The sequence below is a fragment of the Salvelinus alpinus genome, chromosome 26 (assembly GCF_045679555.1).
Source record: "Salvelinus alpinus chromosome 26, SLU_Salpinus.1, whole genome shotgun sequence".
Taxonomy (NCBI): Eukaryota; Metazoa; Chordata; class Actinopteri; order Salmoniformes; family Salmonidae; genus Salvelinus; species Salvelinus alpinus.
Window position 1 is genome coordinate 2,530,286 of NC_092111.1, and position 144,179 is coordinate 2,674,464.

At 43.3% G+C, this 144,179-nt stretch overlaps 2 protein-coding genes and 1 pseudogene across 10 annotated transcripts; 2 read left to right on the plus strand and 1 right to left on the minus strand.

Moving 5' to 3' along the window:
- The first annotated feature begins 26,734 nt into the window (after positions 1 to 26,734).
- LOC139554446 (homocysteine-responsive endoplasmic reticulum-resident ubiquitin-like domain member 2 protein) lies at positions 26,735 to 35,141 on the plus strand. 2 transcript variants are annotated; one of them, XM_071367247.1, is made up of 9 exons: positions 26,735 to 26,944; positions 27,403 to 27,723; positions 31,838 to 31,915; positions 32,088 to 32,204; positions 32,503 to 32,636; positions 32,821 to 32,952; positions 33,679 to 33,969; positions 34,258 to 34,369; positions 34,677 to 35,141. In XM_071367247.1, exons 2-9 carry the CDS (start codon positions 27,577 to 27,579, stop codon positions 34,845 to 34,847), a joined length of 1,182 nt encoding a protein of 393 aa, XP_071223348.1. In that variant the 5' UTR covers positions 26,735 to 26,944; positions 27,403 to 27,576; the 3' UTR covers positions 34,848 to 35,141. The 2 variants fall into 2 exon arrangements, with proteins under 2 accessions (XP_071223348.1, XP_071223349.1); XM_071367248.1 differs by having other exon boundaries at positions 26,747 to 26,944; positions 34,683 to 35,141.
- Positions 35,142 to 35,483: 342 nt separating this feature from the next.
- Positions 35,484 to 44,293, plus strand: LOC139554447 (protein C-mannosyl-transferase DPY19L1-like; annotated as a pseudogene).
- Positions 44,294 to 47,845: 3,552 nt separating this feature from the next.
- On the minus strand, positions 47,846 to 108,982 carry LOC139554448 (sodium bicarbonate cotransporter 3-like). 8 transcript variants are annotated; one of them, XM_071367254.1, is made up of 27 exons: positions 94,978 to 95,261; positions 85,916 to 85,997; positions 83,905 to 84,045; positions 77,112 to 77,250; positions 76,335 to 76,495; positions 75,876 to 76,064; positions 74,365 to 74,742; positions 70,316 to 70,398; positions 67,944 to 68,101; positions 67,602 to 67,689; positions 67,214 to 67,360; positions 66,582 to 66,691; positions 62,494 to 62,668; positions 60,115 to 60,248; positions 59,183 to 59,428; positions 58,879 to 58,984; positions 58,641 to 58,673; positions 58,269 to 58,382; positions 52,294 to 52,455; positions 51,926 to 52,051; positions 51,450 to 51,575; positions 51,145 to 51,213; positions 50,756 to 50,929; positions 50,402 to 50,539; positions 50,104 to 50,213; positions 49,264 to 49,374; positions 47,846 to 48,488 (listed from the first exon to the last, which is right to left on the minus strand). In XM_071367254.1, the coding sequence occupies exons 1-27, from the start codon at positions 95,032 to 95,034 to the stop codon at positions 48,404 to 48,406; spliced, it is 3,642 nt and encodes a 1,213-aa protein (XP_071223355.1). In that variant the 5' UTR covers positions 95,035 to 95,261; the 3' UTR covers positions 47,846 to 48,403. The 8 variants fall into 8 exon arrangements, with proteins under 8 accessions (XP_071223355.1, XP_071223358.1, XP_071223354.1 ...); XM_071367257.1 differs by having other exon boundaries at positions 47,851 to 48,488; positions 58,641 to 58,802; positions 70,280 to 70,398; positions 94,978 to 95,258; XM_071367253.1 differs by lacking the exon at positions 49,264 to 49,374 and adding an exon at positions 49,866 to 49,917 and having other exon boundaries at positions 47,851 to 48,488; positions 58,641 to 58,802; positions 94,978 to 95,256.
- Between the last annotated feature and the right edge of the window lie 35,197 nt (positions 108,983 to 144,179).

The following is a 144,179-nucleotide window of genomic DNA, read 5'->3' on the forward strand; positions in this document are numbered from 1 at the left end:
TGACCTCCAGCAGGTCACAAATGTGCATGTGTCAGCATATGGTCTCACAAGGGCTCTGAGGATCTCATCTCGGTACCTAATGGCAGTCAGGCTACCTCTGGCGAGCACATGGAGGGCTGTTCTATTTCAGTGGTGTGTCACAAAGGGGAACCTCCGGTAACAGCAACCCTACAGCAGAAGCCACCGGAAACTAAGTCAAACGAGTAACATTCCATCAAGAAAAATGTATTTGCCATTGTTTGCATCAAGTTCACAACTGGTGTGAGATGACGCAAGTGCCTGTGTATCCTTGCTGATGTGTCACTTACACAAGGTGACGATGAATACCCAGAGCGATGGAAACATGGATGAGGTGGGTGGTGTGCTGAAAATGAGCCACATAAAGGAAAGGAGAATGCCAGCTGTGTAAGGACCGACGCTGGAGTAGAGAAGCAGGTACGGGGAGTCAAACATTTAATTGGAACAGACATGGAATGAAACAGGAACAGCGTCAGCACACTGGTATACAAGAACATTTGACAATCAATGCTGAAGCAGGGAACAGAGCGGTGAACCAGACATACAGTTGAAGTCGGAAGTTTACATACACCTTAGCCAAATACTTTAAACTCCGTTTTAGCACAATTCCTGACATTTAATCCTAGTACAAATTCCCTGTCTTAGGTCAGTTAGGATCACCACCTTATTTTAATAATGTGAAATGTCAGAATAATAGTAGAGAGAATGATTTATTTCAGCTTTTATTTCGTTCATCACATTCCCAGTGGGTCAGACGTTTACATACACTCAATTAGTATTTGGTAGCATTGCCTTTAAATTGTTTAACTTGGGTCAAAAGTTTTGCATAGCCTTCCACAAGCTTCCCACAATAAGTTGGATGAATTGTGGCCCATTCCTCCTGACAGAGCTGGCTGGGGTAACTGAGTCAGGTTTGTAGGCCTCCTTGTCAGGGCTTTGTGATGGCCAGTCCAATACCTTGACTTTGTTGTCCTTAAGCTGTTTTGCCACAACTTTGGAAGAATGCTTGGGGACATTGTCCATTTGGAAGACCCATTTGTGACCAAGCTTGAGATGTTGCTTGCTGATGTCTTGAGATGCTGCTTCAATATATCCACATAATTTTCTCTCTCATGATGCCATCTATTTTGTGAAGGGCACCAGTCCCTCCTGCAGCAAAGCACCCCCACAACATGACGCTGCCACCCCCGTGCTTCACGGTTGGGACGGTGTTCTTCGGCTTGCAATTCTCCCGCTTTTTCCTTGCTGAGCGGCCTTTCAGGTTATGTCGATACAGGACTCGTTTTACTGTGGATATATATACTTTTGTACCTGTTTCCTCCAGCATCTTCACAAGGTCCTTTGCCATTGTTCTGGGATTGATTCGCACTTGTCGCACCAAAGTACGTTCATCTCTAGCTCTCCTTCCTGAGCAGTATGACGGCTGCGTGGTCCCATGATGTTTATACTTGCGTACTATTGTTTTTTGAGGTCTTGGCTGATTTCTTTAGATATTCCCATGATGTCAAGCAAAAAAGAAGCTTCTAAAGCCATGACATCATTTTCTGGAATTTACCAAGCTGTTTATAGGCACAGTCAACTTAGTGTATGTAACGTCTGACCCACTGGAATTGTGATACAGTGTGAAATAAGTGAATAAGTGAAATAATCTGTCTGTAAACAATTTTTTGAAAAGTTACTACTCTCATGCAGAAAGTAGATGTCCTTGGCAAAACTATAGTTTGTTAACAAGAAATGTGTGGAGTGGTTGAAAAATGAGTTTTAATGACTCCAACCTTAGTGTATGTAAACTTCCGACTTCAACTGTATATAGGGAAGGTAATGACAGAGATGATAGAGTCCAGGTGAATCCAATAATCGCTGATGCGCGTAACGGGGTGAAGGCAGGTGTGTGTAAAGATGGTGGCAAGAGTGCGCAATGCTGGGGAGCCTGGCGCCCTTGAGCGCCAGCCAGGGAGTTCTAATCTGCATTCACTATGTTCCATGGCCTGTTCAAAGTCCTTGTCTGTGCAACATAAACAGCATTGATAGCAGTGGTATCAGAAGATTTTTCCCTGGGCTGTAAATGGGCATGGGTTCATTTAAGTTATAGGTAAATTCTTATTAATTCGGGGGTTGGAGACTGGATGGAATGAAAACCTGCATATTGTGTGATCTAGCCTAGACAACTCTGAATTAATTCAAATCTGTTCCATCTACTGTACATGTCGGACATCATATCAGATTACTGTACACTATAGCAACCCATACGTACACATCCTCTGAGTTGTCCTATATCTAGCCTGCTGAATAGAATAGGCTAGATAAGATTGGAATGAGATATATTCAATCGCAGTGGACCTTTTAAATTATTTTCGTCACCTGTTGACAAATAAGATTGAAAAAAGCTTGTGAGTAAGCGTTAGACGAGTTAAAAGCCTTATTAGGTCAAGTCATGTAATCACATCTCACATCTATTGCTGTTTTGATTTGGACCCCTGCTATTGCTGCATTTCCTCCAACACCAGTAACACACAGGAAGTATCTCATCAAAGAGTAATGCCCATGGAGGGTTTTGGAGCTGCAGTGTGAAAAAATGTCTTTGTGTAAAGGAAATAAATGGACGTATTCACAAAGGGAGAAGGAAATGAAACAAATTAGACATCTCCTAGCCGCTAATGCAGTGTGGACCATTAGAGGGACTAGTATGGGCAGGCTGGCAGTACATGTCTCCTTGGTAACATGTAGCGCCTGTTGGAACCATCAGTGTCTTCCCCAGGCATACAGTACGTGGCAGAAAGACAGTTGACAGGAAGATGACCCCTGTACGCTACTTTCATGCACTCTCAAAGACTGTATTCCACGGTATTCTAAGAAAGTAGCCTATACCGTTTGCATGAAAATTCTTGAATGTTTAAAAGTGGTGACCCTCCGTTTGCTCAAAGTCATTCACAGAAAAAGCTGAAATGGAATACGGAGAACAGTCAGATTGTCAGAAGGTGAGTGTAGCTGGTGCATGAAGTCAGGCGCAGGAGAGCAACATGAATGAGCAACGTACTTTACTCAAAAATAAAGGCACAAGGTAACAAATACACTTGATTAGGCAGCTAAGCTGACAGTAGGACGTAGACGGCGGACGTAAAGGTAACGTAAAGGTAATGGCGGACTGAACGAAGTTATGTAGAGCACCTCAAGATAAAACATAATATTCGAAATATCTGCTAAATTAGACTAAAATATTAGCACTAAATAATCTGGTGGGTGATAACCTTCAATCTGGATAATAACACAAAACAAATCCTAAGACTAGAGACATTTATCGACAAATATTACGAAAACAAGCAACACCCAAACATGACGGAGAATAAGACAGGGGAACCGAATCAAAAACGAAAACGTGACTCCTCAACCTACACGGATGATCTAATATTCTCAACACCGGCAATGGTAAAGGTCGAAACCGATCTGTTAAAATCAATAAATGACAAACTGGGTATACTTGAATTAGTTAGTAAAGATATAAAAGAGTTGAAGGCAAGCCTAGAGATGAGTGATGAAAAAGCTGCGGCTTTGGAGAAGGAATCACACGCGCTAAGAGGGACGGTCAATAAGATTGAAACCGAAATGAATGAATTTAAAAAGGAGAACAACGTTCTGAAGGAATGCTTACTGGACATACAAACTAGATCCATGAGAGAGAATTTGGTACTTACAGGTATCCAAGAGAAAGAAGGAGAGGTTCCTGAATCTGTAGTTAGAGAGTTCCTTTTTGCAGCGCTTCAGATACCGCGCGAAGTTATCGATAAGATCCAACTTGAACGTGTACACCGCCTCGGACAGAGAGGGCAGAGGTACGAACGCCCAATCGTTGCCAAATATGCTTCATTTAAAGATAAAATAATGGTTAAAAGCCTGGGTAAAAGACTTGCTGGGACCAAAATTGGCATGAATGATCAGTTTCCGAAAGAAATTGCAGAACGGCGCAAAGTTCTGTATCCAATTTTCAAAGAAAATAGATTAAAAGCGAAACGAGTAGCTCTCGTCGTTGATAAACTATATATTGATAACCAGTTGTTCAGAGACACAAAGATTACTCCATGGTTATTTTAAAAATTACAAAGTTCTCATAGATGAGGAAAATAAACACAATTCAAGCCCGGTTACTGATTGTAACAATACAATACAAAATATAGCTTTTCTATAAATCTTCACATATAACTAATTGAACACAAGCACTATTTCTATATAGTGAAGATAAAAACTAAGTAAACAGAAGGCACAGTATGTGTGGATGGTGTGGTGTGTGTTTATTTTTATTTGTTATGTTTGAAAAGTTGAGTGAGTGAGTAATGAAATAGTTGCATATCCCAGAGCCAGTGTATTGCTGTGGGCCGGGTATGAGAGGGCTTTCAATGTTGTTCAGATGATGGATATACTTTTATAATGAATTACACGTCTTATTTATTTATTGTCCTATCATGGGGAACTACATTTTTAAAATAAATTATATCTAATTATTTATTATCCTATTTTAATGGTACGGTCCATGGCCCTATACCCTAGACACCCACATGAATAGCCCAGATACTAAGGAGAAGTCCCTAACTGTTTTATGTGCATGCTGTATGCGGTCTGTATGCAGCCAAAATGAGGTCAGGGACCAAGAGCAGCACTGCCCCCTCAAGATTCTGAGCCTGCTTGGCAGGGTTGGTCCTGCAAAGCCAAAGCCCCCTAAAGGGAGAGCATAATAAACAAGGAAATTCTCAAAGCTGCTAATGAGAACCTTGATGACCTTGTACCTAGCCGGTGGGGATTCCGGTGGGGTGCCCCCACCCAGGCAGTGGCAGTGCTGGCAACACTAGCTGCAGTAACCCATGGGGAGGGGGTCACACTCGGACATTCAGAGAGGGGGTATATTATTGTGGCCCTGGTGGCACGAAACCAATCGGACTGCATGGAGAGGCTTGGGAACATGGTCAAAATGGATGACCGTATTGTGGGTGTTTCAGGAAGAAGGTGTACATTTGACCTCCATCATCTAGGATGTGACAATGGTAAATAAATCTCTACATTTATGCTCATTTTTTGCGCGGTCTTGCAGGCCTTCTCATGCAGCTGCAACTGCAAGTACATTTGTAAATCATGACCCATCTTGAGTTGGGCTCTGGGATGGTGCAATTGTTGAGAGGGTGAGCTTATGGTTGTGTGGGGGTAAGGGCTGAATGTGTGTGGGTGTATGTGTGTATCCCACAACTGTTGCGAAGGAAGAAGTAAAAGATGTTAGGGACTATAGAGGATGATTCACAGCAATATGTAATAAAAATCGAGGTGAGGGCGATGGAAATGCATTTGGCAATGGATCTGCTTCGGTTCGGTGGATGGTGCTGTGTGCACTTTTCGAAGGATGGATCCCAGTCGGTCCGGGGCTGTGCGATGTGGGGGGTCGGGGGTGGTCTGCCGGGCATTGGGATGACAACCCAACTCGAGATGGGGGCTTTTGGCGGGTGGAATAGTGGGGACCAATTGGAGGTTTGCTTAGTGGAGATGCAAATGTCATGGTACAACTATATAGACACTCAATCATTATGTTACTTTTTAATAGGACGTTTACAAACATATATTTTGATAAAAATAATTGAAAGGTGTGTCTCATTATGGTAAGTGGTGAAATAAGTATAGCCAGTTACAATTGTAATGGCTTAGCAGATAATAAGAAAAGACGATCAGTATTTACCTGGCTAAAAGAGAAGGATTATAATATCTACTGTTTACAGGAAACCCATTCAACAGTTTTAGATGAAGTTTTGTGGAAAAAGAACTGGGGGGGCGAAATATATTTCTCCCATGGGCAAAGAAATTCAAAAGGGGTGATGGTTTTAATTAATAATAACTTTGATCCAAATGTGCAACTTGTCCAAACAGATCCTCAAGGTAGATGGATTATTTTAAATATGTTATTGGACAATAAACATATATGGCTTATTAACCTATACGGTCCGAATAATGATGATCCAAGCTTCTTTGACAATATATATAAGAATGTATCAACTCTACAAGCAACACTAGACTCTATTATTATAGTGGGAGATTTTAATACGGTCTTAAATACCTCTATGGACCGGAAAGGAAATCACACTACAAACTATCACCCTCAGGCACTTAAGGAAATCAGGAATGTCATGGATATATTGGAATTAGTGGATATATGGAGACTTAAATACCCTGACCTAGTGAGATATACATGGCGGAGGCTTAATCAAGCTAGTCGCCTTGACTACTTTCTTATATCATTCTCTCTGGCACCAAAAGTTAAAAAGTGTTTGATAGGGGACAGAATGCGGTCGGACCATCACATAATTGGCATATATATTACTCTTACAGAATTTCCACGTGGGCGAGGATATTGGAAATTTAATCAAAGCCTACTAGATGATAAATTGTTTAGAACTAGGACAGAAGAATTTATAACTGACTTTTTTAGACATAACATAGGTACAGCAGATCCCCATATTGTATGGGACACTTTTAAGTGTGCCTTTAGAGGCCATGCAATTCAGTACTCATCTATAAAACAAAAGCAATTTCGATCAAAAGAGTCCATATTAACAAAGGAAATTGAAGGACTAACAGTACAGTTAGATAACAATAAAAACGGTACCATAGAGGCACAGAATAAGTTAGAGGAAAAACAAAAAGAAATGGAGGAACTTATTCAAGAAAGATCCAGTGTAATATATTACAAAAATAAAGCTAACTGGATGGAATATGGGGAAAAATGCACCAAATTCTTTTTCAATCTTCAATATAGAAATGCTACCAAAAAAAACGTATTAAAACTTGTTACAAATGATGGAGTCACGCATGATTCACCAAATGATATTTTGAAAGAGGAAGTAAAGTACTTTAAGAATATATTTTCGTTTCAGGCTCCTCCATCTCCACTAACTGAAACTAATTGTATGGATTTTTTCCCTAATAATAATGTAAAATTAACATCTGTACAGAAAGACTCATGTGAAGGCCTAATTACAGAGGAGGAACTACTTGATGCAATTGGGGCCTTTAAGGATGGGAAAACTCCAGGACTGGATGGCATACCAGTGGAAGTATACAAACATTTTTTTTATATACTCAAAGGACCACTATTAGCTTGTTTTAACCACTCCTATATAAATGATAGATTATCAGACACGCAACAAGAAGGTGTGATATCATTATTACTGAAACAGGACCCAAGTGGTATATATAAAGATCCAGTCCATTTAAAAAATTGGAGACCTCTTACACTTCAGTGTTGTGATGCAAAAATCCTAGCAAAATGCTTGGCGCATAGAATAAAAAAAGTTTTGTCAGATATTATTCATCCTAATCAGACAGGTTTTTTACATGGACGATACATTGGAGATAATATAAGGCAAGTACTGGAAACAATAGAACACTATGAAATATCGGGGACACCAGGCCTGGTTTTCATAGCTGATTTTGAAAAGGCTTTTGATAAAGTACGACTGGAGTTTATATATAAATGCCTAGAATATTTCAATTTTGGGGAATCTCTTATAAAATGGGTAAAAATTATGTATAGTAACCCTAGGTGTAAAATAGTAAATAATGGCTACATCTCAGAAAGTTTTAAACTATCTAGAGGAGTAAAACAAGGTTGTCCACTATCGGCATATCTATTTATTATTGCCACCGAAATGTTAGCTGTTAAAATTAGATCAAACATTAATATTAAGGGATTAGAAATCCAGGGCCTAAAAACTAAGGTGTCATTGTACGCTGATGATTCATGTTTTCTTTTAAAACCACAACTAGAATCTCTCCACGGCCTCTTAGAGGATCTAGATACATTTGCTATCCTCTCTGGATTAAAACCAAATTATGATAAATGTACCATATTACGTATTGGATCACTAAAAAATACACATTTTACATTGCCATGTAGTTTACCAATTAAATGGTCTGACGGTGATGTGGACATACTCGGTATACAAATCCCAAAAGAAAGAAATGATCTCACTCCAATACATTTTTATAGAAAGTTAGCAAAAATAGATAAGATCTTGCTACCATGGAAAGGAAAATACCTGTCTATTTGTGGGAAAATCACCCTGATTAACTCTTTAATCATATCACAGTTTACCTATTTGCTTATGGTTTTGCCTACACCTAGTGACCTGCTTTTTAAATTATATGAACAAAAAATATTCAATTTTATTTGGAACGGCAAGCCAGATAAAATTAAAAGGGCCTATTTATATAACGAATATGAATTCGGAGGGCAGAAATTATTAAATATTAAAGCATTAGACCTCTCACTAAAGGCATCAGTCATACAAAAGTTATACTTAAATCCAAACTGGTTCTCTAGTAGATTGGTACGAATGTCTCATCCTATGTTCAAGAAGGGCCTTTTTCCCTTTATTCAGATTACACCTGCTCACTTTCGGTTGCTTGAAAAGGAAATAATCTCCAAAATATCTTTATTTTTTAAACAAGCCTTAGAAAGTTGGTTGCAATTTCAGTTTAATCCACCTGAAAGGACGGAACAAATAGTACAACAAATCTTGTGGTTAAATTCAAATATAGTAATTGATAAAAAAACTGTATTTATCGAAGAAATGTTTAAAAAAGGTATAATTTTTGTGAATGATATCATAAATAGGACTGGTGGAGTAATGTCACACATGCAGCTAACACAGACATATGGAAATGTCTGCTCTACCCAAAATTACAACCAATTAATTGCAGCATTACCACAAAAATGGAAGAGGCAGGTGGAAGGGGATAAAAGTAAGGAACTTGTATGTCGGCCTTATATTAAAGAACATAAATGGTTAAAGAAAAGTGTGATAAATAAAAACATATACCAATTTCATTTAAGGACCAAAAAACTTACAGCTGTGCCATATAAATTGCAAAATAGTTGGGAAGAGATTTTCGATGTACCCATTCCATGGCACATGGTTTATGAATTGATACGCAAAACAACGCCGGATTCAAAACTTCGAATTTTTCAATTTAAATTATTGTACAAAATTCTTGCAACTAATAGAATGTTATATATATGGGGGATACAATCTTCTCAGCTCTGTAGATTCTGCTGTGAGGAGGCAGAGTCATTAGACCATTTATTTTGGTATTGTCCGCATGTAGCTCGTTTTTGGTCACAGGTCCAGGAATGGTTGAAGAATTGCAACATTTGCGTAGAACTAACGCTACAGATAGCAATACTGGGGGATTTGAAAAGCCATAGTCAATCAATCAATAATATAATAATTATTTTAGCAAAAAAATTTATTTTTAATTTACAATCCGTGGAAGCTATGAGAATAGGAAGATTCAAATCTTTTGTGAAGCATCACAGCACAGCTGAAAAATATATGGCAAATAAAAATCCGAAATGGATGATGTTGGAAGATAGATGGGAAAGGTTGAGTGGAGCTGAAGGGTGGGACTAATAACAAGATAAACAATGTAGGGCATACGGGATCTGTGAAATGTGTATAGGTGCGGAGCTATTGTGAAATAGCACAGTTACAAGTGGAAATCAAACTGGATGGACAACAGAAATAGAGGAAGGACTAAGAACAAACAAGAGAGAACTATTATAAAGTAGACTGTGTCTGTAAATGTGTATAAGATGTATAAATTGAAGGTAAAAACAGAAATGTTTATCAGTTTACTCCAATTGGGGGATCGGTGGTAGGGTTTGCAGGGAATAATAATAAAGGTATACTCTTTAAAAAAAAGTATGTATGTCTATGTAGGTATGTGTATGTATATATGTGTATATGTATGCATACGTGAATGGATATATATATTTACCCAAAAAAATATGGGGGATTGGAAATGATGCAGACAATTACATTGGAAACAACATTCTTTCCGCAATATTAAGCTGATCCACCCCCCCAAAAAAAAAAATATATATAAAATTAAAAAATTTAAAATTTAAAAAAGAAAAAAAATACACTTGACCAATAACAAACGGTCAATATTACGCCCGGGTGAAAACAGCACCCGTCGAAAAACCAGCCATCATGTACCGAAATGAACATAGAAACAATCACGCACAAAAACATGGGGGAAACAGAGGGTTAAATACATGAACATGTCATTGGGGAATGAAAACCAGGTGTGTAGAGAACAGAGACAAAACCAATTGAAAATGAAAGCTGGATCAGCGATGGCTAGAAGACCGGTGACGTCGACCGCCGAACGCCGCCCGAACAAGGAGAGGGACCGACTTCGGCGGAAGTCATGACACAGATTATAAAACCATCTTCCTGTGCCATTGTAGAATTAATTGTCACAGCAAGTTCTATCAGGGTTTCACGTAACAAACGGAACTAATCCAGTCGGAGAGTTTTGCAGTCTTTTTTCCCCAGATGAATTCTTCTCACTTTAAATTGCATTTTTTTTAATTTAAATTTAAGGCAGCAGCATGTGAAAACTGTGCAAAGGGGGGTGTAGACTTTCACTAGACACTGTATTCTAGTGTGTCTGAGGGGTTCGTTTACCTTGGGTCTAGCATAAGTCTTTGTTTTATCGAAACTTCGCACTTTACTTTACCTAACAACATTGTCAAGGTGTGACCATCAATGATGTGTCCCCAAACAGTTACAGTGGGTGGAACCTAGTCTACAGTGGATGTAGACTGGCCTACTGCTAAAAAAAAATACAAAAATAGTAAATCATGTTAGAATGTTTTTATCTTAACGCCTCCATTTGCCCAAGGTCATTTACAGAAAAAGCAGAAACGGAATATGAAGACTATATACATGTTGTCAAGAGAACCATCTACCTGCGCCATTGTAGGGTTAGACTAAAATAGACTAAGTAAGGTCTATTAGGGTTTTTATGTCATCAGCTGAACTTACCCACACTGTAAGTACTTTTGGGGTAAAAGCCATTCAAACTCTCCAAATGGGTTATTTTCAATCCCACGGTCATAGTGCTCAGCAGTAATAAGTTGGTTCCAGGTCTATTCATGAGATACTTTTTGAGAGCACCACTGAATAAAAAAAAAAAAAGAGTCAAATATAATGTTACAAAGAAACAGAAAAGACATGGTTTGCATCCCAAATGGCCCCCTATTTCTTACATAGCGCACTACTTAAAACATTGTTTTAGCTATGGGTCTTGGTCAACAGCAAGGCACTATATAGGGAACAGATGCGTTTGGAATGCAGCCATTTACTTCCCATCTTTATCTGAAGATATAGTTTTGTCACATAACGAACCCATTGTACAGGGCACTCAGCAACCTAAGTTAACTAGTCTTAAATCAGCTACCAATCAACTATTTAGAGTCTAATTGACCATCTCTTCTAGAGCTTCTCTGTCATCTAGTGGCGACAAGTCAAATTGCACTGCTGTTGTATACCACTGTCACAGTATGGCAGAGGTTTCCAAACCTATTTGAGCTATTCCCCCTCCAAAGCTTTTGAGCTTAAGTCGGTCACCACAGACAAAAACAAGGACCAGGTTTTAAGATCGGACAAAAAAAAGGGGATAGACAGGTAGTTTGTGTAATAGAAATTAAAAATTCAATTTGGCTAAATCCCCTTTTATTCTGCAAGAGAGACATACACTCCCCAACGTATTTGTTTGGACAGTGAAGCTAAAACTTTTAATTTAGCTCTCTATACTCCATCATTTTGGGTTTGAGATAAAATATAGTACAGCATGTCACCTTCTATTTGAGGGTATTTTCATACATATCCTTTTTACTGTTTAGAAATGAAAGCACTTTATGCATCGAGTCCCAGCATTTGAAGGTGCATATCTATTTATTATGGCCATCGAAATGTTAGCTATTAAAATCAGATCAAACATTAATATCGAGGGGCTAGAAATCCAGGGCTTAAAAACAAATGTGTCATTGTACGCCAACAACTCATGTTTTCTTTTAAATCCGCAATCTGGATGGAGCCGGAGACCAGGCTGCCGTTTTACGGGCTCCTAACCAACTGTGCTATTTGTGTGTTTTTTCTCATTGTTTGTAACTTATTTTGTACATAATGCTGCTGCTACTGTCTCTTATGACCTCAAACTGGACAAATATTTTTTCTTTGAATGAGTCTGACACAAAGGATATACTGTTTCAATGAGACCAGGCCCAAATCCTGTCATTTGCGTGAAGAAAAGACAGAGGTACAAGGGGCGGAGATTGGGGTGCCCTGTGAGGATTAATCGGAGAGTGGGTAACCCGCCTCTACCCTCCGTTCTATTAGCCAACGTGCAATCACTGAAGAATAAACTGAATGAGCACCGTTTGAGACTATCCTACCAACGGGACATTAAAAACTGTAATATCTTATGTTTCACCAAGTTGTGGCTGAACAACGACACGAATAATATACAATTGGCTGGGTTTTCCGTACTTCGGCAGAACAGAACAGACGAGGGGTGGTGGTGTGTGTCTATTTGTCAATAACAGCAAGTGCACAATATTTAATATTAAGGAAGTCTTAAGGTATTGCTCGCCTGAGGTAGAGTACCTCATGATAAGTGTTACGTTCCCCAGTTTCTGTGTTGTAGTTTGTATTTGAGTGTGTGTGTTTCAGGAGATGGCTTCCTGAATTCTCCCCAAGCAGTTGATTGGTCGACTCCATGGCTAATTGGAGCTGAACCCGCCCCCTCGTCAAGACGTAGCTGTCTCCAATTACCCATTTCTTCTGAAGCTATATAAGCCAGTGTTCTGTTGCTCAAAAGGAGAATGCAGAAAGAATTTGATTGTGATAGAGAGAATTCAATTGCTGAGAGCGGTTTTGGTCGTTTTTCATGGAGCAGAGGGTTATATAGTGTTGGTTGTTTCTCAGAAAGTGATTTGGTATGTACTGTGTTAGTTTGTTGCATTATCAGATAGAGCTTATTTGATGTCCTTGGTTTCTTAGTTTGTTTGAGTAATTGTTTGATATTCTGTTTCATTTGTTCCCAGGGGGGAAGGGGAAGGCACCTAGGGAGTACTTAGGCAAGAGGCCCGCGGGCATACATATACATACGTAGTATATTCACTGTCTAGGCACACTAGGTAAGACCTGGGCGGACGACCCCCTGTATTTTGGGATCCAGGTGGTGTTAAATTAGGTAGGCAGTTAAGGTAATAAGGAGAGGGGGCTTTGACATTTACTTTCTTTGCTTTGGTTCCGTCCAGCCCCTTTTCCCCATATTACCATGTGATGGAATAAATTCCTTGTAAACGGTACCACTCTCTCTGCCTTTGTCATCCTTACTCGCACCTACAGTCCATACCTCTTTCACTTCACGGAGAGTCGAGTTGTAGCAGGGTGTTGCATTCCCTCTTCATAGAGGCGTGCGTAACAATAAGCTGTAGACCACACTATCTACCATGAGTTTATCTACATTTTTCGTAGCTGTCTATTTACCACCACAAACAGATGCTGACACTAAGACTGCATTCAACGAGCTGTATAAGGCCATAAGCAACCAAGAAAATGCTCATCCAAAAGTGGCGCGCCTAGTGGCCGGGGACTTTAATGCAGGCAAACTTAAATCTGTTTTACCTAATTCCTACCTCCATGTCACATGTGCAACCAGAGGAAAAAACCTCTAGACCACCTTTCCTCCACACACAGAGACGCATTACAAAGCTCTCCCTCGCCTTGAGTATACCACCTCAGTCACCGGCTTCATCAATAAGTGCATCGACGACATCTTCCCCACAGTGACCGTATGTACATATCCCAACCAGAAGCCATGGATTACAGCAACCTCCGCACGGAGCTAAAGGCTAGAGCTACCACTTTCAAGGAGCGGGATACTAAGCTTATAAGATATCCTGCTATGCCCTCAGATGAACCATTAACTAGGCAAAGCATCAAAACAGGACTAAGATTCCATCCTACTACACCGGCTCTGACGCTCACCGGATGTGGCAGGGCTTGCAAACTATTACGGACTTCAAAGGGAAACCCAGCCGTGAGCTACCCAGTGACGCAAACCTACCAGACTGGCTAAATGCCTTTTATGCTTGCTTCGAGGCAAGCAACACTCTGAAGCATGCATGAGAGTACCAGTTGTGGGATCCCACTCTCCGTAGCCGATGTTAGCAAGACCTTTAAACAGGTCAACATTCACAAGGACGCGGTTACCAGGACGTGTACTCAGAGCATGCGCGGACCAATTGTTACGTTTTCAAGTAGACCACCATAGTCCATGTGCCCAAGAAAGCGAAGGTAACCTAAATGACTACCTCCCCGTAGCACTCACGAAGGTAGCCATGAAGTGCTTTGAAAGGCAGTTCATGGCTCACATCAACACCATCATCCCAGAAACCCTAGACCCACTCCAATTCACATACCGCCCCAACAGATCCACAGATGACGCAATCTTTCCTATGGCAATCCTCATGAGAGCCAGTTTCATCATAGCGCTTGATTGTTTTGGTCTTAAAGTAATGATGGACTGTTGATTCTTTTTGCTTATTTGAGCTGTTCTTGCCATAATGTGGACTTGGTATGTTACCAAATAGGGGCTATCTTCTCTATACCACCCCTACCTTGTCAAAACACAACTGATTGGCTCAAATGCATTAAGGAAAGAAATTCCACAAATTTACTTTTAACAAGATACACCTGTTAATTTAAATGATTTCCAGGTGACTACCTCATTAAGCTGGTTGAGGGAATGCCAAGAGTGTGCAAAACTGTCATCAAGGTTTCAAGACTAGTCATTCAACTGAGACTGCTCTTCTCTGAGTCACGGAGGCGCTCCGCACTGCTAAAGCTAACTCTCTCTCCTCTGCTCTCATCCTTCTAGACCTATCGGCTGCCTTTGATACTGTGAACCATCAGATCCTCCTCTCCACCCTCTCCGAGTTGGGCATCTCCGGCGCGGCCCACGCTTGGATTGCGTCCTACCTGACAGGTCGCTCCTACCAGGTGGCGTGGCGAGAATCTGTCTCCGCACCACGTGCTCTCACCACTGGTGTCCCCCAGGGCTCTGTTCTAGGCCCTCTCCTATTCTCGCTATACACCAAGTCACTTGGCTCTGTCATATCCTCACATGGTCTCTCCTATCATTGCTATGCAGACGACACACAATTAATCTTCTCCTTTCCCCCTTCTGATAACCAGGTGGCGAATCGCATCTCTGCATGTCTGGCAGACATATCAGTGTGGATGACGGATCACCACCTCAAGCTGAACCTCGGCAAGATGGAGCTGCTCTTCCTCCCGGGGAAGGACTGCCCGTTCCATGATCTCGCCATCACGGTTGACAACTCCATTGTGTCCTCCTCCCAGAGTGCTAAGAACCTTGGCGTGATCCTGGACAACACCCTGTCGTTCTCAACTAACATCAAGGCGGTGACCCGTTCCTGTAGGTTCATGCTCTACAACATTCGCAGAGTACGACCCTGCCTCACACAGGAAGCGGCGCAGGTCCTAATCCAGGCACTTGTCATCTCCCGTCTGGATTACTGCAACTCGCTGTTGGCTGGGCTCCCTGCCTGTGCCATTAAACCCCTACAACTCATCCAGAACGCCGCAGCCCGTCTGGTGTTCAACCTTCCCAAGTTCTCTCACGTCACCCCGCTCCTCCGCTCTCTCCACTGGCTTCCAGTTGAAGCTCGCATCCGCTACAAGACCATGGTGCTTGCCTACGGAGCTGTGAGGGGAACGGCACCTCCGTACCTTCAGGCTCTGATCAGGCCCTACACCCAAACAAGGGCACTGCGTTCATCCACCTCTGGCCTGCTCGCCTCCCTACCTCTGAGGAAGTACAGTTCCCGCTCAGCCCAGTCAAAACTGTTCGCTGCTCTGGCACCCCAATGGTGGAACAAACTCCCTCACGACGCCAGGTCAGCGGAGTCAATCACCACCTTCCGGAGACACCTGAAACCCCACCTCTTTAAGGAATACCTAGGATAAAGTAATCCTTCTAACCCCCCCCCCCCCCCCTTAAAAGAGTTAGATGCACTATTGTAAAGTGGGTGTTCCACTGGATATCATAAGGTGAATGCACCAATTTGTAAGTCGCTCTGGATAAGAGCGTCTGCTAAATGACTTAAATGTAAATGTAAATGTAAGGCAAAGGGTGGCTACTTTGAAGAATCTCAAATAAAAAATATATTTTGATTTGTTTAACACTTTTTGGGTTATTACATGATTCCATATGTGTTATTTAATAGTTTTGTCTTCACTATTATTCTACAATGTAGAAAATAATAAAAATGTATTAGGCTACGGTGCAGTGTCTTTAAATATAATGCTCCTCTTACCCTCCTTCTTGGCAAGAGTCTATTGGCAGATTTTTTATGGAATATCTACAGAGGCGTACAGAGACCCATTATCAGCAACCATCACTCCTGTGTTCCAATGGCATGTTGTGTTAGCTAATCCAAGTTTATTGTCACGCACTGACCTTAGAGAGCCTTTTTTATTCTCTATTTGGTTAGGTCGGGGTGTGACTTGGGTGGGCAAATCTATGTTTCTATTTCTTTGTTGGCCTAGTATGGTTCCCAATCAGAGGCAGCTGTTTATCGTTGTCTCTGATTGGGGATCATACTTAGGCCGCCCTTTTTCCCACCTTCAGTTGTGGAATCTCGATTTTTTTAGATTCTGTATGGCCTGCAGAACTTTACGTTCGTTTTGCATTTTGTTGGTTTTTGGTATTCATTTTAAAATAAAGTAAGATGTTCGCCTACCACGCTGCACCTTGGTCTCCTCATTCCATCAACGGACGTAACATTTATAATTTTAAAAGGCTAATTGATCATTAGAAAACCCGTTTGCAATTATGTTAGCACAGCTGAAAACTGTTGTCCTGATTAAAGAAGCAATCAAACTGGCCTTCTTTAGACTAGTTGAGTATCTGGAGCATCAGCATTTGTAGGTTTGATTACAGGATCAAAATGGCCAGAAACAAATAACTTTCTTCTGAAACTCAGTCTATTTTGGTTCTGAGAAACAAAGGGTATTCCATGCGAGAAATTGCCAAGAAACTGGAGAGCTCATGCAAAGCTGTGTACTACTCCCTTCACATAACAGCACAAACTGGCTCTAACCAGAATAGAAAGAGGAGTGGGAGGCCCCGGTGCACAACTAAGCAAGAGGACAAGTACATTAGAGTGTCTAGTTTGAGAAATAGATACCTCACAAGTCCTCAACTGGCAGCTTCATTAAATAGTACCCGCAAAACACCAGTCTCAACATCAACAGTGAAGAGGTGACTCCGGGATGCTACCCTTCAGGACTGACATCCCACAGATTCTAAACAAATATTGAACTGAAAACCAATTCCTATTGATCGTTAACTCTAGTTCTCTCGTCCTCTGCGTAGTGTATTTATCTTCAAAATATTCTTATACTCCCCCTAGACCATTTAAAAAATAAATATAGTGAAAAATGTATTTAAAAAAAAAAATTGAAAACATGAATAAGTATACAGAATAAAAGACATTAGCAGTAAGGATAAAATCATTCACATTAAACACCTTGCATTCCTATAAAACACAAAGGGCATATTTTACTTGCCGTTGCAATAAGAAATAGATTTCACACAAAGTTATAGAAAAGAGGTATTAACAAGTGTGATACCACATCTGAGAGAGCATGGTTCGTTACAGCACCGATGACAGTTACCACGGGCACATTGACCACAATCATGAGGCTTGGTGTGATGACGAAGAACAGATAGATCTGTTGTCTGCTCAATCTGTCCTACTTTGACAAACGCGTCCTGGTGCAGTTGAGACAAATTCAGAGAGTGACCTATTAAAACATACCCACCCAACAGGGGCATGTTTAGTAACTAGGTAAAGTGGTTGCTGATTAGTGTCATTGGTAATCTCAAATGAAGGAAGGTACTGCAGAACTAGGTACTCTCGCATGTGGATACTCAACATTCTCACCCAAATTAGCACCAATAATCGCCTTCTACCAATTAACATCTCTCCATGTACCCAACATTTCACTCTGGTTAAAAGGAATAACCCTTAATGGAAAATCCTGCCCTTGATGTGAATGGAGCATACGTGCAAACACACGCATCCTGTATTAGCAGGAAACTCACAAGAAAAAAAATGTCAAACATTTTTCACTTGTCTGCAAGACAATAATATTCAAATGTCCTATTGTCAAGGTAAATCATTCACATAGCCCTTTGAAAGTGACCATCTCTTCCGCACTGGGAACAGTCCCACATAGATAACTATTAGAAATGATGTTCTGACAGTCTGCTGGTAGTGAGGAATTCTTCTTCCGTTCCACTGGTTGCACTTCCCCGGTGATCTTGTATCGTTTCAGGTAAAGTCAAGGGATATTGCTGCAGCCTCAGACGATAGATTCTCATAACCTGTAACACAGGAAACAAAAAAGTGAAAGTAACATGTCCTGGTTTCAAGAGAAATTAATATTTCACATACTTTTCTCAAATCTAACATGCCTGAATTATCACCTTGTCCATTGTAGTAACTATAGTAACTAACCATGCCCAGCCTGCCTCACACTTCCCTTCACAATGCTTGAACCGCCTGTGTATAAGATAACGTCAGGGTTTCCCAACGAATGACTCTATAAACCCATCAGAGAGCTGATCCAAAACAACTCACAACAGTCGTGTTCAAGCAATGTGGTATCTGGAGGATACATCAGAGTAGCTGGATCACATGGGGTCTTTTCAACTATACCCATGTCCCATAGATCTTTACTCACTACTTTAGTAGCTTCCATAGCTTCTTGCTAATGGGATATTATTGTCACCTGTCAAGCACACTGATTCGATATCCAAAGTTACACACTCGTTTTTCTTCGTAGTCCAAATAGTATGGTTCTGAACTGTAGAACCTTGCAGTTGCCAAATTTGCCACGTCACCTTTCCTTCAGAAATGTTCAATGTAGAGTCAAGTTGCATAATAACATCAAGGCCTAAAATAGGTTGTTTAAATGAGCCTATCCACATCCCTGCATCAATCTTCATTGGACCAATAGAAATTGATAATGGTTTGGTTTGTTTCATATATGTCTTCCCCCCCACTCCTGTTGCTCTCATCTTCTTACCGGTGTACTGAGGACATACAGTGGGGAGAACAAGTATTTGATACACTGCCGATTTGGCAGGTTTTCCTACTTACAAAGCATGTAGAGGTCTGTAATTTTTATCATAGGTACACTTCAACTGTGAGAGACGGAATCTAAAACGAAAATCCAGAAAATCACATTGTATGATTTTTAAGTAATTCATTTGCATTTTATTGCATGACATAAGTATTTGATACATCAGAAAAGCAGAACTTAATATTTGGTACAGAAACCTTTGTTTGCAATTACAGAGATCATACGTTTCCTGTAGTTCTTGACCAGGTTTGCACACACTGCAGCAAGGATTTTGGCCCACTCCTCCATACAGACCTTCTCCAGATCCTTCAGGTTTCGGGGCTGTCGCTGGGCAATACGGACTTTCAGCTCCCTCCAAAGATTTTCTATTGGATTCAGGTCTGGAGACTGGCTAGGCCACTCCAGGACTTTGAGATGCTTCTTACGGAGCCACTCCTTAGTTGCCCTGGCTGTGTGTTTCGGGTCGTTGTCATGCTGGAAGACCCAGCCACGACCCATCTTCAATGCTCTTACTGAGGGAAGGAGGTTGTTGGCCAAGATCTCGCGATACATGGCCCCATCCATCCTCCCCTCAATACGGTGCAGTCGTCCTGTCCCCTTTGCAGAAAAGCATCCCCAAAGAATGATGTTTCCACCTCCATGCTTCACGGTTGGGATGTTGTTCTTGGGGTTGTACTCATCCTTCTTCTTCCTCCAAACACGGCGAGTGGAGTTTAGACCAAAAAGCTCTATTTTTGTCTCATCAGACCATATGACCTTCTCCCATTCCTCCCCTGGATCATCCAAATGGTCATTGGCAAACTTCAGACGGGCCTGGACATGCGCTGGGTTGAGCAGGGGGACCTTGCTATTGGATTCAATACTGCAGGATTTTAATCCATGACGGCGTAGTGTGTTACTAATGGTTTTCTTTGAGACTGTGGTCCCAGCTCTCTTCAGGTCATTGACCAGGTCCTGCCGTGTAGTTCTGGGCTGATCCCAGAACTGATCCCTTGTGCAGGTCTACAATTTTATCCCTGATGTCCTTACACAGCTCTCTGGTCTTGGCCATTGTGGAGAGGTTGGAGTCTGTTTGATTGAGTGTGCGGACAGGTGTCTTTTATACAGGTAACGAGTTCAAACAGGTGCAGTTAATACAGGTAATGAGTGGAGAACAGGAGGGCTTCTTAAAGAAAAACTAACAGGTCTGTGAGAGCCGGAATTCTTACTGGTTGGTAGGTGATCAAATACTTATGTCATGCAATAAAATGCAAATGAATTACTTAAAAATCATACAATGTGATTTTCTGGATTTTTGTTTTAGATTCCGTCTCTCACAGTTGAAGTGTACCTATGATAAAAAAAATTACAGACCTCTACATGCTTAGTAGGAAAACCTGCAAAATCGGCAGTGTATCAAATACTTGTTCTCCCCACTGTATGTTTTGCATAAGATTTGAGCAATACAGTGATTTCAGCACCCGTATCTATTAAAACATCTACTGTAAAGTTTTTAACCATCATGTTCACATATATTCCATTTGATTTCATGTGTACGCCAGCTGAGATGGGACGTAAGGGGAGTCTATTAGTTTACCTCCACAGCATCCAGCAAACTCTGCTGCTGAGCCGGAGAGAGCTTCTTACATTTCTGCACAAGTATTGTGTCATTGATGCTGTTGTCCTGATTCCATTTTCCCTTAGACGGACCCTTCTTCTCCTGGCCACTTCACATCAAATCAAGTTCTCTTTTCCGACATTCTCGTTGCCAGTGACCAGAAATCCCGCAATAATGACATACACTTGGTTTCTCTTTTACGGAACGAATAATGTTGTTGGTTTCACTCGGAACCTGCATAACTCTGATAACCACGTCTTGTGGATGCTTAACATTTTCTGACCATTCATCCAACTGTTTTGGAGATGCTGATTTATGTGTGATCACTGTCACTAGAAGTTTATCTTTACTTGCTTTTACAGCCTGTGTTCTGGTTGGCCTAAGACATTGTTCGTCACTGCTGTCAGTATCTGTTGACTCAAAGCCAGGCAGTGCTGACCAGATGCTTGAAACCTGATCTGCCTTGCACAACTCAGTGTAAAGATAGATTGGGAGAACAGAGAGGCCACAGGTGGGGGTCACGTCTGACTTTTCCATCCGTGTCTCCTCCACTTTGAAATGGTTCTAGACAGTGAATTTAAAATCTGCTTCATGTTCACATCCGGAAGAGCTGGTCTGCCCTTTTCCAGAGTGGAATTCTCACTTAACAATGACATTACATCTACGTCAAAAGTTCTATAATATATATATCTCTATGTTTATATATTTATTTAACCCCAATATATATATATATATATATAACCCCTTTTGAGGACTCAAACCTCTTCCAGAACACAAATTGTTTCTATAGGGCCTAGCTACCCATAACTTATGTTCACTCAAAAAGCTTGTTGAAGGCTTACATTAACCACACGTGTAAAAATTGCTACTTCTAGCAACTCACTTCTATGCAACAAGAAGAGGCCTCAGAGGCCTCAAACCTTTTAATAGAGTAAGAATTCCAACCTTTTCATAGTGTAGGAACTCCAACCTTTTAATAGAGTAAGGACTCCAACATTTTAATAGAGTAAGGACTCCAACCTTTTCATAGAGTAAGGACTCCAACCTTTTAATAGAGTAAGGACTCCAACATTTTAATAGAGTAAGGACTCCAACCTTTTCATAGAGTAAGGACTCCAACCTTTTAATAGAGTAAGGACTCCAACCTTTTAATAGAGTAAGGACTCCAACCTTTTCATAGAGTAAGGACTCCAACCTTTTCATAGAGTAAGGACTCCAACATTTTAATAGAGTAAGGACTCCAACCTTTTCATAGAGTAAGGACTCCAACCTTTTAATAGAGTAAGGACTCCAACCTTTTAATAGAGTAAGGACTCCAACCTTTTCATAGAGTAAGGACTCCAACATTTTCATAGAGTAAGGACTCCAACATTTTCATAGAGTAAGGACTCCAACATTTTCATAGAGTAAGGACTCCAACCTTTTCACAGAGTAAGGACTCCAACCTTTTCATAGAGTAAGGACTCCAACATTTTCATAGAGTAAGGACTCCAACCTTTTCATAGAGTAAGGACTCCAACATTTTCATAGAGTAAGGACTCCAACCTTTTCATAGCGTAAGGACTCCAACCTTTTAATAGAGTAAGGACTCCAACCTTTTCATAGAGGTAAGGACTCCAACCTTTTCATAGAGTAAGGACTCCAACCTTTTCATAGAGGTAAGGACTCCAACCTTTTCATAGCGTAAGGACTCCAACCTTTTCACAGAGTAAGGACTCCAACCTTTTAATAGAGTAAGGACTCCAACCTTTTCACAGAGTAAGGACTCCAACCTTTTCATAGAGTAAGGACTCCAACATTTTCATAGAGTAAGGACTCCAACCTTTTCATAGAGTAAGGACTCCAACATTTTCATAGAGTAAGGACTCCAACCTTTTCATAGCGTAAGGACTCCAACCTTTTAATAGAGTAAGGACTCCAACCTTTTCATAGAGGTAAGGACTCCAACCTTTTCATAGAGTAAGGACTCCAACCTTTTCATAGAGTAAGGACTCCAACATTTTCATAGAGTAAGGACTCCAACCTTTTCATAGAGTAAGGACTCCAACCTTTTAATAGAGTAAGGACTCCAACCTTTTCATAGAGTAAGGACTCCAACCTTTTCATAGAGTAAGGACTCCAACCTTTTCATAGAGTAAGGACTCCAACCTTTTCACAGAGTAAGGACTCCAACCTTTTCATAGAGTAAGGACTCCAACCTTTTAATAGAGTAAGGACTCCAACCTTTTCATAGAGTAAGGACTCCAACCTTTTCATAGAGTAAGGACTCCAACCTTTTCATAGAGTAAGGACTCCAACATTTTAATAGAGTAAGGACTCCAACCTTTTCATAGAGGTGGAGACTCCAACCTTTTCATAGAGTAAGGACTCCAACATTTTAATAGAGTAAGGACTCCAACCTTTTCATAGCGTAAGGACTCCAACCTTTTCATAGAGTAAGGACTCCAACCTTTTCATAGAGTAAGGACTCCAACCTTTTAATAGAGTAAGGACTCCAACCTTTTAATAGAGTAAGGACTCCAACCTTTTCATAGAGTAAGGACTCCAACCTTTTCATAGAGTAAGTACTCCAACCTTTTCATAGAGTAAGGACTCCAACCTTTTCATAGAGTAAGGACTCCAACATTTTAATAGAGTAAGGACTCCAACCTTTTAATAGAGTAAGGACTCCAACCTTTTAATAGAGTAAGGACTCCAACCTTTTAATAGAGTAAGGGCTCCAACCTTTTCATAGAGTAACAAAGGACTAAACTCTGTAATAAAACCAAACTACTTGAACACTTATACACAGATACATATTACATTTACATTTAAGTCATTTAGCAGACGCTCTTATCCAGAGCGACTTACAGCTTATGACTCATTGCGTGCACTATTCTAACATGATTTGGTTCTTTTAAAATGATATTGGTCTAGACTCACCCAGCAATTCTGCCATCAATCAGGAGATTAAGAGTTGACTCCCCAAAGTGGGTTGCGCGCAGCCTTCTCTCTTTCCCCTGGATCAACACACAGTTGATATGTTTTTCTTGTTGTTGTTGTTCAGACCAATGAATCTGGAACATGGCACCAAGTGTTAGCAATTGATGTTATTCTTCAATAACACAAACGCCAAAGCAAATCAGGGGGGGGGGTTGGTTTATTTGAGAAGGACAAATCAAGATGTTATGCTGGGAGGTAGATGTTCAGATGTTCAGTCTCCTCTCTCCTCAGCTTTTCTCCACCGAACAAAGGAACAGGATGACATTGATAACCCCCCACAAGTCCTGTTATCCTTGTCATTAAGGCACCCAACCAGAAGTATGATGACCAGACAATCAACTGCTTCCTGAACTGGACAGTGGAGAAACTAAAAACCCATATCTCACTTGTATACCCCAGTAAACCGGTGAGTAGGCTCTGGATTACGTACAGTGAGATTGCTCTCCGTATTCATTTCCCTTGAGGTCTGTTCAGATCAATGATGTATAGTGCTTTCGGAAAGTATTCAGACCCCTTGACTTTTTCCACATTTTGTTACGTTACAGCCGTATTCAATCGTTTTTTCTATCTCTGCAGCACTCATCAATCTACACACAATAACACATAATGACAATGCAAAAACAGGTTCCTCCAGACGTGACACTTGGCATTCAGGCCAAAGAGTTCAATCTTGGTTTCATCAGACCAGAGAATCTTGTTTCTCATGGTTAGAGTCCTTTAGGTGCCTTTTGGCAAACTCCAGGCGGGCTGTTATGTGCCTTTTACTGAGGAGTGCCTTTCCGCCTTGCCACTCTACCGTAAAGGCCTGATTGGTGGAGTGCTGCAGAGATGGTTGTCCTTCTGGAAGGTTCTCCCATCTCCACAGAGGAACTCTGTCAGAGTGACATTCAGGTTCTTGGTCACCTCCCAGACCAAGGCCCTTCTCCCCCGATTGTTCAGTTTGGCCGGGCGGCCAGCTCTAGGAAGAGTCTTGGTGGTTCCAAACATCTTCCATTTAAGAATGATGGAGGCCACTGTGTTCTTGGGGACCTTCAAGCCTGGTATTGACCAATCAGAAGTCTTGCAGGACAACTGGGCCAAGTATCCTGCACCCGACTCACTGTACAGACAAAATGAAAACGTGGCACTCGCATTAACATCTGCTAACCATGTGTATGTGACCAATAACATTTGATTTGCATATGTTAATGGTCTTGTGAAGGCTAGCTGAATTCTAGCATAGAGTATGTTCTTTTATTACATTTACATTACATTTAAGTCATTTAGCAGACGCTCTTATCCAGAGCGACTTACAAATTGGTGCATTCACCTTATGATATCCAGTGGAACAACCACTTTACAATAGTGCATCTAACTCTTTTAAGGGGGGGGGGTTAGAAGGTTTACTTTATCCTATCCTAGGTATTCCTTAAAGAGGTGGGGTTTCAGGTGTCTCCGGAAGGTGGTGATTGACTCCGCTGACCTGGCGTCGTGAGGGAGTTTGTTCCACCATTGGGGTGCCAGAGCAGCGAACAGTTTTGACTGGGCTGAGCGGGAACTGTACTTCCTCAGAGGTAGGGAGGCGAGCAGGCCAGAGGTGGATGAACGCAGTGCCCTTGTTTGGGTGTAGGGCCTGATCAGAGCCTGAAGGTACGGAGGTGCCGTTCCCCTCACAGCTCCGTAGGCAAGCACCATGGTCTTGTAGCGGATGCGAGCTTCAACTGGAAGCCAGTGGAGAGAGCGGAGGAGCGGGGTGACGTGAGAGAACTTAGGAAAGTTGAACACCAGACGGGCTGCGGCGTTCTGGATGAGTTTTTTATCTCTGCATGTTTACAGATTCTCCCTTCTCCCTATTTTTGTTTGCTTGGAAATGTTGATACTGGAGTCTTACCTGAAGAAACTGTGTAACCAAGCACTTATAGCAGCTAAGAAATGCATTGCCATTAACTGGAAGGTTGGTTATCCTCCCACAATGTCAAGTTATGTATCACTGGTTTTGATGTATTACCAGATCAAGTGTATACTGGGCAACATTCATAAATTCTGGATGCCTTATATGGAATACAGTACGACCAAAGGAGTCTGTATTGAAAACATGCCCACATCAGGGGAGATACCTATTTAGGCAATCCCTAGCTACTGGGCTGCTCAGTCCTGACCCTGGGCATCTGCCGTCCTGTGGGTTTTCACTCTGGCCTCGGCCTAACACACCCGAAATCAATAATGAATGTTCACTAAGATCCTAAAGCTGAGTGGGGTGTGTTGGGTTGGGGTGCTGCAAGGTGGTGGACCCCTAGGGACAGGACGGGGCAACCCTACTATATTGTGTGCAAGTAAAAAGAGCTCTACAGTAATATTAGGCCTATGAGATTAATTATATGGAGGATTTGCTGTTTCTGTGTGTTAATGTATAATTGAGGTGTATGTGTTTTTTTATAATAACATTTTTTATCTTGGGAACTAAAAAAAATCAATGTGGGAACTAGGAAGGAACTTGTGTTGGGAGAGTGTTGAGTATTTGACTAGTGGGGGTCAGGTGTGCAGGCGGCTCAGGCTGGCTGGTCGGTCTGGCTGAAATTTGATATAGAGGATGTCTTAATAAAGAAAATCAAAAGTCTGTATTTTTTCAAGAGTTGTTCATTTGTTAGGCTATTAGTAAAGGTGTAACACAATATTTATTATTTCATTACCTTTGATCTAGGTCAGTCTTATTAACCACTTAAACATATTTAATGATGATCTCTTACTTAGCTTGATGACAGTGGGCATTTTTGATTACTTTTTGTTCTAAATAGAGACAGCATATAGGATTGTGTGAACATGCAGGAAATACGTTTTAGATGCACAAAAACATTCTCAGGGAGGACCACCAGACACCCCTCAAGGTTATGACCCCCCCACTTCCAAAACCAAAGTGGCACCCCTGGATTAGGGCCTAATTTATTTATTTAAACTGACTGACTTCCTTATATGAACTGTAACTCAGTAAAATATTATAAATGATATAATATTTTTGTTTAGTATAAATGTAATACAGCGAGCATATAACAAGCATATAACAAAATGTACTACCGTTTTTCAGACTCGTTTCACGCGATTCGATTATACGAATTCCGGATGTGGGCCGAACAGCTGTTTCAGACACGATAACGTATTTCCACTTTCCTTTAGCTAGCAGCTAGCTAGCAGGCCAGCAACAACAACAACAACAACACGCCGGATATTCAGATTATATTCAAGGAATTGTAACTGATCTTTAATTAAAGGTGATCAAGTTAAAGTTCAGTCGCTGGAAGTTAAGGTGGGTAAATATATTTTATCGGCCTGATATTGCGAGCGACTGATCGTCGTCATCTGCGTTACCAACAGTTAGGATAACCTAAGATAACTGTTGTTAGCTAGCCAGCGTTAGCGCTGAAACTTCTGCTGGTACCATAGGCTGGTTGCTAGCTAGCTATATGTGCTAACGCTCAAGCTTACCTGATTGACAAGCCTACAGTACAGTAGTTAGTACTTAGTCAATGTCATAACTTTATAAAAAGGTACATCTGTGAAGTTCTCATTAGCCGTAGTTAGTTACCTAAGTAGTAACGTTAGGCGTTATCAGAGAGGTGATTCTTATTATACCTGTCACTTTCTGTTCTGACAAACCATAGATAGCTAACTAGCTAGGTATTTAGTCTGTGTAAGTCAATTTTACTTCACTTGCATAACAGGGTAAACTTGTCCAAACAATGTGGCTTTCATCTTTTTTTCCAGGTTTCAATGTTGTGCCCTAGTATTAGCTAACGTTACATCTTGCAGCTGGAGATTGATCATATTTAGTAGTCCTCCGCATTGGAAGAGACCATTCTGTTGTTCCAGCCCAACATATCTGGGCTATGTGCAAGGCACCATAAGACTCCAAGAGGACACTAACTGATGGTTTAAAACATGGACCAGGGTGTTGCCGAAAGTCCTGTTATCCTTGTCATCAAGGCACCCAACCAGAAGTATGATGACCAGACAATCAACTGCTTCCTGAACTGGACAGTGGAGAAACTAAAAACCCATATCTCACATGTGTATCCCAGTAAACCGGTGAGTAGGCTCTGGATTACGTACAGTGAGATTGCTCTCCGTATTAATTTCCCTTGAGGTCTGTTCAGATCAATGATGTACAGTGCTATTCAGACCCCTTGACTTTTTCCACATTTTGTTACGTTACAGCCTTATTCTAAAATTGATTAAATCGTTTTTTCCATCTCTGCAGCACTCATCAATCTACACACAATAACACATAATGACAATGCAAAAACAGGTTCCTCCAGACGTGACACTTGGCATTCAGGCCAAAGAGTTCGATCTTGGTTTCATCAGACCAGAGAATTTTGTTTCTCATGGTTTGAGTCTTTTAGGTGCCTTTTGGCAAACTCCAGGCGGGCTGTTATGTGCCTTTTACTGAGGAGTGTCTACCGCCTGGCCACTCTACCATAAAGGCCTGATTGGTGGAGTGCTGCAGAGATGGTGGTCCTTCTGGAAGGTTCTCCCATCTCCACAGAGGAACTCTGTCAGAGTGACATTCAGGTTCTTGGTCACCTCCCAGACCAAGGACATTCTCCCCCGATTGCTCAGTTTGGCCGGGCGGCCAGCTCTAGGAAGAGTATTGGTGGTTCCAAACATCTTCCATTTAAGAATGATGGAGGCCACTGTGTTCTTGGGGACCTTCAATGCTGCAGACATTTTTTGGTACCCTTCCCCAGATCTGTGCCTCAACACGATCCTGTCCGTAGAGCTCAGAGACAATTCTTTCGACCTCATGGCTTGGTTTTTGCTCTGACATTTTTTTTTTTTTAATTTTTTTTTCACCTTTATTTAACCAGGTAGGCTAGTTGAGAACAAGTTCTCATTTGCAACTGCGACCTGGCCAAGATAAAGCAAAGCAGTTCGACACATACAACAACACAGAGTTACACATGGAATAAACAAACACACAATCAATAATACAGTAGAAATATATACAGCATGTGCAAATGAGGTAGAATAAGGGAGGTAAGGCAATAAATAGGCCATGGTGGCAAAGTAATTACAATATAGCAATTAAACACTGGAATTGTAGGATGTGCAGAAGATGAATGTGCAAGTTGAGATACTGGGGTGCAAAGGAGCAAGATAAATAAATACAGTATGGGGATGAGGTAGATTGGATGGGCTATTTACAGATGAGCTATGTACAGGTGCAGTAATCTATGAGCTGCTCTGACAGCTGGTGCTTAAAGCTAGTGAGGGAGGTAAGAGTCTATAGCTTCAGAGATTTTTGCAGTTCGTTCCAGTTATTGGCAGCAGAGAACTGGAAGGAGAGGCGGCCAAAGGAAGAATTGGCTTTGGGGGTGACCAGTGAGATATACTTGCTGGAGCGCGTGCTACGGGTGGGTGCTGCTATGGTGACCAGTGAGCTGAGATAAGACGGGACTTTACCTAGCAGAGACCTTGAGCGCTGTTGCTAGCTAAATTGACCTGAGATATAAACATTGGGTTGTTATTTTACCTGAAAGGAACAAGGTCCTCTTCTTCTTTGTAGAATTTTGACCCATTATGAGTCACACAAAATCATGTGTTCTCTACTCCGACATTTAATCCACATATTAAAGGGTAAACCTAGTTGGTTTCTAGTAATCACTCCTCCTTCAGTCTTCTTCTTCTGTGGACTTTATATGGCGGTTGGCAACCAACTTTAAAGTGCATTACCACCACCAACTGGACTGGAGTGTGCACCTCAGTTCATCTTTCAACCACCCACGTGGGTATATGCTCCTAAAAACCAATGAGGAGATGGGAGAGGCGGGACTTGCAGTGCATCAAGTGTCAAAAATAGAACCAAGTTCTATTTTAGTGCCTGGCTATGCAACGGTGCAAGCTGTTTGGATGAAATTATTGAATAACATGTACAGTGGGGAGAACAAGTATTTGATACACTGCCGATTTTGCAGGTTTTCCTACTTACAAAGCATGTAGAGGTCTGTAATTTTTATCATAGGTACACTTCAACTGTGAGAGAAGGAATCTAAAACAAAAATCCAGAAAATCACATTGTATGATTTTTAAGTAATTAATTTGCATTTTATTACATGACATAAGTATTTGATCACCTACCAACCAGTAAGAATTCCGGCTCTCACAGACCTGTTAGTTTTTCTTTAAGAAGCCCTCCTGTTCTCCACTCATTACCTGTATTAACTGCACCTGTTTGAACTCGTTACCTGTATAAAAGACACCTGTCCACACACTCAATCAAACAGACTCCAACCTCTCCACAATGGCCAAGACCAGAGAGCTGTGTAAGGACATCAGGGATAAAATTGTAGACCTGCACAAGGCTGGGATGGGCTACAGGACAATAGGCAAGCAGCTTGGTGAGAAGGCAACAACTGTTGGCGCAATTATTAGAAAATGGAAGAAGTTCAAGATGACGGTCAATCACCCTCGGTCTGGAGCTCCATGCAAGATCTCACCTCGTGGGGCATCAATGATCATGAGGAAGGTGAGGGATCAGCCCAGAACTACACAGCAGGACCTGGTCAATGACCTGAAGAGAGCTGGGACCACAGTCTCAAAGAAAACCATTAGTAACACACTACGCCATCATGGATTAAAATCCTGCAGCGCATGCAAGGTCCCCCTGCTCAAGCCAGCGCATGTCCAGGCCCGTCTGAAGTTTGCCAATGACCATCTGGATGATCCAGAGGAGGAATAGGAGAAGGTCGTGTGGTCTGATGAGACAAAAATAGAGCTTTTTGGTCTAAACTCCACTCGCCGTGTTTGGAGGAAGAAGGATGATGAGTACAACCCCAAGAACCCATCCCAACCGTGAAGCATGGAGGTGGAAACATCATTCTTTGGGGATGCTTTTCTGCAAAGGGGTCAGGACGAATGCACCGTATTGAGGGGAGGATGGATGGGGCCATGTATCGCAAGATCTTGGCCAACAACCTCCTTCCCTCAGTAAGAGCATTGAAGATGGGTCGTGGCTGGGTCTTCCAGCATGACAACGAAACGAAACACACAGCCAGGGCAACTAAGGAGTGGCTCCGTAAGAAGCATCTCAAGGTCCTGGAGTGGTCTAGCCAGTCTCCAGACCTGAACCCAATAGAAAATCTTTGGAGGGAGCTGAAAGTCCGTATTGCCCAGCGACAGCCCCGAAACCTGAAGGATCTGGGGAAGGTCTGTATGGAGGAGTGGGCCAAAATCCCTGCTGCAGTGTGTGCAAACATGGTCAAGAACTACAGGAAACGTATGAGCTCTGTAATTGCAAACAAAGGTTTCTGTACCAAATATTAAGTTCTGCTTTTCTGATGTATCAAATACTTATGTCATGCAATAAAATGCAAATTAATTATTTAAAAATCACACAATGTGATTTTCTGGATTTTTGTTTTAGATTCCGTCTCTCACAGTTGAAGTGTACCTATGATAAAAATTACAGACCTCTACATGCTTTGTAAGTAGGAAAACCTGCAAAATCGGCAGTGTATCAAATACTTGTTCTCCCCACTGTATGTGTACATTTATTTTGCAGTACACGGAACGTGAGCGGTGTGGTCAGCGTGTAAGACTAGTCTCACGTTGCCATCCTTCCAAGTCTCTTCCGTCACAGTCTGGGAGCTGAGTCTAAGCTATTCTGGTTATTTCAATCACTACTACTTATATGTTCTTATGAAATGTAAGAAAGTGAAAGGGAATCTTCTCTGGACCCAAAGTGAAGGAAAGCGAAAGGAAAACCCCTGTTTTCAGGGGTTATCAAATCAATCAATCAAATATATTTTATAAAGCCCTTTTTACAACAGAAGTTGTCACGAGGTGCTTTACAGATGCCCAGCCTAAAACCCCAAAGAGCAAGCAATGTAGAGACCGAAGCACAGTGGCTAAGAAAAACTTGATACAAGGCAGGAACCTAGGAAGACACCTATAGAGGAACCAGGATCCGATGGGTGGCCAGTCCTCTTCTGGTTGCTCTTCTGACTAGAAATTTAAGAGTAGATGTGGCCATTAAGGCCAGATCATTTTTCAAGACTGTCATACATGACCAGCAGGGTCAGTCAATAAATCATCTGGTCTATCAAATCCAAGTTTATTTCTCACGTGCTCCGAATACAACAGGAGTAGACCTTACAGTGAAATGCTTACTATGTTCTCAACTGTCTGATTTGTATTGTAGAGCTTCAAAGACCAGAGGCTGGTGTATTCTGGGAAGCTCCTCTTGGATCACTTAATACTGAAAGATGTGCTCAGAAAGGTCTGTCTGCTGCATTCATTTATCTTTCATCTTGACATAGGTATTCTGATCAGAGATTACAGCAAAGTATGCATTGATCCTAGATCTCATTCTTAAAGTCAAGCTGATTCCTCTGATGATTGTACTTTGTCAACGCAATAGTGTGGCTAATGGCCACGGATGACTCTTACAGAAGGATGAGTATCACATGGTCCACCTGGTGTGTGCATCTCGCACACCTCCCGGGTCCCCCAAGCTCCACAGCAGCCACAGCAACAAGGCCCCTGGAGTCCCCTCTACTGGCTTCACGGTGAGTTACCCTTATGCATGCAACACCTATCCTACTGCTCGGTTCATTGCCACTCATTTCATCATCCTAGGACTAGATGTAGTCTGTTTGTGCTATCATGCCAACTCCTTGTCACTCATTGTCATGCCAAAAATGGCTTGACAATGAGCTATGGAGTTGGCAAGAGCACAAACAGATCTGGGACCAGGCTAACCTAGGCCTACTCTCTGTTGTAATCCACGCAGCTCCCGAGGAATGAAAAGTCTGTTAGGTGGAGTTAGAGAAGTAAAATAATCAACTTCTTGATTGGTTTTGTCAGACGGGTCAGAGCCCCAGTCTCTCCTCCCATAGCCAAGATGGCCAATCAACCTCCACTGGAGAGAGCTCTGACGGGCTGAGACATCGCACAGGCCCCGCCCCTAACCATGCAGCACACCCTGCCTTAATGCAAGCGTAAGCCCTTATACACCAACCTCTCAATTATAACACTGTTAGTTCTGGCCACATGTTTTGATTGTCCAAGAGGTGTATTACTGTTGAGAGCTCTCACTTCCTAATAGATTTGTGTTTGTATGTGTTAATTGTTCTACAGGTAATGCCGAACTGTTTACCCTGTAGCTGTGTACTTCTATTGCAGCTACATGTGGAACCAGTTCTCTCCACAGCAAGGCCCTACCAACAACATGCCAGCCTACCCTGGCATACAGTACAATCCCATGACGCTGCTGTGGTGGCAGCAGGTGTACGCCCGGCGTTACTACATGCACTAGTAAGTCTGCTGTCTCACAACAACTGTTGGACAATATGCTCAATTACCCTTGCTGAGATATGCAATCATTGAGATTCAATCACAATTACCTGACTTTCAGTATGAATTAACTGACGCGTGAAAAAAGTCAAGACCGGGCTGATGGAAACAGGAAATGTCACTACAATTTCCTAATTGTCGACAGAAAATGTGTTTTTTAGCATGGCGGGATCTTTTTGTGTCTTTAAAATAATGATGTGAGAAATGGCGATGGAAATATACGTAGTGTGTCCTTTTTCCCACCTGCGATGTGGGATATTGTTTTGTATGAGTGCCTATGTGCGCTACGTACTTCACGATCGTTATATTCTTTGTTGTTTTGGAAGTTTCACTATCATTAAAATGTGGAACTCTACTCACGCTGCGCCTTGGTCCAACTATTCATACGACGGTCGTGACAACGTCTTGGGAAACCATGCAGTTTATTAGGCTACCGAGCGATAGAAACCCATTTATTTTTTATTCGGTACATGGGAATTCAACCGCAAAATAAATGTTTATTCGCACTGTCATCATGCACAACCTTTTATCCGCAACAAGTCCATTTGATGGAAACACATCTCTGGTGGGCAAAATGTGCGTATTGTTTTTATGTGGATTTTTTAAATATTCGCATGAAATCTGTCGCTGATTAGTTTCTCTTTATATTCATTTCTCTCTCTTTTCTCTGTCTCTCTCGCCCTTCAGTCAGATGTTGGCTGCCTCATCTCACCACTTTAGGCCTGACCTGCTCTCGACCCAGCCCGGTCAATCAGATCCTCTGAACCCACCTCCCATGGAGGAGCGCCGTGGCGAGCCTGACATCCAGATGAACGCCCAGGGAGGGGAGGCGCATCTGAACGAAGAAGAGCAGAACCGTGATTGGCTGGACTGGGTGTACACGGTGTCACGCATCGCCATCTTGCTCAGCATAGTCTACTTCTACTCCTCCTTTAGCCACTTTGTCATGGTGATGGGCGCCATGTTGTTGCTATATCTGTGAGTATTCCCCTGCACCCTCTCAACTTAATACTATGTGTCCCTGCTAACAGTCACATACTAGACTGGACCCAGATCTGTATGTGCTGTCTTGCCAATATCCATAGCATTAGCTATACAGCTCTGGGATCAGGCTAGACTGTAAATTGAAAATGAGATTGTTCTGAATCCTTTATATTAACCCTATACCTTTCTGTCTGGGTCTTCGACCCAACAAATGTGTTGTGAACAGTCACCTATTATGGATCACAGGTTTTGTCAATGGCTATTTCTCTGTGTTTACGTTAGGCACCAAGCAGGGTGGTTCCCTTTTAACCCGGAGAATGAATTTCAGAACCATGGATATGGGCCCCAACAGGATGAGATGGAGGCGGACCTTCATCATGACCTCCAAGAGATGGTAGGTCATCTTTAACCTCTGACCATAAACTAAAGGTTAAAGTGCTTCTGAATGTCAGGACAGATAACTCCTTGAATTATACAGTAATTTAATTTGTAATAGCAGTGATGAATTATTTATGTAATGCGTGTCTGGTAACATAATATGGTATTGCTGTGGTGAATGATTACAATTGCATTGATACGTGTAGCAAATATGTCTTTGATGGAAAGAGTTTGTTGGAAATGTTAGAGGAATACATTTGTCCAGTATTCCAGTTTATCTGTGTGATGACTAATTTACGTGTTGCCATGTTTGGCCTACACAGGAGCAGATGATGGATGAAGGCTTGGGGGACGATGATGGGGACAGTGGAGAGGAAGGACTGGAGGATCCCAATGGTATTCCCTATGCTGGCTTTCTCTCTACGACTTGGTCTTTTATTGTCACGTTCTTCATGTCTCTCATACCTGAGGGGCCACCCAATGCTGCCAACTGAGCCAATGAGCCATGGGAGAATGGCACTACTGACTGGACTGAATACACTATCTTAGTATGCCCAGCGAGTTCACCCTTGTCTACACAATCATTGTACATCTACCGGATCACAGGGCACTACAGAAGAACTGAGTGGTCACTCAGCCACACAAACAGAAAGGCTTTGAACTGGTTTTGAAGTGAACAACAATAAGCTTTGGGGAAAAAGGACATCCCTGTGTAATATTATGTTTAATACCATGATAATTAAACCTATTTTTGAGTGAAATAATAAATAAAGTATGTAAACTGTAAATCTGTGTAATATTGTATTTAATATAAACTTGTAGGACTGGCTTGAATCAAGCAATCAGTTTTAAAGAACCCCACCCTGAATACTATTTGTTGTGTTATATTCGAGGGTAATATGAATTTCAGTTCAGATGGAATCTCACGTTCGTTTGTTCGAATCATGAATGAAAACACAGACATTTTTTAAAATAAATTATTTGATCCGGTATAAAAAAAGAACCCGATTAAAAGGTGGAAAAATCTTACCAATCACACCATTCATATGGTGAATGTGGTATCCCACACGCCACATGTGTGGTACGCGTTACCTTTGAATAGTGATTCAGAACCACGTGATACGCGACCCTTTCAACCAAGACATGAATATTAGCTAATGTTTTTAATACGCTTTAATAAAATGACTGCGCAGCAAAACCGTTTTAGAAGAATGCTGATCCTGGGTTTCCATGGTTACTAGTTAAATTGCGGTGAGTCCTTTGAACTTGAGTGGCCAGAAAATGCTATTTAGCAAACTAACGTTAGCTCATTTTCTTTAACTTTGACAAAGAAAATAACAATTGAAAATACTGAAACGAGTTTCCTACCACTTATGTCATCTTTTGAGGCATTCTGGGACTCGAAGTCTGAAAACATGGCTATGAAGACTCGCCAGTCAGGCGACCAGTCCCAATTTTGCCCTGAAAGTGAGGCTGAGGAATTGTTCAACTCAACCAAAGGCATCCCAAATGATGGAAAAGGTAAACGCGTTGCATTTGCCCTTCATGTCAACAAACGACAAGCACGAAAATGTGTTTCTTTCTGCGTTTTGCAAACCAAAGATGGCGTTTCTGACGGGTCTGACTGCTTTTATTCAAGATAAAGTAAGCATAACTGTGCGATATTTTATGAACATTGGAATCACAGTCATTATTGGTAAGTTTCAATTGTTGCCTCATATATTAATGAACGTAATAGTTAACGTTATTCATCAGCCTATGACTGAGCATTCATTTTTTGATGACAAACCTGTGTGCGAATTTTTGACAGCTGTCTTGGCTGGACTTCTACATGGGTAAGTTCACTATCCAGGTACTGTATGTTGTTATAACCTACCAATGCTGGCCAGATGTAGAAATGTGGATGTAATTAGTCTAAAGGATTAGGCCTATACTTCATTCAGTCAAGTCATTCAGTCTGACAGACAGACACTCCCCCTTGCTGATGTGATGTCTAAAACTTTGTTTAGGGCTCATCTAACAAACCTCTTTGAAAATGACAAACACTTTTCACACCTATCTTCAATTGAAAAAAAGAAATGGCTTTCCGCACTGAAATGGTAAGAGGAATGTTGAGATGGGCCAATTGTAAAATATCCCTCCTGTCCCTCACTGCTTCACACATCTGCCATCCCAAGGGGGCTTTAGATTTGACATCCTGTGTTATTGAAGAAATGGACACATTGTTACAAAAATAGACTCATCTGCAATTTCAGCATCCAGTTCACTCACATGTTGGTTTTATTTTGCAGGGTCTGTATCATTCCTATTTCAAGATCTTCATCAATGTGCCATCCTTTTTGCATGGGCTCCACCTGATCATGAACGACAGGTTCTCTGAGTATCCTCTTGTTATCAATGCTCTGAAGAGGTTCAATCTGTACCCAGAGGTACTATAGGAGCTGGAACTATGTCATTATTTTGCAAGCAAGATTTTTGCACTTTATAAATATGTAAGTGCAGACATTTATTTATTTCACCAAACAAATGCAAAAGAGAAACAATGGCGATCATTTCATTGGGCAGTGCAGTGGATCTCAAAAACATTGTATTGTTCTTCTGTTTCTTCGTTACAGAGTGTTTATTCCAGTGATCCCCTCTCTGTTGATAGGTTTTCCTTGGCAGCCTGTTCAGGATTTACACTGGCACCATGGACTTCTTTGGAATCCCCACCAAGGCATGTTGGAATGTCAACAGAGCAGATGGACTGAATCCAGTAGAGAGCTGTGAAGGTACAACTACTCCTAGAAAATAACTGTGTTAGGCTTGGGCGATACACCGGTATATGGTATAAACGGTATATTTCGAAATACCGACGTATGATTTTGGGGTTGGGGGCTACCCCACCTAACTTTAAGGAATCTAGGATGTGTCAAATAAATTATATCCAGCTCAGGGCTCCAGCTTTGCATTTGTTTTGCTAACTTGCTAGCTAATTGGCTAGCTTCGTGGTTACAGCAGAGACATTCTAGCTGAGTACAGTCTCTTTAGCTAACATTCCACTCCTTGTCATTTGAAAAGAGACTGGCCTTTCTGCCATCGTCAAATATGAACATTACATCATTAATGAGCTCGAGGAGAACAGAGGAGTTGATCCTGATTCGATAACCCTCACAGCTATCTTCTAATCACAAAGACAATCAAAATATTGGAACTCTCACTTTTGTTCTCCACAGAACATGTTGGGTTTTTTGTTTGTCCAGAGGAAACCAGTCTGTCAAAAGTTGCTAGCTCACCTCTAAATTCTCAAACTAAATACATACTGCAATTCTAACCACAAAACCTCTTTGCTAAGCCTCAAAATACAACAACTTGCCTAGCTAACAGCTAAGTGTTTGTTTTTGACTTTGTAATAATTCTAATTCGTGTTGTCATGGAAAATATTTCCAACAACCAATGAGCAACTGCACCATCAATCCAGCTGCATATTGAACGTTGAGATTGCCTCTTTGGCAATGATATGGAGTAGCAAGGAGTAGTCATGCACGACTCCGACTCTGACTCCTGTGGCTGAAGTCGAAAAGTAGTCAACTTTTGCGCGATTCTGTCTCCTGTGGTTGGAGTCGACTCTTGCTCGACTCCGGGGAAAAAACACGCTGAAACGGATGTGCAAATGTAGCCTACTAGTAAGGCTACATTTGCGTTCTAGAGGACTGACGGGTTTCATTAAATAAACTATAGGCACAATACGTTTTATTGCACTTAATTAAACTGATGCATTTGGAGATCAATTTCAATTCACTAGCACTATGAAGAATAGCTTAGCCATAGTCATTGATAGCCTAATATATACTTTAATATACTTTTGGTGAATTTACGAGGCATTGCTATACAAGACATAGGCTATATTATGGTAATCTGTATCTCGCTATGTGCATGGTCCGACAGTCTGTCTGCGACCAAGGTAAGGTTGGTTTTATATTCACACATTCAACAGACATTCACCAAAAGCCATTTTAAAATTGTAAAAATCTATAAATAATTAATTGATTGCCACAGAAACATAAAAATTATTTATTCTATAAATGTCTAGCGTACTTTTACAACCTTTGTTTTGAGGAAAAATTCCAGTTTTGACTCGATAGAAATACATCAAATCTATCAAATGCCATTTAAAACTGTATAAATCAAGCCTTTGTTTTGAGGAAAGATTCCAGTTTTGATTTGATAGAAATAAAAATTTGATAGACTACATGCCCTCTATCAAATCAAAACTGGAATTTTTCCTCAAAACAAAGGTTGTAAAAGTATGCTAGACATGTATAGAATAAATCATACCTAGTTTGTTTCTGTGACAAACAGTGAATTAGTTATTGATTTATACCGCTATATCGCTAGCTCTGTCTTTCTTTGCTGTGAAAGGTGCAAGAGTTTGTTCTCGAAGTAGACGACAGCAACTAGTTCCTCCATTGTAAAAATACTCAATCTCTGGAGCCGGGGAGTCGATTCTTAGCGGAATCGAAACTTGACACCCAGAAATGGGAGTCGACACCGGGAGTCGACGGGCAAGTAGTCAAGGAATCGATCATCCCCATCCCTAGCAAGGAGTAGAATGTTAGCTAAAAAGACTGGTACCCAGACTAGAGACATGAAATCCCCTCCTGGATCAAGATCCCTGTTGACTAAATTGTTATTTAACACTTATAGCACCCCTTGTGTGCACTTCCGATAATACTGTATAGTACACCGGTAATGCACAGAAACAGTATGGCGGTTTGAAAATCTGGATACCGCCCAACCCTACTATGCATTGTAAATAGGGTCTTGTAGTAACATCGTGTGTCACTGTCAGAACTGGGAGGCACAGTAAATTGACACTGTGAATATCATTTTCTCCCACTTTTAGGCATGGGGGATGCAGCCTACTTCTATGTCTCCTGTGTCTTCCTGCTTAATGGGGTAATGATGAGCCTGTTCTTCCTCTACGGGACTTACCTAAGGTAATGACTTCTTAAACTGTTGTTGGTTTTTCACTAACCTGGTCCCAGATGTTTGTTTTGTTGCGTACTCCATGCTGTCATGTAAGCCATGACAAGGATTTGCATGATGGCACAAACACTGGTACCCAGGCTAGTTTATCACTATGGTATTCCATAAAACCATCGTCTTGGGTATCCATGCTGTTTTGGTGCCCCTTGCCACTCTAGGAGACAATCTGATGTTTTTTTTTTTTGGGGGGGGGGGGGGGGGGGTTCTTTCCAGTGGCAGTCGTCTTGGAGGGATCGTCACTGTCCTGTGTCTCTTCAACCATGGAGAGGTGAGAGTTTTGCAGTTTGGAGCTGTGTACTCATAGTGCAATCCATATTAAAGTTTCCTCACTGTACAATTAATGTTTTGTTTGAGATGATTGTCATTTGATTGTTTCATACAGTGTATGTAAACTTAGATCATCATGTCGGTTGGCTAGTGGTGAATGCTATCTTAACTCATGCTATGTATTCCAGAGCACTCGGGTCATGTGGACTCCACCGCCGAGGGTGAGCTTCTCCTATCCCTTCTTTGTCCTGCAGATGCTGCTGTTAACACGCATTCTCAGGTATATTCAGTTCACATGCCTTTGATCTAAACCATTTACCATCATCTTGGGTTTCGCCACTCTTTTCAAAGTCCTATCTGTGTTTTATAACTGAGATAAATGTATATATTAGTGTACAAAACATTAGGAACACCATCCTAATATTGAGCTGCACCCTTTTTTGCCCTCAGAACAGCCTCAATTCATCGGGGCATGGACTCTACATGGTGTCGGAAGCGTTCCACAGGGATGCTGGACCATGTTGACTCCAATCCACAGTTATGTCAAGTTGGCTGGATGTCCTTTGGGTGGTGGACCATTCTTGATAAAACACAGGAAACTGTTGGGTGTGAAAAACCCAGCATGGTTGCAGTTCTTGACACACTCAAACCGGTGTGCCCGGCACCTACTACCATACCCTGTTCAAAGGCACTTAAATATTTTGTCTTGCCCATTCACCCTCTGAATGGCACACATACACAATCCATGTCTAGATTCTCAAAGCTTAAAAATCCTTCTTTAACCGGTCTCCTCCCCTTCATCTACACTGCTTTGAAGTGGATTTAACAAGTGACATCAATAAGGGATCATAGCTTTCACCTGAGTTCACCTGGTCAGTCATGTCATGGAAAGAGCCGTTGTTCCTAATGTTTTGTACACCCAGTGTATGTCACTGAAAATGTATAAATGCAAATAATACTGTTGTCTTTGTACGATTTTGTAGGCGTTCCAACCTTGAAAGAAGATCCCTAGTAGCTCTTGGTGCTTGCAATGTTTTGTTCCTTCTTCCTTGGCCATTTGCCCAGTTTGTTTTGCTAACTCAGGTAAATAAATCCACACACTGAGGTAAAAATGCATGCCTGAAAAATAGCCTGGTAACATTCCTGTGGATGTACCAGTCATCTTAAAAGATTATGTTTATGTACTGAAGCTCCTTAGCTGTACAATAACCGTGACAATGAATTGAAATGCCTATGTTGTCTGCCTCTTCAGATTGCATGCCCGTTTGCCTGTTATTTTATGGGCTATCTCTCCACTTCCAAGATGAAATCACTACTTGTTGTGCATCTGGTAAGTATTACTACTGAATTGATATTTAGAAATAATCGTCACAGGTTTAAGGCTTAGAAACATACTAGTATCTGCTATGGTTGTGACATTGGTGATAGAACAGTTCCAACATGAACAATGTTCATCAATTATGCTATGATGATGGATCACTGTATTTTGATTTGCTGAACAAAAGTTATGTATTTCTCCTTTCAGGCTTCATTTGCCATCTGCTTTGTCATGCTGTTTGGGAATTTGGAACTTTTGACATCTTTCTACATTTCTTCCCTGGTTGCTGGTTGGGTGAGTTGACTGGGAAATAGATTGTAATGCCTGAATACACAAGTGTCATTCTGTCACTCCTCATTCCTGTATGGTGGTGTTTTCCAGGCCTTTATCGCACTGAGAGACGATATAACAAGAGTCTGCAAACTTGGAATCGTCACAATTGTATGAAATCCTATTTGAATAATTTTTCTGTATAATAATGTTAGTTATTTAGTTACATGCTGGGGTTAATTGGTGAAACTACGTTCCTCAATTTGCCATTTTTCCATGACTTTAAGAGAAATATATTGAATTCCCATGCTATTATACCATCCCAAGGGTCTCCACTCTATACCCCCAAACGTAACATGCAATTACACAGCATTATTTAGTGGTACAGTGCAACATAACAGGTTTTGAGTGTTAACTTTTTCCTCTCTAAATCTTCAGTTTGTCCAAGATATTGCCTGGTTTACCTCCACTGTGCTTCTCAAATTCTTCATGTCGTTCATCCTCGGAGCGTCCAATGATGTAAGTTCTTAGATGAAAGTATGTTCAGCATGATCCTAATGTGGGCTATGAGTGACCCATGAAGTCAAATGTTCTTTGTTCCCCACTATGTATTCCTCCTTCCTTTCTCTCACTGATGGAGTCTACTCATTTAATGTCAATTCCTGTTTCAAATGTTTCCATATGAAGGTGTGAATGTCTGTATAACTTTAACCTCACCGTGTGTTTCTCTATATTTCCCACAGGCTCACATTGGCAACTTGATCAGATCCAAGTTGACCAACTACAAGGATTTCCACACGTTGATGTACACCTGTGCTGCAGAGTTCGACTTTATGGAGCTGGAGGTAGGTTTACTTTTGACACTACTATTTGGTTGATAAAAAAAATGAAAAAATGTCTATGTTTTTCTTATACTGTATTCTGTTTCCAGACTTTGTTGGGATACGTTAAGACATTGATACTCCTGGTAAACATAGTTATTGTAGCCATCATTTCTGGAAAGGTGAGACACATTATTCTCGATTTTGACATTGCAGCTCATTTAAGTCAATTTGAGTGTATATTGTAGTATTTTAAATAATTCCTTTGAAGGCAATTAAAGAAGTCTGGAGATCTCTTAGGCGCGAAAGAGTTGACTCTAAAGAAGACGTCGATATTGACACTGAGCAGTAAGCATTTTCCCAATCCAACAAGTAGCATTAAGTATTATATTCACTGGACACTAGCGCCACCTACAGACCTCTGATAGCTTCCTCATGCAAACATTTTATATCATATTTTAGGATGGCACAGTTTGCTAATGGGGAGGTAAGCCAACTTAGCTACTTATTTTCACTTTCAAACCAACATCACAGCCCATATTAGCGGCTGTTTTCCTTGAAGGCACAATGACTCATGAATCATTACAGCGCTCATAACTTCCACTGTGCTTCCCTGCCCGTGTGTGCGTGCGTGTGTCAGATGGTGTACCATAGTCTGCAGCTGGTGGCCTTTGCCGTGCTGGCGATCTTGGTCATGAGAATCAAACTCTTCCTGGCCCCGCTGATGTGCCTCATGGCCTCCCTGATCTGCTCTAGACAGGTGAGACGTCTGTAGACAGACACTGACAGAGACAAACAGACAGACATGGAGAGACAATAGAAATCACATGGTTCACTTTCCATTTTCCTTAATTGACCTCCATCATACCAGCTATAGAAGCCATGCTGATCTAGCGTAAAGAGCGGACAGATGGCTAGTGCAATGAAACAAATGAATCTCTTATTAGTACTCCACCATAGTCAGCATTAGGGTTAATAACTTTTTAATAAATGAAAAACATCCCCCAAATCAAATGTCCTTGTGAATGGATTTATAATAAAGACTGCCTGATAAATGATCTACGTTGGGTCTTCATTGATCTGCCGGTATATATGTTCTCCAATGCTCCGCAGTTGTTTGGCTGGATAGGGGAGCACTTCAAGCGCCACATCACTGTGTTTGGCATCCTGTCCATCCAAGATGTGGCCAACTTCCAGAGCCAGCGAGGAATCGTAGGAGACTTCAGCAACCTGCCTCAGGAGCAACTCCTGGAGTGGATCAATGCCAACACCATGCCCGGTGAGTCATGTCACGTTACGACTTATTCCTAGTGTGTGCTCTTCAGGGGCATGAGATTAGTGGGCATACAGTAGTAGGCTGAGCTAGTTCAGTTGCTGCTAGGCTCTGTAGATGCATTACTATCTAGGATAAATCTGAATTAGTGTAATTATTGTAATGCAAAAAAATGTATTGAGGGATACAAGGAATGGGCTGCAAAAAGGGAAATTAAATTGTATTTGTGTGTGTTCCAAGATGCTGTGTTTGCTGGCTCCATGCCAACCATGGCGAGTGTGAAACTGTCCACTGGTAGAGCCATCGTGAATCATCCCCACTATGAGGACACTTGGCAGAGGTAAGACTGCTACAATTCCCCTATGGGTTATACTTTGCAACAATATCTGATGAGGCACCACCCATTGTGTTTGTCAGTAAGTTACGTCTAACATATTCCCACAGGGAAAGAACCAAGTTGGTGGACACCATGTACAGCTGTAAACCATCCAAGGAGGTGAAGAGCAATCTGATGCAGCTGCAGGCAGACTACTTCATCCTGGAGGACAGGGTAACTGACACTCCAGGTAAACATGGTGGTATAATAAATGCATTTCCATAGCAAAACATAGAAAATAAAAACAAGTTTCTTATTGGCCACTTTCCTTCCCCGTTTTAGTCTGTTTTCTTCCTTTTGGTACCTAATGAACAAAGCCCTGTAGTACTATGTTCTCTCAATCTCTGATTCCCATCTAAATGTGCTATACTTGACAGGCCAGGCTGCAGCATGCCTGAGATCTGGGAAGTGAAAGATCAGGAGAACAGAGGAAAGTTGCCGCTATGTACCCTCCTGTCCATCGACCCCGACCTCACTTCACCACAATGTTCCAGAATAAAGTCTACAAGGTGCTGAAAATCCCCAAAGCTGCCAAATATGACTTTTAATATAGGGACATCATTTTGATTAAACATGTTCAATTTCAATAGTCTGTCTTTTTTTTTTATCTCTACAGGACAACGCCTTTATCTCTTGAACACCTTAAAAAGCTCTGCGTATTGTGCACTGTGTACTTTCACGTGCTGATGGTGTGCTTTGCGCCTGGGTTAAATATGGAGAGAGAAATAAGACATTTTACACACTTTTTATTGCTTTCCATCAGCAAAGTAAAAAAAAATGATGTTATGGTATTCAACAACATGACAGGAGGATTTTCTGTGCTTGACTGACAGCAGTAGTGAGGTCGGTGTAATATATGGTCCTAAAGTGGTATTTTGTAGCTCAGTTGGTAGAGCATGGTGCTTGTAACGCTAGGGTAGTAGGTTGAATTCCCTGGACCACCCATACGTAAAATGTATGCCCGCATGACTAAGTTGCTTTGGGTAAAAGCGTCTGCTAAATGGCATATTATCCTAAAGAACACCAGGTACAGATCATATGATACACATCGTATCCATTGCACTGCAATACCATTTGTGTTCTACATTGAATTGTGGTACCTACTTCGCACATATAGGATCACCAAGACAATATTTGTAATGACTTGAAATAGCCAACATTTTATCTGAATTCTGTTCAAACTAAAATTATTCAAATTATTATTTTGTTTGGAGAAATGTACCAGGCTTCTGTCATTTTCACCAGTGATATTAAAGTTGCAATAATTCGGTAATATTGCATAAAACAAAAATCTATTTGATTACAGTACATTACAGTTCTTCCTATTTGTGAACAAACACTACATCTGTGACATAAACATACAGTACATATCTTGACAGAAAATGGGTACACTGAAGTACTAATGAGTTAATATTTGTAACTTATTAATCAGTTCAGTTTGCCGGTTTGGTTGAAGAGGATATGATTTTAACAAAAACATTCAGATCACTACTGCTGTGTGTTTGTGTGTGTGTGTGTGTGTGTGTGTGTGTGTGTGTGTGTGTGTACTACCTGAAAGGTTTGATTACAGTATGACTAAAATACACAAAGAGCATTCACAAGGCACATAAGCTATTGTCTGTATAATCAGCTACACACTAATATAGTCAATAGAGCAGACACACAAAGTGGATGGGGTTTGACAAACTCCCCCTAGACAGCTCAATAGAACCATCACTCCACACATTGCATTGTACTCAACACTCGTCTATTATTGCTAAATCAGGAGCATGTGTGCTAAGCAAATTAGAAATATATAATTGCAATACATTTTACGGTTCATTTTTGGAAATGTCTGTAGTACTGAACTTATTTTTTTTTACATGTGACAAGTATTAAAACATGTGCAGCATAAGTTGTACAATACAGTTTTACTGCACAGAATAACGTCCATTGCTATTAGAAGAAAACTGAACGGCACAGTCATTTTGATTTTTTTTCTCCCCTGTTTATCAAAAAGAATTGTCCCAACAATAGACAAATAGGCTATTGAAAAACGGTATGAGTAGTGAGACAAATGAGAGTAAAGCACTTTCCACAATCAGAAATCATGTAGATTCCAGAGTCGTTACTTTTTCTAGACATTTCAGCAACAGTTCTGTGGATCTTCAGATTCAATGTTTTTAACTCAATTCAGGCCTGTGCACTAATTCCTACTGGCAAACAAATCTAAAGTGCTTATTGTAATATTCATATCATCACTTCCTTAATTAGTATTTATTTTTTTTAATTGTCCATTAAAACATAAAAAGCACACAATTCCACTAAAACAGCACAACAGTGACAAACAAAAAAATTGCTGAACAACGTCATCTGAGCAGCGATATCAATACTGAGAATGCAACTTGCAGAGTATACAGTACGGATACAGTACAGGGGCAGTAAAAAGATGTTGCCACTCCAACCTTTCTGTCAATGTTTCACAACCAAGAAAGATTATGGGGTATAGGCGCCTGAATGTCTACATTCTTCTTTTGGTTTGCAACAGTTTAGATTACCAGTGTCTAGTCATGATGTAACCAGTTTGCACTGTTGAAATCACAGAAATAACAACCTGAATCATTGCTTGAGTGATGTGCTTCTGGAGCTGGTGTAGCTGGTTTGTGTATAGTACATTTTGTAAAGTAAATATACACTGCTCAAAAAAATAAAGGGAACACTTAAACAACACAATGTAACTCCAAGTCAATCACACTTCTGTGAAATCAAACTGTCCACTTAGGAAGCAACACTGATTGACAATAAATTTCACATGCTGTTGTGCAAATGGAATAGACAAAAGGTGGAAATTATAGGCAATTAGCAAGACACCCCCAATAAAGGAGTGATTCTGCAGGTGGTGACCACAGACCACTTCTCAGTTCCTATGCTTCCTGGCTGATGTTTTGGTCACTTTTGAATGCTGGCGGTGCTCTCACTCTAGTGGTAGCATGAAACGGAGTCTACAACCCACACAAGTGGCTCAGGTAGTGCAGCTCATCCAGGATGGCACATCAATGCGAGCTGTGGCAAGAAGGTTTGCTGTGTCTGTCAGCGTAGTGTCCAGAGCATGGAGGCGCTACCAGGAGACAGGCCAGTACATCAGGAGACGCGGAGGAGGCCGTAGGAGGGCAACAACCCAGCAGCAGGACCGCTACCTCCGCCTTTGGCAGGAGGGCAGGAGGAGCACTGCCAGAGCCCTGCAAAATGACCTCCAGCAGGCCACAAATGTGCATGTGTCTGCTCAAACGGTCAGAAACAGACTCCATGAGGGTGGTATGAGGGCCCGACGTCCACAGGTGGGGGTTGTGCTTACAGCCCAACACCGTGCAGGACGTTTGGCATTTGCCAGAGAACACCAGGATTGGCAAATTTGCCACTGGCGCCCTGTGCTCTTCACAGATGAAAGCAGGTTCACACTGAGCACATGTGACAGACGTGACAGAGTCTGGAGACGCCGTGGAGAACGTTCTGCTGCCTGCAACATCCTCCAGCATGACCGGTTTGGCGGTGGGTCAGTCATGGTGTGGGGTGGCATTTCTTTGTGGGGCCGCACAGCCCTCCATGTGCTCGCCAGACGTAGCCTGACTGCCATTAGGTACCGAGATGAGATCCTCAGAGCCCTTGTGAGACCATATGCTGACACATGCACATTTGTGGCCTGCTGGAGGTCATTTTGCAGGGCTCTGGCAGTGCTCCTCCTGCTCAAAGGCGGAGGTAGCGGTCCTGCTGCTGGGTTGTTGCCCTCCTACGGCCTCCTCCGCGTCTCCTGATGTACTGGCCTGTCTCCTGGTAGCGCCTCCATGCTCTGGACACTACGCTGACAGACACAGCAAACCTTCTTGCCACAGCTCGCATTGATGTGCCATCCTGGATGAGCTGCACTACCTGAGCCACTTGTGTGGGTTGTAGACTCCGTTTCATGCTACCACTAGAGTGAGAGCACCGCCAGCATTCAAAAGTGACCAAAACATCAGCCAGGAAGCATAGGAACTGAGAAGTGGTCTGTGGTCACCACCTGCAGAATCACTCCTTTATTGGGGGTGTCTTGCTAATTGCCTATAATTTCCACCTTTTGTCTATTCCATTTGCACAACAGCATGTGAAATTTATTGTCAATCAGTGTTGCTTCCTAAGTGGACAGTTTGATTTCACAGAAGTGTGATTGACTTGGAGTTACATTGTGTTGTTTAAGTGTTCCCTTTATTTTTTTGAGCAGTGTATATTATTTGAGACCAGAATGTGTCAGGATGTGAATCTTATTTATTTTTTTACAAAATATCGCTTAAAATTTTGATGAGAAAATATACCTTTTAAAATTAAGTAAATTCACGAATACATGACAATCGAAGAAGATTCCGCATCAGTGTGGCAGTGGTGGCCCCATCTTTTGGCAGCTGTGGCAATGGGTGGGAAATGATTGGTTCACAGCAATGTGCTCGCCACTGCAAGGAAGTCAGTCCTCTGTGTGCTGAGGGGGCCTCAGGATCCCCAGAGCTACACTGGACCACTGGAGGTAACTGGAGCTCAACTGTTGACCGAGGAGACGCACAAAAGGGGCTTCTCCAGAGACCAGTCTGACTTCTCTGCTCCAGGCTTAGCTCACTCTCTCACCTTGCTCACTGTACCAGAGTGGCCCTCTGTGGGGTTAGGGGGTGGTAGTACAAGGGTCTCCTCAATCACAAGGCCGTCTCCAAGGCTGAACTCTGCCCTCCTGCCTCAGTGGTGTCCATATTGACTCTAACACAGGCCACCTTCTCCTGGCTGCCAGAGACAAGGGAGGGAGATGGATGGGAAGAGAAGCATCAGCGCTATGCTGGGCCAGAATATCAATGGGTAAAGGATGAGCAGGAAATGTGTTGCTGATTTAAGTGCAATGCTGTCTGAAAGAATGTCAGACAGAGATGCTAAAATGAAACTCAAAGCTCATTCCATGCTCTAAGTATAGACAGTTGTTAACACTCTAAACGTGAAGATGGCGGGCTCATGTGTTAAAGTATGCTGTTCTTAACCATTATAATTGGGGTAAAAAGACAAAATGTGTCAGCATCGTGTTAGATCCTCAGGACGTCAGAACCTCAGGGCAAAGACTCTTGAATGCGTTGCTTTTATATGCTGTAATGTAATATAATATATTACAAGATACATTCATATATGTTGTAATATATGACTGCATCTGTAGGCAAATACAATATTCAGGAAAACAAAATCGAGTCTCGTTTTCTGCAAACATCCACACAAAATGTAGATGTCACAACATACAAGCAACTGAACATTACACAAGTTATGGCACAGCAAAAGCAATGACTTAATACTTTAATTACATAAGAATGGATGCATTGTTCTTGTCATACCTATTCATTAATGGGCTAGTCACAGAATATAATATAATTATTTGATCCATAAGGGGTGAGTTATCAATGTGATCTTGTCTTTGTGAGATTTCAGTAGACCTGAGGTGTGCCTGGAAAAAAGCTCCTCCATTTTTAGAAGGTGGGGGGGGGTTCAGCTAAAGGGGAGTCATTTTCAGCATAGCTACCTTTGGCTACGCTTCATAGATGGGCCGAAGTCGGCGCTCATCGCCACTGCTTTGCATGCCCCGCTTTTGGCCATTTCCTCAGAGATATTAACATTGCCGAGGTCACATGAGCTACATGCAGCGAGGAACAGGACAGAACACGGGGAAGGGAGATAGAGATGCATGCATATGGATAAGGTAATCAAACAAAAGATTGAAGTGCACACAGGACTACTTGGCACCAGTTCTCTGTCATTGTATCTTGCACTAAAAATATGTACAGGCTTATGTGTAACAATTTCTCTGTTGCCAATTGTTACTCTTGGACAATGATTGTCTGTGGTGAGTTCTCTACGTAATCAATGTGTACATTAGTCATTAGTATTCACATGGTTTTAGAGCCTTTTTACCTGGCCATGATACTATGTAGCATTATGTATCATAACAATCCCGCCCAAAACACAAACGCAACACGCTAGGAATGTGTTTTCAATAAAAAGGCATCATCTACAGGTATAGTAAATAGCCAAGTTACGATTTTGGCCATGCGCTCATTGATGTTACTGTAAATTACTGAGTAGGGTTAAAACTCAGCACGTGGGCTGGATATATCAGACACCCACCCCTACCGCCTCTTCATCCATTGGGAGGGTTTGAGCGATTATTCTGTACGATCTGTTCAAGATAAACACGTTACAGAACTAACATCAGCAATGTTACATTTACATGCAATACCAAGAATGTAGAGATGGAGGAAAAATTTGAAAAGTATAACAAAATCATATAATACAAAGACAAAGCATGTCCAACATTTAGCTATCCAGTGTAATGTACTCTGGTTGAATGGTGGGCAGCACTCACCTCCCTGAGAGAGTTTTGACTGGGATCTTGAGCAGGTTCCCACCGTCATAATGGACCTTCACAGCATTCACGCCCACCTGTTCTTCTATGAGCAATAAAGCCTGGGCCTCCTGGGACCAAGGGGACAAGCGGAGAATTACAACTGAGTGTACCCATGAGGGTGCAGGTAAATTGCCATGGTCTGAGCCCCTTTGCCCGTTCTAGTCACTTGATTTCTGTGGGGACAGGTCATGTTAGCGTGCTCGACAGTGAACGTTGTCTGGGAACTAATGGCTTTAAAAGTATTATTGTGTGTTACCCGTTTCTCCCTCTCCTTCTTCTTCTTGTCATCCTCTTTCTTCTTCTTGCTCTCGGGCATCAAGTCGTCCAGATAGCTGAGCTCCCTCTTGGTAAAGAAAAAGTCGAGAAGCTTCCGAATGAAGACGAGGGCCAGCACCTTTAAGCGAAAATAGGATATTTTAAGGGAGAGAGAGGGAGCAAAAGGACCACAGACTCATACAGAAGGTTTTCGATATTTTCATGTTTACAAACACCCTTGTTGGTAGACACGATATCACGTTTCTCCAGTTTGTAGATGTGGAGAGTGATATTACTATAGAGAGATGGAATGATAGTAGTATTACTATAGCACATTTCTCTCTATGGGTATTACCATCATTGGGAATACGACGGCGGCTGCGGAGGCCTTGATGACCCACAGCAGTATGAGGCAGGTGAGCTGCACCAGGGTGAATACATGGACCTTCCACAGGGGAACGTAGCGCAGGTAGATCAGGTCAGGCTGGTGCTTGGCTGGCATACCAAACAACTTGATACGGTCAAAGAACTAAGAGAGAGAGAGAGACCCGTTTATTGTTCATTTCATATTTTAGTCATGAAACACGCTCTAAGTTTAAATGTGATGATGTTTTTCTTGATAAAAGAGAGTGTAATTACAAAGGAGTAAGCTCATCATTACAGACAAGGCATTGCTTTACTTTTAAAGAGAAAAAAAACGCTGATCATATCTTCAATCAATCATATCATTGAATATAATCTCACTTGAATGCCTTTGAGTGAAGAGACTCCCATGTAGAGGAAGACCCCGTATAGCACTGGCATAGGAATGAACTGGAGGGTGGGGGAGAAGTTGAACATACAGTATATAATAAATAATACATGGGATTTAAATTGCCTTTAAAAATGACATGTCAACATTTCAACTGTAAGGTGAATATACTGTATAACAGTCAAACTGCTTATCATTCACATTGGCTGTCATGGCATTGGTGTCCAGCTCCCATTGTCCTATAAAAGTAAAGATGGATTATTAATATACATTTTTCTGAAACCCAAAGAGCTGTCACCTTGAGTGCGGAGGTCATGAAGACAGAGCAGCCCATGAGGACAAAGATCATGAAGCCGGTGACTCTCTGCTCTCTGATGCCCAGGAACTTGGGCTGTTCTCCTGGGGCCGAGCAGCCCGACTCCACCTTTAGATTTGATTACATTAGATTAATATTTATTATACTCAGAGAAACACATTTTTTTACAGACTTAACACAAATAACAAATCCATAACTCACTTAGACCAGAGTTGTCAAACTTAATTCCGTAGTAAATTCCTGTAGGGCCGAGTATTATTTATTTATTTGTTATTTCCATTTGTGTCCGGTTAAAACCTAGACAACCAGGGAGTTCCTAACTAATCGACGACCTGAATTGATCAATCAAGTACAAGGGAGGAGAAAAAAAAACCACAGACACTATGCCCTCCAGGAATTGAGTTTGACACCACTGACATAAACAAAGACTAAAACAAAGACCGCAGCAGGCTGCCAACCTTGAGGCTGTTGACGTGGGAGATGGAGAGCACGGTGGCGGCTACGAACCAGGGCAGGCCCATGATGGAGCAAACACCCAGCATTACCGCCACCACCAGCAGGTCCAGATGGTAGCCACAGCCTTTCTACATGACGGAGAAGAAGGGGAAAAACCAAGGGGGAAAAGAAGAGGATAAAAAGCCATTTTAGTATAGCTGGACCACCGAATTGAAAACACTTGCTACATTCAACACAGTGAATGATAATATAATGGGCAGAACAGGGTGACAGAACAACATCTTTGTAAACATGTTTCTATTCCACCTTGACAGTGGAAATGGAGTCTGTAGACTACGGAAGTCTATGCCATAAACCAGTGCTTGCTCACTTTGAGCTTGTGCTCCTTGCGGTTGATGATGACGGCAGTGATCTGCTGGTCCATGAAGATGAGGATGGTGCAGAGCAGAGCGGGCAGCGCCGCCACCAGCAGGGTCCACCAGGGGTTGGTGCCCAGCGGGGAGATCAGCCAGCCGCGATGCTTGGAGGTAGGCTGTAGACCAGAGCATAGAGTTAGCTTTTAAACTGAAGCTACTGGCTTGCAGTCAGGGTATAGTGTTCGCTAGCAAGAGCTTGTAAGTTCAAGTATATTGGTCATATGCACAGGAACACAGTACAATGAAATGCTTGCAGGTTCAACTCTGGACAATGCAATAACAATAATAGAAAAATAAAGTAATAAACAGAAATTAATAGAATAGAAGCTCAACGGCACACAAATAGAATAACATTTTCGCAGAAGTATAAACACACCGGAATCACTCAAACAAATTTGCATTAGGATATTTACACGTGTGCCAGGGAAGCGGGATATGGAGAGCATTGTTTTGTGCAATATTAAAAAGAAGTCCAGCAGCGGTTGTGGTGTGTGTGTGGTTCTGATTGTGTGTGGTTTTGTATGTGCATATGAGAATAACATTGAAGTTTACACTGGCACGATGACAGAGTTCATCAGGAAGTGTATTGGGGATGTTGTTCCCACTGTGACGATTAAAACCTATACAAACCAAAAATCGTGGATAGGTGGCAGCATTCGCACAAAACTGAAAGCGAAAACCACTGCATTTAACCACGGCAAGGAGACTGGGAATATGATCCAATACAAACAGTCCAGTTATGCCCTCTGTAAGGCAATCAAACAGGCAAAACGTCAGTACAGAGACAAAGTGGAGTCGCAATTCAACGGCTCAGGCACGAGACGATGTGTTATGGACACCAGACATTCACGAATTATGAAGGGAAAACCAACCATGTCGCGGACACCGATGTTTTGCTTCCGGACAAGCTAAACACCTTCTTTACCCGCTTTGAGGATAACACAGTGCCGCTGACACGGGCCGCTCCTGAGGACTGTGAGCTCTCGTTCTTTGTGGCCGACGTGAGTAAAACATTTAACTTCTTTGGGGTAGCGGGCAGTATTTTCACGTCCGGATGAAAAGCATGCCCAGAGTAAACGGCCTGCTACAAAGCCATAAAAGCTAGAATATGCATATTATTAGTAGATTTGGATGGAAAACACTCTGAAGTTTTTTTTAACTGTTTGAATGATGTCTGTGAGTATGACATAACTCATATGGCAGGCAAAAACCTGAGAGAAATTCCAACCAGGAAGTGGGAAATCTGAGGTTGGTCGATTTTCAACTCAGCTCCTATTGAAAATACAGTGGGATATTGGTAATGTTGCACTTCCTAAGGCTTCCACTAGATGTCAACAGTCGTTAGAACCTTGTCTGATGCCTCTACTGTGAAGTGGAGCCGAAGGAGAGAGGAATGAGTCAGGTCTATCATGACCTGAACATGCCCTGACCATGCGCGTTCACGTGAGAGCGAGCTCTGTTCCATTCCACTTCTGAAGACAATGGAATACTCCGGTTGGAACATTATTGAAGAATTATGTTAAAAACATCCTAAAGATTGATTCAATACTTCGTTTGTCATATTTTTACGGACTGTAATATAACATTTTTCACTTTTCGTCCGTACTTTCCGCTGGACCTGCCCGCGCGTCGTGAGTTTGGAAAGTATACTGAACGATAGAACAACAAGGAGGAATTTGGACATAATTGATGGACATTATCGATCAAAACAAACATTTATTGTGGAACTGGGATTCCTGGGAGTGCATTCTGATGAATATCATCAAAGGTAAGTGAATGTTTAGAATGTTACTTCTGACTTCTGTTGACTGCATAATATGGCGGCTATATTTGTGTCTTGATTGGGCTCTGAGCGCCGACTCAGATTATTGCATGGGTTGCTTTTTTCGTAAAGCTTTTTTGAAATCTGACACAGCGGTTGCATTAAGGAGAAGTGCATCTAAAATTCCATGCATAACAGTTGTATCTTTTAGCAATGTTTATTATGAGTATTCCTGTAAATTGATGTGGCTCTCTGCAAAATCAAAGGATGTTTTGGAACTTCTGAACGTAAGGCGTCAATGTAAACTCAGAATTTTGGATATAAATATGAACTCTACCGAACAAAACATACATGTATTGTGTAACATGAAATCCTATGAGTGTCATCTGATGAAGATCATCAAAGGTTAGTGATTCATTTTATCTATATTTCTGCTTTTTGTGAATCCTCTCTTTGGCTGGAAAAATGGCTGTGTTATTCTGTGAATAGGCACTCACCTAACATAATCGTTTGGTTTGCTTTCGTCGTAAAGCCTTTTTGAAATCGGACACTGTGGCTGGATTTACAACAAGTGTATCTTTAAAATGGTGTAAAATACATGTATGTTTGAGGAATTTTAATTATGGGATTTCCGTTGTTTTGAATTTGGCGCCCTGCAGTTTCACTGGCTTTTGAAGAGGTGGGACGCTACTGTCTCACGTACACTAGAGAGGTTAAGCGTGTTAACTCTTGCAAGGCTGCCGGGCCAGACGGCATCCCTAGCCGCGTCCTCATAGCACGCGCAGACCAGCTGGCTGGAGTGTTTACGGCATGTTCAATCTCTCCCTATCCTGCTGTCCCCACTTGATTCAAGATTGTTCCTGTACCCAAAAAAGCGAAGGTAACTGAAAGTAAATACTATCGCCCTGTAGCACTCACTTCTGTCAGCATGAAGTGCTTGAGAGGCTAGTTAACGTCTTTGTGATAGGGGGCAGCATTTTCACTTTTGGATGAATAGCGTGCCCATAGTGAACTGCCTCCTACTCTGTCCCAGATGCTAATATATGCATATTATTATTACTATTGGATATAAAACACTCTGAAGTTTATAAAACTGTTTGAATGATGTCTGTGAGTATAACAGAACTCATATGGCAGGCACAAACCTGAGAAAAAATCCAAACAGGAAGTGACAATTCTGAGGCTGGTCGATGTTCAATTCATCACCTATTCAATTCCCTTTAACATTTACATTTACATTTAAGTCATTTAGCAGACGCTCTTATCCAGAGCGACTTACAAATTGGTGCATTCACCTTATGACATCCAGTGGAACGGCCACTTTACAATAGTGCATCTAAATCTTTTAAGGGGGGGGGGAGTGAGAAGGATTACTTTATCCTATCCTAGGTATTCCTTAAAGAGGTGGGGTTTCAGGTGTCTCCGGAAGGTGGTGATTGACTCCGCTGTCCTGGCGTCGTGAGGGAGTTTGTTCCACCATTGGGGGGCCAGAGCAGCGAACAGTTTTGACTGGGCTGAGCGGGAACTGTACTTCCTCGGTGGTAGGGAGGCGAGCAGGCCAGAGGTGGATGAACGCAGTGCCCTTGTTTGGGTGTAGGGCCTGATCAGAGCCTGGAGGTACTGAGGTGCCGTTCCCCTCACAGCTCCGTAGGCAAGCACTTTAAGATATGGATCTGTTTGCACTTCCTGCGCCTTCCACTAGATGTCAACAGTCTGTAGAACGTGGAATGAAGCCTCTACTGTGATGTTGAGCCAGATGGGAGGTGTTTCAGTCATTGGTCTCGCAGAATGCCAGTTCCTGGTCACGGGCATTCCAAACGATATCATCTTGCTTTCCATTATATCTGAGCGCCGTCTCAGATTATTGCATGGTGTGCTTTTTCCGTAAAGTTTTTTTGAAATCTGACACAGCGGTTGCATTAAGAACAAGTGTATCTTTAATTCTATGTAAAACATGTATCTTTCATCAAAGTGTATGATGAGTATTCCTGTTATTAGATGTGGCTCTCTGCAATTTTTCCGGATATTTGAGGTATTTCTGAACATGGCGCCAATGTAAACTAAGATTTTTGGATATAAATATGCACATTATCAAACAAAACATACATGTATTGTGTAACATGATGTCCTATGAGTGTCATCTGATGAAGATCATCAAAGGTTAGTGATTCATTTGATCTCTATTTCTGCTTTTTGTGACTCCTATCTTTGGCTAGGAAAATGGCTGTGTTTTTCTGTGGCTATGTACTGAGCTAACATAATCGTTTGGTGTGCTTTCGCCATAAATCCTTTTTGAAATCAGACATGTTGGCTGGATTCACAACATGTGTAGCTTTCATTTGGTGTCTTTCATATGTGATTTCATGAAAGATTGATTTTTATAGTAATATATTGAATTTGGCGCGCTGCATTTTTTTCTGGCTTTTGGCCAAGTGGTACGTTAGCGTCCCACATATCCCAGAGAACTTAAGGATCAATTCACCTTCACATTACCAGACACCCTAGATACCGCAGCAAAAAATCCACAGATGATGCAATCGCCATTGGCACTGCACACTGCTCTATCCCATCTGGACAAGAGGAAAACCTATGTAAGAATGCTGCTCATTGACTACAGCTCAGCCTTAAACACCATAGTACCCTCCAAGTTCATCCTTAAGCCCTGGGTCTGTACCCCACCCTGTGCAACTGGGTCCTGGACTTCCTGACGGCTTCCCCCAGGTGGTGAAGGTAGGCAACAACACCTGTACTATGCTGATTCTCAACACTGGGGCCCCACAAGGGTGCGTGCTCCTGTACTCCCTGTTCACCCATGACTGTGTGGAAAGCACACCTCCAACTCAATCATCAAGTTTGCAGATGACACAACAGTAGTAGGCCTGATTACCAACAACGACGAGACAGCTAACAGGGATAAGCTGAGGGCCCTGGCGTAGTGGTGCCAGGAAAATAACCTCTCCCTCAATGTCATCAAAACGAAGGAGCTGATTGTGGACACACACACAGTGGCCATGTAGTGTATATACACTACCAATCAAAAGTTTGGACACACCTACTCATTCCAGCGTTTTTCTTTATTTTTTATATTTTCTACATTGTAGAATAATAGTGAAGACATCCAAACTATGAAATAACACATATGGAATCATGTAGTAACCAAAAAAGTTAGGCATCCTTCCTAACTCAGTTGCTGGTGCGGAAGGAAACCACTCAGGGATTTCACCATGAGGCCAATGGTGACTTTAAACAGTTACAGAGTTTAATGGCTGTGATAAGAGAAAACTGAGGCTGGATCAACAACATTGTAGTTCATAATACTAAACTAATTGACAAAGTGAAAATAAGGAAGCCTGTACAGAACAAAATATTCCAAAAGATGCATCTTGTTTGCAACAAGGCACTAAAGTAGTACTGCAAAACATGTGGCAAAGCAATTGTCTTTTTGTCCTGAATAGAAAGTGTTGTGTTGGATTTGCCCCAAACATATTACTGAATACCACTCTCACAACTTTAAAGCATAGTGGTGTCAGAATCATATTATTGATATGCTCATAATTGTTAAGGACTGGGGAGTTTTTCAGGATAAAAAAATTATGAAATAGAGCTAAGCACAGGCAAAATCCTTGAGGAAAACCTGGTTCAGTCTTCATTCCACCGGACACTGGGAGATGAATTCACCTTTCAGCAGGACAATAACCTAAAACACAAGGCCAAATCTACACTAGATTGCTTACCAAGAATACAGTGAATGTTCCTGAGTGACCGAGTTACAGTTGACTTAAATCTACTTCAAGATCTATGGCAAGACTTGAAAATAGTTGTCTAGCAATGATCAACAACCAATTTGACAGAGGTTAAAGAATTTTGAAAAGAATAATGGGCAAATGTTGTACAATCCAGGTGTGCAAAGCTCTTTTAGACTTAACCAGAAAGACTCACAGCTGTAATTGCTGTCAAAGGTGATTCTAATATGTATTGACTCAGGGGTGTGAATACTTATGTAAATGAAAAATGTCTGCAAATTTAAAAATTTGCAGAAAATTTTTTTTTTTCACTTTGTCATTATGGGTTATTGTGTGTAGGTGGATGAGATATAAAAAAAAGACTTCATCCATTTTGAATTCAGGCCGTAACAACAAAATGTGGAATAAGTCAAGGGGGTCCTACCTCAAAGCGGTCGGGTACGTTGAGTTTAGGAGAGGGGATGCCCATTAGATAGTCCACCAGCACCATGATCATAATGGTCAGAAACACAGCAAAGTCACTGATGGTGGAGCGCACCTGTACAACCCATATTAACGACAATAAATAATCATGGTAATGTGTAAAAAACACAGTCATTAAAATTCACTCAGTGGGAACACCTACACAGTAGCTAACAGTAATAGCAAAATGTGGAACATATTGTGTGGGAAGAATGTGAAGACCTTGAAGTTAATTGTGAATGTTGATGCAGCACAATAAAACTTACGAGTTCACACATTTACATTTTAGATGAACGCACACAGACGCACACACACTCGCAAGTGAATAACTCACCTTTGTAGGGAAGTATCGCTCGGTCTTGATGTCCTTGAGAAAAGAGGAGAGGAAGAAGGTGGTGAAAAAGAGGATGATGGACCAGAAGAGGACATCTGGGATGTAGGGGCCGTGGTGACCACAGGCAGGACCAGCAAACTCTCCATGGAGCAGGTTACACATCTGGCAAAGAGTGTAAAGGGTCAGAGAAATACACAGGCTCAACAGATGTTTTTGCAGTGTGTGTCCTCTGACTAACCGATACGTTGAGGCTGTTCCAGGAGATAGAGTCTGGTGTGTGTCCGGTCTGGTTCCACGTCTGCAAGATCTGAGCGGAGGCGTTGGCCGGTGGAGAACACTGACACCTGAGTCAAGAGAATAAATCTTACACTCCCCATCCTAAATAGCACAAAACCATAAGCTCCCCTTTTATAGTCAGTGGTAACATCTAAAACACGGAAATCCAAATAGAAAAGATACATTAACTGAAGAAAGGGGAAAAATGGCAGTGCCCACTTCTCGCGTCTTTCGCCCTCAACCTAGGCTCTCTGACCCTGACTCACGAGTAGAGGGTGAGGTTGTCCAGCTCGTTGTGCATGTTGACGGGGTAGTGTTCCCCCAGCTGGAAGAGCTTCTCCAGGGCCTCGTAGATGAAGATGATGCAGATGAGAGCGGCGAAGGCCTCCTCTGTGAAGCGGGTGATGTAACAGACCAGGGAGCTAGCGTCTGTGGCCACCAGGACTAGGCAGAGGAAGGCCGTCCACAGGCCGATGCTGGTCCTCAGAGACAGGTAGGACAGGCCGTAGTCCCTGGGTGGAGAGTACGGTAGATAAGATCAAGACTCAATATTAGGGCTGTCAAACGATTTAAAAATGTATTTCAGTTAACTAGCAGGATTTTGTGATTAATGGCAAATTTAGAATTTGCTTAAATTCAAAATTTAAGATTTAAAAAAAAAACATTACAAAAATATTAACGTCTTGATTTTGTCTAAAGTAATGGTTAGCAAAATTAGGTAAATTGAGAAAGCACACTTTATTTAACCTCAATGTCAACTTCTTTTTACATGGCATTGTACTGTAGATTTTAGCTGTATAGATTATGTATTTTGGATGTTTTCAGTGTATTTTCACATCCATATCTTATTAGGTACTGGTAGCAGTGAATTCAAACCATAGAGATTATGACAATTGTAGGGGAGGCGCAATCACTCGGACTATGCCTTATGAAATGATTGAGGATTCATCAATAATGACCTTGAGCCTGTCCCAACTTCTCTAATAACTAGTTAGGGCCCCAAGTTTTCCTGACCATGTGACTTGACCAGAAAAAACTCCAGGCCTTGTAACTTACTGTACAGTATATAAAACTCAGGGAGTTACTGAGAAACAAATGAGAAATCCCCAAATGGCAGTAGTGAACTTGTCCTTGCAGGTTGCTACCGCCAGAAGGCCACAGTGCGAATAAGTGTAACCAGGATCGGTGTAGCACTCACTTGCAGAACTTAAAGAGGATCTTCTCGAAAACCAGGACAGGCCCCGTGCTGCCCAGGATAGTGAGGGGCTGCCCCGCAAACAGAGAGAAAGCCACTCCTGTGAGGGACGCCCCAAACAGAGACTCTATGGCACTCTGTAGCAAGAGAAGGAAAAGAGGGAGGGAAAAGGGGAGGATGACGAGGAGGTAAATACATAGAGGAACCAGAGAGACTGGGAGACTAAGGGGAAAAGAGGCAAAGCGGACAGAACACCCCACATAACATAATACATATGTTTAAACTGACAATCCAGTTCAGACCGCCTAGCATCAGACTGCCTAGATAAACTTCTCTGCTTCTCTGTCGGCCTGTCAATTGTAATATCCCTCGGCCACTCGTCATCTGGTCAGTTTACTTAGACACATCACACACCCCGGCGCGCTGACGCTCACTATGCCAACAGTCTCCCTCCTAATAAAGACATCTAGGGTCACTGTAGGGTGTGTGTGTGTAAGTCATTGTCAGGATCAAAGCACAGAGACAGTATATAGAGTAGCTCGCAGTGAGGAAGAGGGACAGCATCTAAGCACCTACTATTTGCTCATAGTGATATGCATCCTATATGCTTTTAGTGATAAACAAATAGGGTAAGACCTTGTCGTAAACCTGTTTCACCAGGCAGCTAAGTGACTGGCAGATACAGTTGAAGTCAGAAGTTTACATACACTTAAGTTGGAGTCATTAAAACTTGTTTTTCAACCACTCCACAAATGTATCACTAACAAACTATAGTTTTGGCAAGTCTGTTAGGACATCTACTTTGTACATGACACAAGTCATTTTTCCAACAATTGTTTACAGAAAGATTATTTCACTGTATCACAATTCCAGTGGGTCAGAAGTTAACATACACTAAGTTGACTGTGCCTTTAAACAGCTCGGAAAATTCCAGAAAATTATGTCATGGCTTAGGAAGCTTCTGATTGACTCACATTATGTCAATTAGCCTATTGGAGGTGTACCTGTGGATGTATTTCAAGGCCTACCTTCAAACTCAGTGCCTCTTTACTTGACATCATGGGAAAATCAAAAGAAATCAGCCAAGACCTCAGAAAACAAATTGTAGACGTCCACAAGTCTGGTTCATCCTTGGGAGCAATTTCCAAACGCCTGAAGGTACCACGTTCATCTGTACAAACAATAGTACGCAAGTATAAACACCATGGGACCACGCAGCCATCATACCGCTCAGGAAAGAGACGTGTTCTGTCTCCTAGAGATGAACGTACTTTGTTGCGAAAAGTGCAAATCAATACCAGAACAACAGCAAAGGACCGTATGAAAATGCTGGAGGAAACAGGTACAAAAGTATCTATATCCACAGTAAAACGAGTCCTATATCGACACGCTCAGCAAGGAAGAAGCCACTGCTCCAAAACCGCCCCAAAAAAAACAGACTACGGTTTGCAACTGCACATGGGGACAAAGATCGTACTTTTTGGAGAAATGTCCTCTGGTCTGATGAAACAAAAATAGAACTGTTTGGCCATAATGACCATAGTTATGTTTGGAGGAAATAGGGGGATGCTTGCAAGCCGAGGAACACCATCCCAACCGTGAAGCACGGGGGTGGCAGCGTCATGTTGTGGGGGTGCTTTGCTGCAGGAGGGACTGGTGCACTTCACAAAATAGATGGCATCATGAGGCAGGAAAATTATGTGCATATATTGAAGCAACATCTCAAGACATCAGTCAGGAAGTTAAAGCTTGGTCGCAAATGGGTCTTCCAAAAGGACAATGATCCCAAGCATACTTCCAAAGTTGTGGCAAAATGGCTTAAGGACAACAAAGTCAAGGTATAGGAGTGGCCATCACAAAGCCCTGACCACAATCCTATAGAATTATTTTGGGCAGAACTGAAAAAGTGTGTGCGAGCAAGGAGGGCTACAAACCTGACTCAGTTATACCTGCTCTGTCAGGAGGAATGGGCCAAAATTCACCCATCTTATTGGGGGAAGCTTGTGGAAGGCTACCCAAAACGTTTGACCCAAGTTAAACAATTTAAAGGCAATGCTACCAAATACTCATTGAGTGTATGTAAACTTTTGACCCACTGGGAATGTGATGAAAGAAATAAAAGCTGAAATAAATCATTCTCTCTACTATTATTCTGACATTTCACATTCTTAAAATAAAGTGGTGTTCGTAACTGACCTAAAACAGGGAATTTTTACTAGGATTAAATGTCAGGAATTGTGAAAAACTGAGTTTAAATGTATTTGGCTAAGGTGTATGTAAACTTCCGACTTCAACTGTTTTAGGTGATATATCACAGATAGAAGACAAACAGATGTAATCGGAGTTGCATTCATTGATACTCATGTACAAGGACCCACTCACGATGTTGCCCTTAGTGGCCTCGCCCAGCAGCCCCCCGAAGGTGATGACAGGGGACATGCAGGCGCAGTAGAGAAACAGGATGGAGGCCAGACACTGCAGGTTCAACGAGTCCCGGATGTCGCTCCAGTAGAACGGCGCCTTCCGCTTTATATCCATCACCAGGCCTCCAAAGATCCTAGAGGAAGGGAAAAACCACAACACATTGCAGCAGGCTAACTGAAGTAGCAGCATTATACTAATGCGGTAGAGTACACCAGATAACATCTTGTACTTCTGGATTTGGTTTTAATACCATATAGGGGACCATAACACATTTGTCGACTCTTTTGGACCTCAACGCCTTCCTCTTGCAGGAACTGCTGACACACTCCAGCCACATGAGGTCTAGCATTGTCTTGCATTAGGAAGAACCCAGGGCCAACTGCACCAGCATATGACTCACAAGGGGTCTGAGGATCTCATCTCGGTACCTAATGGCAGTCAGGCTACCTCTGGCGAGCACATGGAGGGCTGTGCGGCCCCCCAAAGAAATGCCACCCCACACCATGACTGACCCACCGCCAAACCGGTCATGCTGGAGGATGTTGCAGGCAGCAGAACGTTCTCCACAGCGTCTCCAGACTCTGTCACGTACTCAGTGTGAACCTGCTTTCATCTGTGAAGAGCACAGGGCGCCAGTGGCGAATTTGCCAATCTTGGTGTTCTCTAGCAAATGCCAAACGTCCTGCACGGTGTTGGGCTGTAAGCACAACCCCCACCTGTGGACGTCGGGCCCTCATACCACCCTCATGGAGTCTGTTTGTGACCGTTTGAGCTGACACATGCACATTTGTGGCCTGCTGGAGGTCATTTTGCAGGGCTCTGGCAGTGCTCCTCCTGCTCCTCCTTGCACAAAGGCGGAGGTAGCGGTCCTACTGCTGGGTTGTTCCCCTCCTACGGCCTCCTCCACGTCTCCTGATGTACTGGCCTGTCTCCTGGTAGCGCCTCCATGCTCTGGACACTACGCTGACAGACACAGCAAACCTTCTTGCCATAGCTCGCATTGATGTGCCATCCTGGATGAGCTGCACTACCTGAGCCACTTGTGTGGGTTGTAGACTCCGTCTCATGCTACCACTAGAGTGAAAGCACCGCCAGCATTCAAAAGTGACCAAAACATCAGCCAGGAAGCATAGGAACTGAGAAGTGGTCTGTGGTCACCACCTGCAGAACCACTCCTTTATTGGGGGTGTCTTGCTAATTGCCTATAATTTCCACCTTTTGTCTATTCCATTTGCACAACAGCATGTGAAATTTATTGTCAATCAGTGTTGCTTCCTAAGTGGACAGTTTGATTTCACAGAAGTATGATTGACTTGGAGTTACATTGTGTTGTTTAAGTGTTCCCTTTATTTTTTTGAGCAGTGTATTTATGTTAGCATCGTAATTGTGCAGTCATAACGATCTATACAACATTAAAATCAACCATTCAATATCCGTGGTTATGTGCTGTGCAGTTATGTTCATGACTTGTCACAGTATGTAGGAGTTGTATGCTGTTAATTTTGACTTCATAAACAGTTTCAATGTATTGCCTTAAAAATGTTTAATGAATTTCATAATGAATAACATTTATTTCAAATCAAAGTATATTTGTCACACGCGCCGAATACAACAGGTGAAATGCTTACTTACAAGCCCAATGCAATTAAGAAAACACCTAAAAAAAAAAAACGTAAGAGATATGAAAAACAAATGATTAAGGAGCAGCAGTAAATAACAATAGTGGGGATATATAGGGGGTACCGATTCATAGTCAATGTGTAGGGGCACCGGTGTCGAGGTAATTATCTACATGCAGGTAGGGTTATTAAAGTGGCTATGCATAAATAGTCTGGGTAGCCATTTGATTAGCTGTTCAGGAGTCTTATGGCTTGGGGGTAGAAGCTGTTTAGAAGCCTCTTGGACCTAGACTTGGCGCTCCGGTACCGCTTGCCATACTGTAGCAGAGAGAGCAGTCTATGACTAGGTTGGCTGGAGTCTGACAATTGTTAGGGCCTTCTTCTGACATCGCCTGGTATAGAGGTCCTGGATGGATGTGTTGTTACCTAACCTTACCACCTGGGGGAAGCCCATCAGGAAGTCCAGGATTCAGTTGCCGAGGGAGGTGTTTAGTCCTTAGGTCTTTAGCTTAGTGATGAGTTTTGAGGGCACTATGGTGTTGAACACTAAGCTGTAGTCAATGAATAGCATTCTCACATAGGTGTTCCTTTTGTCCAGGTGGGAAAGGGCAGTGTGGGGTACAATAGAGATCTGTGGGTCTGTTGGTGCGGTATGCAAATTGGAGTGGGTCGAGGGTTTCTGGGATGATGGTGTTGATGTGAGCCATGACCAGCCTTTCAAAGCATTTCATGGCTACAGATGTGAGTGCTACGGGTCGGTGGTCATTTAGGCAGGTTACCTTAGTGTTCTTGGGCACAGGGACTATGGTGGTCTGCTTGAAACATGTTGGTATTACAGACTCAGACAGGGAGAGGTTGAAAATGTCAGTGAAGACACTTGCCAGTTGGTCAGCGCATGCTCGGAGTACACGCGCATGCTCGGAGTACAGACGGTAATCTGTCTGGTCCAGAGGCCTTGTGAATGTTGACTTGTTTAAAAGGTCTTACTCACATCGGCTGCAGAGAGTGTGATCACACAGTCATCTGGACCAGCTGAGGATCTCATGCATGCCTCAGTGTTACTTGCCTCAAAGCGAGCATAGAAGTTATTTAGCTCGTCTGGTAGGCTTGTGTCACTGGGCAGCTCGCGGCTGTGCTTCCCTTTGGAGCCTGTAATAGTTTGTAAGCCCTGCCACATCCGACGAGCATCGGAGCCAGTACGATTCGATCTTAGTCCTGTATTGACGCTTTGACTATTTGATGATTCGTCGGAGGGCATAGCAGGATTTCTTATAAGCTGGGTTAGAGTCCCGCTCCTTGAAAGCCGGTAGCTCTGACCTTTAGCTCGGTGCGGATGTTGCCTGTAATCGATGGCTTCTGGTTGGGGTATGTACGTACAGTCACTGTGGTGATGACGTCCTCGATGCACTTATTGATAAAGCCAGTGACTGATGTGGTGTACTCCTCAATGCCATCAGCAGAATCCCGGAACATATTCCAGTCTGTGATAGCAAAACAGTACTGTAGTTTAGCATCTGCTTCATCTGACCCCTTTTTTATAGACCGAGTCACTGGTGCTTCCTGCTTAAATTTTTGCTTGTAAGCAGGAGAATAGAGTTATGGTCAGATTTGCTAAATGGAGGGCGTTGGAGAGCTTTGTACGTGTTCCTGTGTGTGGAGTAAAGGTGGTCTAGAATTTTTTTCCCTCTGGGTGAACATTTAATATGCTGATATAAATTTGGTAAAACTGATTTAAGTTTCCCTGCATTAAAGTCACCGGCCACCAGGAACGCCGCCTCTGGGTGAGCATTTTCCTGTTTGCTTATGGCGGAATACAGCTCATTGAGTGTGGTTTTAGTGCCAACTTCGCTCTGTGGTGGTATGTAGACAGCTATGAAAAATACAGATGAAAACTCTAGGTAGAGTGTGGTCTACAGCTTATCATGAGATACTCTACCTCAGGTGAGCAAAACTTTGAGACTTCCTTAGATATTGTGCACCAGCTGTGTTTTACCAGAGGCTGTTGTTCTGTCTTGCAGTAAGAGTGTATAACCCACCAGCTGTATGTTCTTAATGTCGTCGTTCAGCCACGACTCGATGAAACATAAGATATTATTACAGTTTTTAATGTCCTGTTGGAAGGATATGTGATTTCAGTTCGTCCCATTTATTTTCCAGCGATTGAACGTTAGCTAGCAAAATGGAAGGCAAGGGCAGATTAGCCACTTGTCACCTGATCCTCGCAAGGCACCCGGATCTCTTGCCTTGAAATCTTTTGCCTTATCAACTCTCCTCTATGCGGCAGTTTCCCAGACACAGATTAAGCCTAGTCCAGGACTAAAAAACAAACTCAAAATTGAATCTCCATTGAAAATGCTTTTAAATCTAGAATTAATCTTAATCTGTGCCCCAGGAAACCTCCCCTATGAATTCATATGTCTAACTCACCGTCCGGTTCTCTGCAGCTCGGGCCCAGCTCCGTGGCCTTCATCCTCCTCCAACATCTCCCCAGAGGGTGAGGCCGACCCATTGGGCTGGGAGGGCATCTTCCTCTTCATCTAAAGGTGAGAGAGTCATTATAAGTGTAGCTCAGTTTGTAGAGCATGGAGTTGGCTACGCCAGGGTCGTGGGTTCGATTTCCGCTGGGGCCACCCATACGAAAATGTATGCACGCATGACTAAGTTATTACAGGGCTGACATATCCTCTACTGCCACCAGGAGGCACAGTCATACACATCATCAAAAACATAATGGAAAACTACCATGCAAGCCAGTGTTCTTCAATCCTGGTCCTGGGGCCTACAGGTGGTGCAGTGCAGGCTATATCTCCAACCTAGTATTAACACATCTGATTCAACTAATTATCAAGCCCTTGACTAGTTTAATCAAGTGTGTTAGTGCTAGGCAGAAACAAAAGCCCGCACCCCTTGTGGGTCTCCAGGATCATGATTGAAGAGCACTAAATATGTGACCAATATCTAAAATCAGGCTTAACTTCAGACATATATATAAAAAAAAATTGTATGGGTTTGTTCATTTTCTGATTATAGGCAAGCTCATTGTCATCTTAGACCCACACCTGCGATGGGACGTTCTTGGGGGGTTCGATTCGTATCGTGGGGTCCCATTCTCCTGGGGGCAGAACTGTCACCTGGTCCAGAAATTCATCTATCCCAGACAGCAGGTCAGTCCGGTCTTTGGCTTTGTACGCCACATCATGGAATATCTACAGAGACATGCAGGAAAGAGTATAGCTTTTAAATGTTGATCTAATTTACTTAAAATGTATCTAATCTGAATGCCACACTTAAGGATCCCCCTAAAGGGAAAAAGTTACACAGTTATTATATTCAATGCATGTCAGGGGGGGATAAAATTCATGTTTATGAATGAATGTTACTAATCCTGATAAGAATATAAAAGAATAATTGCACAAACAGCATGTAAAACATCTCCCCTCCTCTCACCTCATCTGTCATCAGTGTGGCCATGGATCTGCCAATCTCATGGTACTGAGGGCCTTTCCCGTGTGGACCCAGTAGCAGGAACAGAAATCTGCAGAGGACACAAACCATTTTCACACATTAGACTCAACGCAAATATATGTAGATGGGCAGATATAGGCTAAGACAATGTATTTTAATTAAATCCCAACATAAGTGAGTATATTTGGTGATAGGACATATGACTCCAAATACAAATGGTTTAGGTTACTGTAGGAGAGTAGGTGCAAGAATAAAACCTAGAACCAGCAGGTTAGACAGAGAAAGAGCAGTGAAAGAGTGGGTGTAGAGATGTAGTGTACCTACCTGGTGGGCACGGGCACCTCCGTGAGCCCTGTGATGAGGACGGCGGGAGACAGGCGTACGAAGGCGATGATGGGCTTCTCCAGGAAGTCCACCTCACCTACCAGCACGTTGGACGCCTCAGCGCCCGGAGGAATCTTCTTCATGAAGTTCATGTCCACCTATAGGAGCCGAATGGGACAGAGAGACTTTAGGGAGTAACAACTATATAAGAGAGTGTCTTGATGATTGAAGGCTTGATGATGAGTTGAATCGAGAGTGTTAGTGTTAGGGAAAGAGGTCTGCGCAGGAAATAATTCTTCATCCCGCTCCCGCCCACTGGTTTTCATACTGCGCCCTCTAGCTCTTGCTGACTTCTTGTCCGACTCCCACCCGCTCCCGCAAGAACTGGTCCTGAACCCGACCACAGTCCCGCAATGTTATTTTAGGTGTATGTGATGTAGCTCGCTTTGCAGCCCTGGTCCTAGCAATTTTGCCACCCTAGGCAAGATCAAAATGCACAAAAAATAGGCTAATAGGTTAAAATACAAGAGATTCTCACGTGGCCCATTATATTAGGCTATCGTATTATTGTCCTATATCTTAGATATAAGAAAGATAAGGAAACATGTTTAAATTATTATTATTATTATTTTTTTTTTTTTAAACATGTATTTAACCCTTTATTTTTGGCACGAACAGTCTCCATATACTTCCATTCATTTTTTCAACTGGTACCGGGGGACAACATGCACGTGTTCATGAGAGTCTCGCCTTTCCACAAAGGGGTCATATTAGCGAGTAGCCCAAACTGTTCGGATGCTACAGACAGAAGTTGGCAGATCGGCCGAACTGACTTCAGATGAGTCCCAAGACGCTTGTGGGGATCGTAGAACAAACACCGCTCTAGCTCTGCCACCTTTCACCGCAGATGCGGAAGTGCGACATCGGCGGATTGAGACTGATCCAATGCAAAACAAATCTCTAGCTTAAACTGACAGATTTTATGGGGATTTTTTGTATTATGCTAACTAGAGTTCCGCGGGGGGCGCGGACATCGACTCTAGGGTTTTTTAATACAATAGATAACACATACAAAACAGAAAGACAACTGTTCTAAATAATCTGTGGGGATATACCATACAATATTTTCAGCCCAAAGTTTCAGACCCCCACGCCTATAGCATGAAAAATGCCAACCGCACTGCAATGATGTCTGTCGGGACCCGCGGTATGCCAATGGGAATGCAGCTTTATATTGGAAAACACTGGTTTGTTGTATCATTATACAGTATCTACCTGGAGTATCTACCCCCCCCATGTCTATTTCTATGGGCACAAGCACTGTTCACAACCCTCTTGCTGGTGGAGATAACATTTTGTAGGTTTAAATCTTATTTCCTGCAATTCAACACATTTTCTCATGGGGTGCAGAGAAGATTTAGCAGTTTTTAAGCAATTTTTTTGCAATTCTATACATTTTGCCATGTTTAATGTGTATTCATGTGATATTTGAGTGACTCGAACATGGGCTAAAAAAAAGAGCTAAAAAAAAAAAAGTTAGCTGACATGGGCTAGTTGATCTGGACATTTCTGACAAGTTATAAAAAGCCCTCTGAGGTATGCAATGACTGACATGGCAAGAGGAATACTGATGATGCACTACCCAATTTCCAAATTTCAAGACTAAGTTGAACACCGCACTGAGTTCCCCTAGGGGGCGCACCCAAAAGTTTGGGAACCACTGGCGTAGAGGGAGAATATAAGGGCAGTACAGAGCAATGGAGTTCCTTTCGTCACAAGGTCGTTTGCTTGAACTATTTAAGAGAGCTGGGAAACCTTGCCCACTGAGATGGGTCATATCTGCATCTCTCTCTTTTCAAAAACACACACACTATGTCTCCCTCTCTTGATTAGACTCCCGCAGTAAGAGGTTGCTTCTTGGCATACACATGAAAGCTGGTTTGAAGCTGATGACTCCTCATGGCCGCCAGCCTACTTATTACATGGATGAAAGAGTCGTAAGGTGATATAATGAGGGAGAGCTCACTGAACCAAACCCAGTTATTGAATTAAAACACCATACAGTTAACTTTGAGACTGGTTCTTGGTTCTACAAGGCAGGTGATGTTTATTATGCCCAGAGAGTAAGGGCTGTGGATTGATGATGGTTGTCTTGGTCCTCTGGATGAATGTGGCTGATGATCAAATCAAATTTTATTGGTCACATACACATATTTAGCAGATGTTTTTGCGGGTGTAGCGAAACACTTGTGATGTAGCGAAATGCTTGTTGGAAGGTTTCTTAGGAGCTAGAAGCAGAACTGCCATCTGTTTCTTTGCCCAGGAGCAGGGGTTACCTTGCTGAAGTCCACACTGCTCTTATCTTTACTGACCCCAGCTTTGGAGGGCCTCCTGTCTCCGGCCTTGCTGCTGCTATCCAGGTTACTGGGGACAGAGTGCGTGGATATCAGTGGCCCTGAAACGACAAACAGACAGGGGAGTGGCAGAAGAGTGTTAGCAATGTCAGCTCTGGAGCACCGAGGCACCTGCTGCTCAATGCATTCTCGTGGATACTGAGATTAGAATGCCTACTTTTGCTAATATTGTGTTTTTCATATATCACTCATATGCAGACAATTTGCAAAGCATCAAAACACAATACCGGTTCTCATATTTAAAATTTGAGAAGCCTTGATCTATACAAAAATGATGCAGCCATACTCTGATCAATTAATTACAATTATTTTCTATAGGTTCTATTGTATAGGCCCAGACTACCAATGCATACTGCTAAATAGTATTTGATACAGAGTTCAATTTATACGATCTCAAAAGACCTTAATTAATTGACAGCATAATGAAACTTCATTATGGCCTGCAGTGATAAAGGTTCAAGAAATTGCACCTAAACTTCAATGCGCCCTATAGCCATGTGAGGTGAGCCGTACACAGGAAACGCCAGCACTTCAGCGAGGGAGACGTGCATTGAGGAAAGAACCACAGAAATGAATGAACTGTAACATAGCGACACCACACACTCCACTCCCTCGGTCTCAGTCACCTAGAACGTAGAGGAATGTTCAAATGAATATGAATGGGTGACAGTTTCCTCCTTGTGGTCATCCTTGACCTGTGACCTATTCTAACTCGGCCGTGCGGGCAATGAGGCAGCCATGTTGGGACGAACAGAAGCGCTATTGCTCACATTCCCTACAAAGCCCCTGGGAGTGACAGGGATTAGTGGAGATTGCATCCGGAAGCTTAAACCCGGAATGCGCGCTCCATGCTGGACCTCCGGCCATGCTCTATATGTACAGTAAACGAGTTTGACTAATCAAATCACATCATTCCAAAACCAGGGGCACACTGAGGACAAACACTACTGACTCTGATCATTTGTCTTCATCTGCATACCAAGAGCTGACACTACATGTTAAGTGTGGTACTGTGACATGAGTGCTGCCGTGGCATTAGACAGTTCTTACTAAAGAATCCGGCAGTCAAAAGGTGAGCAGGTCTACTGTATATATATTTGCAGCCAAATATATTGGCACCCTTGCACTTTTCTTAATAAATGTTTACAAAAATACAATTTGTTCTGCAATGTTGAAAATCCAATAACAAAAGGTGTGGAGACCAAATGTCATTTTCAATTTCAACTTATTTCATATGAAATAGGGAATTATTTAAGAAAAGTGCAAGGCTGCCAATATATTTAGTCCGCAACTGTATATAAGCCTTGGTAGGAAGACTGATGATGCTCTGACTCCCCTGATGCAGATACAGTGTCGATTGCAGTTATAACTCTCAGGGTCAATTATGTTGTTAGTGGACACTAACGGTGAAGAATAGCCTAAAGTGACCCCAGGGCCTGATCAGGAATGAGCAGCTGCATTCATCGTGTGTGGGATGCAATGAAGGCATTTGACGCTTTATTGAATCTACAATAACTCTCTATAGCCTGCCATTAGGGAGAGGTGGTTTACCAAGCAATTTTGTCGGTCAGATAGCTGGTTTGGGTGTTATAAGGTTTAGCCTAATAGTTCCTACAAATCATCCTACACTTCCTGTCTACGCGAGCATGGGATTCAAACTCAAATGAACGATACTCAGAACGAGGTGAAGTAAGTGTCTAGTACTTGGTATCTTGGCAACTGTTGTCAAACATGGGATTCAAACTTCACTCGAGCGATACTCACAACGTGGTCAAGTACAGTGTATAGTTTCTTGGCAAACGTTGTCTCCTAGACAGAAGTAATGGAAGATTACAGAACCACACTAGTACCTATAATAAGACAACCAGTTGCCCATCTTAAATCATGTTTCCCTCCAAACTAGAAGTCTCTAGTTCTCATGACCCAACCTTCCAGGTTCAGCTCTCTCCTACACACACTGCTATAAATACAGGGGCTAAATACTATCCAGGTCCGGGAAGAACAAAAGTCACTGTGGATGTCACTGGGACTGAGAGAGTTACGTGCCAACGTTAAAACCCTCCCACCACAACCCCTCTCTATGGTTTTATATTTAGCATGCTGTTTGCACACTCCTTGTACTGTAGGCGTCCCTTGCTAGACTCTTTATGGGGATAACGTCTGAGACGTGTGTGTTTATACTCAGGAATTATGGAGGAGACGCCAAACGATGCTGCTCTGGAAAAATACAAGATATTTGAAGTTGTTTAAGTCTGTCCTGGTTGTACAGTATATTCACAATGGGACAGTCATGGAGAGAAGTGACAGTAACTGGAAAAATAACCCAGAATATGAGACCTGTCGACTCATCTCTTACACTGACTAGACAGGCCTCAAGGGCTGGAAAACTTGCAGTCGATTAAACGCCTTCAGGTTATCATTTTAGGACTGAATGAATAAAAAAAGGTTTGCAATGAAAAAGTGGACAAAGAAATCATCACCGAACCAGAGTGAAAGGTGAACTTTTTTTCTCACTGGCCCAAACATAATTTCTACTGGCCCGAACATGGTGTAGTTAAAATGCATTGGGGTCATACAGGGCCTATAGGTTGGCATGCGTTCTCTCTATGTTTAGCTAGTAATAGGCTACATTTGGTTATTATGGGATGTATTAAAAAGCTGTGGAATAGAATCTAGCAATATCCTTATTTAGAATTGCATTGTATTAATTGCATTTACTTTTGTTTCTAAAGTATGTTATTTTGAGAAGATCTAAGAATAGGACGCTTCCCCATTACGACAACTGCCTTTCAAAAGAGAAGATATTAATCTGGCTAAAGTAGGCTAGCCAAGATGAATGCCAGGTGTCTTTTAATCAACACTAGCCAGCATATTGCTAGTACTATATGTTCACTATTGAAGGTTTACTTTTATAAATACATTTTCCTAAAGGAAATGGATTGGTGAGCGCTTCTTTTTATTCTGGACAGCTCACATGTGAACGCATCAGCTTACAGTATGTACTGCTCGAGAAGTTGACGCGCGAGGAGCGTGGTTGAATGAATGGCCAATCATATTGCTCAAATATAAAAATTGCATGACTTTTCCACGTGTAGTCTTCAAATGGTTTTCAAGACAGCGACAGAACAGATAATCTTGGTTAACCCCAAATTAAAGTTTCATGTAGTAAGCTGCTCGATTCTGGGTCCATACGTGTTGAGAGAAGAGATGAAGAGATGCTAGAACGAGGAGCAGAACCAGAACGAGGAGCAGAACCCGCTCTCTTTGCAAGTTATGGGGCCGAAGATCCCCTCCCATTCCCGAAATTCGAAAGATGCTTACACCTGCCAAATCGTGATATGTCCAAATAACCAGCTACAAAAAAACAAACACCAGAACTACTGCTGCTCTCTATCCCACGCATCCCATTCCTTCCCAAGAGATTCTACGGTACCAGCAGGTAAATGTCAAACTGGAATGCCAAAATGCACAGAGAAGTTACTGGCCCAACACACATTTTTACTGGCCCCGGGACAGCGGGCCATCGTCAATGTCGGACACTGCAGAACTATGGTATGGTAAATGATAAAACACAATTACCATTCTCGAAAAGAGCCATGCACACACACTGAGCAAAGAGAAGTGGAGGGACCAAGCCAAGCAAGGTGAGGGTAGTGTGGAAGGGCTGGATGAAGAAAGGTGGAGATAGAGAGAAAGGAAAGTGAACAATAAATAGTCTAGGAATGGAGCGAGATATGAGAGAAACGGAGAGTGCAGAAAGATGTTTTGATAGAGAAACAGAGAGGCATGCAAGAATGGAATAAGGTAGAGAAAAACCGAGTGAGGTGGAGAGTGATAGAGCTGTGTGAGGTCTTGTTGAGTCAATAGAGGGGTATAAAAAGTGAACATTGCTGGTGATTGATAATAGATTTATGGTAGGGTAGAGAAGGAGGGCACAGCCAGCATGCTGGTGCTAGTGTTCTCTGTTCAAGCCGTGACTCACACTGGCAGGCTACACAGATATTTGCCTTCTAAGGGCAGCTGCTGGAGCCCTCTAGTGTGCAGCGACGGTTGCTGAGCGGAATACGCCTCCTCATCCTTCGTAATGGCGGTGGGTGGCGACTCGTCGTCCTCAGGCGGTGACACCACCACCTCCGGGATGACCTGGCGGACCGGGGCGGGGCCAGAAGCGCGGGGAGGGTTTGGGGAGCGGCGGGGAGTAGGGGGCGTGTTCTGGGGGGTGGTGAGGGGCGAAGGTCCGGTGGAGGGCCCCCCGGTGGAGGTGGAGGAGGAGTTTGGCAGGAGGAGGTTGAGGAGGATAGAGATCCGGGACTCTCGCCTCTGGGACAGGTTGGAGACGGAGGCCCCCGGCTTCAGGGAGTGGCGGGAGGCGGAGAGGCCCTCCCCTGGAGTTGCGGGAAGACACAACAACAAAGAAGGGAGAGGAGGGAGAGAAGAAAGGGAGGAAAAAGAATAAGGAGGGTAAAAGGAGAAACATATGAGGGAGGATTTCATCAGAGAGGTGGTTTTAGGGGTGCATTATCTGGGGGCAGAAAGAAGGTGAGGGGAGCTTGGGAGGAGTGTGGTTAGAGAGAGACAGAGGTGTCGAGAGGTTCTTGCAGGGGAAAGGTGAGGTGTCCACACAGAACAATAAGCTTGTCCACTCACCAATCACACAGTGACATATATTGTACTAAGGGAGAGCATTTTGGGTAGAGAGATGCTTGCAGGCAAGAGAAGAGGTGCACATACAAACACAGAACCACAAATATTTCATATCGGTCCACTTGTTTGGTATACATACAGTGCAAGCAAGCTATGCAATATATGACATGTCACACATATTTTATACCCAGGCAACACTGCATTTAATGCATTGAATAAAACAAAATGTGACAGTAGGACAGAGACCAGAGAGCATTGGAACTGTAGCACGAGCTAATTATTTAATTCACATAAACAGTCACACACACGATCATCTGAGTACACACCACAACCTGAGGTCATGCTCAATAAACAAAACCTATCGAATGCAAGAAGAGCATTACCCCAACCATTCTAACATGGAGTAGAAGCCATTGTTAATTCTCAGAAGCAAAACCCTGAGACAGGCCAGCCACACGCACCATCGCACCCAGATTTCTCTTTCACAGTGGGGCGTAGTAGTTGTCTCTATGTGGCTTATGTCCTCATTGTAGCATCTACTCACATCACTAGTTTGACACCTCCTGAACAGCCATGGTGGATTTGGTCTTGTGTGGCTCAGTTGGTAAGACCACGGCGCTAGCAACGCCAGGGTCGTGGGTTGGAATCCCGCTGGGGCCACACATACTAAAATGTATGCACTCACTGTACTGTCAGTCACTCAATAAAAGCGTCTGCTAAATGGCAAACATCACATACATGATTGTTGTGGTCATATGTACGAGATGCTGTCAGCTTTCCTTTTTTGGAATTACCAAGGATTACAAAGATTATTTCAACGCCCTTCGAGGATGAGGAAAAAGAAATGGAGTGTGCGCGGCGCAGGGGATCTCACCATTTCTCTCAAGCAAGAACGGGTCTGAATGTTTCTTGCCTATGTCTGCGATTGAGCGCACCAGCGGGATGCGGTTGCTGAGCTTCCTCTCGTTCTGGTGGTGGTGTCTCTTCAACATGGCCTCACGCACCTTCTGACGCAGCTCCTCCTTCAGCTGGCCAGACGCCACCATGCTGTCAATCAACATGTCTGGACACACATGTGAACACACACACAGAAACGGGCACATTGTATTGCCTTGTATTGTTGTTAACTTGGAGGTTTACACCATTGGCACGCACACACACACACACTTGCAAATGAGCTTGCATACACACACACACACACAGAGAGATCAATTCAATTTCACCTTATTCAACCAACTTTTTATCATTGTTTATCATTGTTTACCTCTGGTGCACACACAAATCTAGCTAATCCTATAGCATGCAAATGTGTACACACTAACGTCTTCTGTACCTGCAATCTCCTCGATACAGGTGGCCCTCATGTCCAGCATGACAGTGCCGTTGAGGATGCAGCTCCTCAGCTCAAACAGGCTGTGTAGAGACAGGGTGGCCACGTAGGGCTTGCTCCAACGCTCCCCTCCATCTTCCACGTCCTCCTCAAACTTCAACCACCTACACAACACACACACACACACCAATATGGCTTCGATACTCATACTTCCATTTCCCAAACGCTGTCTAAGAACAACTTGAGCAGAAGACAGACATATTGCCTTGCCTGGAGGTGTTCACTTTTGAGAGGTAATGGAAAACCTTTTATTCCGTTTTTTAGGCTTTTAACTCGTTTTTTTAAGATCGGTAAATTGCTGTGTATTTGTGTCTGAGCCCGTGAGCGTAGGCTGACAATGTCTGGGATGGTGATGGTGCCATGGCTATGGAGGATGACTAAGATAGACTCACAGTCAGACCTGTAGGCAGTAGAGCTCTGTCAATCTTACCCATTAATCACACATTCACATACAAGACACGTAACCATTCCCCAACAGTCTAGCAGCAGTACAGTTTTAGCTTTTAAAAAGTTAGTTCCCCTGAATCTTTTACCACATTCTAGGAGACTACTTCAAAATTAGTTAAAGTCATCAACGTTTCAGGGAAAACCTACGGCACCAATAAAGTGCTGTTGAGTCTAGACCTGAATGAACAAAGAATGGCATAATAACACGGCCTCTCTAAAGCCACATGGACCCTGGAGTATGGAGTCTGGAACCTGGGCTGGGCTGTGACCTACCTGGCGGTCTCCTTCCACTCAGTGGCGCTCCCATCCCTGAAAGAGAGCTCGTCCAACTCGGTGAACAGGTCATGGGGGACGTGCTCCACATCATCATCCTCGGTACCCAGGATGAACTGCACCCGCTGGGAGGGTGTGTCTAGATGGATGGGGGAGGCAGGGAGAGATGACAGGAGATATAGAGATGAGGAGAGTGTGGGAAGAACGGGAGCCAAAGCTTAGCTTCTGAATGGAGTGCTGTGAATTCCTCTGCATTACAAAGAGTGGAATAATTAAATGTGGTGTGGTGGGAGTAGAAAAAGGTAAATGTGAAAGAACAGAGCCAGAACTCAAGTCTGAGTGAATCAGCAAAACAATAACGTCAGAATTGCTCCCTTGTTTCTGGTTTCACCAGCTGGATTTAGCAACTGATATTTTTGAATTTGGTTGTCATATTGACAGGTTTGCTTGCAACAAACTACTTATGACACAAGGTGAGACGCAGATGCAGACACAGGAGGCAGATGGTTGTCTTACAATATGTATGAATCCAATAGGGGAAGGCAAGAGAATGGTCGTGGACAGGCAAAAGGGTCAAAACCAGACCAGAGTCCAAAAGGTACCGAAGGGCAGGCAGAATCAAGGTCAGGGCAGGCAGGCGGGAAAGTAGTCCAGATTCAGGCAGGGGTCAAAACAGGTAGGACGATCAGAAAGAGAATAGCATAAGGAGTACAGGAAAAACACACTGGTTGACTTGACTAACATACAAGACAAACTGGCACAGAAAAACAGGAAACACAGGAATAAATACACTGGGGAAAATAAGCGACACCTGGAGGGGGTGGAGACAATCACAAGAACAGGTGAAACAGATCAGGGCGTGACGCTAGCTTTTAGCCTAGTGTTTGATATGCAATCCGGTTTCCTCGTATTTAATAGTGTTGAGTGTCCTGACAAGAACGCAAACTTTTCTAGCAATAACAGGTGAAAATGGGGCATAATCAAACATTTGGATGTATCCAAATGACTGAGGAAGCGGCGCAGGTACAGAGGACAAAGAGCCGGACGCCTGGTCAGGACCCGAAAAAGGCGAGTGGGAAAGCTGGCGTTACCGTCAATACTACTCGCCAATGTGCAATCATTGGACAATAAACTAGACGAGGTAAGATCACAAATATCCTACCAATGGGACATCAAAAACTGTAATATCCTATGTTTCACGGAATCGTGCTAAATGACGACATGGATATTCAGCTAGCGGGATACACGCTGCACCGGCAAGATAGAACAGCACACCAGTAAGACGAGGGGGGGCGGTCTGTGCATATTTGTAAACAACAGTTGGTGCACGAAATCTAAGGAAGTCTCTAGATTTTGCTCGCCTGAAGTAGAGTATATTGTGATAAATTGCAGGTCACACTATTGCCTAGAGTTTTCAGCTATACTTTTCGTGGCTGTTTATTTACCACCACAGACAGATGCTGGCACTAAGACCGCACTCAGTCAACTGTATAAGGAAATAAGCAAACAGGAAACCACTCACCCAGAGGCGGCGCTCATAGTGGCCGGAGACTTTAATGCAGGGAAACTTATGAATCAGTTCTACCAAATTTCCATCAACATGTTAAATGTGCAACCAGAGGGAAAACAATTCTAGATCACCTGTACTCCACACACAGAGACGCGTACAAAGCTCTCCCTCGCCCTCCATTTGGTAAATCCGACCACAACTCTACCCTCCTGAATCCTGCTTACAAGCAAAAATTTAAGCAGGAAGCACCAGTGACTCGGTCTATAAAAAAGAGGTCAGATGAAGCAGATGCTAAACTACAGGACTGTTTTGCTATCACAGACTGGAACATGTTCCAGGATTCTTCCGAAGGCATTCCGAGTACACCACATCAGTCACTGGCTTTATCAATAAGTGCATCGAGGAAGTCGTCCCCACAGTGACTGTACGTACATACCCCAACCAGAAGCCATGGATTACAGGCAACATTCGCTCTGAGCTAAAGGGTAGATCTGCCGCTTTCAAGGTGCGGGACTAGCAAGAAATCCTGCTATGCCATGCGACGAACCATCAAACAGGCAAAACGTCAATACAGGGCTAAGATTGAATCATACTACACCGGCTCCGACGTTCGTCTTATGTGGCAGGGCATGCAAACTATTACAGACTACAAAGGGAAGCACAGCCGCGAGCTGCCCAGCGACACGAGCCTACCAGAGCTAAATCACTTCTATGCTCGCTTCGAGGCAAGCAACACTGAGGCATGCATGAGATCATCTGCTGTTCCAGGCGACTGTGTGATCATGCTCTCCGTAGCCGACGTGAGTAAGACCTTTAAACAGGTCAACATACACAAGGCTGCGAGGCCAGACGGATTACCAGGACGTGTGCTCCGGGCATGTGCTGACCAACTGGCAGGTGTCTTCACTGACATTTTCAACATGTCCCTGATTGAGTCTGTAATACCAACATGCTTCAAGCAGACCACCATAGTCCCTGTGCCCAAGAACACAAAGACAACCTGCCTAAATGACTACTGACCCGTAGCACTCACGTCTGTAGCCATGAAGTGCTTTGAAAGGTTGGTAATGGCTCACATCAACACCATTATCCCAGAAACCCTAGACCCACTCCAATTTGCATACCGCCCCAACAGATCCACAGATTATGCAATCTCTATTGCACTCCACACTGCCCTTTCCCACCTGGACAAAATGAACACTTACGTGAGAATGCTATTCATTGACTACAGCTCAGCGTTCAACACTATAGTACCCTCAAAGCTCATCACTAAGCTAAGGATCCTGGGACTAAACACCTCCCCCTGCAACTGGATCCTGGACTTCCTGACAGGCCGCCCCCAGGTGGTGAGGGTAGGTAGCAACACATCTGCCACGCTGATCCTCAACACTGGAGCTCCCCAGGGGTGCGTGCCCAGTCCCCTCCTGTACTCCCTGTTCACCCACGACTGCATGGCAATCATAACTCCAACGCCTTCATTAAGTTTGCAGACGACACAACAGTGATCACCGAGACAGCCTATAGGGAGAAAGTCAGAGACCTGGCCGGGTAGTGCCAGAATAACAACCTATCCCTCAACGTAACCAAGACAAAGGAGATTATTGTGGACTACAAGAAAAGGAGGACCGAGCACGCCCCCATTCTCATCGACGGGGCTGTAGTGGAGCAGGTTGAGAGCTTCAATTTCCTTGGTGTCCACATCAACAACAAACTAGAATGGTCCAAACACACCAAGACAGTCGTGAAGAGGGCATGACAAAGCCTATTCCCCCGCAGGAAACAAAAAATATTTGGCATGGGTCCTGAGATCCTCAAAAGGTTCTATTGCTGCAACATCGAGAGCATCCTGACTGGTTGCATCACTGCCTGGTACGGCAACTGCTCGGCCTCTGACCGCAGCCATAAGAAGTTAACCATATCTACATGTACATACTACCTCAATCAGCCTGACTAACCGGTGTCTGAATGTAGCCTCGCTACTTTTATAGCCTCGCTACTGTATATAGCCTGTCTTTTTTTTTTACTGTTTTATCCCTTTACCTATCTATTGCTCACCTAATACCTTTTTTGCACTATAGGTTAGAACCTGTAAGTAAGCATTTCACTGTTTCTGCGCTACTATCTTCTTGGGAGGGAATTTGACCTGCACACAGACCATAGAGCCCTGACCTGGATCCAGACCATGAAGGACAGGAATTCTCGTGTGACCAGGTGGTATCTAGAGCTCCAGCCCTTCAGGTTCTGTGTCCGTCACAAGGCAGGAAAAGAAAACGTCTCTGGAGAGACCTGAAAATAGCTGTGCAGCAACGCTCCCCAAGATTCGAGGATGTAATCACTGCCTAATGTGCTTAAGCAAAGTGCTGAGTAAAGGGTCTGAATACTTGTAAAGGTGATATTTCAGTTTTTTGTTTTTTTATGCATTTGCAAACATTTCTAAAAACCTGTTATTGCTTTGTCATTATGGGGTATTGTGTGTAGATTGATGGGGGGGGGGAGGGGGGGAATTTAAACAAATCTATTTCAGCTGTAACGTAAAAAAAAATGTGGAAAAAGTCAAGGGGTCTGAATGCTTTTTCCGAATGCAGTGTACAGTCATGGCCAAAAGTTTTGAGAATGACACAAATATTCATTTTCACAAAGTCTGCTGCCTCAGTTTGTATGATGGCAATTTGCATATACTCCAGAATGTTATGAAGAGTGATCAGATGGATTGCAATTAATTGCAAAGTCCCTCTTTGCCATGCAAATGAACTGAATCCCCCAAAAACATTTCCACTGCATTTCAGCCCTGCCACAAAAGGACCAGGTGACATCATGTCAGTGATTCTCTCGTTAACACAGGTGTGAGTGTTGACGAGAACAAGGCTGGAGATCACTCTGTCATGCTGATTGAGTTCGAATAACAGACTGGAAGATTCAAAAGGAGGGTGGCGCTTGGAATCATTGTTCTTCCTCTGTCAACCATGTTTACCCGTTAAGGAAACATGTGCCGTCATCATTGCTTTGCACAAAAAGGGCTTCACCGGCAAAGATATTGCTGCCAGTAAGATTGCACCTAAATCAACCATTTATCGGATCATCAAGAACTTCAAGGAGAGCGGTTCAATTGTTGTGAAGAAGGCTTCAGGGCGCCCAAGAAAGTCCAGCAAGCGCCAGGACCATCTCCTAAAGTTGATTCAGCTGCGGGATCGGGGCACCACCAGTACAGAGCTTGCTCAGGAATGGCAGCAGGCAGGTATGAGTGCATCTGCACGCACAGTGAGGCGAAGACTTTTGGAGGATGGCCTGGTGTCAAGAAGGGCAGCAAAGAAGCAACTTCTCTCCAGGAAAAACATCAGGGACAGACTGATATTCTGCAAAAGGTACAGGGATTGGACTGCTGAAGACTGGGGTAAAGTCATTTTTCCCCTTTCCAATTGTTTGGGGCATCCGAAAAAAAGCTTGTCCGGAGAAGACAAGGTGAGCGCTACCATCAGTCATGTGTCATGCCAACAGTAAAGCATCCTGAGACCATTCATGTGTGGGGTTGCTTCTCAGCCAAGGGAGTGGGCTCACTCACAATTTTGGCTAAGAACACAGCCATGAATAAAGAATGGTACCAACACATCCTCCGAGAGCAACTTCTCCCAACCATCCAGGAACAGTTTGGTGACGAACAATGCCTTTTCCAGCATGATGGAGCACCTTGCCATAAGGCAAAAGTGATAACTAAGTGGCTCGGGGAACAAAACATTGATATTTTGGGTCCATGGCCAGGATACTCCCCAGACCTTAATCCCATTGAGAACTTGTGGTCAATCCTCAAGAGGTGGGTGGACAAACAAAAACCCACAAATTCTGACAAACTCCAAGCATTGATTATGCAATAATGGGCTGCCATCAGTCAGGATGTGGCCCAGAAGTTAATTGACAGCATGTCAGGGCGGATTGCAGAGGTCTTGAAAAAGAAGGGTCAACACTGCAAATATTGACTCTTTACATCAACTTCATGTAATTGTCAAAAAAAGCCTTTGACACTTATGAAATGCTTGTAATTATATTTCAGTATTGCATAGTAACATCTGACAAAAATATCTAAAGACACTGAAGCAGCAAACTTTGTGGAAATTAATATTTGTGTCATTCTCAATACTTTTGTCCACGACTGTATAAAAATAACACTTAAACTCGGAACGCACAACTCGTCGATCTGGATGGGCTATTGCAGCAGAGGACCACACCGGATTCCACTCCCATCAGCTAAAAAGTGGCTGCAGTGGGCACACGATCACTAACAATGGACAAATAAGTAGTGGAAAAACATTGCCTGGTGCGACGAATGCTGTTGCGTCATGCTGATGGCAGAGTCAGGATTTGGCGTAAACAGCATGAGTCCATGGACCCATACTGCCTGTTCTCAACGGTACAGGCTGGTGGCGGTGGTGTACTGGTGTGGGGAAGATTTTCCTGGCACACTTTAAGTCCCTTGATACCAAGCAACAAACATTTCCGACACCTTGTGTCGGGCTGTTTTGGAGGCAAAGGTGGGTCCGACCCAGTACTAGACGGGTGTACATAATAAACTGGCCGGTGAGTGTATATTGTATTTGTGTTGACTCATTTATTTGCTATTATTTGATTTTGAGGACACTCTGTCTTGTTATTTTGTACATAATTGAGGCCAATACTGGGTTGGGGGGGGTTGTGGGATGGGTTGGGTAGGGATCTGTATGCTGCACTCTCATGTAGCATGTTGTTCTGTGTATGTGTTGAGGGGAGTGATGTTCTGTGTGGGAAGGAGGGGTAAAAGGGGCTTAGTTGTCATTTTTTGGGGGGGATGCTTGTGAAAATTAAGAAATGTCAATAAATAAAGTAAATTGTTACAAATCATTTGGGGGCAAAAGCTGAATTTGTGGTGGGAGTTTTGCGTTGACACGATTCCAATACATTATGATTATGTCTACCGGTACATTAGCGCGACACTAAAAGCCCTGACTCTTTATCCAAATTACCCCATGATAGCCTACCTGTATGTAGGGTAACAACATAGATTTAAGTCTATTTAGCCATATGTTCCACCACACATTTATTCAATTGCATGAGGAGATGCAAAAAAGGCATCAAGGAAGGTATATCCTCCCAACAATTTAATGGATGAAAATTGTTAACCTATTAAATTGTTGTCAGCAATTTGTCAGCCTATAAAGTGTCTGAAGTTTACTATTCCTTTAGTCAGCACCTCTACTAACATTTCTAACAGTCAGCTGATGCTTTTAACTGGACTTTAAGGTAGAAGTTAGTTACCATAAGTGGGGTCCTCCTCCTCCTCGCGGTCCTCCTCCCGCTCCCGCCTCTTGCGGTGGTGTTTGTGGCCTCTGCGGTGGTGCCTGCGTTTGCTCGCCCGGCCCAGCGGCACATGGACCCCGACATAGACTGCCCTGTGGCCTGAGACACACCACACCAAACCAGAGAGAGATTTACAGGTTACCAGGCTCCATTTCCTGTGAATAACCTACTTAGACAGGAAAAAATACCATCACTTTTTTCATATTTGTTTATTTTCCCTGTTTGTTGGATTCTTGCTCTGAAATGCAAATGTCCTAGTTTTCTGTGCCAATAGACGTTTTGGGAGGATGAGACATTTCTACTTTGATTTGAGAGATACTCTGGGAGAGCTGATGAAAACCAGACATAAGAGAAGGGGAGAAGGAAAAGATAAGAGAAAGACATGAGTCTAACAGATGGATATACAAAGAAAAAGAGAAGGGCGATAAGAGAGAGGGATATAGTGTTTGAGAGGAATGAAGAGAGACAAAAATACAAGAAACAAAACAGGGGAAAGGAGAGGGATAATGAATAGAGAGAGCGAGAGAGAGAGAGAGAGAATGACAAACTACAGAGAGAGAGAGAGAGAGAACAGACACAGGCCTGGGGAATACAGTACATTTGGTAATGATGTTATTTGCAAGCTGCATTCTCCAGACGTGAGCCGCAATGACACTTGCTTTAAAACCCTCTCCTGTCTCTGCCTCGTTCCCAGGAGAAGGACCACAGAGGATTAGTTTCAATAACAACTGGCTCGCTGCCAGCTCTGTTTCTAAAATAATTATAACTCAAATATCGCCCGCTTCCTGGAAAAACCTTGTATCTCAGTTTTTGTTTATTTAGATTTTCCTACATAAATTGAAAGTAGTCATTCATTTCATGACATACACATTGACCTCTAATAAAAAGTTACTCATCATACTGTTTTGTATGACCATAGACAGTCTACTGACCATTTAGTACTCTCTTAGTCAACCATACCATGTACTTTACTGCAAGCTCCAATGAAACATGCAGCCTATTTCTGCCTGGGGAACTAGGCAGGTGATTGGTAGGCGTTCTCAGTACCCATTAGAGATAATCACAGGTCGTGTTTGAAATCCCCTGGAATGTACAGCTCAGAGAGAATGTTAGCTTTGTTACCTAGACAGGCCAGATAATCAGAGGCCAGATTTGCGGCTAATCAAAGTGATAGGCAGAGAATGTTTGGGTTATAAGGAGACACCACTGTGTCAGACACCACCGTGTCATATGCACAGTACTTTCATGTGATACGACTACAATATCACAGCTGATACTATCCCAGCAGGCAAAACTGTTTGAAATTATGTCATACCCAGTATCTGGTTGCAATGACATCATTTCATCCAGTTTTGCCCACCGGGATAGCATATCATACCATTGGAAGTCCTTTTGAAATTTAAACCAAAGCTTGACGCTAATTTGGGATAATTTTTTTATATAGCCGGATATTCCAACCAGCAACACAGAGTATCCAGCTGGACTTGAATAAAGGTGTACACGACAGTTAAGCTCAATTACATTTGCAATATGTCAGTGGGCTCATGTTTGTCTGGCTAATGAACATACCCTTCTGGAAAGCTGCAGGTGAGGAGAGCCAGGCTTTAATCTGCCAAGGCCCCCTGAGAAACAAAACCAGCAACACCTGTTCTTTCTATTCACAGCATGTATCTAGGCCTATAATGTGGACAGGAATCATCCACACAGAGACAGAAAAACAGGCATCTAGACACAACAGTAATAAAGGCAGGTACACAAACTGGTACATTCACAGAGGCTGACTGGAACCAGGGTTGAGTTCAAATCCACTTCAATTCAATGCAATTGACTGAATTTAGCCAATTCAACTGGCACACCATTTCTCAAACACATTGCACACAGAAATTAACACACATGCATAGACATACACAAAGGTACAGTAAGTTGGCAGGGCTGTATGGACCAGGGAAGAAGTCTAGACGAGACTTACTCTCCAGGTCTTCCGTCTCATAGTTGGTGTTGGTGGTGGAGCTGGTCTTCCCGAGGTCAATGATGGCCTCCTCGTCCAGACCCTAAAAGAGATGGAAAGAAATGTTAGGCCTTAAATGGACCAATAAACTGACAGTTGAAACCGCGACTGAGCCAGAGGCGTATAAAAACGACTTTATAAGACCACCAGACTGGTATCACAGCACCTCCAGCCATTAGTATAGGTACCACCGAAATTACCAACAAGATGGATATTTGTCTGATATTCAAAGAACAACAGGAACAACAGCTTTTGGTGCCTTTGCAGAGAACAAGCTGCTGTGACACAAAGCATTTCAGTGTGTTTGATTTGATTTCAGGATTATCAGTCTATTATTATGTATTGTCTTCGGGATTAGGCCTATTTGACAGTATTCCTTCACCTGGGCTAGGAAATGTTAGCCTGATCCCCCATCCTGACCACTGCACTCTTGTTTTGCTTCATTTAACAGAATCCGTGCAGCAAAACAGAATACCGTACGCTCGTGAGATCAGGATGGTCATACGAGGCTAGAGATTCATATTTTTCCATCCTCTGAAGGAAAGGTAATGGTACTTTATCACAAGCATGTTCCAGGAGATCTTTGTTGTGAGGTACACTAGGGCCCTCCAATCCAAATCTGGACCTCGAAGCCAGTTCTACTGCTTAAAAAAGAAAATCCCCTCTAATCAGGAACTGATTTAGACCTGGGACACCAGGTGGGTGTCATTAACTAATTATCAGGTAGAACAGAAAACCAGCAAGCTCCGGAACTTATAGGGTAAGATTTGAATACCCCTACACTAGGGGGTTAGGCCTATATGTGACTTGTTCACAGGAGAGGCATTTGAACGTAATCCTTTTTTTTTTCTTACAGAATGCGTTTTTTGGCATAAATGCCTTCTGGAACATGTGAACTTTCATGTGCCTTAATAACAAACTTGTATGCCATCTGTAAATACAAATAAAATTGTTAAATTACGATCCTACTTGGTTTTGCCACGGAAAAAGGAAGGAACCTTCCCGCTAGCCACGATTGGCTGAGATAATGGATGGGCTGGATATGCCGAGAGATGAGTTCGGATTGGTAGCACGTGTAGCACGTTTCCGTCTATAACATGAGTTGCTCAGTATGTGTAGGTAATCCTTTCTAATGCATATTTTTGAACGATATCACAAAGAACTGCAAATGTGTTGCTAATGCTCTCCACTTTCTGGAGGGCAGAGTTTTGAAATCAGTGAAATGTTCGGTGGAAGCAGAGTATGATAGCTAAGGAGAAAATTCAGGTGTTTGATTGCAAATATGCGGATGGAGTCGAAAAGAGAACACACAAAAAGCTGTTGTATAAAACACCTGTCTCCAGATTACATCTTCAAACTAGGGGCAACCATGGCATCCGTGACAGAGCGAGAGAAGCGTTCATCCATGTATACGTGTAAGAGAGCCTAGCTAGCTAAATTTTTTGATATTCTACATTTCAAATTTAGTCAGAAAGTTGTTTTCACTGCAAGTTAAAGCGTAGTGTTAGCTAGCTAACTTAAGCTGGCTGGCTTGCTAGCTAATGTTACATGTATGATCTGTGTAGTAATATTATTCATATCTCAGAGCAATTTGCATTGCGAGTTATTGCCTATTGTTAGCTAGCTAGCTAACATTGAACCTAGTTGGTTAGCTTTAGCTACCTGTAGATTCATGCAGGATAATAACGTTATGAGTTGGGATTATGGTTCATTATTTAGCTAGATAGCTAACTACATGTTTAAACAAAAGACCCCACTATGCAAGTAACCATCTCACTGTACCGTTTACACCTTCTGTATCCTGTGCATGTGACAAATAAACATAGATTTTATTTGATATTGTGTGTTTAACAGAGGCGGTAATGTAAAAAAAAAAACATAACGTTAGGCTAACGAGACAGTGTCCAAGTTCTAAAATTCTCCAGCAGAATGCCCTGCTTTTATTTAATCACACTCACAACCGTAAGCTATTTCCTGTAATTAGCTCACCATTAACTTGTAAATAATGATCTCGTTGTGAGTTTATTGTCCTGTAATAATGATTACAAATGTGCTAAAATTAAGACATTGCCAGCTATATGATATGGTCATTATTTGAAATGGCTAGCCAGCTAACTTAACGTTAGCTAGATAACAAGCTAGAAACTAAGCAAAATATTGTTTAGAAAGTTGATTTTAGTTGCCTGGTTTGCTAGATACATTTTGAAACAAATGGGTTTATTGGTGTTAAAATACACCAGTTATGCTATTTTGGACCACCAGACTGCTTTTGTGTTTATACTTTTTCATAACGACAAGAACAAGTTTGATGTCAGACGACAATAGAATGTCCATAATGTCACTGCGACAACTGTATACAGACATGTCGATAGAAGTAGTATAAACCAGTCTTTAATCTTGAAACCTTTGGTTGTTTAGTACACTACCATACAACTGCAGTGTATAAGATATTTTTTTAGCTCTGAGCTTCAAATTCTGCTACAGTACATACAGTAGGACTGAATCCAGATGGTGTGTCACATATCTGCTTTAATTATTTCTCATGGACCTGTACTGGAACAGTATTAGCATAAGGTAACATAAATGACAGTTTGGCTACAGTAAGTAAGTAAGTAGATGTATTATTTTATCAGAAATGTACTGATGCAAAATGCCGTCCCAGAAATGGGGCAATTTAATAATAAAGTTTATAGTTTCAAACATTGACACATTGAGTTAGGCCTATCAACAATCAGGGCATTGCACCATCGTGCTTAAAGGACAATCTCTACTTTGGAATGTAAATGGCATGCTATAGAAGTGTACAGACACTTTTTATGTGATTTCACTTGGTTCTGAAAAACTTACCCGACCAGCGATAGACCTCCTCAGGCTCATTCGGCAGAATGTGGGGATGCAGAAAACATGAACAAAGCTCCAAAAACACTAAATAACGTCCTTTTAAAAACTGCAAAACTATAATACAGTGATGCAGATGTTGTACACATGAAATAGTGTAATTTCAGTATTTTATATTCTGTTTTGTTGGATTTGAGCAATACTTTTTAGTGCACAAGCAAATGCGTGCTTTCATCAAAAATAGAGATTTGGTAAAACATTTTTTTTTTTAAACGGTCCTTTAAGCTTGCCCAAATTTGCAGCATCAGTCCTTCGATGGACTTTGAAATAATATAATATTAACCGGCACTGTCAGCAATGCTCAGCAACTGACTTTGAACTGTGGGAGTTGCACACATCAGTACCTAGATGGGCTTTAAAATAATATAATATTAAACAGACTCAGCGATGTTGGTATGAGCAGCAGCACAGATATTCAGATGAGCGCGATGCAACACTGCTCTCACACAGCCACACAGAGTATCTGCGCATGTCGCTACAGGACCAAAACAGTGGAGTTAGCCTCATGCTCCAACGGTCTTAGTTGTTGCTGAATTCGAACCGATATTTCCGTTTACTTCATGCATTGCTGAGTCTACCTTTAACCAGCACAATCAGCAGTGCTCAGCATCTGACTTTGAACTGTGGGAGTTACACCAATCATGTTGGGCCTTCAATAATGCAAGCTGCACTCTGTATGGCCTAGCTGGCTGGCAGTCCAGTGAAACAGGGGAGGTTCTGCCTGGCTGGCAGTGCAGGTAAAACCCGATTTATGCTTGATCAGGCAATGAGGTCCGGAGGCTCCGTACGGATGGTGTGACGCAATTGCAAAGCCTCCGGAGGCTTGCGGAGGCCAAATCAAGCTCCGTACCGCATTGCCGTGTGCCTCCTAAATGTTTTAACAATGTGGAGGGCTCCCTATAGCTCTGCATTCACATGATTGGGTAGGTAGGGGTGCACATCCTGTATAAACACAAACTCACTTCCTTGACAACTTCCTTCACAACAGCTCTGTGAAGCGCAAGTATGAATGTGCTCACTTCTGCAGAGGCCGCATCGCGGTAAATGATGTACGGACAGTACACTCTCGAGATTGACCATAAATTGGCTTTAAACAAGGGAGGTTCTGCCTGGCTGGCAGTGCAGTGGTTGTGATTTAGATCAAAACACTTGGGTAAACTGTTGGAATCATGGAAATAGAATGATTATTATAATATAATAATTATTATAATGCCAGAGTTATTGTTACAGGGTAGGAACCAAAGTGTTGGTCAGTGTTTTCTAGGGGACCTACATAGCTGACTCAGTACACTCAGCCAGATAAGTAGCGATTAGCATTAGTGGCTAACACGATTTAGTAACAACTTGCTAAGAAAAGACAAACTAGCTGTTTGCTAGACAAACTAGCTGTTTGCTAATGTTGATATGATTTGCAGATGTAAGAAACAAACTAAGTATTATTATAGAATGCTTGTGGATTTATATTAAGACGCAAAGTGGAAATAACATTGTTGTTATCAACATTGTTGCATGTGCTGCATTGACCATGCAGACTGAACGAAAGTGTCTTGTGGTCAAGCAACAACAAATGCGCTCCATGAGTGACAGGGGGCGGGCTAGGTCTTGTGAGGTAAACAGCATGGAGAGAGACTGCTATTACAATTCTCTAGTGTTTTGGCTTTTATTTCTGTAAAACCAGGAGTGCTGTCCAGATATACCGTATTTTACCCTAATACCGGTATTGATGCAAGGATTGGTTTGGGTTTTTACCTTGAACTAAATGACTATCGCCCGTAGCACTCAACTCTGTCATCATGAAGTGCTTTGAGAGACTAGTCAAGGTTCATATCACCTCCACCTTACTTGCCACCCTAGACCCACTTCAATTCGCTTACCGCCCCAATAGATCCACAGACGATGCAATCGCCATCTGTAAGAATGCTGTTTATTGACTCTAGCTCAGCATTAAACACAATAGTACCCTCCTAGCTCATCATTAAGCTTGAGGCCATGGGTCTGAACCTCACCCTGTGCAACTGGGTCCTGGACTTCCTGACGGACTGCCCCCAGGTGGTGAAGGTAGGAAACAACCCCTCCACTCCGCTGATCCTCAACACTGGGGCCCCACAATGGTGCGTGCTCAGCCCCCTCCTGTACTCCCTGTTCACCCATGACTGCGTGGCCAAGCACGCCTCCAAATCAATCATCACATTTGCAGACGACACAACAGTAGTAGGCTTGATTACCAACGATAATGAGACACCCTACAGCAGGGATACAAACTGGCGAGGGCCCAAAAAGGTGACACAATTCCTGCTAGGGGGAAATGCAGGTTTTAACTAATTAAACAACAAAGAATATGATCTACATGATCAGTGTCTGTGTGTAAAATAAAAAGTGGTTCATGTGAACCTAAATCATAGCAAAAAATGCGAATGACACTCAAGTCTTGAGAAAAAACAATACACTAATATTGCAGTTAGCCATGACAGCCTTTATAATATTATAATAGAATGCTTGTGACCACACATCTAAATATTGCACTTGGGGAAAAAAACATCTTAAAGAAGAAATAGAATGAAACTAACTGTCACGATCGTGTGGAGGAGAGACGGACCAAAACGCAGCATGAGGAAAATAAGCCATCTTCTTTTAATTAAACGAACGAAGATGAACATGAAACGAAAACACTATTACAAACAAACAAAACAACAAATGATCGTGAAGCTAAATAACGCAAGTGCCCAGACGAGCAACAAACGTTAAACAAGACAACTACCCACAAAAGCCTACTGCCTATGGCTACCTTAAATATGGCTCCCAATCAGAGACAAATGAATGACAGCTGTCTCTGATTGAGACCCAATCTAGGCAGCCATAGACATAACTAGACAACCTAACAATACTCTATCCCATACACATACAACACCCATAGACTAACCAAAACACACACAACATACAATGCCCACCCCAACTCACGCCCTGACCAACTAAACATAATCAAAATAACATAAAAATAGGTCAGGAACGTGACATAACCCCCCCCTCAAGGTGATAACTCCGAACGCACCACCAAAAGTCTAGGGGAGGGTCTGGGTGGGCATCTGTCCACGGTGGTGGCTCCGGCTCTGGACGCTGTCCCCACACCACCATAGTCACTCCCCGCTTCCGTATCCCCCCCCCCAATGACCACCCTCCAACTAAACCCACCTAACTGAAGGGGCAGCATCGGGATAAGGGGCAGCACCGGGATAAGGGGAAACACCGGGATGAGGGACGACAGCTCCGGGCTGAGGGACGGCAGCTCCGGGCTGAGGGACGGCAGCTCCGGGCTGAGGGACGGCAGCTCCGGACTGAGGGACGGCAGCTCCGGACTGGCTGGCGGATCCTGGCTGGCTGGCTCTGGCTGGTCATGGCTGGCTGACGGCTCTGGCTGGTCATGGCTGGCTGACGGCTCTGGCTGGTCATGGCTGGCTGACGGCTCTGGCTGGTCATGGCTGGCTGAAGGCTCTGGCTGATCCGGTCTGGCGGAAGGCTCTGGCTGATCCGGTCTGGCGGAAGGCTCTGGCTGATCCGGTCTGGCGGAAGGCTCTGGCTGATCCGGTCTGGCGGACGGCTCTGTAGGCTCATGGCAGACGGGCGGCTTTGCAGGCTCATGGCAGACGGGCGGCTTTGCAGGCTCATGGCAGACGGACAGTTCAGACGGCGTATGGCAGACGGGCAGTTCAGACGCCGCTGGGCAGACGGGCAGTTCAGACGCCGCTGGGCAGACGGGCAGTTCAGGCGCCGCTGGGCAGACGGGCAGTTCAGGCGCCGCTGGGCAGACGGGCAGTTCAGGCGCCGCTGGGCAGACGGGCAGTTCAGGCGCCGCTGGGCAGACGGCAGACTCTGGCCGGCTGAGACGCACTGTAGGCCTGGTGCGTGGTACCGGAACTGGAAGTACCGGGCTAAGGACACGCACCTCAGGGCGAGTGCGGGGAGAAGGAACAGTGCGTCCAGGGCTCTGGAGACGCACAGGAGGCTTGGTGCGTGGTGCCGGAACTGGAGGCACTGGGCTGGAGACACGCACCATAGGGAGAGTGCGTGGAAGAGGAACAGGGCTCTGGAGATGCACTGGAAGCCTGGTGCGTGGTGTAGGCACTGGTGGTACTGGACTGGGGTGGGAAGGTGGCGCCGGATATACCGGACCGTGAAGGAGGACACGTGCTCTTGAGCACCGAGCCTCCCCAACCTTACCAGGTTGAATGGTCCCCGTAGCCCTGCCAGTGCGGCGAGGTGGAATAGCCCGCACTGGGCTATGCAGGCGAACCGGGGACACCACCTGTAAGGCTGGTGCCATGTACACCGGCCCGAGGAGACGTACTGGAGGCCAGATACGTTGGGCCGGCTTCATGGCATCCGGCTCGATGCCCAACCTAGCCCTCCCAGTGCGGCAAGGTGGAATAGCCCGCACTGGGCTAAGCACGCGTACTGGGGACACCGTGCGCTTTACCGCATAACACGGTGTCTGACCAGTACGACGCCCTCTCACTCCACGGCAAGCCCGGGGAGTTGGCTCAGGTATCCAACCCGGCTTTGCCACACTCCCCTTTAGCCCCCCCCCCCCCAAGAAATTTTTGGGTGAGCCTCTCGGGCTTCCAGCCACTCTGCCTTGCCTTTGCCTCATAAAACCGCCTCTCCGCTTTCGCTGCCTCCAGCTCCGCTTTGGGACGGCGATATTCCCCTGGCTGAGTCCAGGGTCCTTTGCCGTCCAGGATCTCCTCCCAAGTCCATTCCTCTTCTCTCCATTGCTTTAGTTCCTTCCTTCCTTCCTCAATCCGCTTGGTCCTGTTGTGGTGGGTAGTTCTGTCACGATCGTGTGGAGGAGAGACGGACCAAAACGCAGCATGAGGAAAATAAGCCATCTTCTTTTAATTAAACGAACGAAGATGAACATGAAACGAAAACACTATTACAAACAAACAAAACAACAAATGATCGTGAAGCTAAATAACGCAAGTGCCCAGACGAGCAACAAACGTTAAACAAGACAACTACCCACAAAAGCCTACTGCCTATGGCTACCTTAAATATGGCTCCCAATCAGAGACAAATGAATGACAGCTGTCTCTGATTGAGACCCAATCTAGGCAGCCATAGACATAACTAGACAACCTAACAATACTCTATCCCATACACATACAACACCCATAGACTAACCAAAACACACACAACATACAATGCCCACCCCAACTCACGCCCTGACCAACTAAACATAATCAAAATAACATAAAAATAGGTCAGGAACGTGACACTAACAGGCATTCTATTGTTGCTCTATTCTAGTGGCCACTATAGTAGACATCGATCAAGTGCACAAGGCTACATGTGTGCAAAAATAGTTCACTGAGTAGAAAATAAAATACTCCCCCCCCCTCACTCACACGTGTTACTGTCAAGTTAAACACAACAAAAGCAATATCTTTAGGCTACACATTATTACATTGTACACGTGCCTATGGACAACTGTTCTACAATGTGCCAGCAGAGCATGATACCATTTGTTGGCATAATTGATCTCTTTCAGGCAGAGAGTACACCTGGCATACCCCTTTTTATCCACTGTATTGAAAAAGTGAGAAAGAGGGATAGTGTGTGGTGTTCCTTTCACCTCTATGGTGACATCCAGTTTAAGCCAGGCCCAGCTACATCTACACTTCATCCCTGAATCCACTTGCTTAACTTAACAAGCAACGAATTTTCACCTAATTCTCTTATTCTGAAAATTAACCAGATACTTTAGAGGGAAAACATCAGTTCACACAGTTCACAGATAACGTTAGTAGTTAGCTAGTTAACATGTTACACAGATTGCCAGGGTCCAGTAAGAAACTAACACGTTATAACTTGAAGAACGGCAAGGAGTCATATAACGTTACCAGTTAACTATAGCGAATTGGTTAGGTTAGCGCACCTGATATTGTAACGTTAGGTACCTAATGTTAGCTGTCTGACTTTATTAGCCAGCATATTTTCACACCATGAACTCAAATATTTTATCAGTTAAGTTGGCTAATGTTGCTCAACATTTCTCTGGCTATTTAAAGTTAAGTTAACGTTACTTAATAATGCTAACAATATTTGTTCCAACACAGTTTCTCCCTCACCTCAAACTTTCCAAATGTCAGTTGTTTTTCGGTTACAGCCCATGAAGTACGCTTCATCACCTTCTCACCCCTGTCTCCGTGGTCAGGCTTCTCACCGACCTCTCCGTTATTGTTCAGGGGACGCGCAAACTGCCTTTCCACTCTACCGCGGTCTTTCCAGAGCGCGCGCTGATGATGTAACTAGCACATTGGTTGTCTCTTCTTTCTTCAGTCGCGTGCTGCATTCTGTTATGTGAATGATTGGCTGAGCCTTTGATACAGACAGTATTGCTCCAAACGCTCATCACTCCTTCGCTTACAGCCAGTAGCGATCCAAAGCCCCCCCCCCCCCCAAAAAAACTTTTCTCATCGGATCTACATGAATCACATAGGTCACCTATTTTGGATTCAAAACGGCGAATTTCGCCGAAAGGTGACTCGTTTGCATCCCTGCTACAGAGAGGAGCTTAGGGCTCTGGGAGTGTGGTGCCTGGAAAACAACCTCTCACTCAACGTCAACAAAACAAAGGAGATGATCGTGGACTTCAGGAAACAGCAGAGGGTGCTCCCCCTATCTACATAAACGGGACAGCAGTGGAGAAGATGGAAAACTTAAAGTTCCTTGGCGTTCACATCACTGACAAACTGAAATGGACCACCCACACAGACAGTGTGGTGAAGAAGGCACAACCGAGCCTCTTCAACCTCAGGAGGCTAAAGAAATGAACCCCCCTAAAACCCTCACAAACCTTTACAGATGCACAATTGAAAGCATCCTGTCGGGCTGTATCACCACCTGGTATGGCAACTGCACCACCCGCAACCGCAAGGCTCTCCAGAGGGTGGTGCGGTCTGCCCAACGCATTACCGAGGGCAAACTACCTGCCCTCCAGGACACCTACAGCACCTGATGTCACAGGAAGGCCAACAAGATCATCAAGGACATCAACCACCTGAGCCACTGCCTGTTCACCCCACTTTCATCCAGAAGGCGAGGTCAGTACAGGTGCATCAAAGCTGGGACCGGGAGACTGAAAAACAGCTTTTATCTCAAGGCCATCAGACTATTAAACAGCCATCACTAGTACATTAGAGGCTGCTGCCTATAGGCATAGACTAGAAATCACTGGCTACTTTTAAGAAATGGAAAACTATTAACAATTTAATAATGTTTACATATCTGGCATTACTCATCTCATATGTTTATACTGTATTCTATACTATTGTAGCGACCCGCACAGACAGCTGTGTGTTATGTGTTAGGCTATTAGTGGGTTGTGTTGTACTTGTACCAGTGTTCGCGGGGTCCGACATGCCAATCAACCTGCTATCTTACTGTCTGCAAACAGCTATTTTGTATTTTCTTAGCAACTTGTGTTAGCTAAGAAATTGTGTTAGCCACTTATGCTAGTTAGCTGGCTAGCTAGCTAGCTAATAATTGTACTAATTCAGAGCAAACAAAGCTAGCTAATACAGCCTGATACCAGTGCTGGTGTAGGCCTAAATGTGCAACAGTATCTTCTAAATCAGAGAGGAATAGGCGAAGCATCAATATGTTAGCTACATGAAGTAAAAGAAAACATTAAATGTAGCCAAAGATTATAGGGTTATAGGGATTGTTTTGCCCATATCGTGCAGCCCTATGTGGCAGTGTGGAAATGATCTCAAATGAGATACACTTTTGATTGAAGTTTTATTGAACAGTATAAAACAATCCGAATGGAGAAAGCCCATTGAAATAACTTATCATTTAAGTGTTGCCACCCTAGGGTCATAAACAGCTCAAAGAAAATGTATATTCAGGTATTGTCAAATACCATCAGAAATTTGAAACATATTTTTTAAAAGGATAGTGTATTTGAGGGCTTCAAATGCAACAGCTCCTCCATTGAAGGAGGCATTGCGATATCCCACTAAACACAGATAAGTACTGCTGCTAAGCAGCAGAGAGAGCTGATTCGATAGGTGAGGATGTTAAACACACAGTGGGGGGATAGGAACATGATATGCACAGAGCACATCTCTCTGGCATTGGGGTCTCATTTGCTCCGACCTTTCTCTCTCCACTGAACCATACAAGCCCCTCTTGAACTGAGCCTCCAATCTCATTAGCTACTACATAGAGTACCAATCAAAAGTTTGGACACACCCACTCATTCCACGGTTTTTCATAATTTTTTACTAGTTTCTACATTGTAGAATAATAGTGAAGACATCAAAACTATGAAGTAACACATATAGAATCATGTAGTAACCAAAAAAGTGTTAAATTCTTATGGCTGCAGGGGCAGTATTGAGTAGCTTAGATGAAAAGGTGCCCAGAGTAAACTGCTTGCTCCTCAGTGCCAGTTGCTAATATATGCATATTAGTATTAGTATTGGATAGAACACACTCTGAAGTTTCTAAAACTGTTTGAATGATGTCTGTGAGTATAACATAACTCATATGGCAGGCAAAAACCTGAGAAACAAATCCAACCAGGAAGTGGGAAATCTGAGGTTTGTATGTTTTCAACTCATCGCCTATCGAATACACAGTGGGATATGGGTCAGTTTGCACTTCATACGGCTTCCACTAGATGTCAACTGTCTGTAGAACCTTGTCTGATGCTTCTACTGTGAAGTGGGGCCGAAGGAGACGGGAATGAGTAAGGTCTACCATGAGCTGACCATGCGCGTTCACATGAGAGGGAGCTCTGTTCCATCGCACTTCTGAAGACAATGGAATTCTCCGGTTGGAACTTTATTGTAGATTCATGTTAAAAACATCCTAAAGATTGATTCAATACATCGTCAGACATGTTTCTACTGACTGTTACGGAACTTTTTGACATTTTGTCAGCTTTTAGTGAACGCGCTTCCTGACTTTGGATTTGTTTTCCAAACACGCTAACAAAAATAGCTATTTGGACATAAATGATGGACATTACCGAACAAAACAAACATTTCTTGTGGAAGTGGGAGTCCTGGGAGTGCATTCCGATGAAGATCAGCAAAGGTAAGTGAAGATTTATAATGCTATTTATAACTTTTGTTGACTCCACAATTTGGCGGGTAACTGTATGGCTTCCTTTTGTGGCTGAACGCTGTTCTCAGATTATTGAATATTGTGCTTTTGCCGTAAAGCTTTTTTGAAACCTGACACAGCGGTTGCATTAAGAACAAGTGTATCTTTAATTCTATGTAAAACATGTATCTTTCATCAAAGTTTATGATGAGTATTTCTGTTATTTGATGTGGCTCTCTGCAATTTCTCCTGATATTTTGGAGGCATTTCTGAACATGGCGCAAATGTAAACTGAGGTTTTTGGATATAAATATGAACTTTATCGAACAAAACATATATGTATTGTGTAACATGAAGTCCTATGAGTGTCATCCGATGAAGATCATCAAAGGTTAGTGATTCATTTTATCTCTATTTCTGCTTTTTGTGACTCCTGTCTTTGGCTGGAAAAATGGCTGTGTTTTTCTGTGATTTTGCGGTGACCTAACATAATCGTTTGTGGTGCTATATTTGACATTCTTGAAAGTAGCCACCCTTTGCCTTGATGACAGCTTTGCACACTCAGAGGTGAGCCAAGAAATAAATAAAGGGGTTTGATAGCGGGCTAGGAGTGCTGGAGTGATGATGCTGGGCTTGGCTCAGTGGGCTGCATTGCTACTGTTGACTGTTAATTGTGATGGATACAAGGCATCAAATAGGCCAAGGCTATACTAAGCCAATGTTTACACCTGAGAAATGTTGATCATTCCAGGTTCATTACCACTTCAAAGCCTCTTAAAATAGGCACAGTGCCTGCGGAAATCTGTTAGCATGCTTGTGAGCATGTAAAGCTGTTTATTGTATGTGTGTCAGGCAGTGTGTGTTTGGTATGCATTGCATGTGTTGAGTCCACAGTGTGGGTAAGTTAAGCACACGTGTTCAGAATCAGAGCTGGTTTATTCCACTCATAACAATTTCAAAACACGTTATGCAACCTGCTGCTGTGGCTACTCCGGTCCAAAATAACCCCCCTGGGAGCTGGTTGGTCATGCCCAGTTACCCACAGAACACAGCTGCAGATGGGGGGGGTGACAGCAAGGTCCTGACTGTCCCTAACAGAGAGGGAGAGGAGGGGGACTCTAAATGGGGGGGGGGGGGCTCACGACCCGGGGACCATAACGTCACCTGGAGTGTGAGAGCAGCAGAAGGGGGGCATGCATAGAGTCTCATTTGGGATAAGCCGTTCCCAACCCTGTTCATTCAAGGCCAGGGGGTAACAAGGGGTGGGGGCGAAGCTGGCAGCCAACCTCCCTAGCAATAACAAAGTCATCTCATCCTCTACCCCATAGCTAGCCCATGTGCCCTAAGCGCACCCAGTCCCCTCTGCTTCTGACACCTTCCAAGATCACACCATAGTTTACATAATATCATGCAAAACCTCTCACAGACATCGGTGATAGACCTATCTATTGAACCCAAAAGACTGGATCCCTGTAGAGAGCTGGAGACAAATATGATTTTTGGGGGACTAGGGACGTTCTGCAGTCTAAAAACAGCATCACGTAACATTCATATACTCTATGATGTGTATGTTCTCAATGCAATGACACACAAGAAGCATGGGATCTAAAGCTGTCAATGTCAACAGCAGCGCGTGTTACAGTATAACCGTGTAACTGACGGTTACAGATGAAGACTGCCATGAAAATTAAAGACAGGACAGGGGGGGGGCATTTGTGCAGTTGAGTCGGTTTCTACGGTAACATGCTCTTAACAACGTGATGATGCTTTGTTGCTCCTTGCTGAAACAAGAAACTAGCAAAGGACACTTTGGTTGCCTAGGCAATGCCCCCCACAATGCAGCAGCAGCACACACCGAAATAGAATGAATAGACCTGGCTTGGAACCTCTAACCCTGGCAATTTGACTGGTAAACTCATGGGTACACTCGCATTGGCCCTCTGGTATTATGATGCAATACTTGGTAACACTTTACTTGACACCCAGTGTCATAACACCTTATGACACCTCATAACCATGCCATAATATGTCATAACAGCTGACATAACTTGTCATAACCTGTCATAACACTGTCATGAACCAAATATTTACACTTTTGTGACATATATTGCGTTATTTTATGGCTGTTATGACACCTACATTACATAAGAGTGTCAAAACCCAAATTTATTCAAATTCGTTTTTCCCTGCCAAGAAGTTTCCTTTAGTTTTAAAGTTTGTTTCTTAAATCCTATTTTGTTGTTTTTACACTCATGTTTTTTTAATCATATTTTAAATAACTTGTGGAAAATACACTTTATGACACTGTCCTGAAGCATTATGACCATCCCGTGTCACTGTAATTGGACTAAGACAATAATGCTTCTTGACAGTGTCAAAGTGTATGACCATCATAATCACACAAGCCAGAGAGGCCTATCACATACATGCCTTTATATCAGTCATCAGTCATAACGAGGGTGTCCTGTTCCTAAAATCTGCTCCTGTATTCATCCCAATCATCAGCAACAGAGCATTGGGGTAGCTGCATGTTTAACATCAATGTGTGTCCATTTACAATGATAATTTAATATGGTGAATTTAAAAAAAGTTATATGACCATAGCCTGTTGACATGTAGGCTGTGTTGTAATGCAGTGTTTCCCAACGAGGGGTAATTGGCCTATCCACAGGGGGTACTTGAAAAGACTCATGAGACCATAGGCTTACTGGTAAAATGCACATGAGGGGGTACTTCAGGGGTACTCCAGGCAGAGCAAAATATACTTGGTGGTACATTAACCGAATAAGGTTGGGAACCACTGGTGTAATGGAATGTTTTGCCTTGTGTGGTAGGTTTTGTTTGTTTTGACACTATTATGTAGGTGTCATAACCAGCCATAAAATAGTGCAATATATACTATATACAGTGTCTTCGGGAAGTATTCAGACCCCTTTATGTTTTCCACATTTTATTACCTTAGTCGTATTCTAAAATTGATTAAATAAAAAACTATCCTCATCAATATACACACAATACCCCATAATGACAACACGAAAAAACAGTCAAATAAAAAATTATAATAATACAGAAATACCTTATTTAAATAGGTATTCAGACCCTTTACTCAGTACTTTGTTGAAGAACCTTTGGCAGTGATTAGAGCCTCAAGTATTCTTGGGTATGATGCTACAAGCTTGGCACAACTGTAATTTGTGAGTTTCTCCCATTCTTCTCTGCAGATCCTCTCAAGCTCTGTCAGGTTGGATGGGGAGTGTTGCTGCACAGCTATTTTCAGATCTCTCCAGAGATGTTCAATCTGGTTCAAGTCAGGGCTCCGGCTGGGCCACTCAAGGACATTCAGAGACTTGTCCCGAAGCCACTCCTGCGTTGTCTTGGCTGTGTGCTTAGGGTCGTTGCCCTGTTGGATAGTGAACATTCACCCCAGTCTGTGGTCCTGAGTGCTCTGGAGCAGGTTTTCATCAAGGATCTCTCTGTACTTTGCTCCGTTCATCTTTCCCTCAATCCTGACTAGTCTCCCAGTCCCTGCCGCTGAAAAACATCCCCACAGCATGATGCTGCCACCACCATGCTTCACCGTAGGGATGGTGCCAGGTTTCCTCCAGACGTGACGCTTGGCATTCAGGTCAAAGAGTTGAATCTTAGTTTCATCAGACCAGATAATTTTGTTTCTCATGGTCTGAGAGTCTTTAGGTGTCTTTTGTTAAACTCCAAGCGGGCTGTCATGTGCCTTTTACAGAGGAGTAAAAGGCACAACCATAAGGGCCTGATTGGTGGAGTGCTGCAGAGATTGTTGTCCTTCTGGAAGGTTCTCCCATCTCCGCAGTGGAACTCTAGAGCTCTGTCAAAGTGACTATTGGGTTCTTGGTCACCTCCCTGATCAAGACCCTTCTCCCCCGATTGCTCAGTTTGGCCAGGCAGCCAGTTCTAGGAATTGTCTTGGTGGTTCCAAACTTCTTCCATTTAAGAATGATGGAGGCCAATGTGTTCTTGGGGAACTTCAATGCTGCAGAGAATTTTTGGTACCTTTCCCCAGATCTGTGCCTCGACGCAATCCTGTCTCAGAGCAATACAGACAATTCCTTCGACCTCATGGCTTGGTTTATGCTCTGACATGCATTGTCAACTGTGGGACCTTATAAAGACAGGTGTGGACCTTTCCAAATCATGTCGTATGAATTTAATTTACCACAGGTGGACTCCAATCAAGTTGTAAAAACAATTCAAGGATGATCAATGGAAACAGCATGCCCCTGAGCTCAATTTCGAGTCTCATAGCAAAGGTATTTTCAGTTTTTTATTTTTAGTATATTTGCAAACATTTCTAAAAACCTGTTTTTGCTTTGTCATTATGGGGTATTGTGTGTAGATTGCTGAGGATTTGTATTTAAAAAAAAATCACTTTTAGAATAAGGCTACCTACCCCAATGCATATCACCAACTGTAAAGTTTGGTGGAGGAGGAATAATGGTCTGGGGCTGTTTTTCATGGATCGGTCTAGGTCTGGGCGGTTTGGGTTTTTATATAACAGTATTTTAATGTTTGGGTTTGTTAAATGTGATACGCCGTATGTAACTTCCATTTTTATAGTTTACTTCGCTACTTAAGTCATCTCTCTGTGCTCTCTCTCTCCAAGCCACTTAACACATAAGACCTAGCCTCACTCCCTGTCACTCAAGGAGCGCATGTGTTGTTCCTTGACCACTAAACACTTGCGTTCAGTCTCTGCATCGTCAATGCAGCACATGCAACAATGTTGATGACTACGATGCTGTTTTCCCTTTGCTTCTTAATATAAATCCACTTGTGTTCTATAATTGCACTATTAGTTTGGGTTTCTTACATCTGCAAACAGCTAGTTTGACTTTTCTTAGCAAGTTGAGCCTAAATTTTGTAAACCGCTAATGCTAATTGCTAATTCTAATCGCTAGCTAGCTAATATATGTGCTGAGTCAAGACAAACGTAACTAGCTATACAGCCTGATCATACCAGTGATGGTGTAGACATTTGTGCAACAGTTTCTTCTAAATCAAAGAGGAATACTCAAAGCACGAATATGTCAGCTGTTTGAAGTGGCTAAGAAAAAACATTCAATGTAGCCAAAGGCTGCGGTCCAAACACTTAAAGACACCCTATCCCCCCAGCCCTTAAATAAGTGGACACTTCTGAAGACGTATATCATGACGTCTCACGAGTATACACTTGCAGGGCAAGGGAGGAAGAAATTATTTTTAAATGGACCACCCTTGGCCGGAAATTCGTCACTCGTTCATTCCGCGATGATTGTGGGTGCTTTATATGCGCTACAGTCAATTATGAGTGCATGTCTACTTATATTAAATATATAATTATTAATATACGCCTAATGTATGGTAGCTAGCAAATTAATTAGCTAACTAACGTTAGCCTGCCTAGCTGGAACTTCTGAAGAAGGAAAATGTTTTATTTCTACAATTTCCAAAAGATTACAAAAGAACCAAACAAAAACATATTTACTTTTTACGAGACGTGTTTGTGCCGTCATATGCATTAGTAGCACAATTTCGAACTTATTTGCATTTGTTTATACTTACACTTGTATGTTGACTTCTCCATTGATGTTGTTTTTAAGTTTTCGCTGACTTTTGCTAGCGGATGTACGTCGTGAATTTAATTATGGGGAGTTTCAGGCCCCAGAGTGAACATAATTGTACACTCACAAAGCCGACTAAAAACGAGAGAGGAGGGGCTTACATTGCAAACTTCCCTTGCTTGGCTAATCATTTGGACCGCCCTCCAAGATGGCGACAGGGAATCCCCTAAGGGCATAAGTGGACGTGGTGGTCGCGAGAGTGCTCGGGGAGGTGTGTAGGGGTTTCCGTTGGTGCTACCACGGTGGAAAGTCCAGACCAGGTCTCCACCTTGCGCATTCCCCCAGAATATGCCGATTTGTCTCTCTCTCCTTCTGTAAAAAGAAGGAGACTCAATTACCACCCCATCGACGGGGGGATTGTGCGAAAAAATCTCCTGGTAGACGCTGGAGGAGTCACGTGTATCCCCTGTCGCAATCAGAGACGGTGGCTATGGAGACATATGTCTCCGAATCCCTGCGTCAGGGGTACATTCGGTCCTCCACTTCACCCGCCTCCTCAAGTTTATTTTTTGTGAAGAAGAAGGATGGAGGTCTGCACCCGTGCATTGACTATAGAGGTCTCAATCAAATCACGGTGACAGTTACCCGCTACCTCTTATCGCCACGGCGATTGAGTCCATGCACGGGGCGTGCTTCTTCACTAAACTGGATCTCAGGAGTGCGTACAATCTGGTGTGTATCCGGGAGGGAGGCGAGTGGAAGATGGCGTTTAGTACCACCTCAGGGCATTATCAGTACCTCGTCATGCAGTACGGGTTGATGAATGCTCCATCCGTCTTCCAATCCTTCATAGACGAGATTTTCAGGGACCTGCATGGGCAGGAGTCTGGAGGGCGATCATGGAACGTTTGGGGGTTCTCGATCAGCCTCACCTCGGGTTTCCACCCCGAGAGTAATGGGCAGGTGGAGAGAGTGAACCAGGATGTGGGCAGGTTTCTGAGGTCCTATTGCCAGGACCGGCCCGGAGGAGTGGGCGGCGTTTGTGCCCTGGGCAGAGATGGTGCAGAACTCACTCCGCCACTCCTCCACTAACCTCTCCCCCTTTCAGTGTGTATTGGGGTACCAGCCGGTTCTGGCACCGTGGCATCAGAGTAAGGCAGAGGCTCCTGCGGTGGACGATTGGTTCAAACACGCGGAGGAGACCTGGGAAGTCGCCCATGGTCACCTCCAGCAGGCCGCGCTGCGCCAAAAGACCAGTGTGGACTGTCACCGCAGTGATCCCCCGGTGTATGCACCGGGGGACCGGGTCTGGCTCTCGACCCGAAACCTGCCCCTCCGCCTGCCCTGCCGGAAGCTGGGTCCGTGGTTTGTGGGGATATTTAAAGTCCTGGGGAGACTGAACGAGGTGAGTTACAGGTTACAGCTTCCCCCCGATTACCGTATTAACCCCTCGTTCCATGTGTCTCTCCTCAGGCCTGTGGTGGCTGGCCCGCTCCAGGAGTCTGAGGTGCGGGAGGTTCCTCTGCCCCATCTGGACATCGAGGGGGCCCCGGCGTACTCCGTTTGTTCCATACTGCATTCGAGGTGTCGGGCGAGGGGCCTTCAGTACCTCGTGGACTGGGAGGGGTATGGTCCGGAGGAGAGATGTTGGGTTCCGGTGGAGGACGTTGTTGGACCCTTCAATGCTGCGGGAGTTCCACCGTCTCCGTCCGGATCGCCCTGCGCGTCGCCCTCAGGGTCGTCCCCGAGGCCGGTGTCGGCGCGCTGCTAGAGCCGCGCGTCAAGGGGGGGTACTGTCACGACTTCTGCCGAAGTCGGTGCCTCTCCTTGTTCGGGCGGTGTTCGGCGGGCGACATCGCCGGTCTTCTAGCCATCGCCTATCCATTTTTCATTTTCCATTTGTTTTGTCTTGTTTTCCCACACACCTGGTTTTCATTTCCCTCATTACGTGTGTTGGAGATTTTCCAGTCATCGGATGATTTTCAGTAACCTATACTTTTCACTTTGAAGTAGAAAGAATAATCAATATAAACTTAAATATTAGACATATGTAAGCAGAATGAAGGCTAAACCAATGTGAGTGTCCAAGCTAGATCAACATCGAATTGACCATTGGACATGTAAAGAACAGAACGTAAGCAGAATCTGTGTAGATGAGGCAAGGTAAACTAACAAGACGTGACTGGTCTTCTGAAGGCTACTGGACACGCACACAAGTTAAGCATATGTTGATAATGTAGGTCTGAACTTGTAAAGACCTTTGGACAGGAACATTAGCTAAATGGTATGCATGTCACGCCACCAATAGAATCTATGCCCCGATATCTGAGCCAATAAGAGAATGGAAACTATGTAACAAAGCAAATGGGGTGATGACGTTATGTAAAGGAAAAAAATTATAAAAGCCAAGCACTAAGAATGAGAAGGCAGTACTTCCATGCAGGTGCTCGGCTTTGTTGCACTCTGCAATTAAAGTCTAATTGAATTCACAAGCTCCAGTATCTGAGTAGTATTTGATTTAATATTTTCCACAACACGTGTTGTGTATTTAACCCTCTGTTCCCCCCCATGTCTTTGTGTGGTATTGTTTATTGTAAGTGCTTGTGCACATTTGTTTGACTGGTGCGCGTCGGGTTATTGTGGCCATATTTTGTATTGATTATGCCGTTGGGTTTACTATTAAACTGCTCCGGCTTTTACCTAATTCTGCTCTCCTGCGTCTGACTTCCCTGCCACCAGTTACGCACCCCTTACAATTATAGACAGACTTCTCCCCATCTTAGCTACTACTGCATCAATATGTTTTGACCATGAAAGTTTACAATCTAGTGTTACTCCAAACAGTTTAGTCATCTCAACTTGCTCAATTTCCACATTATTTATTACAAGATTTAGTTGAGGTTTAGGGTTTAGTGTGTTTTGTTCCAAATACAATGCTTTTAGTTTTAGAAATATTTAGGGCTAACTTATTCCTTGCCACCCACTCTGAAACTAACTGCAGCTCTTTGTTGAGTGTTGCAGTCATTTCAGTCGCTGTAGTAGCTGACGTGTATAGTGTTGAGTCATCCGCATACATAGAAACTCTGGCTTTACTCAGTCAGTGGCATGTCGTTAGTAAAAATTGAAAAAAGCAAGGGGCCTAAACAGCTACCCTGGGGAATTCCTGATTCTAACTGGGTTATATTTGATTAGCTTCCATTAAAGAACACCCTCTGTGTTCTGTTAGACAAGAAACTCTATATCCACATTATAGCAGGGGGTGTAAAACCATAACACATACGTTTTTTCCAGCAGTAGACTATGATCTATAATGTCAAAAGCTGCACTGAAGTCTAAAAAGACAGCCTCCACAACCATGATATTGGAATGAGATGTTCGACGAGCAGGTGTCCACATTTTTTTGGTCATGTAGTGTATGTCACAACAGTTATAAATATATGTGCTATGACAATTTATGTCAGCTGTTATGATATATATATATATATATATATATATATATATATATATATGATGCTGGGTGTCAAGTAAAGTATTGCCCAATACTTTCGGAAGACACATTTCAGTTGAATGCATTCAGTACAATTGACTAGGTATCCCCCTTTCCCTTTCCGTTACCATGGTAATGTAGAATGTTAATTCAAATGATGTTAACTGATGTGGCTCATGCAATGGAACATATTTTTTGTAATGTCAGTGGAGTTTAATCAACAAATCACAGCAAATATTGATGGGTGAACTTCCTACTCACACTTCCTGCTTTGCTCCTATGGGTACACTCGCAATGGCCGCCAGTCCACCCATTATGTCATTGTTGACTTGAATGGGGACTATTCATTCTATTTCAATGGCAGCACATGGCAGCAAATGCATACAGGAGCTAAGGAGAGGAGAAAATGTGAGTCCCCAAAAAAATATTAAGGAGGTCATTTGACTGTCCAATTTCCGTAATCCAAAATTCCATGACCGTCACAACTCTGTGTGTGTGTGTGTGTGTGTGTGTGTGTGTGTGTGTGTGTGTGTGTGTGTGTGTGTGTGTGTGTGTGTGCATGTATAGTAGTCTATAAGCTATGTTTGCATTTGAGTTTGTGTGGAATAATTTCATCAATATAGTTTTGAGTTTGCTTATCATGTCAGACCAGTGTGTGTGTGTGTGTGTGTGTGTGTGTGTGTGTGTGTGTGTGTGTAAAAGGTCAGTTACTGTATAGCCTATCTGTTAAAATGGGGACTTCCATTTTAAATTAAATTCACTGTGCATTGGACCCTGGTGCTTGTCACTGTGAATGTTAAATGAATCGTGTGGGTGACTCTGGTTTAGTGTAGGAGTGATTTCAAAGCCAGCCAGGTTCCCTCTATTCCAGGCTGTCGTTACAGGGCCTCGTTCCAGGCAGGAGAGGTGACGTAAGTGAGGAGTTGCATAGCTCTATAGACACACCAGTCCCCTGAGTTGTATCTCCGCTGTCACACACAGGCCAAACGCAATACCAGAGCCAGCAGAAAATAGCATGCCCCCACCCCCAGAAAATAGGCTAAAGCATAGGCTACACAGAAATGGAAACCATTTCCACTCCTCTCTAAAAACACATTTTCCTCTCCTTGTATGTGCAACCTAGTAACCACAGGTGTCTACATATTCCCCCTTCCCTGTCATTCTCTTCTTATCTAGGCTATTTCAATACCCTATAATTTATTATTTCCCTCAATGTGACTGACATCAGCTTCCATTCAATCGATAAACAAACATCCTATTCATAATCTATACATTTTTATCAAAGGAGCATGCTCTGTCTTGTTTTGATTCAATTATCTCCAGTCCGCTGCCACATTTTCCTCCTCTATTCCTCTCTCACGCTCCTCCTTCTCCCTCCCTTTTCTCTCTCTCCTGGTCTCTCTTTAATGCAGCCATATCTGTTCCTGTTTCATTTTCTCCCATTCCGCCTAGTGAAGAGCGGGAATGACCATTTCCTTTCTAAGAGACATGCAGGGACTCTCCCCTTGCCACCTTATTGCTCTCTCTCTTCCCCTCTGAGATATATCCTATAGAACACCCTCTATTCTATTCTGTAACCACGACCACTATTCTATGGTACAGCAAGACAATGTCAGAGATGGAGAAAACACACACACATACAAAACCAAACACACTCATGTTATCAGAGCAGAGCAGACCTACCGTCAGCACATGCTCCCCTTCACAGTTCCCCGTCATCTGGGCTAAAACATCAGTGGCAGCCGAGGCAGCTGTGACGTTAGCCGGCTTCTTCTCTCTTATCTCCCGTGTGTGTTTCTGTGAGCGTGTGTGTGGACTTGTGTGTGTCTGAGCTGCAACTGAGACACTGGAATACTGGGCTGCTCTCGCCTGCTCGTCTGTGTTTATACGGAGTGAGAGAGCAGAGCACTGCCTGCCTTAAAACAGACCTGCTCCTCTCCGACAACCCGCTCCTTTCTCAGCAGCCAATCCCCCGCCACCATGAATATTTCATTTGCCCAGCCAAAAGCGCACGCAGGCGGGCATACGCACAGAGAGGACATACACAGAGGACACACACACACATCCCGCCCCCCCCCCCCCCCACCACCACACACACACACACGCCCACAGTGGCATTCAGGGCAAACACCCACACACACACATTTCTCAGACATTACCCAGAGGGCGAGGAGAATTGAAAAGGACAGACAGAGATGTGTTCATTAGGTGTCTCTGCCTCCGTTGATTCTGCTACATTCGTGATCTTTATCACAGTCTCAAGGTCATGTACACATCTTTCAGCACCTTCTAATTCCATGGAGGCTCATGACTCATGCGCTCAGAATACCCTGTCCACAAACAGTTCCATAAGGTCGTAAAACATAGGACATATGGGGTGGTCAGTGTAACATCATGCTTATGCAATAGTAAGACAGAAAAGGGTCAATCAAGGGCTCCAAATGTGTCCAAAATGACGCCCTTATACCTACATAGGCCCTGGTCAAAAGTAGTGCACTATATAGGGAATCAGGCGCCACTTGGGACTCAGATTAGGTCTACAACATGAGGAAACTGGTATTTCAAAAAGACCTACACTTCTTAAATCAAATCCATTTTCCTCTTTCAGTCGCAAACACAGAAAGGTACAAGTCATTAATGACTAGAGACAGGACAAAGCCATACAGCTGATAATTGCCTCGCATTAAATACAGTTCCGTGGAAACTGAGGGGCAGGGTGACACCTTATGGCCGACTCTGAATCTCACACGGAGGCAAAGCAAACCAGCTGAGACACACACGCTGAAACAAACATGGGGGATTGTACATTCCTACAATTCATAAGAAAGCAAGGCAAGGCCAATTAGCTAATTTATTTTAAACAGGATTTGAAGGTCAGGCTCCCTAATTATGTTTTTGTACTGTGTAGGGCTGGGCGATATACCGTGTTTGACTATTTACCGGTATTGATGCACGGCCGGTTTGGGTTTTTACTTTACCTTCTATAACGGTATTTGAATTTTTAGTTTGTTAAATGTGATACGCCGTGTGTAACGTCCATTTGTAGTTTACTCCGCTACTTGAGTCATACCTCTCCGCGCTCCGTGCCGCTTCCCACACAGACTCAGTCCCACCCGGTCACTCAAGGAGCGCATTTGTTGTTGTTGCTTGACCACGAGACACTTTTGTTCAGTCTGCATGGTCAATGCAGCACATGCAACAATGTTGATGACAACGATGCTGTTTTCACTTAAATCCACAAGCGTTCTATAATTACAATATTAGTTTTTGTTTCTTACATCTGCAAACAGCTTGTTTGTATTTTCTTAGCAGATTAAGCTAAATCGTGTTAGCCACTAATGCTAATCGCTAGTTAGCTGGCTAGTACTGAGTCAGAGCAAACGTAGCTAGCTAATACAGCCTGATACCAGTACTGGTGGAGGCCTAAATCAGCATGTTGCTTATGGAACAGTATCTTCTAATTCAAAGAGGAATAGGCGAAGCATGAATAAACTGGCTACATGAATAAAGATTTAATGTAGCCAAAGATTATAGGGTCCCCTAGGAAACACTGGACATCACTTTGGTTCCTACCCTGTCACAATAACTCGTCCATGGCATTTTCATACGTTGTCATGTCAAACAACACTGTATTCAAAGTGCCCACTATTATAGTCTAACTATAGAATTAGAATAATCATTCTACTTCCATTATTCCAAAAGATCACCCAAGTGTTTAGATCTAAATTGCAATTGAAACATTTGGTTAAAAATATGGCCAAGTTTTTTGCCCATATCGTAGCAGTGCGGAAATCAAATCAAAAGTTTATTAGTCACGTGCGCAGAATACAACAGGTGTAGACTTTACAGTGAAATGCTTACTTACAGGCTCTAACCAATAGTGCAAAAAAAGGTATTAGGTGAATAATAGGTAAGTAAAGAAATAAAAACAACATTAAAAAGACAGTGAAAAACAGTAGTGAGGCTATATACAGTAGCGAGGCTATATACAGTAGCGAGGCTACATACCGACACTGGTTAGTCAGGCTAATTGAGGTAGTATGTACATGTAGATATGGTTAAAGTGACTATGCATATATGATGAACAGAGAGTAGCAGTAGGGTAAAAGAGGGGTTGGCGGGGGGTGGGTGACACACAATGCAGATAGCCCCTTTAGCCAATGTGCGGGAGCACTGGTTGGTCTGGCCAATTAAGGTAGTATATACATATGTACATGAATGTATAGTTAAAGTGATTATGCATATGTGCTAAACAGAGAGTAGCAGCAGCGTAGAAGAAGGGCTGGGGGGGGGGGGGGGGGGGGACAGCACACAATGCAAATAGTCAGGGTAGCCATTTGATTACCTATTCAGATGTCTTATGGCTTGGGGGTAAAAACTGTTTTTTCAATACCTTTAGAACCGTTTACGTTCTAAACCATTTTAAAATGTGCAATTTTTGCTAAATCACAACAACGTGAGTGAGGAAATCAGATTACACTTCTCTTGGCATGAGGGTCAGACAGCCAACTAACTTTTGGGGTGATAACACGTGATCTCTTCCTCCTTTTAGTTAGATAAGAGAGACGGAGAAGAAAAGGAGTGAAAATGCCACTGCCCCAATTTGGATACATTTCGGATATAGACCCAACGGGAAAGGGGAACCCAATGACTTAACTGAGGTAATTTGCTATATTTGCCTGAAAGCAATAACAGCAAAAGGCAATCCATCCAATCAGCACTCCCACCTCAGGGTACACCACCCTCTGACCTATACAAGGCTTGGGACCACGAGCGTTGGGGCAGGGCCTCTCTTCACTGCCGTCGCCAACCCCATCTACATCACAGCCGATAGGAGCTTTTTCAGTATATACACCTCAATATGTGCAATTTTTCTTATTTATATATTTGTTATATTTTGATTAGGTTTTTAACTCTGCATGCCGACAAAACGAACAAAGGGCATTGCATTTCTTCAGATATAAACAAACAACTTCCAAGTACATTAAGATAATACATATTAAATAACAAAAACAACAACGAGAGAAAAAACCTTTAGGCCTTGTGGAATCTAAATTACTTACAGTTGCTGCATGCTATGCCCAAAAAGGACAGTGAAAAGGGCAAACAGTGTAGCCTACAACACACAAGCAAAATATAAAAAAACAAGAAATGACACAAATTACAACACTGAGACTTGTTCAGCATCGAATATTGAACATGTTGAGCAACAACAAGAATAAAAAGCCATAGGCTTTTGAAATTACCAGTAGCTGCCGTATTAAAATAGGACAGTAAAAATAGCAAATTGCACGTCCACCTGTCTTAAAAAGGATCCGCACCTTTAAAAAAAAAAAAAAATGCCTAAAATTACATACCCAAATCTAACTGCCTGTAGCTCAGGACCTTTTATTTATTTATTTATTTTATTTAACCTTTATTTAACCAGGGGCCTGTTGCACAAAACTAGGATAAGGGATTAAGCCAGGATATCTTGGTGATCCTGGCTCAATTGATCCGTAATCCGGTTGCACTAAAGATGGATAGGGGGCAGGAGGATATGTTATGGTATAAATTACCATGGAGATTTATTCTGTGGAGCTAGCCTGCTCCAGACCAGGCTAAATTCCAGGATCTATTTAATCTCATCCCTAATGTCAGTCAGCAGTCACCACAAATGGAAACCAATAGTTATTTCACTGCTCACTATACATTGTTATCACATATAACTAGACCCACTGTTATTATTTAAACGTTTGTGATCATTAATTTCAATGATTTTGGATAAAAAATCATTTTTAGATGATGTTGCTATCATTAGATAATTTACAGTTTCCCATAGACTATAAGGCTATATATAAAATGATAGAATATTAGGGCCACAGAGGGGAAAAAAACACAAGTCATAATATTGTAACCAGTTGTTTTAAAGGAGGACAGTTGTTAAAATGACAGATGTGGGGCATTTCGTGAAATTGTACTTCAGTATGGTTTCATAAACAAAGACATGCTGATGTGCCAGAATATTAAGTATCACATTGTCATAAGTATCAAAACTGTAAAAACAATATGTAGCTTTTCTGCAGAAAGAACCAGCCTCATAAATTTATGACTTTATCCTTTTTCTTCAGTGTGGCCCTAGTACTCTGTCATATAAACAAATACACATTCCATATGAATATAAAAACACAATGTGTAACATTATGTTCCTTTATTGAATAAGGACAAAACAAAGCAGGTAAACCATCAGCTCCTTTCGAAACTGAAGTCACAGTGACTCTACAAGATGGAAAGCACAGAATCCAAGCATATTATACAAAATGATACATACACATTCAAAGGTCTGTATATAACACACCCTGCATGTCTGCACACTAAAATAAATGCAGGACAAATCCATACACATCAACTGAACAGACAAATGAATGGATGCAGTAGCCTCCCTGCAGCCTTGTATTACACACAGTATACCGCACAAACATCATAAGAGGCCAAATTCGTCAAAAAACGAACCCAAAAAAACTCAAATTACTCTGCCACCGCAGGACATATTTAACCAAAATTGAAAGCACACATACTAACTAAAATAATTCAACACATATTGGTCCCTCAGCAGCCGACCACTGTCGTCATCAGGGAAGATTGCCGGATTGTCCCAGTCCATGGCTGGTGGCACTCTGGGGGCCCTCTCCTTCCTCAGGCAGGCCACATTGTGGAGGACAGCACAAGCCACAGTAATATCACATGCCCTAACAGGGCTGACCCTTAATTTGTGAAGGCAGTGAAAGCGTGCCTTCAGGAGGCCAAAGGTCACTTCAACTCTGGCCCTGGTCCTGGCATGGGCATGGTTGTAGGCCTGCTGTGCTTCCTGGGGGTCTGTGAAAGGTGTCAGGAGAAAAGGCTGGCAGCCATACCCCCTGTCTCCCAGCAACACACCAGAGAATTCACCTGTCAACACAAAATCTCATCATTACTACCTCATAAACACAGTGATATTCTTGACACAGCCATGATGGTTATAAATAGGGGTTGTGTGGCTTACCTTGTGATAGGCACTGATAGATTTCAGAGGCCCGAAAGATTCTGGAGTCATGGACTGAGCCAGGCCATTTTGCCACAACATTGCTGATCACACAGTCAGCATTGCAGACCATCTGAAATCATAAGATGAGGAATATTACACCAATCAATGCACATCACTGGCAATGAAGAGTGTTCGTCAATGGACAATATCAAAAAGTTATGTTCACCTGAACATTAATGCTGTGAAAGGATTTCCTATTCACAAAATCGGCCTCATGGGCACCTGAGGGGGCTTTTATCCTTATGTGTGTGCAGTCCACTGCACCAATGACATTGGGGAAACCTGTCACACAAAGTAATGAGTATCCTACTATGTGTTAACAGTTGTCCTGTAATTTGTAGATCCTCTTACCTGCAATCCTATAGAACTCCTCTTTGATGTCACAGAGTCTTCTGTGGCCAGGGAAGGAGATGAAGACATCTGCTAATGCTTTGATAGCCAGACACACACTCTTTATTGTGCGGCAAATTGTGGCCTTGTTCAGCTGTTCTGCATCCCCCACTGAGTACAGGAAGGCTCCACTAGCAAAAAAGCGCAAGGCCACACAAACCATTTGCTCCACACTCAGTGCATGGCTCCGTGCAGTGCGGTGCTTAATCCTGGGACCCAGTAGTCTGCATAGATACCTGATGCCATCTGCAGAAAACCTGTATCTTTCATATAGATGGTCATCAGGGAAGGCCAGTGGGTCCAACCGGTCCCTGAAGACCCTTTCTCGCCTGAAGGCTCTCCTCAGCACAAGTGCTTCTTCATCCACCACATCTCGCACGAATGGGCATGCCATTGTCAGAGCAGAAAGGAACACACAATTTTGGGCCTTCATATAGGCTAGTGGCCACACCTGGTGCTGGGGGGGTGGGCAAAAGAGGGCGATGCCTTATAACGATGACTTGGTTGTACTGATTGCTGGGAAAATAAAAAAAACCTTAGAAAGATGCCACCGTCCTGTGTGCTCACAATAAGAGCTCATATGTCATGGCTCACTTGACTTTACGAGAATATACCTAATTTTTATTTTGAGCTGTGTCATCTTCTTGGAGCTGGGGGAGGAAAGAAAAATAATGATTAATACATTTGTGTTACAGTTAGCATACAGTGTACATTGAAGGCATATCTCACCTCCCTCTCAAGTTTTTTTAATTTCAAGGTCCAGTTTCCTAATTGTCCTCTTTTTTATTTCGGACTCCAGTGCAAGATTTTCCATCTTTTTCTTCTTGTACTGAATGTCTATGTCTGCCAGTTCTATTTGGCGCCGGAGGTGGTTGCCATACAACTTTCTGATAGCTTGTGAGCTCTGTGAACACAATACAATTAGCGCAGCTGGAATTTGGCAGGATGTGGTGTCCTTTTATTAATACGCACTATGTTGCCAGGCTGGTTTTCCCACTGTATAGCATCTGGGTCCTGTAAAAGAAATTAGATTTTTTGATTTTGATGAGGACTCCTCACCATTGTAGAGTAAATAGTACTTTCACAGTCTTAACATGATACCTCATGCCTTCTGGAATCCAGAGAGATGGTCTCCTCCTCATCATCGTCTCCATCATGTGCTGTTGCTGCTGCACTGGGGCCTTCACCCTATCACATTTAATCGGATTCATATTGAAGCTAGTAGACAAGACATGCCAGGCCTACAGTATGCCTTTGATGGAGTACTCACTGGATCAGCATCGTCTGGTGCTTGTGCTGGTGGCTCTAACAGGAACACAGTGCTGCCAGACACTGCAAGGCAATAGGTAAACCAAAGTCAGACAGTCCAAATTGATTCAATATGAATGTGGTTGTATCCCATGTAGAGATGGAAGGACATACCTTGAATGAAGCGGGTGGCATCTTGGGAGGAACCTATGCTCGTCTCTTTCCCCCCAGGGATCCCCTCTAAGACGGGCCTGCCTTTATTTAGCTCCAAAGCCATGTCCTCTGCTGGGGTAAGGTCAGCCTTTGGTGACCCACCACCCGTGCCTTGTCTGTGGGTATTCTTTTTCACTGCTAAAACAGTACAGACAATGTGTGAGTAGGCACCTTCTGGGTACAATATATGCTTGTGCTTTGTTAAATATTAGTCAGGGACCATACCATTCTGCAGAATGTTCTTGTATTTGATTTTGACCTGCTGCCATGTCCGTTTTGGCCCGTTCATGTTTAATCTACACACACACACACACACACACACACACACACATTTAATGGAGTCACACTGCAAAAAATTACTTGGTATTTTTGTCTTGTTTTCAGTAAAAATATCAAAAAATTTATCATAGCTTTATACAGTGTGATGGAGTTACTTTACACAATCACTCATATCTGCAGTGCATTTCAATAAAAAATTTAACCGTTTCATAATTACAGTACAACTGCATTTTTGGAGATGTGAATTAAATATTTGAATTGTAATTGTGATGTTTCAGCGGAGCTGTGAGTGTGTAATTGTGCACTACTTACGCATTCAGGCGGTCTGCAATACTTTGCCACGCTTTTTCTCTTTGCTTTATCACTGTGGCGGTGTTGCCTTTCTTCTTAATTATATATTTTACCTCCTCGTATGCCTCCATGAGGATTTGTGCTTCCGACGGTGAAAAGTACGCGGCTCTAGTTGCCATGGTAAATCAGTTAATCTGTGATCTGTGGCGGGGTCTATTTGAGTGAGCCGTGAGCGCGCACCTATCCAGGATTGGTTTCACCTGGCTTAATGAATCCGTGTCTGCTCATCCTGGCTTGGTCTTTGTGCAACCAATTAAGCCTGGACGCACATGTTTTGGCTTCATTGAGCTCAGCTGAGTCATTTATCCCGGATGTCTTAATTCTACTTTTGTGCAACAGGCCCCAGGTAGGCAAATTGAGAACACGTTCTCATTTACAATTGCGACCTGGCCAAGATAAAGCAAAGCAGTTCGACACATACAACAACACATAGTTACACATGGAGTAAAACAAACATATAGTCAATAATACAGTGAAAAAAAAATAAAAAAAAAAAATGAAAAAAAAAATAAATAAGTCTATATACAATGTGAGCAAGTGAGGTGAGATAAGGGAGGTGAAGGCAAACAAATATATGTATAAATAAATAAAAATATAAAAGGCCATGGAGGCGAAGTGAGTACAACACAGCAAGTAAAATAAAAACTAAAAAAAAACAATGGAATGGTTGGTTTGCAGTGGAAGAAAGTGCAAAGTAGAGACAGAAATAATGGGGTGCAAAGGAGCAAAATAAATTAATAAATAAATACAGTAGGTAAAGAGGTAGTTGTTTGGGCTAAATTGTAGATGGGTTATGTACAGGTGCAGTAATCTATGAGCTGCTCTGACAGCTGGTGCTTAAAGCTAGTGAGGGAGATAGGTGTTTCCAGTTTCAGAGATTTTTGTAGTTCGTTCCAGTCATTGGCAGCAGAGAACTGGAAGGAGAGGCGTCCAAAGGAAGAATTGGTTTTGGGGGTGACTAGAGAGATATACCTGCTGGAGCGCGTGCTACAGGTAGGTGCTGCTATGGTGACCAGCGAGCTGAGATAAGGGGGGACTTTACCTAGCAGGGTCTTGTAGATGACCTGGAACCAGTGGGTTTGGCGACGAGTATGAAGCGAGGGCCAGCCAACGAGAGTGTACAGGTCGCAGTGGTGGGTAGTATATGGGGCTTTGGTGACAAAACGGATGGCACTGTGATAGACTGCATCCAATTTATTGAGTAGGGTTTTGGAGGCTATTTTGTAAATGACATCACCGAAGTCGAGGATTGGTAGGATGGTCAGTTTTACAAGGGTATGTTTGGCAGCATGAGTAAAGGATGCTTTGTTGCGGAATAGGAAGCCAATTCTAGATTTGACTTTGGATTGGAGATGTTTGATGTGAGTCTGGAAGGAGAGTTTACAGTCTAACCAGACACCTAGGTATTTGTAGGTGTCCACATATTCTAAGTCAGAGCCGTCCAAAGTAGTGATGTTGGACAGGCGGGCAGGAGCAGGCAGTGATCGGTTGAAGAGCATGCATTTGGTTTTACTTGTATTTAAGAGCAGTTGGAGGCCACGGAAGGAGAGTTGTATGGCATTGAAGCTCGCCTGGAGGGTTGTTAACACAGTGTCAAAAGAAGGGCCAGAAGTATACAGAATAGTGTCGTCTGCGTAGAGGTGGATCAGAGAATCACCAGCAGCAAGAGCGACATCATTGATGTAAACAGAGAAGAGAGTCGGTCCAAGAATTGAACCCTGTGGCACCCCCATAGAGACTGCCAGAGGCCCGGACAACAGACCCTCCGATTTGACACACTGAACTCGATCAGAGAAGTAGTTGGTGAACCAGGCGAGGCAATCATTAGAGAAACCAAGGCTGTCGAGTCTGCCAATGAGGATGTGGTGATTGACAGAGTCAAAGGCCTTGGCCAGGTCAATGAATACGGCTGCACAGTATTGTTTCCTATCGATGGCGGTTACGATATCGTTTATGACCTTGAGCGTGGCTGAGGTGCACCCATGACCAGCTCTGAAACCAGATTGCATTGCGGAGAAGGTGTGGTGGGATTCGAAATGGTCGGTAATCTGTTTGTTGACTTGGCTTTCGAAGACCTTAGAAAGGCAGGGTAGGATAGATATAGGTCTGTAGCAGTTAGGGTCAAGGGTGTCCCCCCCTTTGAAGAGGGGGATAACCGCAGCTGCTTTCCAATCTTTGGGGATCTCAGACGACACGAAAGAGAGGTTGAAGAGGCTAGTAATAGGGGTGGCAACAATTTCAGCAGATAGTTTTAGAAAGAAAGGGTCCAGATTATCTAGCCCGGCTGATTTGTAAGGGTCCAGATTTTGCAGCTCATTTAGAACATCAGCTGACTGTATTTGGGAGAAAGAGAAATGGGGAAGGCTTGGGCGAGTAGCAGAGGGGAGGGCAGTGCTGTTGTCCGGGGTAGGGGTAGCCAGGTGGAAAGCATGGCCAGCCGTAGAAAAATGCTTATTGAAATTCTCAATTATAGTGGATTTGTCGGTGGTGACAGTGTTTCCTATCTTCAGAGCGGTTGGAAGCTGGGAGGAGGTGTTCTTATTCTCCATGGACTTTACGGTGTCCCAGAACTTTTTTGAATTTGTGTTGCAGGAAGCAAATTTCTGCTTGAAAAAGCTAGCCTTGGCTGTTCTAACTGCCTGTGTATATTGGTTTCTGGCTTCCCTGAAAAGTTGCATATCACGGGGGCTGTTCGATGCTAATGCAGAACGCCATAGGATGTTTTTCTGTTGGTTAAGGGCAGTCAGGTCAGGAGAGAACCAAGGGCTATATCTGTTCCTGGTTCTAAATTTCTTGAATGGGGCATGCTTATTCAAGATGGTGAGGAAGGCATTTTTTTTAAATGACCAGGCATCCTCTACTGACGGGATGAGATCAATATCCTTCCAGGATACCCCGGCCAGGTCGATTAGAAAGGCCTGCTCGCTGAAGTGTTTCAGGGAGCGTTTGACAGTGATGAGTGGAGGTCGTTTGACCGCTGACCCATTACGGATGCAGGCAATGAGGCAGTGATCGCTGAGATCTTGGTTGAAAACAGCAGAGGTGTATTTGGAGGGCAAGTTTGTTAGGATGATATCTATGAGGGTACCCGTGTTTACGGAATTGGGGTGGTACCTGGTAGGTTCATTTATAATTTGTGTGAGATTGAGGGCATCAAGCTTAGATTGTAGGGTGGCTGGGGTGTTGAGCATGTTCAAATTTAGGTCGCCTAGCAGCACGAGCTCTGAAGATCTGAAGCAAGGATATGCATATTCTTGATACCATTTGAAATGAAACACTTTGAAGTTTGTAGAAATGTTAAATTAATGTAGGAGAATATAACACATTAGATCTGGTAAAAGACAATTCAAAGAAAAACATGCATTTTTTAAAAACTTTTTTGTACCATCATCTTTGAAATGCAAGAGATGTCGCTCTTACTGCTGATGATTCTCGGATCCACCACTACGCAGACAACACCATTCTGTACACATCCGGCCCTTCTTTGGACACTGTGCTAACAAACCTCCAAACGAGCTTCAACGCCACACAACACTCCTTCCGTGGCCTCCAACTGCTTTTAAATGCAAGTAAAACTAAGTGCATGCTCTTCAACCTATTGCTGCCCGCATCCTCCCGCCCGACTAGCATCACTACTCTGGACGGTTCTGACTTAGAATATGTGGACAACTACAAATACCTAGGTGTCTGGTTAGACTGTAAACTCTCCTTCCAGACTCCCATTAAACATCTCCAATCCAAAATAAAATCTAGAATCGGCTTCCTATTTTGCAATAAAGCATCCTTCACTCATGCTGCCAAACATACCCTCGTAAAACTGACTATCCTACAGATCCTTGACTTTGGCGATGTCATTTATAAAATAGCCTCCAACACTCTACTCAGCAAATTGGATGTAGTCTATCACAGTGCCATTCGTTTTGTCACCAAAGCTCCATATACTACCCACCACTGCGACCTGTATGCTCTCATTGGCTGGCCCTCACTACATATTCGTCGTCAAACCCACTGGCTCCAGGTCATCTATAAGTCTATGCTAGGTAAAGCCCCGCCTTATCTCAGCTCACTGGTCACCATAGCAACACCCACCCTTAGCACACGCTCCAGCAGGTATATTTCACTGGTCACCCCCAAAGCCAACACTTCCTTTGGCCGCCTTTCCTTCCAGTTCTCTGCTGCCAATGACTGGAACGAATTGCAAAAATCCCTGAAGCTGGAGTCTTAATATCTCCCTCTCTAACTTTAAGCATCAGCTGTCTGAGCAGCCTACCGATCACTGTACCTGTACACAGCCAATCTGTAAATAGCCCACCCAACTACCTCATCACCATATTGTTACTTATCCTCTTGCTCTTTTGCACCCCAGTACCTCTACTTGCACATCATCATCTGCACATCTATCACTCCAGTGTTAATGCTAAATTGTAATTATTTTGCCTCCATGGCCTATTTATTGCCTTACCTCCCTACTCTTCTACATTTGCACACACTGTACATCGATTTTTCTATTGTGTTATTGACTGTACGTTTGTTTATGTGTAACTCTGTGTTGTTGTTTTGTCGCACTGCTTTGCTTTATCTTGGCCAGGTCGCAGTTGTAAATGAGAACTTGTTCTCAGCTGGCCTACCTGGTTAAATAAAGGTGAAATATATATATATATTTTTTTATGTAGTCATCTGGGAACTAGCTAGTAAAATATTGCCATCCAATTTTCCTTCACAGCACCCCTTGCTCTTTTGGCTGGCTAGTTAGGGACAAAATATAAATCATTCGCCAGTTCGTTTTTAGCTCGTTTCAGCACTAAGTTTCATCACGGAAACGGACTCAACCGCCCGAAAGTCCCGTCTTCAGTCAGCTGTTCTTTCCACCCAAAAAAGTTATATTTATATATATATATATAGGGTCTGAAATTTACTTTTTGGCTCACCTGACAAGGGGACTGGTAGATGAAAAAATCTTTTTTTTTTTTTTTAATATTTACTGGCCAAAATAATAAATAGCCTTTTTGTGTCACATATACATTAATTTTAGTACATTTCATTTAGATAATAAGTTATTATGTTGAATACAAATGTAAAGAAGAGGCCAAAGCAAAATGTGAAAAAATGATATTTTAATATATTGATCAACGGTTAATCAAATCAAGTTTATTTGTAGAGCACATTTAAAAACGACTGTAGTTGACCAAAAGTGCTGTACAGACTGCAAGAACGCCAAACGTTGGGCACACAATGAAATAAACAAAACCGATCAGATACAATGAATAAGAGTACATAGAAGTCAAAACAGGGCAACAACAATGGTGAGATACAATTATGAGAAGTGCAGTGGACATAGAACTGGTGCTCTCCTGATACAAAGGGAAAACAGGGGAAGCAGGTCTACAAATCCTTTACTTTGAGTAGAAATACCCTGATAAAATAGAGACTTATCAGATGATGGTTCATTTTGGCTGTGGCTAGATTTCATTTCCCAGCCTGAATACAACTGAAGAAGTCTTGCACTCAAAATTCTACTGAAGTATCTGCTATTAAATGTACTTAAGGACCAAACATAAAAGTTAAATTTAAGGTTTTGTAAACAACCATTTTAAATCAACTTAAACATTTACATTACATTACATTTAAGTCATTTAGCAGACACTCTTATCCAGAGCGACTTACAAATTGGTGCATTCACCTTATGATATCCAGTGGAACAACCACTTTACAATAGTGCATCTAACTCTTTTAAGGGGGGGGGGGGGTTAGAAGGATTACTTTATCCTATCCTAGGTATTCCTTAAAGAGGTGGGGTTTCAGGTGTCTCCGGAAGGTGGTGATTGACTCCGCTGACCTGGCGTCGTGAGGGAGTTTGTTCCACCATTGGGGTGCCAGAGCAGCGAACAGTTTTGACTGGGCTGAGCGGGAACTGTACTTCCTCAGAGGTAGGGAGGCGAGCAGGCCAGAGGTGGATGAACGCAGTGCCCTTGTTTGGGTGTAGGGCCTGATCAGAGCCTGAAGGTACGGAGGTGCCGTTCCCCTCACAGCTCCGTAGGCAAGCACCATGGTCTTGTAGCGGATGCGAGCTTCAACTGGAAGCCAGTGGAGAGAGCGGAGGAGCGGGGTGACGTGAGAGAACTTGGGAAAGTTGAACACCAGACGGGCTGCGGCGTTCTGGATGAGTTGTAGGGGTTTAATGGCACAGGCAGGGAGCCCAGCCAACAGCGAGTTGCAGTAATCCAGACGGGAGATGACAAGTGCCTGGATTAGGACCTGCGCCGCTTCCTGCGTGAGGCAGGGTCGTACTCTGCGAATGTTGTAGAGCATGAACCTACAGGAACGGGTCACCGCCTTGATGTTAGTTGAGAACGACAGGGTGTTGTCCAGGATCACGCCAAGGTTCTTAGCACTCTGGGAGGAGGACACAATGGAGTTGTCAACCGTGATGGCGAGATCATGGAACGGGCAGTCCTTCCCCGGGAGGAAGAGCAGCTCCGTCTTGCCGAGGTTCAGCTTGAGGTGGTGATCCGTCATCCACACTGATATGTCTGCCAGACATGCAGAGATGCGATTCACCACCTGGTTATCAGAGGGGGGAAAGGAGAAGATTAATTGTGTGTCGTCTGCATAGCAATGATAGGAGAGACCATGTGAGGATATGACAGAGCCAAGTGACTTGGTGTATAGCGAGAATAGGAGAGGGCCTAGAACAGAGCCCTGGGGGACACCAGTGGTGAGAGCACGTGGTGCGGAGACAGATTCTCGCCACGCCACCTGGTAGGAGCGACCTGTCAGGTAGGACGCAATCCAAGCGTGGGCCGCGCCGGAGATGCCCAGCTCGGAGAGGGTGGAGAGGAGGATCTGATGGTTCACAGTATCAAAGGCAGCCGATAGGTCTAGAAGGATGAGAGCAGAGGAGAGAGAGTTAGCTTTAGCAGTGCGGAGCGCCTCCGTGACACAGAGAAGAGCAGTCTCAGTTGAATGACTAGTCTTGAAACCTGACTGATTTGGATCAAGAAGGTCATTCTGAGAGAGATAGCAGGAGAGCTGGCCAAGGACGGCACGTTCAAGAGTTTTGGAGAGAAAAGAAAGAAGGGATACTGGTCTGTAGTTGTTGACATCGGAGGGATCGAGTGTAGGTTTTTTCAGAAGGGGTGCAACTCTCGCTCTCTTGAAGACGGAAGGGACGTAGCCAGCGGTCAAGGATGAGTTGATGAGCGAGGTGAGGTAAGGGAGAAGGTCTCCGGAAATGGTCTGGAGAAGAGAGGAGGGGATAGGGTCAAGCGGGCAGGTTGTTGGGCGGCCGGCCGTCACAAGACGCGAGATTTCATCTGGAGAGAGAGGGGAGAAAGAGGTCAAAGCACAGGGTAGGGCAGTGTGAGCAGAACCAGCGGTGTCGTTTGACTTAGCAAACGAGGATCGGATGTCGTCGACCTTCTTTTCAAAATGGTTGACGAAGTCATCAGCAGAGAGGGAGGAGGGGGGAGGAGGGGGAGGAGGATTCAGGAGGGAGGAGAAGGTGGCAAAGAGCTTCCTAGGGTTAGAGGCAGATGCTTGGAATTTAGAGTGGTAGAAATTGGCTTTAGCAGCAGAGACAGAAGAGGAGAATGTAGAGAGGAGGGAGTGAAAGGATGCCAGGTCCGCAGGGAGGCGAGTTTTCCTCCATTTCCGCTCGGCTGCCCGGAGCCCTGTTCTGTGAGCTCGCAATGAGTCGTCGAGCCACGGAGCAGGAGGGGAGGACCGAGCCGGCCTGGAGGATAGGGGACATAGAGAGTCAAAGGATGCAGAAAGGGAGGAGAGGAGGGTTGAGGAGGCAGAATCAGGAGATAGGTTGGAGAAGGTTTGAGCAGAGGGAAGAGATGATAGGATGGAAGAGGAGAGAGTAGCGGGGGAGAGAGAGCGAAGGTTGGGACGGCGCGATACCATCCGAGTAGGGGCAGTGTGGGAAGTGTTGGATGAGAGCGAGAGGGAAAAGGATACAAGGTAGTGGTCGGAGACTTGGAGGGGAGTTGCAATGAGATTAGTGGAAGAACAGCATCTAGTAAAGATGAGGTCAAGCGTATTGCCTGCCTTGTGAGTAGGGGGGGAAGGTGAGAGGGTGAGGTCAAAAGAGGAGAGGAGTGGAAAGAAGGAGGCAGAGAGGAATGAGTCAAAGGTAGACGTGGGGAGGTTAAAGTCACCCAGAACTGTGAGAGGTGAGCCATCCTCAGGAAAGGAACTTATCAGGGCGTCAAGCTCATTGATGAACTCTCCAAGGGAACCTGGAGGGCGATAAATGATAAGGATGTTAAGCTTGAAAGGGCTGGTAACTGTGACAGCATGGAATTCAAAGGAGGCGATAGACAGATGGGTCAGGGGAGAAAGAGAGAATGTCCACTTGGGAGAGATGAGGATCCCAGTGCCACCACCCCGCTGACCAGAAGCTCTCGGGGTGTGCGAGAACACGTGGGCAGACGAGGAGAGAGCAGTAGGAGTAGCAGTGTTATCAGTGGTAATCCATGTTTCCGTCAGTGCCAAGAAGTCGAGGGACTGGAGGGAAGCATAGGCTGAGATGAACTCTGCCTTGTTGGCCGCAGATCGGCAGTTCCAGAGGCTGCCTGAGACCTGGAACTCCACGTGGGTCGTGCGCGCTGGGACCACCAGGTTAGAGTAGCAGCGGCCACGCGGTATGAAGCGTTTGTATGGTCTGTGCAGAGAGGAGAGAACAGGGATAGACAGACACATAGTTGACAGGCTACAGAAGAGGCTACGCTAATGCAAAGGAGATTGGAATGACAAGTGGACTACACGTCTCGAATGTTCAGAAAGTTAAGCTTACGTTGCAAAAAATCTTATTGACTAAAATGATATAGTACTGCTGGCTGGTGAAATAGGCTAGCTAGCAGTGGCTGCGTTGTTGACTTTGTTTGAAAGTGTAGCTGGCTAGGTAACCTCTAACTGGCTAGGTAACCTCGACAATTACTCTAGACTACACAATTATCTTGGATACAAAGACGGCTATGTAGCCAGCTAAGATCAAACAAATCAAACTGTTGTACTGTAATGAAATGAAATGTAATACTACCTGTGGAGCAAAGCGGAATGCAACTACTCGCTCCAACCCGGAAGTGCGTATCGTAGAGGGAGAGGCAATAGAAGTGTTGTTTCTTGTATTATTGTATTTTGTGTCTTTAGAGGACTGCTTCACCTTAATGTCCCCTTTCCCTTTTCTTCTGTCCTTATTTTGTCCCACTTTGTCCCTTCTTTGTCCCTTCTTCTCTTCTGCCAACTAGACACTCCTTGTTAGCTAGCTAGCTTCTTCCAGGAATGTCCCTAGCAACTGCCTAGCAACAGGTAAACAACTTAGCTAGCTAAGAAAACGGTATAATTTTATGAAAAATTGTTACTTTTTCAAAAGCCTTTCTTCTTTGTTTGCTGCTTGTTTGGTCTCCTATTCAGTTTGCAGTTTTCTTTTGATTTTTTTTCGATGTACTTTACTCTAAAAAAACATTTAAATTTCAATATTTGTAGGAGCTCATCTTTTCAGCTGCTGCTGCTTAATTTGGAACTCCGGAACAAAAAAAACCTCCTCATCAGACTCTTCACTCTCTACCGCAATCACCCTCTTTGCACGGTCCATGAAGTCTGGCTTCCTGCTCCTGACAGAGTCCTGGTGCCACAGCATCCCAGCTTTTATCGGATCATACTCCCTGATTTCTGGAGAGGACAGCTGGACCATAAGGAGATCTGATAGTGTATTGGACTTTAGGTTGGACCGCCAATCTGTTTTCACCTGTTTCATAGTATTAAAAGTGGTTTCACATTCAGCTGTGGAGGCAGGGAAGGACAGGAGCAGGTCAACCAATGCCAGCAAATCAGGGCAAGAATGCTGATGGTTCCTGTTGACACGGAACCAGGACATCTTCTGCAGGGACTGGGGCTCTTGGTACATCAGCACCTTCAGAACAGTCCCCTGGTCAGTGATTCTTTCAACATGGATGCCAGAGGTCTCCAGGACAGGCTTGAAGTGGTCTACCAGGGTTTCCAGTTCAGTGTCACCAAACTCTAGAATAAGTGTATACATTACAACAAGCATCATGCAGTTTTAATTCTCTATCTATAAAAATATGATAATGAACCTGAACCTAACCTGACTGCCCTGTAATCCAAAACATAAAGTAACCTGCTGCTGCATCTCCTGACTCTGGCCAGTTGGTGAAGCTGACCAGCTTGGTGGCACACAGGACCCCTACACTGTCGTCCTGGAACCTGTCAGTCATACTCTCGACTAGCATGTCAAGCATTTTGTCCTGTGATGTGACAAGGGTCAAATCAAATCAAATTTTATTAGTCACATACACATGGTTAGCAGATGTTAATGCGAGTGTAGCGAAATGCTTGTGCTTCTAGTTCCGACAATGCAGTAATAACCAACAAGTAATCTAACCTAACAATTCCACAACTACTACCTTATACACACACACAAGTGTAAAGGGATAAAGAATATGTACATAAAGATATATGAAAGAGTGGTGGTACAGAACGGCATGGCAAGATGCAGTAGATGGTATAGAGTACGGTATATACATATGAGATGAGTACTGTAGGGTATGTAAACATAAAGTGGCATAGTTTAAAGTGGCTAGTGGTACATGTATTACATAAAGATGGCAAGATGCAGTAGATGATATAGAGTACAGTATATACATATGAGATGGGTAATGTAGGGTATGTAAACATTATATTAAGTGGCATTGTTTAAAGTGGCTAGTGGTACATCTTTACATAATTTCCATCAATTCCCATTTTTAAAGTGGCTGGAGTTGAGTCAGTATGTTGGCAGCGGCCGCTAAATGTTAGTGGTGGCTGTTTAACAGTCTGATGGCCTTGAGATATAAGCTGTTTTTCAGTCTCTCGGTCCCTGCTTTGATGCACCTGTACTGACCTCGCCTTCTGGATGATAGCGGGGTGAACAGGCAGTGGCTTGGGTGGTTGTTGTCCTTGATGATCTTTATGGCCTTCCTGTGACATCGGGTGGTGTAGGTGTCCTGGAGGGCAGGTAGTTTGCCCCCGGTGATGCGTTCTGCAGACCTCACTACCCTCTGGAGAGCCTTACGGTTGTGGGCGGAGCAGTTGCCGTACCAGGCGGTGATACAGCCCGACAGGATGCTCTCGATTGTGCATCTGTAGAAGTTTGTGAGTGCTTTTGGTGACAAGCCGAATTTCTTCAGCCTCCTGAGGTTGAAGAGGCGCTGCTGCGCCTTCTTCACAACGCTGTCTGTGTGGGTGGACCAATTCAGTTTGTCCGTGATGTGTACACCGAGGAACTTAAAACTTTCCACCTTCTCCACTACTGACCCGTCGATGTGGATAGGGGGGTGCTCCCTCTGCTGTTTCCTGAAGTCCACAATCATCTCCTTTGTTTTGTTGACGTTGAGTGTGAGGTTATTTTCCTGACACCACACTCCGAGGGCCCTCACCTCCTCCCTGTAGGCCGTCTCGTCGTTGTTGGTAATCAAGCCTACCACTGTAGTGTCATCCGCAAACTTGATGATTGAGTTGGAGGCGTGCATGGCCACGCAGTCGTGGGTGAACAGGGAGTACAGGAGAGGGCTCAGAACGCACCCTTGTGGGGCCCCAGTGTTGAGGATCAGCGGGGTGGAGATGTTGTTACCTACCCTCACCACCTGGGGGCGGCCCGTCAGGAAGTCCAGGACCCAGTTGCACAGGGCGGGGTCGAGACCCAGGGTCTCGAGCTTGATGACGAGTTTGGAGGGTACTATGGTGTTAAATGCTGAGCTGTAATCGATGAACAGCATTCTCACATGGGTATTCCTCTTGTCCAGATGGGTTAGGGCAGTGTGCAGTGTGGTTGCGATTGCGTCGTCTGTGGACCTATTGGGTCGGTAAGCAAATTGGAGTGGGTCTAGGGTGTCCGGTATGGTGGAGGTGATATGGTCCTTGACTAGTCTCTCAAAGCACTTCATGATGACGGAAGTGAGTGCTACGGGGCGGTAGTCGTTTAGCTCAGTTACCTTAGCTTTCTTGGGAACAGGAACAATGGTGGCCCTCTTGAAGCATGTGGGAACAGCAGACTGGGATAAGGATTGATTGAATATGTCCGTAAACACACCAGCCAGCTGGTCTGCGCATGCTCTGAGGACGCGGCTGGGAATGCCGTCTGGGCCTGCAGCCTTGCGAGGGTTAACACGTTTAAATGTTTTACTCACCTCGGCTGCAGTGAAGGAGAGCCCGCAGGTTTTGGTAGGGGGCCGTGTCAGTGGCACTGTATTGTCCTCAAAGCGGGCAAAAAAGTTGTTTAGCCTGTCTGGGAGCAAGACATCCTGGTCCGCGACGGGGCTGGTTTTCTTTTTGTAATCCGTGATTGACTGTAGACCCTGCCACATACCTCTTGTGTCTGAGCTGTTGAATTGCGACTCGATTTTGTCTCTGTACTGGGACTTAGCCTGTTTGATTGCCTTGCGGAGAGAATAGCTACACTGTTTGTATTCGGTCATGCTTCCGGTCACCTTGCCCTGGTTAAAAGCAGTGGTTCGCGCTTTCAGTTTCACGCGAATGCTGCCGTCAATCCACGGTTTCTGGTTTGGGAATGTTTTAATCGTTGCTGTGGGTACGACATCGTCAATGCACTTCCTAATGAACTCGCTCACCGAATCAGCATATTCGTCAATATTGTTGTTGGACGCAATGCGGAACATATTCCAATCCGCGTGATCGAAGCAGTCTTGAAGCGTGGATTCAGATTGGTCGGACCAGCGTTGAACAGACCTGAGCGCGGGAGCTTGTTGTTTTAGTTTCTGTTTGTAGGCTGGAATCAACAAAATGGAGTCGTGGTCAGCTTTTCCGAAAGGGGGGCGGGGGAGGGCCTTATATGCGTCGCGGAAATTAGTATAACAATGATCTAGGGTTTTTCCAGCCCTGGTAGCACAATCGATATGCTGATAGAATTTAGGGAGTTTTGTTTTTAGATTAGCCTTGTTAAAATCCCCAGCTACGATGAATGCAGCCTCAGGGTGTGTGGTTTCCAGTTTACAAAGAGTCAGATAAAGTTCGTTCAGGGCCATCGATGTGTCTGCTTGGGGGGGAATATATACGGCTGTGATTATGATTGAAGAGAATTCCCTTGGTAGATAATGCGGTCGACATTTGATTGTGAGGAGTTCTAGATCAGGTGAACAGAATGACTTGAGTTCCTGTGTGTTGTTATGATGATCACACCACGTCTCGTTAATCATAAGGCACACCCCCCCGCCCCTCTTCTTACCGGAAAGATGTTTGTTTCTGTCGGCGCGATGCATGAAGAAACCAGCTGGCTGCACCGACTCTTGCTGTCACCTCTGGTCAGCGAAATTCATTGTGGCCTTCATCTTGGGCCCTTCTCTCATGATAAAAGGCTAATTTTACCACACTCTCTCTCCCTCTCTTATTGACGTAATCCTTTCTCTTAATTAAGGTAAGTATTTCTTATTGCAGCTTAAATAAACATACCTGGTTTTGTACTTCTTAAGTACTGCCTGTGTTGAGCACAAGGAGCTGTGGGCTTCTGCTATGGTGATGGTGGACCTCTGCAGACAGGCGGACAGGTTGCTCAGGTGTGTTAGTATGTCACAACAGCCTCCCTCGCAGTAATGCAGTATTTCCTGGCCTTGGCCTACTGGACACCTCAGGCATTTTGGCCATCAGCAGATTGAATCTGAAATACATAAAGAACAAAGACATACAAATAGACAATTAATTGCTGTCCAAAAAAAAACTATATTAGATATGACACATTTTATCAGTGCATAAAGCATTGAAACATGATGTTACCAATTGTAACCGTGTTTGTTGTTATTTACTGAACATTACATATTGATGATGACTTTTGGAGTACTTAGCATAGCAATCTAGAGCCTCTACCTGTTCCAGGTGCTGGACAAGCCCTTGGTAACCTCGCAGGAAGTGGTCCAGTGCACGCAATAGGTGTCATACCCATCGGGTCCCGCCAATTCTGGTGGGCACCAGTAGTGTGTGCCCAAGAGTCTGGAAGCTGTTTACCAGGTTTGCCCTGTTCAGTGAACTGGTGTGGTAGAAGGTGTAGAGCCCACTGAGGAGGTATTCTACTTTCTGAAACATCACGTTGGACTGGATGGCATCAGAAAAGGTCAGTTCAAGGCGGTTTGCCATACAGTGGATGCCGATGATGTAGGCCATGTCCCCCTTCAGCTGGCTGACCACAACATTCTTGGCTCCGATCATCACAGCAGCTCCATCTGTTCCCAGAGCGACCAACTTGCTTCCCCACTCATCACACACTCCCTCCATGATGGCACTGATGGTGTTGGTTATGCCACGTCTGCCTTCTCTACTGACTTGATGCCAACAAACTTCAACTCGATCGTGCCCTTGTGACAGAATCTGACAAACTAACTCCTCCTCCTTTCACAGAACTGTCTGTGGAGCAATCTGACATGATGGAGAGAAATTTGGTGTTTTTCAGATTCTCTCTGATGTTGTTTCTCTCCACCTCTGCAATATGGTGCATAAACTCTTTGGCCTGCTTCTCATTTCTAACGTAAACTCACCCCATTCCGTACAAATGTGCGCAACCGCGACATTCAAACGAGGCTACAAAGAAAACTAATGGGACTGTAGCGACTGTGTTGACTTCAAAATCTGGGGTGTGAACTACGTTTCTATTCAAGCGTTGATCGACATGGTAATGGCTCTATAGTATTGGAGAAAAGTAGAAAAAACTGAACCTCCGTTACATCGTGACTTGTCATGCCGTAACCTACAGCACGCATAAAGCAACTATTTCTGTCTTACAATCTCTCTCCACCAGGTGTAGCACTTCTCTCATTGTTTAAAAACAAGAAATGGACAGTGACGGAGGTAAGGTGGAGATACCTAGTCATTTTTTGCGTCATCACTCTAAGCGATCATGATTCTCAAAGCCGCTGTTTACTTCTGAAGATCACTTTAGCACCGCCCTAAAAGCCCGATTCAAATTTGACACAAACCTTCAAATAGGTATGTAATGACACATTATATAAACTCTTTATAGTGTTTTATTTACATTTTAGAGGCGATAAGGTGATAAGGTGGACAGAACCAGTTGAAAAAAAGTAGTTTTCCCACACATCTCCTCTCCTTCTCACTATCACGCATTAGTTTCGCTTCCCCACTCGCCATTTTTAAAAAGACCAGAAGGAGCTTATTGCCTTCTTGAATTATGCAGAAACGGGCAGCGTGAAGGTCTCGGCATGAATTCTGTTGGAAAGGGGAGAAATTGTGCTTTACAATGGTATTGACATTACAGTTGATCTGGAAGGATTACGTTTTTGGGGCGCTAAAATAAGGTCAATAGTACGGACCAAGGCGATGTACAAAAGTGAGTGAGTTTACGTTATATGTTGAGCCCATAGCGATTCCTTTTTTTTCATCCAAACTGCAAAAATAAAACATCAAATTAATTTCTATAATAATTAAATATACAATCATGTTATCCAATATAGCTGGCAGTTGATTGTGCTAAATTAGCCTTCTACCTTTTGTTTACTTCAGGATCAACACTATAAGGCTGGTAAAGTCGATTGTGTCACAATGCTTTAAAATGTAAACAGAATCTGGAGACAAACATTAAAATAGAACATTACAGAGCCATAGGAAAGCATGGAGAGCCATGGCAGCATCAGTAGGCCTATAATGTTATGGTATTTATACACTATTTTGAGGTGAACCAAAGCTTATCAAGAGCTGAGAAATAACATACAATACTGGACACGTCTGCTAAATAGACTTGAAAAAACTAGCTTCAAAAGTACTAGTCTAGCTACAAGAGTAACAACATTTTCACTTACTCGCACATCCAATTGAAAACAGGAAGTGGTCTCGCCTTCTTGCCAGTGGCATGTACAGTCCTAAACAGTATCTTCATCTTCGTGCTGGTCTGCTCTGACATTGCCATTAGCGCCGTCACAGAGGGTGTCAAGAGGAGAGGCTCCGCTTGAGCCTGGGACACAGACATGCAGGCAATGTGACACTTGCTGTGTTCACGGTCACGAATGTTCTCCAGCTTCATTGTTTTATTTCCGATGACAAATGAGTTGTTTCTGCTTTTAACTTTAGCATACTGGCGACACACAGAATAACAAATCACCACACCCTCCGCATCTTACTGTAGCCAGCCTCTTGAAACTCCTTTATCTCCAAACCTCCATTTCTCACAAAACCTTTTTTTTTATGTGATTCGTCCTCCTTTTCATCGGTAGGTTTTCGTTTCAAAGGTTGGCTTACTCCAGGTAAATGTCACCACATAACATCTATTTAATGAACGGTAGCTAGCAGCAGACCCGTGACAAGTCAGCGATGTCGAGTGTCTGATATTCTGCTCGGTAGACAGTGCCGCGAAACCAGGAGCACGAGAGACGGTCTGTGGTAGGTAATTTCCTCGAGTAATTTCCTCGAGGCATCATGCCAGATTTTATTACATGACTATTTTGGTAGAAACATTTACCCCCCAGTGTGGTGGATAGCCTTCTGAGATTTACTCGCCATAACTACAGTGGGGAGAACAAGTATTTGATACACTGCCGATTTTGCAGGTTTTCCTACTTACAAAGCATGTAGAGGTCTGTAATTTTTATCATAGGTACACTTCAACTGTGAGAGACGGAATCAAAAAAAAAAAAGAAATCCAGAAAATCACATTGTATGATTTTTTATTAATTTGCATTTTATTGCATGACATAAGTATTTGATCACCTACCAACCAGTAAGAATTCCGGCTCTCACAGACCTGTTAGTTTTTCTTTAAGAAGCCCTCCTGTTCTCCACTCATTACCTGTATTAACTGCACCTGTTTGAACTCGTTACCTGTATAAAAGACACCTGTCCACACACTCAATCAAACAGACTCCAACCTCTCCACAATGGCCAAGACCAGAGAGCTGTGTAAGGACATCAGGGATAAAATTGTAGACCTGCACAAAGCTGGGATGGGCTACAGGACAATAGGCAAGCAGCTTGGTGAGAAGGCAACAACTGTTGGCGCAATTATTAGAAAATGGAAGAAGTTCAAGATGACGGTCAATCACCCTCGGTCTGGGGCTCCATGCAAGATCTGACCTCGTGGGGCATCAATGATCATGAGGAAGGTGAGGGATCAGCCCAGAACTACACGGCAGGACCTGGTCAATGACCTGAAGAGAGCTGGGACCACAGTCTCAAAGAAAACCATTAGTAACACACTACGCCGTCATGGATTAAAATCCTGCAGCGCACGCAAGGTCCCCCTGCTCAAGCCAGCGCATGTCCAGGCCCGTCTGAAGTTTGCCAATGACCATCAGAATGATCCAGAGGAGGAATGGGAGAAGGTCATGTGGTCTGATGAGACAAAAATAGAGCTTTTTGGTCTAAACTCCACTCGCCGTGTTTGGAGGAAGAAGAAGGATGAGTACAACCCCAAGAACACCATCCCAACCGTGAAGCATGGAGGTGGAAACATCATTCTTTGGGGATGCTTTTCTGCAAAGGGGACAGGACGACTGCACCGTATTGAGGGGAGGATGGATGGGGCCATGTATCGCGAGATCTTGGCCAAAAACCTCCTTCCCTCAGTAAGAGCATTGAAGATGGGTCGTGGCTGGGTCTTCCAGCATGACAACGACCCAAAACACACAGCCAGGGCAACTAAGGAGTGGCTCCGTAAGAAGCATCTCAAGGTCCTGGAGTGGCCTAGCCAGTCTCCAGACCTGAACCCAATAGAAAATCTTTGGATGTCACGGCTTCTAGGAGTAGTGGGTGGAGGAGTCAGGCGCAGAGAGCAGAGGTAGTTCAATCGTGATCTTTTAATCCAGAACAACAAGTAACGGTAACACCAAACACTAAGGCGCATCACTTAAACCAGCCCAAAAGCAGGACCAAACAGTCCGGAGAAAATAGTCCACGAGAATACACACACATGAACAGAAAAACAAGCCCGCACAAAAGCAGGTGGGCATACCTGGTTTAAATAGCCCAAATCAAAACCCAAACAAGAAACAGGTGTAACAATCAGACAAAACTAACTGAAACAGCATAGGGGATCGTGGCAGCTAGTAGACCGGCGACGACGACCGCCGAGCGCCGCCCGAACAGGAAGAGGAACCACCTTCGGCGGGATTCGTGACATTGGAGGGAGCTGAAAGTCCGTATTGCCCAGCGACAGCCCCGAAACCTGAAGGATCTGGAGAAGGTCTGTATGGAGGAGTGGGCCAAAATCCCTGCTGCAGTGTGTGCAAACCTGGTCAAGAACTACAGGAAACGTATGATCTCTGTAATTGCAAACAAAGGTTTCTGTTCCAAATATTAAGTTCTGCTTTTCTGATGTATCAAATACTTATGTCATGCAATAAAATGCTAATTAATTACTTAAAAATCATACAATGTGATTTTCTGGACTTTTGTTTTAGATTCCGTCTTAACTTTATTTTAAGAATGTGAAATGTCAGAATATTAGTAGAGAGAATTATTTATTTCACCTTTTATTTCTTTCATCACATTCCCAGTCGGTCAGAAGTTTACATACATTCAGTTAGTATTTGGTAGCATTGCCTTTAAATTGTTTAACTTGGGTCAAACGTTTCGGGTAGCCTGCCACAAGCTTCCCACAATAAGTTGGGTTGAATTTTGGCCCATTCCTCCTGACAGAGCTGGTGTAACTGAGTCAGGTTTGTAGGCCTCCTTGCTCACACATGCTTTTTCAGTTCTGCCCACAAATTCTCTATAGGTTTGAGGTCAGGGCTTTGTGATGGCCACTCCAATACCTTGACTTTGTTGTCCTTAAGCCATTTCGCCACAACTTTGGAAGTATGCTTGGGGTCATTGTCCATTTGGAAGACCCATTTGCGACCAAGCTTTAACTTCCTGATTGATGTCTTGAGATGTTGCTTCAATATATGCACATAATTTTCCTGCCTCATGAAGCCATTTATTTTGTGAAATGCACCAGTCCCTCCTGCAGCAAAGCACCCTCACAACATGAGGCTGCCACCCCCGTGCTTCACGGTTGGGATGGTGTTCATCGGCTTGCAAGCCTCGCCCTTTTTCCTCCAAACATAACAATGGTCATTATGGCCAAAAAGTTATATTTTTGTTTCATCAGACCAGAGGACATTTCCCCAAAAAGTACGATCTTTGTCCCTATGTACAGTTGCAAACCATAGTCTGGCTTTTTTTTGGTGGTTTTGGAGCAGTGGCTTCTTCCTTGCTGAGTGGCGTTTCAGGTTATGTCGATATAGGACTTGTTTTACTGTGGATATAGATACTTTAGTTGAGAATCACTGCTAGTCCCTAGACTAAAGGATAGGTCAAGTTCCACAGCAGACCTCAGAGATCATCATCATTTCTCAATTAAAACCAGAGATATAAGGCATATTCAGTCATGTAAGTTAACTAATTATACAATTTGGAACAAAACCATTTTGACTGATTATTAAATTATTAATTACTCTTCAGGAGACAAAATGTACTATGAAGCACAATGATTATAAACTATATAGACCATTTTTGCTGTTGTTATTGTGATTAAATAAGTAAGGCTTCTGAGTCTGATCAGTGTCAGAGACAGAATGCACTTTCTCATTCTAACCAGCAGGTGGCAGTCCACTATTACAAAATTTTGCCCTAGGGAGTAATGGTCCACGCATTAGAAGATATGGTTATAGTTACTCAACACAAATCACAATACTGAAATATATTAGGAATAGAAGGGCCAGTTAAGTTCTTGATTAAAACTACTTAGACAATGCAATATTTTCTTAATTCATGCATTGTAAAAGGTTACAGGGTTGGGGTCATTTCCATTTTAATAAGCTACATTAAATTCCAGAAATGTATTGAATTTCCCCTAAGAATATAATTTGCTTATTGAATGGAAAATGTATTGTAAATTATTTTAAATAAGGATTTTTCTATTCTTGAATTGGAATCCCAATCCACTAACCTAAATGCACTGAAATGCAATCATCCCCAACCCTGACATGTTTGGCCTGATCAACAAGCCTTTCCATTCAATTTGAAGCCCTCAGATGTCTCTCTATGTTATAAACCCCGACACCATCTTTTAGACAAAAGACATACCCATAGTCATTCTGAACATTACAACAAGAGAGTGCTGTAAGTCAAACAGAAAGGTTCAACCAGCCAAAGCCTACCTTTCAACAGTGTTCGTGGGAGCCTACCTTTAAATAGACCCCCCCCCAAAGGCATAATCACATGGCAGAGCTGAAATAGAACTGTGAGGTGGGAGATCAAACTAGCACCTCTTAATTGTGCCCTGAGTCTTAATATGCTGAGAGCCCATTAACACACAGGGAAACATGCCTCTTCCGTACTTAAAGCATGCACCATACTGAATGCAGCTGGAAGAAATCAATCTGAAATATCATGCACACATGAAAGCTACTTAGGCGTCCCCACCTGCACTGTTAACACTAACAGATACACATTTCTACATAACAATGCATGACGAGTTTTCAATCTCAAAACACCAAAGTGGAGAGCAAAAGGCATTGATTTCACAGTTTAAAAATGGGAGGTATCTACAGTGGCTTGCGAAAGTATTCACCCCGCTTGGCGTTTTTCCTATTTTGTTGCCTTACAACCTGGAATTAAAATAGATTTATGGGGGGTTGTATCATTTGATTTACGCAACACCACTTTGAAGATATAAAATAAAAATTCTGAAACAAAAAATGTCTCTATAAGCTTAGCACATCTAGCCACTGGGATTTTTGCCCATTCTTCAAGGCAAAACTGCTCCAGCTCCTTCAAGTTGGATGGGTTCCGCTGGTGTACAGCAGTCTTTAAGTCATACCACAGATTCTCAATTGGATTGAGGTCTGGGCTTTGACTAGGCCATTCCAAGACATGTAAATGTTTCCCCTTAAACCACTCGAGTGTTGCTTTAGCTGTATGCTTAGGGTCATCGTCCTGCTGGAAGGTGAACCTGGAAGGTGCAGGGGTACGAGGTAATTGAGGTAGATATGTACATATAGGTAGGGATAATGTGACTAGTCAACAGGATAGGCAAATAACAGTAACAGCAGTGTATGTAAGGAGTCAAAACAGTTAGTGAAAAAATGATCAATGCAGATAGTCCGGGTAGCTATTAGTTAACTATTTAGCAGTCTTTAGAAGCTGTTCAGGGTCCTATTGGTTCCAGACTTGGTGCATCGGTACCGCTTGCCATGCGTTAGCAGAAAGAACCGTCTATGACTTGGGTGACTGGAGTCTTGGACAAATTTTAGGGCTTTCCCTTGATACCGCCTGGTAGAGAGGTCCTGGATGTCAGGGAGCAGTGATATACTGCAGGGTTTCCCAAACTAGGTCCTGGCCCCCCCCTGGGTGCATGTTTAGATTTTTGTCATAACACAGCTGATTTAAATAACCAACTCATTAACAAGCTTAGATTATTTGAATCAGCTGTGTGGTGCTAGTGCAAAAACCAAAACATGCACCGGGGAGGCTCGGGGGTACCTCTCATGGTACCCCCGAGTAGTGAATAGTGAATCTGTCCGTGAAAAAACAGCACGCAGACAAACAGGCCTTCCACAATATTTCAAATACAATCGAGGTAAAACACAGGTTGGAAAGCAAATGGCTCCTGTTGAAAAGAGAAGACTTTATGCTGTAGGCTACTGTACTTTGCGCCGTTCATCTTTCCCTTGATCCTGACTAGTCTCCCAGTACCTGCCGCTGAAAAACTTCCCCACAGCATGATGCTGCCACCACCATGTTTCACCGTAGGGATGGTGCCAGGTTTCCTCCAGACGTGATGTTTGGCATTCAGGCCAAAGATTTCAATCTTGGTTTCATCAGACCAGAGATTCTTGTTTCTCATGGTCTGAGTCCTTTAGGTGCCTTTTGGCAAACTCCAAGCGGGCTGTCGTGTCTTTTACTGAGGAGTGGTTTCCGACTGGCCACTCTACCATAAAGGCCTGATTGGTGGAGTGCTGCAGAAATGGTTGTCATTCTGGAAGGTTCTCCCATCTCCACAGAGGAACTCTGGAGCTCTGTCAGAGTGACCATCGGGTTCTTGGACACCTCCCTGACAAAGGCTCTTGTCCCCCGATTGCTCAGTTTGGCCGGGCAGCCAGCTCTAGGAAGAGTTTTGGTGGTTCCAAACTTCTTCCATTAAAGAATGATGGCAGCCACTGTGTTCTTGGGGACCTTCAATGCAGCAGACATTTTTTTGGTACGCTTCACCAGATCTGTGCCTTGACACAATCCTGTCTCAGAGCTCTATGGACAATTCCTTTGACCTCATGGCTTGGTTTTTGCTCTAATATGCAATGTCAACTATGGGACCTTATATAGACAGGTGTGTGCCTTTCCAAATCATGTCCAATCAATTTCATTTACCACAGTTGGACTCAATCCCATTGTAGAAACATCTCAAGGATGATCAAGGATGATCAAACAGAATCAACTAAGCTCAACTTTGAGTCTCATAGCAAAGGTTCTGAATACTTATGTAAATAAGGTATTTCTGTTTTTTAATTTGAATACATTTGCAAAAATGTCTAAACCTGTTTTTGCTTTGTCATTATGGCTTATTGTGTGTAGATTAATGAGGAAAAAATGTAATTTAAGACATTTTAGAATAAGGCTGTAACGTAACAAAATGTGGAAAAAGTAAATGGGTCTGAATACTTTCTGAAGTATTGCACTGTTGGTGTTCCTTGTATCCAGGTGGGAAAGGGCAGTGTGGAGTGCAATAGAGATTGTGTCATCTGTGGATCTGCTGGGGCAGTCTGCGAATTGGAGTGGGTCCAGGGTGTCTGGGATGATGGTGTTGATATGAGCCATGACCAGCCTTTCAAAGCGTTTCATGGCTACAGAATGAGTGCTACGGGGTGATAGTCATTTAGACAAGTTACCTTGGCGTTCTTGGGCAAAGGGTCTATAGTGGTCTGCTTAATAATGTAGGTATTACACACTGGGTCAGGGAGAGGTTGAAAATGTCAGTGAAGACACTTGCTCTGAGTACGCGTCCTGGTAATCCGTCTGTTTTCCTCTAGTGGTGCAGCTCTCCCAGGCGCAAGGAGAGAAGGGTATAGGGAATGTGAAATTCCCAAATGTGTCTGAAGCGTTCTTCAAATTGCCAATGCATTGATTTTGACCACAGACCTGTTCCACTCGGCCGCCTCCTGACTCCACTTGTCCCAATCCCCCAAACCATGTCTGCGGTCTTGTGGGAGCTTTAGTGCCCCTGAACCTTGGATGGCTCCCCTGAAACCCCCAGCATAGGGAAGGTAGGGAAGGGGGGGGGGGGGTATGGAGAGACCTATCCAATCTAGTTCACCCAAATGGGCACAGAGGCGGGTACAGGATGTGGTGTGGAGATAGACGGGGGAAGGCGACAGGGCAGAGGTGCGTTCCACCACCCCATGGGAAGAGCACTGGGGGTTTAAAATCAATGCACTGTTAAGTGCAGCCTAGCCGCAGGACACTCTCTCTCTCACTCCGGCATTAGTCATGCGCCACCGAGTGGGACCCTCAATGACTAGGCTCTAACTCTCAGGGTCCGAGGAGGACGTAGTTGGCTACACTCTTAGAAAAAAAGGTACTATCTAGAACCTAAAAGGGTTCTTCGGCTGTCCCCATAGGAGAACCTATGGAACCCTTTTGATTGCAGGTAGAACCCTAATGGGTTCCAAGTATATCCCTTTTCCCATTGGGTTCGACATGAAACCCAAAGAGTCCCGCATTGAACCAAAAATGGTTTTATCTGGATCCAAAAAGGGTTTTTCAGCTGAAGAATCTTTTTGGAACATTTTGACCTCAAGGAAATATAACACATTTTCAGTGCGGCCCTCTGGACCTCGGTGAAAACCGATAAAAACTGTCACCATTTCTACCCAAGACCTTCGTCTTTATGTTAACGTTCAAAATAGTCTTGTAAGATGTACTGTTTTTGAGAAAAACACACAAGAGTAAAACGTCTGAGTAAAAACTGACACCCAGACCCAGTCTCCCTTATAAAGGAATGTGGAAGTGTCACAGAGCTCATGGGGTGGCAGGTAGCCTAGTGGTTAGAGCGTTGGGCCGGTAACCGAAAGGTTGCTAGATCGAATGCCCGAGCTGACAAGGTAATAATCTGTCGTTCTACCCCTGAACAAGACAGTTAAGCCACTGTTCCTAGGCCGTAATTGTAAAGAAGAATTTGTTTTTAACTGACTTGCCTAGTTAAATAAAGGTAAAAAAAATATATATTTGATGTTTTTGAGGGTGGATGTATTGTATGTGTTTGTACAGTCTATGTATGTGTGAAGAACCAGTTGCTGAAAATAGAGAAGTCAAAGATACATTTTCCTTGCTTGCAAGATTTTTGGGGGGGCATAAAATATGCCGAGAACTGCACGAAAGATTCATTAAACTGGTACCAATAAAGCACATAGGCTTGTATGCATAGGCGGAAATCCCAGGGGGGACGGGGGGGACACGACCCCCCCATCTTGGGAAAAATATGATTTGTCCCCCCCAATATATCACTGTAAACATAACTATGTAATTTCAATAATATTAATAATACGCAATGAAAGCACTTGTGCTGGTTATAGACACTTAATAGCGCGTTTTTAAGTTTCAAAAGATTGCGACCCCCCCCGCCCTTTGCCTCACAATGGTTTGATCCACTGCCAGTTCTTTAGCTGGCAAGGTAATAGAGGGTTCGTATCTACTGTCCGAAAGGGACATGTACGTAACTGACGTGAGGTTAATCCAGTCAATCCATAGCAGGTCCATAGCAATGTTATTTATTTATTTTTATGTTGGCAGGGTTCGCACACTAGCTGAATTTGCAGAGCTAGCGCGCAAACTAAAGCAAACATTAACTATCAAGCTAGCTAGTACCTATTCCATTTATGTGGCGTCGTCAAAGATGGAATCTTTGCTATCGTCAGTTTAATCCAAGATCAGCATGCAGCTGTAGTGCTTCGACGTCCCTGTGATAAGGTTAGCGATAAACTGAAGTCCAAACTGAACAGAACAGAACTACACTCTCTTCTACCATTGTCTTAAATATATATAATGGTCTCGTTGCAAAAGATAAATTGTCGCTAGTGAACTTTTTTTATTTATTTTTATTTCACCTTTATTTAACCAGGTAGCAAAGATTATAGCAAACACACAGAAACGGAATTGGTGCTCGCTAGCTTTACAAATTCAGCTATTGTTGGAAGCCAGCCAATATGAAACAAACTATTAAAATTACAAAAGGTTGCAGCATGTGTTGTGTAAATGTGTGTGTGTGCAGCTAGGCCAGCCAGCCAGGTAGAAAAATGGCAGAAAAAAGTAAGAAGACGGACATCAGAGTATTTGTCAGTACACCAAAACGCATAGTAAGAACTCTAGTAGCCTAATATCTCAAAGACTAGTTGATAAAATGTTCATAAGAAAGAAGTGAAATGCTAATGGGAATGTTTCACAATGATGTCATTAGGCAGAGCAGGCAACAGATGGCACACAGACAGCAGAGCTGGGGACAGATATGCAGGGACAGATTGGCAGAGACAGGGAGTCTCAGGTAAGTTTGTTGAGTCTTTGTTTGGCAACATTATGAAAGGTTCTAAATTTTTTTGACTTGTAAAATAGGGACATAATTGGAAAATGCCATGGATACCCCCACTCTCAACTTAAACTGGTGACTAAACTAAGATTTGTTTACGGCAATGGTATTGCTGTTGTGATTAATTGTGTAGTTTTGGGTACCGGTAGTTAGGAGTACGGCAAACACCTTATTTCTTTTCTAGGAGACAGACTGTGAGTCAGTTAGGGTGATGAAAGGGAAAGAGCCAGGGAGATAGACTTCAGAGGACAGTGTCACAGCCACGGCAGGACCAAGTGTCACCCTTGTTGCCAGCAGCACCAGTATAGGGGACAGTGGCACAGCATTGTCCAGTTACCTCAGTGATGGCACAAAACCATATCAGCCACACCCACAATTTATAGAACCGCAAACTCTTGCCAACAGAGTGTTGACGTTTCAAGAGAGATGGTTTCGCGATTTCCCCTGGCTACATTATAATCCATCAGTAAAAGGAGTGTTGTGTTTTCACTGGAGCCAAGGGTTTTCAAGCCAGCCATCTTTTGGCCAAAGAGCAGATGCTGCCTTCTTTAGTGCAGGATTTAGGAACTGGAGAAAAGCCATTGAAAAATTCACAGCACATCAAAACTGCCAAACCCACCGCCACTTTGTAATTGTAACAGCACACCAGCTAAATCCAATCAGTGTCCAGTTATCCAGCGCGTGGGGTAAACAGCAGGAGGACGCAAGGCATTGCTTGATGAAAATTGTTAGTTCGGTGCGGCATGTAGAAAGACAGGGACAAGCCTTTAGAGGTCACACGGATGACAGTGGGAATTTATACCAGCTTTTGAAACTTAGGGCAGAAGAGGATGATCCCATTTTACTGAAGTGGTTAACAGAGCGTACCACAATGTACACAGGCCCCAAAGCACAGAATGAAATTCTGAACATCATGGCCAATAGTCATTCGAGGCATTGCAGCTGAGATTAGGTCTCTTCCGATTGTACAATTTTCATTAATTGTTGATGGTACTCAAGATGTCTCTGGTGCTGAACAGGAGAATGTCTGTCTGCGTTATGTTGACCATGACCATGTCCCTCACAAGGAGTTTATTGGGCTATACAGGGTGTCGGAGACAACAGGCGAGGGCATTGCGAAAGTGGCAACTGATGTGTTGTTGAGGAAACCCGCAAACATATGCTCGGTTCTTTTGTTCAGTAGTGTGTATAGCAGTGGTTCTCAACCTTTTTGGTGTACTGGAACCCCTGCATATTTTGAGGCAAGGCAGGCAAGGTTTTGAGCGGTCCTCAGGGACCTCCACCCCCTCTATATTATATGTAAACTTACTGGAAACCTTGTGGTACTGACTACATTCATTACACTTTTTTATTTCACGGACCCCTTGCAATTAGTCCATGGACCCCTGTTTGAGAACCCCTGGTGTAATTGATATTTGTTCTTTTGTTTAGTAGTTTTCAGTACACTTACAAATTATTTATTTCATGTTATTTTATTTAAAATAGCATACTTTGTGCGACATACTTGTCCATAGCTGCTGTTTGAAGAGTTGAGACACTGACTGAAGGATATTTTGTTTGATTTATTTGGGTTTTTCATTGAAGTAGTTATTTTGCTTTTAGAACTGTACTTATTTTAAGCTTTTTGTTCTTGCAAAGATATTGTAGTAGACTCAGGCCAGGTGCACATATTTAATGACTATATAAATGTATCAGAAAAAGTCAAATTAAAAGGTCAATTCAATACGGAGACCAACTTTGTGATGGTTCTCAATGGAGATTCTTTTAGATGTGATCACACCATGTTCATTGTATTTATGAAAACTACACCCATACAGTGTACAGTACCATTGTCACCTACTGACCTTTCTTGATATTGCTGGTTGTAAGTACGAATACCTGCATACATACTGGACTGGTAAGGAGCACTGCTATAACTATTATTAGTAGTAGAATTATAATGATTTAAACATTTGAACAAGTTGGGAAAACCCTTCAGTTAACTACTGTACCTATCAATTATCCAGTTGTAGGAATTATGGTTCCTCAATATACAT

Bases quoted from the DNA above. Each gene is read 5' to 3' on its own strand.
- LOC139554448 (XM_071367257.1), bottom strand. From the start codon at position 95,034: ATGAAGCGTACTTCATGGGCTGTAACCGAAAAACAACTGACATTTGGA. The intron at 85,998-94,977 runs GTGAGGGAGAAA...CATCTCTTTTAG, and splicing joins TGACATTTGGAAAGTTTGAG to GGTCTGGACGAGGAGGCCAT. The intron at 50,930-51,144 runs GTGAGATTATAT...TCTCTCTCTTAG, and splicing joins CTTCACTCAAAGGCATTCAA to TTCTTTGACCGTATCAAGTT.
- LOC139554446 (XM_071367247.1), top strand. From the start codon at position 27,577: ATGGACCAGGGTGTTGCCGAAAGTCCTGTTATCCTTGTCATCAAGGCA. The intron at 27,724-31,837 runs GTGAGTAGGCTC...TTTGTATTGTAG, and splicing joins ATGTGTATCCCAGTAAACCG to AGCTTCAAAGACCAGAGGCT. The intron at 32,205-32,502 runs GTGAGTTACCCT...TGGTTTTGTCAG, and splicing joins TCCCCTCTACTGGCTTCACG to ACGGGTCAGAGCCCCAGTCT.